General features: G+C 35.8%; 4 protein-coding genes across 7 annotated transcripts; 2 read left to right on the forward strand and 2 right to left on the reverse strand.

Moving 5' to 3' along the window:
* Positions 1 to 21,585: 21,585 nt before the first annotated feature.
* Positions 21,586 to 36,144, reverse strand: LOC144967880 (uncharacterized). The gene is made up of 8 exons (XM_078905619.1): positions 35,912 to 36,144; positions 34,019 to 34,412; positions 33,270 to 33,467; positions 31,988 to 32,161; positions 30,270 to 30,426; positions 28,180 to 28,296; positions 25,444 to 25,577; positions 21,586 to 24,680 (listed from the first exon to the last, which is right to left on the reverse strand). The coding sequence occupies exons 2-8, from the start codon at positions 34,379 to 34,381 to the stop codon at positions 24,249 to 24,251; spliced, it is 1,575 nt and encodes a 524-aa protein (XP_078761745.1). The 5' UTR covers positions 34,382 to 34,412; positions 35,912 to 36,144; the 3' UTR covers positions 21,586 to 24,248.
* Positions 36,145 to 46,037: 9,893 nt separating this feature from the next.
* LOC144967882 (uncharacterized) lies at positions 46,038 to 62,999 on the forward strand. 3 transcript variants are annotated; one of them, XM_078905622.1, is made up of 8 exons: positions 46,038 to 46,089; positions 47,463 to 47,615; positions 53,497 to 53,642; positions 56,283 to 57,716; positions 60,119 to 60,283; positions 60,704 to 60,922; positions 61,614 to 61,729; positions 62,143 to 62,999. In XM_078905622.1, the coding sequence occupies exons 1-8, from the start codon at positions 46,073 to 46,075 to the stop codon at positions 62,578 to 62,580; spliced, it is 2,688 nt and encodes an 895-aa protein (XP_078761748.1). In that variant the 5' UTR covers positions 46,038 to 46,072; the 3' UTR covers positions 62,581 to 62,999. The 3 variants fall into 3 exon arrangements, with proteins under 3 accessions (XP_078761748.1, XP_078761749.1, XP_078761750.1); XM_078905623.1 differs by lacking the exons at positions 46,038 to 46,089; positions 47,463 to 47,615 and adding an exon at positions 51,102 to 51,308; XM_078905624.1 differs by lacking the exons at positions 46,038 to 46,089; positions 47,463 to 47,615 and adding an exon at positions 51,176 to 51,360.
* A 653-nt stretch (positions 63,000 to 63,652) lies between these two features.
* Positions 63,653 to 100,923, reverse strand: LOC144967881 (HEAT repeat-containing protein 6-like). 2 transcript variants are annotated; one of them, XR_013644476.1, is made up of 25 exons: positions 100,725 to 100,923; positions 99,103 to 99,210; positions 97,723 to 97,860; positions 97,090 to 97,211; positions 96,437 to 96,551; positions 95,743 to 95,835; positions 94,634 to 94,801; positions 93,744 to 93,834; positions 88,057 to 88,256; positions 87,373 to 87,489; positions 86,899 to 87,105; positions 84,632 to 84,731; positions 82,595 to 83,248; positions 79,893 to 80,010; positions 79,298 to 79,463; positions 78,861 to 79,013; positions 77,957 to 78,079; positions 76,070 to 76,194; positions 71,437 to 71,674; positions 70,339 to 70,467; positions 69,537 to 69,704; positions 67,588 to 67,726; positions 66,882 to 67,007; positions 64,960 to 65,736; positions 63,653 to 64,513 (listed from the first exon to the last, which is right to left on the reverse strand). XR_013644476.1 is itself a non-coding variant. In XM_078905621.1 (24 exons), the coding sequence occupies exons 1-24, from the start codon at positions 100,899 to 100,901 to the stop codon at positions 65,693 to 65,695; spliced, it is 3,819 nt and encodes a 1,272-aa protein (XP_078761747.1). In that variant the 5' UTR covers positions 100,902 to 100,918; the 3' UTR covers positions 65,287 to 65,692. The 2 variants fall into 2 exon arrangements, 1 of the variants encoding a protein (XP_078761747.1); XM_078905621.1 differs by lacking the exon at positions 63,653 to 64,513 and having other exon boundaries at positions 65,287 to 65,736; positions 100,725 to 100,918.
* A 1,887-nt stretch (positions 100,924 to 102,810) lies between these two features.
* On the forward strand, positions 102,811 to 113,818 carry LOC144967883 (small nuclear ribonucleoprotein Sm D3-like). Its single transcript, XM_078905625.1, has 2 exons — positions 102,811 to 103,269; positions 113,472 to 113,818. Exons 1-2 carry the CDS (start codon positions 102,957 to 102,959, stop codon positions 113,531 to 113,533), a joined length of 375 nt encoding a protein of 124 aa, XP_078761751.1. The 5' UTR covers positions 102,811 to 102,956; the 3' UTR covers positions 113,534 to 113,818.
* Positions 113,819 to 131,200: the final 17,382 nt, after the last annotated feature.

Below are 131,200 nucleotides of genomic sequence, written 5' to 3' on the forward strand. Positions count from 1 at the left end.
TTGCCATCTACCTCTTCCTGGCGCAACATTTATAAAAATATTATTTTAAAAAATAATAACACAGCATTTATTTGGCGCAATATCCACGTGCTCAAATCGCTTTACAAGGGGTCCCAAGGCAACAGCAATATTAAACTTGAAAGACAAGACATGACGCCTGTCAGGCGATGGGACATTTTTTTTCCCAACAAAGACAACGAACGGTCATGTACTCATTTCACACCTGAGTACGGTGAGAGAATGTGAGTTAAGAGCATTTTCCAAGGACTCAACTCTGCACCACTCAGAGCGGGTCTCGAAACCTGAACCTTCCGATCCGAAAGCGAGAGTCATACCACTTGATCCATCACAAAACAGGGAGGGGCCCTGTTCTGTCGGCCAAATAGCCTCAATATTAATTAAAATTTATTTCTAATTTCATCAATTTTTGGAGTAAAAACATAGTTCTTGGTATCAAACCTATTGTAAATTCGACGCTGATCATGAATCTGACGTCAAAACAGCGAAAATCCGAAAAAAAATTGTCCAATTTTTTATACTGCCACGCCCCGATCGCCGATCGCCTCGAAAAATATTAAGCAAAGCGGGCTTTGCGAGCGATGGACCGTACCTAGGTTTATCGGCCAGGTATTTGGCCACACACATTGCGTTTTCACCCCGGTTTGCCTGATCGTGGTTCGGACGCCTATCAAAACCGTGCGTGTATGGAGCCTTTTAGATTGTCGAAGGCGACGTTTAACAATTAAAAGCAAAGTTGCAAAAATAACCAACAATTAAATGATTTGAATTTTACATATTTTGTCAAATCAAGTAAGTTTTCGGATTTGTATTTAAAATATAACTTGCTGGTTAATGAGTGTGTCATCCACGGAGCACATAGACTTCTTGTATCTTTAACAATAAAGCATTTTATTTATCCTATTTCTCTTTGTCAATATCCAGGGTTGTTATAAAATTTATTGAAAGGGAACATAACCACGCCCTTTGGACTGTCCCTTCAAACTATTGCTATCAAAGGTATGTGTTTTAATAGAACACTGCTCAACCCATAACATACATCACACCAACACACAAAGCTGTAAAAACTCATCAATCAACTTGCGGTCTAAAAACAATGAGAGAGAGAGAGAGAGAGAGAGAGAGAGAGAGAGAGAGAGAGAGAGAGACGCCAACATCCTATTCATGTTATTGTTTGTAAACAACCAGCTATATTTATCCGAGCGTGTTTGAAGGCGTGTCTCAAATCCTGTGATTTGATTTGTCAAAAATCTACTTGTTCATTACATAAGTTAATAAACCAAGTTAATAGCCCAAAAGTGTTGATTTGTGATATTTCAAATCCATTTTTTACCAACGAGATTTCGATTATACTAAGCATAACTCTATTGGGTTTTGGTTCCCAAATAGGAATAGGAATGTAATTCGATTTCAATTGTTATTTAGTGACAATGAATACCACTACAGACCTGCCGACTATTACAAAAATTCGTAGAATTACGAAATGTCGCCTCCAATTCCAGAAATTGATGAGTATCTCAAAGTCATTAAATTGAGCTTTTGAGATTTTTTATATAGAGCAATATCCACTAAACGTGCTTAAAGCGCTTTACAATGGCTCTCTGACTAACAGCAACACGTATCATGTAGAACGGGAGATGACGCCTTGTTAGGCGATATTACAATTTTTTCCGACAGAGACAACGCTGTTCACGGCCAGGTTTACACCTGAGTACGATGAGAGAATGTGAGTAAACAGCCTTTTCCAAGGACTCAACTATGCGCCGAGCGAGGCTCGAACCCAGGGCCTTCCGATCCGAAAACGAGTGTCATACCACAAGACCACAGAGTGAAAATGAAAGTTTGGTATCAGGCTATATTTTTAATTCAGAAAAGTGAGTGGAGCAGGCACTTATGTTGGTGACAACAAGATATGAAGTGAGTAGAAAAGTGCCAGAAGACAATAGAGAATAAATTTTTTTCGCGGCGGTGGTGGGGTTTGAAAAAAAATTTATTCTCTATTGTCTTCTGGCACTTTTCTACTCACTTCATATCTTGTTGTCACCAACATAAGTGCCTGCTCCACTCACTTTTCTGAATTAAAAATTCACCCCATACACCGGAGCATACTCAATGTCTCAATCGTTTCTATGTTATATGTTTGTGTTGAGAATATTGGCTATTAAGCTTAACTGCTGGTCAAAATACTTCGCGATGGTGGTGGGCGAACGAATCGGCGGTCCCAGAAGTGGGTGAGAGAGGGATCTAGAAATGACTTGGGTTTGAAACGAATATTTTTTGTGTTCGTGGATAGCTCACACGGTAGAGCCACGCTCTCACCTGCCAGGCGGAGTTGTCGTACCAATAAGGTCGCAGGTTCAAACCCCACCACCGCCGCGAAAAAAATTTATTCTCTATTGTCTTCTGGCACTTTTCTACTCACTTCATATCTTGGTATCAGGCTATACAATTCTCAGGATCTTGTGGTGTTATTTAATTCTCGTGAGGGTAAATTGTTGATCTACGAAGTTAACTATAGCGACCGCTTTTTGTATCACTTAAAAACTAAGAATTTTAACATTTTCAAGTAGGCATGTCTGCCATTATGTCATGATGTTGGTTTAACCCTTTTCTTTATAATTTCAGATCCACCTAACTCAGTTAACCAGCAATTCAATTTAAAGGGATTGAAAAGAGTAACCGTCATTGACCGGCACTCCAGTTAAAACATTAACTTTCACTTTACTTTCAACCTCTGGATTTTCTCCTCAGAATTCCATCAATTTCTGAAAAAAAAAAATGACTATTAATGATACAAACGTCTATGGAACACCCTTTAACTCGTATAGCAATAGGCGTAACATGATAATAGGAGTTTCTGGTTTGGTAATGAATACAATAGCGTTCATTGCAGTTGTGGGATCCAGCAAGGTGATGAAAGGACGAAAACTATTGTTGGTTAATTTAATTATATCAGATGTATTACTTATGTCTTTCATCATTGTTCATGGGCAAACTTTTTTAAAACAGTCATCAAATACAATCAAATGTACCGTCTTGGTTTACCTAATTAGGATGTCTATACTTTCCTCTTATTTCACAACTCTACAATTATCGGTAGTAAATTTCCTTGCTGCATACAAGATGTATCAATTTAAAACACTTGTCACGTGGAGAAATACCTCTATAAGTATGACAATCAACTGGTTGATTAGTTGTGTCTTTAGTATTGCAGTGATTATGTTTGGCATCACACCGGATGATGTTTGTATAATATTATTTGTTGTACGCCGCGAGGTTTGGATGGCGACCATTATAGTGATCACTTTGGTATTCACTGGAATAGTCGTATTCAATATCTATGTTTGGATTAAAATGAGAAAAAGCCGGCGGACACTCTTTGAACTTGCTAATCGCACCGAAGGTGTAGGAGTTCAAAATGAGCAGTCCACCACAAGGACACACCGACGCAGCATCATGACAGCGATCAGAAAATTGCGTAAGAAAAAAGTCGGGTCTGAGCATCACGAAGCTCGAACTGAAAACATCCCTATGTCTGGAATTCAACTCTCAAATTTGGACCATAATAATACAATGCCGGTACCGACTATTATTCCAAACGAAAGTAGAGCATGCCAATGCGAAATTGTACAACAAGCAAACATGCCAATTCCTAGTACGTAGCAAGACAGAAATGTCGCATGGAACACCACTCATGTCCAGAGACTACAAACCGTGAACGAAACTGAAGATCAACTGTCCCCGAAAAGTCCTCAGAATCATTCAAATCAGCCCGGCACTTCCCTGGCACCAGATAGACTTCAAAAGACTCTTTTGATTTTGATAATTTATTCATGTCTTCTGATGTTACCTGGAATAGTTTTTCACCTATGTTTTGTGACAGGAGTTTTTCAAAACCCGGAGGGTGATTCATTTAAAGTCGCAAGCTTAATCACAACTTCTATGCTCTTGGCCAAAGCTTGTTTAAACCCTTTCTTTTACGTGTTCTTGTAAACTGGGGGAAATTTATTACGAAAGTCAAACAGGGGTTGCCCATGTGTTGTTAACTTCAAAGGTATTTTATACATTTCATGAGATCTTTTTAAACGGGGAGGGGGCTAAAAAGGTTTTTTTTTTTTTCTTTTCTTTTATAAATGTTCTTAAATTCATGCATACCTTTACAATCAAAATGGCTTTATGAAAAAAAAAATCACTTCAATTTTTGTGTGGTGATATCTAGAAAATTTAATTTTAAAAAGGCAATAATATAACATGGAATTGTCAATTTAAGTTTTTAAAAGTGAAGTTTGCAATTTCAAAATTTCAACTTGATTGTTATAATTATAATTAAATTCACCATACCAAGAAAATGTATACGTGATACCCCATGTCTTATGAATGAAATGTCTTTGCGGCTATGTGGCCTAGTGACACTAGACCATTGGATCGGAATGTCTAGGGCCCCGCTCTCAGCGGCACATAGTTTTGTCCTTGGAAAAGGTTCTTTACTCATTTTCTCACGTGCTCATGTGTAAAATCAGTACCTGGCTGTTAACAGCATTGAAGTATCACGTAACAGACGTCATGTCTCGTCGTATATGTTAAGTGTTACCGTTGGCTATGAAGCCCTTGTAAAGCACTTTGAGCACGTTTAGTGATATTGCTCTACACAAAGGCCCAAAATAAATTTTCTCAAGACTTGCATTTTTATATTAGTATTACAATTAAACAATAAATGAAAGTACTGAGGTGATTGATTTTTTATTATTAAATTTTTTATTATTAAATGATAGTAAAACTGAGATTTTAATGTGTGGAAGGCCGAGTATTCTTAAACAGGAAAATAAATCACCTATTACTCTCGGAAATAGCACAATAAAATTTTCAAATAAAGCAAAAAACCTTGGCGTCATCATTGATAAAGATCTGTCCATGACAAGCCACGTGAATAACACCATACAATCTATGTACATAGAAATGAAAAAAAAATAAGCAAAATTCGTAATTTAATACCGAAGCATATAGCAGAACTTTTAATTAATTCCCTTGTTTTATCTAAATTGGACTATTGTAACTCCCTTTGGGCGAATTTAGCTAAAGACAAAATTAGCAAACTTCAGGTTGCTCAAAATAACGCAGCCAGGCACATTGTACGCAATAACAAAAAATACCCGTCAGCAACTCTTCTTCTCCGTGAGTTACATTGGCTTCCTGTGGAAAAAAGAGTTGCCTATGAGATTTGTACTGTTGTCTACAAATCCCTGAGCACGAACAGTCCCTCCTATATTAAAGACCTTCTAAACATATATGTCCCCAATAGAAACTTGAGGTCAAGCAATGACCAATCAATCCTTGTCAAACCTAAGCCATTGCGTAAAATAGGTGAACAATCTTTTCAATTTTCGCCCCCCCCCCCCCCCCCCCCAATTGAACTCCCCCACCACGAGTGCTCGATTCGTTCAAATTTGTAATTACTTTTCACGTAATGTTGCATATGATTTTTCACTTTTATTGTTGTTATTGTTTTGTTAAATTGAATTCGTATCACGTTTCCTTCACACTTGTCTCACTGTAATATGTTTTGTTTTATATCACTGTAAAGCGCTTAGAGCCTGTGACAACGGGGTAAAGCTCTATATAAATGCCATTTATTATTATTATTATTATTATTATTATCATTATTATTATTATTATTATTATTATTATTATTATTATTATTATTATTATTATTATTATTATTATTATTATTATTGGGGTCATTTTATGTGTGTGCGCGCCCAATGTAATAGCCCAACTAGCAATCTTAAGGGGTGGTTTGGGTCGTATTATTAGGAAACTCCTTCAAAAAATTGATTTTGAGATTTTGTTGGAAAACGATATTTTATTACACTTTTTAAAAAAATATTATTGAAGTCCAAATTCTTAAAGTAGAGTATAAATGCACGTGTTCTGGTTAGACCAGAATTGTTTTTATTTATTGTTTAGTATTCATTGTAGCTAAGTTGTCACTCTTTGTCAGTTTTCGTTACTCGCTATTTTATTTTTATCATTTGCTGTTATTTATAATTATGTCCACTATTGTCATTGTTATTTAATGATGTGAACTAATATAACATTTTCGCGCCTTTATGAGAATTGGCAGACGATGATTCAACATTCTTGGTCAGTTTCTTTCCAAACGTTGAAAGTGAAGGTTGTAACCCTCTCCTCAATTTACATATATAGTTTTAACTGCATATTTTAAAATACCGTTTCTATATATTATTGGAAGTTTCGGGTTATAGCCCAAGTTATTTCCTAAACTGGATTGTCCTCACACTTTCGAATTGTGATGGTGATGGGCGGAGATAAAACACCGTTTAGGCGGAAGATTCTCACAGACACAAGCACAGGTCCCCACTAATATGAATATACTCAAATGTTTACAAATCATATGTTTAAAAAATTACGGTACATCACAGAGATGATTAACAAAGGAAAAGAATATCATCTCCCAAGACAAAATACAGAAAACAATTAGAAAACATATGTTGGGGGATAGAAGAGACAGGAAGTACCTCCCGGTCCACTATGGGAAGTCAAAAAACCCACCCAGAAATGCTTACATTATACATTCAAAACAACAAATATAACAATACATAACAGAGATTTACAAGGAAAAAAAATATAACTATACCTTTGACTGTTTGTTTCCCTCTATCTAAGCCAAGGACTCCGACAAAAGGAATGGACAAAACCAAGTAATCCAATTCCATGACCTAGACAGAAAGCAACTCGATAAAGGGATATGGGGGGATAGAAGACAGCAAGTGACATGCCCACCATGGGATGTCAAAAGGGCTCCAGCCATTTTGCCCTCGTTCGTTTTGTTTTTAAGGGTTTTACGGCGCAACCAGTGACATCTATAGAGTATATGAAGTCCTAGGTGAAAACGGACGAGGCATTTCCATTCTTCTTCTTCTAGGTTCCATGCCTGGTCCAGGCTTCGGATACTGCATGAATTATCTCTCTCCATTCCTCCCTGTCTCTTGCTTTTTCAAACAGCTCTTGGATTGTTAGGTTGGTGAAGCCCTTCAGTTGGTCTATGAGTGTTTTTCTTTGTCTCCCCCGGGCGCGTTTACCAGGTATTTTTCCACAACTTGCCAGGTATTCATTCTTATCTTTCCTTACTATGTGTCCGAAAAAGGATAGTTGTCGATCCACTATTAAGGGCATTAGTTTCCTTTGTTGGTATGTTTGTTTTAGCACTTCTTCGTTCGTTTTGTGTGCAGTATACGATATTCTCTGCATCCTTCTCAAGCACCACATTTCAAAAGCTTCAATGTTCTTTTGTGTTTCTGCATTTGTAGTCCAGCTTTCGCATCCGTATAACAAGATTGGCCACACGTAGCACTTCAAGACTCGGAATCTAATCCCGAACGACATCTGTTTGTTTTTCAAAATGTTTCCCAGGTCCATGAAGGCCTGTTTGGCTTGAGTTATTCTTGCTCGTATGTCTCGGTTACATCTTCCATCTGTTGTCACTATTGAACCTAGGTATTTAAAACTTTCTACGTTGGTAAGTTGCTCGCCGTGAATCGTTATATTGCAGGTGTTGTTGTTTTCGGGGTTTTTCTGTATTACCATGCATTCCGTTTTGGTGATATTCACTTCCATTCCCTTGGCTTCACTATCTACTACCACTTTGTCAACAATCTTTTGAAGTTGGATTTCTGATGTTGCAATGAGTACCGTATCGTCTGCGTATCTTATATTATTTATGTTGTGACCTCCTACTTTTATTCCCTCCTATTATTTATGCCCCTCATGATTGTTTCTTGGTATAGATTAAACAGATCTGGTGAGGCAACACACCCTTGACGGACTCCTTTCTTAATAGGAATGGAATTTCCTGTAGAGTTTCCGATTTTGATAGATGCCTGCTGGGTGTAGTATAATGTTTGCATGAGTCTGAGGTCTTTCTCATCAGCGCCAATGGAGTGCAGTTGTTTAGTATTTCTTCGTGGCGTACTCTATCAAAAGCTTTTTTGTAGTCGACAAAACAGAGGTATAGTGGGGTCTGAACCTGTATAGCTCTTTCACTTAAAACACGGAGGAGGTATATTGCGTTCCTTGTCCCTCTGTCAGGTTGGAATCCATATTGTTCTTCTGCGATTTCGGGGTTAATCTTATTCCTTAGCCTGTTGATAATTATACGCAACAGTATTTTGTTGATGTGGCTTATTAAACTTATAGTTCTAAAATTTTCGCATCTGACTGCACCTGCTTTCTTTGGTATTGCTATGAAAATAGAGTTACAGAGATCTTCTGGAATTTTCCCAGTATTGTATATATTGTTGAATAATATGTGAAGTTCATCAATTGCTAGATCTCCTAGGCTTTTTAATACCTCTACAGATATTTCATCAGGGCCTGTTGCTTTACCATCCCTCATTCGTTCCATGGCATGTTCAATTTCACTTTTGGTGATGTTTGGTCCGCTTAATGGTTCTTTGAATTTCAGTGGTGGTTCATTTCTATTTGGATCATTGTACAGTTCGCCTATGTATTCTACCCATCGGCTTTCTATATATTGTTCTTCAAATAGCAGTTCCCCTTGTTTGTTTTGGATACAACTTCCTGCTGCTTTGCTTTTCCTTTTCCCTGATAGTTCTTTTATTCTTTGGTGAGCTTGTTGGGGGTTGGGTTTGTATTCTCTTTCGATTTCGCAGCATTTCCAGTCTAGATAGTTCTCGTGTGCCTCGATGCATTTGGATTTAATGTGGTTGTTCAATGTTTGGTATTCTGCAGACCCTCTGTTGCATTTTCGTCTTTCTTCAAATAGGTTTAGAATTTCATTTGTCATCCATTCCTTTTTGCTGTTTATTTGAGCTATTGGTAAATGCTTTTCTGCAGTTGCTTTGACACACTTTTGGAATATATCAAATTGTTTTTCACATTTTTCGTTATCAGGTTCACTTTGGCTTTGTATCATGAGTGCATTTTCAAATTCTTCTCTCATTTTTGTTTGTATGCCATTGTCTTTGCATAACCTGTAATCCCTCTTTATTCTACCAGCTGTTCTCTGAATAGCTTTAAACTTTATCCTTACTGTACAAACAACTGGGACATGGTCACTGTCTACATCGGCGCCTGGGTAGGTTTTGCAATTTAATATGCCATTTCTGAATCCTGATGATACTGCCATAAAGTCTATCTGGTTCCTTGCTCTGTCCCCTGGTGATTGCCATGTCCAGGTTCTTCTTGGGTGTTGTTGAAACCAGGTGTTTGAAATCATTAATTTATTTGTTCTACACCAATCTGCCCAGATGTTTCCTCGTTCATTTCTGTCTCCGAGTCCAGGTGGTCCGATTATGTCACCATCTCTGCCTCTGCCAATCTTAGCATTTAGGTCCCCCATTACCATAAGGACTTCTTGTGATTTACACATTCGTTTTGCTTTGTCTAGTGAATGGTAAAACTCTGTCATATCTGCATCTGTCGCCTCTTCTGTTGGTGCATAAACTTGAATAATATTGGTGTCAACTACAGGTCCTCTTAGCTTAACCAGCAAAACTGTCTGAGATTGCTACGTGCCCTTTGTAAAATTTGGTTGATTTTTGGTCTAAGATCATCCCTACTCCTTTTTGGAAAGAGGTTCCACCACTCCATATGATCTTATATGTCGTGTTGTTTTCTTGTTTTGACATTGTTCCCTGCTCTTTCCATCTCATCTCTGCCAGGCCAAGAATATTTATTTGGAGCCGTTTCATTTCTTTTAGAATGTTGTTTAGTTTTCCTTTTTGGGCACAGGTCCTGACATTCCATGTCCCAATTTTGGTTTTGTCACATTTGTTAAATTTATTTCGCCTAGTAACTGGCTGACGATTCGGTGTGACCTGACGAACATCACGCTCCCAACCGAGCGAGGCAGCAGTCTTCCGTGAAAACATGCTCCCCTTTACGCTGTCACCGTTTAACTTTTTGGACTTATTCATTTGGACTTTCCATTGCGGTTAAGTTAACCATGGATGAACAGTATGTGAGACGGACGTATAAGATACTGTCCTTTTGTTGGTTACAGGTAGAGTTATTTGCATGGTATTAACGAAGAAAGAACAGTATCTCAAAATATTACGCAACATATTACGTCAATTAAATCGCCGACTAACAGAAACACGCAATATATCATTAGCTATAATTTAATGTTAGATGCCTTCCACTATGTAATTGAATTAAAGAGTTATGAATGAAAAAACTCAATGTGTCGATTGCGGCAAAACTGGATGGATCTGGGTAAGCCCAGATACTGTCGTTTTGTTGGTTAGGGCAGAGCACAAGATTCCACTAAGAGGTTTGTTTTGTTTTTGAGGTCTTTACGGCGCTTTCAACACATTAAGGTCATACCAGCGCCATTAAAAAAGGAGAAAATGGGATAGTAAAAAGTTCAAGAATAACAATTAAAGCACCCAAGAAAAAGTAAGACAAAGGGGAATTGATTCAAATAAGAAACGGGTGTAGATTCCAAGAGCACACTATCAAAGTACTTAGTGTGAGATCACTAAAAGTTTCATCCAGACACAAGCACAGGAAGAAAATGGGATAGTAAAAAGTTCTGGAATTACAATTAAAGCACCCAAGAAAAAGTAAGACAAAGGGGAATTGATTCAAATAAGAAACGGGTGTAGATTCCAAGAGCACACTATCAAAGTACTTAGTGTGAGATCACTAAAAGTTTCATCCAGACACAAGCACAGGAAGAAAATGGGATAGTAAAAAGTTCTGGAATTACAATTAAAGCACCCAAGAAAAAGTAAGACAAAGGGGAACTAGGAACAAATAGGGATCAGATGTAGATTCCAAGAGCATACCACCAATGTACTTAGTTTGAGGTCACCTATAAGTCTGTTTTTGTTTTTGTTTGTTTTTAAGGGTTTTACGGCGCTTGCAACACATTTGGGTTATATCAGCGCCAGTAAAAAGGAAGAAAATGGGATAGTAAAAAGTTCTAGAATTACAATTAAAGCACCCAAGAAAAAGTAAGACAAAGGGGAATTGAGAACAAATAGGGATCAGATGTAGATTCCAAGAGCATACCACCAATGTACTTAGTTTGAAATCACCTACAAGTCTCATCCAGACACAAAGCACAAAATCCAACAAAGAGGAACACACTCAAATGCTTACATTATACATTCAAAATAAAAATAATAATACATAACAGAGAGATGATTTACACGGAAAAAAATATCATCTCCCAAAACAATAACTATGCATTTGACTGTTTCCCTCCCAGCTAGGATTCCGGCCAGTGCCAGGACAAAACCAAGTAATCTCATTCCGAGACAAAGACAGAAAGCATGTTGGATAACAGATATATAAGGGGATAGAAGACACACTATGTACCTCCCTGCCCGCTATGGGAGGTCAGGCCTATAAGTCTCATCCGGACACAAGCACAAAATCCAATAAAGAGGAATACACTCAAATGCTTACATTATACATTAAAAATAACAAATATAGTAATACATAACGGAGAGATGATTTACAAGGAAAAAAATATCACCTCACAAAACTCTAACTAAACATTTGACTGTTTCCCTCCGAGCTAGGGCCTGGACAAAACCAAGTAATCTCATTCCACGACAAAGACAGAAAGCAAGTTGGAAAACAGATATAGGTGGATAGAAGACACAGTATGTACCTCCCTGCCCACTATGGGAGGTCAGGAACCCCACCCAGTCCACTAAGAGGAACACTCAAATGTTTACAAAATCATGTTAAAATAAAAAAAATAACTACATAACAGAGAGATGATTTACAAGGGAAAAAATACCATCTCCCAAATCTTTAACTATACATTTGACTGTTTCCCTCCGAGCTAGGATATCCGGCCAGTGCCAGGACAAAATCAAGTAATTTCATCCCAAGACAAAGACAGAAAGCACGTGGAAAGAAAATAAACGGGGATAAAAGACACAGTAAGTGACCTGCCCACCATGGGATGTCAAAAGGCCCCACCCAGCCATTTTGCCCTCAATCTTCTGAAGAAAAAAAAAGTGAAATAATCTCACCCGTCAATGGGAGCGTCAATAGCAACATGATTTATTTGTGTCATCTATACTGTCTTTACATTTTGGTTCAAACAGTAATCGCAACAGTTATTTGCAATGGAGCAGAGCAATATTATCAAGCCCATTGAGGTTTTGTATATAATGAATTATCATATGACAAGAAACGACACATAAACATAATAAATAATTACACAAACTTTTAAATAGAAATAAATATGCATATCACCGACTGATCTTAAACGAAATCTGTTTTGTTTGTTTTTGTTTTTTAAGGGTTTTACGGCGCTTGCAACACATTTAGGTCATATCAACGCCAATAAAAAGGAAGAAAATGGGATAGTAAAACGTTCTAGCATTACAATTAAACTACCAAAGAAAAAGGAAGACAAAGGGGAATTAGTTTTGTTTTTTTGTTTTTAAGGGTTTTACGGCGCTTGCAACACATTTAGGTTATATCAGCGCCAGTAAAAAGGAAGAAAATGGTATAGTTAAAAGTTCTAGAATTACAATTAAAGCACCCAAGAAAAAGTAAGACAAAGGGGAACTGAGAACAAATAGGGATCAGATGTAGATTCCAAGAGCATACCACCAATGTACTTAGTTTGAAATCACCTACAAGTCTCATCCAGACACAAGCACAAAATCCAACAACGAGGAACACACTCAAATGCTTACATTATACATTCAAAATAAAAATAATAATATATAACAGAGAGATGATTTACAAGGAAAAAAATATCATCTCCCAAAACAATAACTATGCATTTGACTGTTTCCCTCCCAGCTAGGATCCCGCCAGTGCCAGGACAAAACCAAGTAATCTCATTCCAAGACATAAAGCATGTTGGAAAACAGATATAACGGGATAGAAGACAGTGTGTACCTCCCTGCCCACTATGGGAGGTCAGGATCCCAACCCAGGGGGGAATTAGTTCAAATTGGGAACAGATGTAGATTCCAAGAGCACACTATCAAAGTACTTAGTTTGAGATCACTTAAAAGTCTCATCCATACACAAGCACAGGTCCCTACAAAGAGGAATACACTCAAATGTTTACAAATCATATATAATACGTAAACAAAACTAACTATACTGTACAGTGCATAACAGAGAGATGATTTACAAGGAAAAAAATATCATCTCCCAAAACAATAACTATGCATTTGACTGTTTCCCTCCCAGCCAAGACTCCAGCAGGGCCAGGATAAAACCAAGTAACCTCATTCCAAGACAAAGACAGAAAGCATGTTGGAAAACAGATATAAGGGGATAGAGGACACAGTATGGACCTCCCTGCCCGCTATGGCAGGTCAGGATCCCCACCCAGGGGGGTAAAGACAACAATTGCTGAAATAATATATTGTAAAAACGTAAAGATTTGATTTTCATGAAAAAAAAAATGTAATTGAGAGAAAAATCATACAAATAAGCTTTTTTGGCGTAAAGTTGGCAGCATAAATTCAGAGGGTGATTTAAAAAAAAAGAAAACATCTACATCTTAAAAATAAAAGGAGAGATTCACATGAAAGCAATCACTGCATAGGATCCTAACAAGGGCCTGAGCAAGCAAAATAAACCAGTCAACATGTCTTAAGCAATGACAACAAAAAGTAAGCCGCATAGAAGTAAAGAACAGACATGCTTTAGCACTGTTACATGAAAAGTCAGCACATTTATGGATTTGGTAACATCTAAATATATTGCAAAAACGTCAACAAAATTATATTTGAAATGCTTAGATGAAAATTAATGAGACTAGACTTAAGATAGTTGTACCTCCACATCTGTATGGGAAATTAAAAATAAAAAGGGCAAAGGAAAGGAGAAAACCTTTAGGTAAAACACAACATAAAATAACATATGGACAATATGTAACTCCAGTCAATTCATAAAATATAAAAGGTAGACTTTCAGAGCAATTAGGCCCATGGAGCCGGAGTTTCCTCCGGTTTCTATAACTTAAAATGGACATTAGCAATTGCTTGTTTGTTTTGTTTGTTTTTAAGGGTTTTACGGTGCTTGCAACACATTTAGGTTATATCAGCGCCAGTAAAAAGGAAGAAAATGAGATAGTAAAAAGTTCTAGAATTACAATTAAAGCAGCCAAGAGAAAGTAAGACAAAGGGGAACTGGGAACAAATAGGGATCAGATGCAGATTCCAAGAGCATACCACCAATGTACTTAGTTTGAGATCACCTATAAGTCTCATCTGGACACAAGCACAAAATCCAACAAAGAGGAATACACTCAAATGCTTACATTATACATTTAAAATAACAAATATAATAAAAGAGAGATGATTTAGAAGGGAAAAAAAATATCATCTCCAAAAACAATAACTATGCATTTGACTGTTTCCCTCCCAGCCAGGACTCCGACCAGGGCCAGGAAAAAACCAAGTAATCTCATTCCAAGACAAAGACAGAAAGCATGTTGGAAAACAGATATAAGGGGATAGAAGACACAGTATGTACCTCCCTGCCCGCTATGGGAGGTCAGGATCCCCATCCAGGCACCCGGGATTGATCTCAGTCCCTTTGATTGTGAAACGAGTGCGGTCGGGGACCCCCGGATAAAATACAAATGGACCAGATAAATGTTGAGAAAGCCACTGCTTCCTTTGTTTTTATTTGATCAAGATATAAATTGACAAAATCTTTGACAATACAGCTGCCCCCACTTTTCCAGAACACACAACTCCCTACATAATCTAGCGCTCGAAAATAAAAGTATCCCCTTTAAAATCAGAACCTTCAAGATTTGATGCTAACACGTATCCAGTGAGACTACATAGTTCTTTACCTATCTATAGCAAGCCTAGCAATTTGCTCTTATTATTATCCCAATTTATGAGAAAAAAAATGATTTATGACTACCGTCAGCTGGGGTGACTTTGTCTCTGTAGATTTGGACAAATTAGTTTATACTTAGTTTTGTGACAGATTTTTCTTTTGATAAAAAATGAAGTCTAATAAAAAGGGAGATAACTGCAACAAACCTGAGAATACTCAAAATGCTCCAAATCGTTTGAGGCAAAGTCACCCTGAGAGAAAAAATCATCCGTTTGATTTGTTTGTTTTTAAGGGTTTTACAGTACTTGCAATACATTTAGGCCTTATCAACATCAGTTAAAAGGAAGAAAATGCGATGATTACAGAGCAACCCCTGGATAACATTGCCTGGGACTGGAAAATTATGTCATTATCCATGGGTTCGTTATTCCGGGGTTTTCCAGGTGGCAGAAAAAGGGGGCGTGGTGAGACTATCAGTGTACTTAGATTGAGATCACCTAAATGAAATGTCTTATTCTAACACAAGCACAGGTCCCCACTAAGAGTTTCTTTCTCAGGCAAGGTATCAGGTAAGGGCCAGGACAAAACCAAGTAATCTCATTCCAAGACAAAAATAGAAAGCATGTTGGAAAACAGACATAGGGGGGTAGAAGACACAGTAAATGCCTCCCTACCCACTATGGGAGGTCAGAAAACCCCATCCAGTCACCCCAGTAGACAGTTTAAAAAAGTACAAAAAGTAGGAGTAGGAAAAATTCTCAAGCATAATAATCACATCAGTATTGAATTACACTTGTGCGTATGATGCCTGTCAGTCATTGATCTTCACATAGTGATGCATGAAAAAGAAATAATGTGTACAAGCAAGGAAAGGATGATAAAATGAGTTTGATGAAATATAAAACAAACTAAATAACAAGATTTTTTTTAAGTGCACAGAGCAACAATTAACAGACCTCAGACCGCGCTAATCCAAGGACTGAGAAAAATCACTATTTTGACTTTAAAAAGAACTTTTCTTCCCTTTGAATAACTAAATTCACAGTAAAAAAAAAAAAAAGAAAAAAATACTATATAAAAAAAACGTCCAAAAATTTAAAGAATAGATCATAAATAAAATAAAAGATTAAAACGACAGTGTTGACAAATCCTTTAAAAAAATTTGTTTTGGGTGGTTTTCTGTTTCCAATGGAACATTGAAAAAAAAAAAAAACAACAATAAAAAGAAAAAACAAACTATCATCTAAATCAAATAAAATGATCTAAAAATTAACCGAGTAAGTAGAAATTATAATATTGGCAAAAAGAAAATAAAACAATTAATACTATGCACTGCTACATTCGTATTTTACTTCCAAAGTTTGCCCTAAAACTGCTAACACAGCACCCAGTTTATAGAAATCAAATAACAATTTGATACACCAGATATAATCTCTCAGAATGAGTCAAATTCGAAAAAAATATATATTTTAAGAATCCTGAAACTCTAAAAAAAAATTAAAAATTATTAAAATAAAAACAAACAGAGAAATCTTTGGGAAAAATAAAACAAAAAAAGCATTGAGAAATCCTGGCGTAAAAACAGGCTCTGGTAGCCCTGGATTAATACGGATAATGTGGTGTGTAGATCTAAATATTTTTTTTTTTTCCAGAACACATTGGTGGTGATCTAAATAGGGGATACATAAACCTATGGGATATTCTCAAGAAGCATTCTGCCTTGAGTACTTTTCCCAATTTTCATACTGTCAACCAATCAAAATATAAATAATTTCAAAATCAGACATCTGATTAGTTTCACAGACACAAAATTAAGACGACGCACCTAAGATGGTCTACCACATTACAAAATATCTCTTGAAGCAACATCTGGCTATAGGTCTATATAAAATGAAATGACAGAACAAATATACCATGGAAGATGAGTAAAATATCCAACTTCTAATAATGTCTATCTATAAAATGCAGGGCAATGGCAAACTTTGCAACAAGATATGTACCATGACCACCAAAAATATAACATATAACAATATAACAGAAAAATGAAACAATATCAAAATAGAAAATACATGAATAAAAACGAGGAAGTTCAATGGTATTTACAAGTGATAAGATTGAACGATAAAGAACTATAAAGAATTATCTGACCGCTTGCTGTCTATTAACCTCTCCTCATTGTTTTATCACAACCACAGACCAGTTACCAAGTTAAATGCTTCACATTCATATTGCTTTATAAGTCTGGAAATACTGGATGGGACAGATCGAGACTCCCGTGACAAAACAATAAATCACCAACCTATTGACCAAACAGGAAGTGATTTACTACAAATCAATGGCTTAATAATTAATAATTGACAGGGAGATTCCAACTGATCATCACTGAATTTCTAAAGACTTATCGAGCTCGTGAGGTTAAAAATTTTTTTAATCCTTTAGAGAAGCAAAACAAATAGAAGCCACTTTTTAAAAAAAACAAAGAAAAAAAAAAACAAATAGAGGCCTCTTTTTAAAACAAAAAACAAACAAAAAACGAACAAATAGAGGCCTCTTTCTCTTTTCATCTATCAATTTATTTAAGTCCTCTCACTTTTCACGTTAGTACATCTGGGTCAATATTCCCATGCTTGCAGCATTTGACACAAAAACATATTAAAATAATTGAATTTGTAATAGTCAAAAAATTTATATTTTTAAGGTTTAAAAAAAAAAGCCCCTCTCTATATCATTATCATAATTGTGAAAGATTGTCTGTGGCCCAAAATCCTCTTAGGGAAGTGGCATTCAAGAATTAACGTCATGAGGGGATAACCTATTCATATAACACAAAATACATGTAATTAGGGTCAATCATTGCAATCTTGAATGGTCCAAATTTTCAACAATTAGTAAAGACAAAATGTGAAGCCAATAAAAATAACCTTAATTTTATCAGTATCTGTACCATTAATAGTCGTATCCATTAAAAATTGTTTTTCCAAATTTAACAATTTAAAGAGACACGATTAACAAGGCAAAAAGCAAATTCATGCCATAACCAAATATTAACCATAACACCATATAATTGCATGTGTAAAATAAACCCATGACTTTGTGACAATTTTTGTCGAAGTGATGTTATAATACTATCGATACAAATAGGTGCTTTACCTGAATGAAGAACCAATTAAATAGATTGCATTTCATTTCAGCAACAGTGAGAGGAAGAAAACAGAACTGTTAAAGGTTGTTTTTGTTTGTTTTTCAAGGGTTTTACAGCACTTGCAACACATTTAGGTCATATCAGCGCCAGTAAAAGGGAGGAAATGTGATAGCCAAAGAATTCTGGAATTACTGTTAAAGCACCCAAGGAAAAGTAAGACAAAGGGGAATTGTTTTTGTCTGTTTGTTTTTAAGGGTTTTACGGCGCTTGCAACACATTTATGTCATATCAGCGCCAGTAAAAAGGATGAAAATTGGATAGTAAAAACACACTAGATGTGCAATTGAAGGACTTGAGGGAAAAGTAAGACAAAGAGGAATGGTACAAATAGGGAACAGATGTAGATTCCAAGAGCACACTATTTGTACTTAGTTTGAGATAACCAAAAATTTTGACCCAGACACCAGCACAAGATGTCACGAAGAAGAATACACTCAAATGTTTATAAATCATATGTTAAAAATTAAAACTAATAGAACATAACAGAGAGATGATTTACAGGGAAAAAAAATATATCATCTCCCAAAACTAACTAAACATTTGACTGTTTCCCTCCCAGCCAGGGCCAGGAAAAATATTTCTCTTCTCATTCCAAGACAAAGACAGAAAGCAAGTTTGGAAAACAGATATAGGGGGATAGAAGACAGTAAGTACCTCCCTGCCCACTATGGGAGGTCAGGAACCCCACCCAGAAGGGGAATTGGTTTAAATAGGGAACATATGTAAATTCCAAGAGCACGCTATTAGTGTACTTAGTTTGAGATCACCTAAAAGTCTCATCCAAACACAATCACAGGTCCACACTAAGAGGAATACGCTCAAATGTTAACAAACCGATACACATATTTACAACAACAAAAAATGTAATAGTATATACTAGAGAGATGATTCACAATGAAAAAAAATATCATCTCCCAAAACTATAGCTATATATTAAGACTATTTTCCTCCCAGTCAAGGATTCCAGCCTGGGCAAAGACAAAACCAAGTAATCTCATTCCAAGACAAAGACAGACAGTTGGAAAAGAGATAGAGGAGGATAGAAGACAAAGCCAGTGCCTCCCTGCTCACTATGGGAAGTCAGGAACCACACCCAAGGGATCTCCATCAAAAAGGATTACACTCAAAAGACTGAAGAACCTGACAATGACGTTTGTTTTTATTGTTTTTAAGGGTTTTACGGCGCTTGCAACACATTAAGGTCATATCAGCGCCAGTAAAAAGGAAGAAAATGGGATATTAAAAAGTTCTAGATTTACAATTAAAGCACCCAAGAGAAAGTAAGACACAGAGGAACTGGGAACAAACAGGAATGTAGATTCCAAGAGCATACCACCAATGTACTTAGTTTGAGATCACCTATAAGTCTCATCCGGACACCAAGTACGCACAAGGTCCAACAAAGAGGAATACACTCAAATGCTTTCATTATACATTCAAAACAACTAAATATAATAATACATAACAGAGAGATGATTTACAAGAAAAAAAATATCATCTCCCAAAACAAGAACTATGTATTTGACTGTTTCCCTCCCAGCCAGGGGTAGGACAAAACCAACGTAATCTCATTCCAAGACAAAGACAGAAAGCATGTAGGAAAACAGATATAAGGGAATAGAAGACGCAGTAAGTGCCTCCCTGCCCGCTATGGGAGGTCAGGAACCCCACCCAGAACCTGACAATGATACAATGTATAACAGAGATATGATTTACAAGGAAAAAAATATCTTCTCCGTTTCCCTCTCAGCAAATTACTTAAACAAGAACCCGGGCAAAATCAAATGGGTCTTTTTCCAGAACAAGGACACTAATGGGAAAATTTAAACATTTGAAAAAAAAAATAATATAAACTCACAATAAATACAAAAACATTGCTGTGGGCCTTTGTAATGAATACAAAGCATCAGAATACTTTTTAATTAATCATAAAACAACATTAACAACAGGAATGATTAATTGCACAAAAAATGTAAGTGGTTTTGATCATCATCATATCAACAAAATAACATACTGATTCCTTATCATTGAAATATGAATTTTCTTAGCAAAATTTTTAGTTTTAAAAATCCAAATTTCACGAACAATAATCGGAACAAACCAATATCATAAATATCCATCCAATTGACATATTTCAATTTACAGTGGAGTCCAGATAAGATAAACTCTCGTATAAAATAAGCTTTTTTGTCTTGTCCTGTTATTTTTGTTTTTTTTTCTCCATTGTAAGCCAACTAATCAAAGTCTGGTATCAATAAACATGAATCAGTTTTGTTTTTGTTTTGTTTTTAAGGGTTTTACGGCGCTTGCAACACATTTAGGTTATATCAGCGCCAGTAAAAAGGAAGAAAATGGAATAGTCGAAAGTTCTAGAATTACAATTAAAGCACCCAAGAGAGAGAGTAAGACAAAGGGGAAATGGGAACAAATAGGGATCAGATGTAGATTCCAAGAGCATACCATCAATGTACTTAGCTTGAGATCACCTATAAGTCTCATCCGGACACAAGCACAAAATCCAACAAGGAGGAATACACTCAGATGCTTACATCATACATTAAAAATAAATATAATAATACATAACAGAGAGATGATTTACAAGGAAAAAAATATCATCCCCTCAAAACAATAACTATGCATTTGACTGTTTCCCTCCCAGCCAGGACTCGGGCCAGGGCCAGGACAAAACCAAGTAATCTCATTCCAAGACAAAGACAGAAAGCATGTTAGAAAACAGATATAAGGGGATAGAAGACACAGTATGTACCCCCCTGCCCGCTATGGGAGGTCAGGATCCCCACCCAGACATGAATCAGTCTTAGCCTGGTTAAAATAAACTGTTTCATGAAAAGGCTACTGGACCTATCACTCATTTTGAATTGAAAAGTTGTTTCCCTTGAAAATGTATAAGATAAACTTTGAATAAACCTTTTTTTTATTATTATGATCCCAAGGACTTTACTGTACTTTAATTCTAATCAGGGGATGAACATCTAAACTTGGCCAGATTTGAAGGTAAAAAAAAATAAATGATACATTAATTTTCATCATTTAAGTGGCAGGCAAACGAAAGAATTGTGTGTCATATTCAAATACAACAGGAATAAAACTCAATGCTAAAACCGATTCATATCTCTCGTTTGCATGTATATTGTCAAATATCACTATGTAAATATTTTCTATTTTAACCACTTTTTAAATCATGATTCCATCCCTAATAATATGAAAAAATAAAAAATTAATCACACCTACTACATTCTGTTTTTTTGAGGGCTTTTCTCTCTTTCTAAAACTAGCAATATAAGGACAGTCAGAAGAATTCTGCATTGAAAACCTAAGTTTATTAATTACGCAATTAGCTCTCTTACTTCCAAACATGAACCAATCCAGTTCATTTCATGTTGAGCCAAGTTTTCTTCCCTGCTTATCTGCTCACTTTGCATTAAACGAGAAGCTCAGTGTCTTAGAACTGGTGACAGTAGAGATGGCATGGACAGCAACTTTACCACATTGAATTGATTACTCTTGCAAACTTGCTCTTTTGTTTTTTGTTTGTTTTTTAAGGGTTTTACGGCGCTTGCAACACATTTAGGTCATATCAGCGCCAGTAAAAAGGGAGAATATGGGATAGTAAATTGTTCTAGAATTACAATTAAAGCACAAAAGAAAAGGTAAGACAAAGGGGATTTGGTTCAAATAGGGAACAGATGTAGATTCCAAGAGCACACCGCCAAAGTACTTAGTTTGAGATCACCTAAAAGTCTCATCCAGACACAAGCACAGGTCCCCACCAAGAGGAACACACTCAAATGTTTACAAATGATATATAATATACAAAACATAATACAGTGCATAACAGAGAGATGATTTACAAGGGAAAAAAATATCATCTCCCAAAACTAACCATACATTTGAATGTTTCCCTCTCAGCCAGGGTATCCGGCCAGGGTCACGACAAAACCAAGTAATCTCATTCTAAGACAAGACAGAAAGCAAGTTGGAAATCAGATATAAGGGGATAGAAGACACAGTAAGTACCTCCCTGCCCACTATGGGAGGTCAGGAACCCCACCCAGAACTTGCTCTTTTCATAGGACGATCCTTGATGTGGAGCTCACTTTAACTTACGTACTGCCTTTTACACATAATGGCGTGTAGGGCAACAATGAAAAAAAAACTCCACTTGTCTCTGGCATAGAACAGTCGCCGCAGAGACCCCCTCCACAATCTTATTTCCTACTTCACTGTTCTTTGCCATGAATACTTTAACCTGCCTATTTCATTTGCCTTTAGAAAAGTGTAAACTTTACAAATGCATCATCCCTCACTCCCACAACATGCCTTATCTACCTCCATCTCCAACGAATGATCAGAATTTCAAGGTCTTCAGAGTTGCACTGCTGAAGGAGGTGTGTGTTGAAAATATTCCAATCTTTTTCAGATTAATCTTATTCATACCATACTAGTAAGTCTATTGATCCCTAGAGGAATCGAATCGTTAGATATATTAAAAAATACTTGAAAAATACTCAAATGACAAATCACATTTTAAAAATGTGAAATTATCAGTAATTCTTTGTATAAGACCCTTATATAGGACACCATTATACTGTTTGTTAAAATAAAAACTTGAGGAATAACATTAAACTGATATAGTCAACCACAGTAGAGATACTGAGCCAGAGTGTTCCTGGCATGACTACAGTGCCCTCTCCATTCGTGGATCCTCACCATAAAAAAAACATTAGTAAATGGCTATTTTGAATAGAATCATGATCAAATTAAAAATGATATTGCCCTTAAAAAAAAGAATGTATGATGATGTCAAGTAATGATATAATGAAATTTAAATTTGGACATATGTTAACTGTTAAGTATTACACAAACTAGCTCTAGTCTGAAAAACTAATATTATATTATATGGCACGTACAATTTTCCAAGACAAAATCACACATTTATTTCAAGTTAGTCCACCATTAGAATGTAAACAATGAGCAGCTTTCCATCTGAGCATCCACATCAACATAACCCAACCAACTTAAATGACATTAAATAAATAAATAAATAAATAATTCAAATCAATTTTTCTCAAGCAAAAATTATGTAAAAACCGCAATCACAAATTCTCATGTATTTTCCCCACATATAAAAAAATATATTTAAAAAGATGAATTTTGATCAATATAAATGATGTTAAATGACATGTTGAACGATATTTACAATTTGAAATTGATGAGAGTTGATTGAGTGTGTTAAAGATCAAGGTAATTAAAATCAACACCATTAGTATTTACAATTAAACACTGAGAACCCTTCTCCATAGGGACATTAATATTTCCATGAATAAAAGCATTATTATGTACACTAAATCCATCCACCCTCCACCAATTCCAACCATTTCTAAAAACATTATGATTAACAATAATCTTATCAATGATTAAAACAGGTCAATTACAGAATTTGCCTGGAGGTGATCAATGTACATCCGTGTTCTACAAGGGAATTAGAAAATGTCATGATCTGAATGATTTATATTCATTACAAGAGTTTCATTTCTAAAATTATCTATAAAGAGTTCATGATGCAGAATTTCAACTCACATTTCATTGTACGCGGTATATCAAAATGCTGAGTTTTTTTCTCCTCAATGCATCAAAGCCTAACTTTGTTTATCGATTCAAAAATAAAAAGTTTCAAAGATGTTACAATTTGGGATTTAGACTATCGACAAAATAATTTTTTAAAAGTTGCAATCAATCCAAAATAGTGTTGATTGATATATACAGACTGGGGCTATAGTTGATAATCAATGTACATGACAGCCAATGGTGACGACTGATGCTCTAAATCAGAGAACAGAGTTGTCACAAAAGCACATTTCAATGTTGCAATCAACATAAATGATTATAACATATCAACAACATTGATTAAATTAGTAGTTTCCTTTCTTTTGTACTGAAATCTATTTGAGGGGTGAATGATATTTAAAAAATATATTACTATCTCTCTCTCGCATCACCACCCAAACACACAAACATTCACCGATCGACCAATCCCCACCAACAAAACCATGTGCAAGAATCATTTTCATAATGAATCCCCTCTCAAAATGAGTATTGAATGATTAAAAAAAACAACCAAAAACAAAAACAAAAACCTGAAACGATCAACCCAATATGATTTTTTTAAAGATTAGCAATATCATCTCCCATTCAGAAAACCATTGGTCAAGGAAAACAAATGTTGTTGCTGGTGGTTGTTGTGATTGTAGTTGTTGTTTTGTTCCTCATCAGAATCGACTAATGGCGGCTCAACCATCATCAAAAATAGAGACTTGACTTTGTCAATGTCTAGCTCCTTCACCACCAGGGCATTACATGGCTGCTGCAAGCGTCCATCCCAGTCAACCACCATTTGACCACGGGTCATCTGCCCACTCAATTCCACAGCCGTGAATACAGGTTCGGCACTTTTCACCACTGATCTGTCGATGACCATGGACATGGCATAGCCATCACATGACCAATATCCAGCACGGCCAGCTAGTCTTGCGGGCTTGGCTGATTCCAAGACAGAGCGTTTTACGAAGTCAGACACTTGTGTATCCGCATTTGTCCACTTGTCAAAGAAATCCTTTGAACAAAGGTGAGAATTGAAAATAAAGTATTGGGGAAGCTAAACATGTTCTTGTCTATAATATAAAATAAATCATGAAATTTTGATAAGCGCATTAATAGGACTGACACTTTTTTTTTAAATTCTTTAAATATAATAACAATTCTGATTATTTTGTTCTTGCCAGACCATAATATCATTTTGAGTTAGAAAATTAAAATCAATGACTCAGAAATGATAAATAAAGAAGACCATAATAAAAATTCACCAACAAAATTGCAATGAGGTACTCTATGCTTCAACATTTATAGAGTGAATTATCCACTAAAAGTGCTAAAACAGCAACACTTAAACATACATGATGAGACATGGTGCCTGTAAAGCAATATCACAATTTCTTTTTCAAAATCGACAATGAATTTAACGGCATGATTGCTTTACATCTGAAAATGGTGAGAGAATGTGACTAAAGAGCCTTTTCCAAGGACTCAACTTTGAGCTGCTCAAAGTGAGACTCAAATCCGTGACTTACTGGTGGTAAGCCGAGTGTCACAAAGCTGCACACAGATCACAAAGCAAATTTAGGAAAATTAGGTGTTATAAAGGTTATAGAAAGAAAACCCAGAAAACCCACTCTTATCAATGAACAAGTCATTAATTTTAACTAAAAATTTTAAGTTCAGCTTAAAATTAAGTTGTATGCATCAAGTTCACCCTGACATAATATTGTTCAGAGACAATAAGTCACAAATAGAAATAGACAATAGAAAAGTCTACTCACCCATGGCAACAAAAATTTACGACACACCTCAGATGGGAGGATTGTAATGTTAATATATTCGTTGAGTACAACTTGGGCTGCCTCTGGGTCATTGTAAAAATTGAATTCTGCACATGTGCTGATGCTGCCTCTTGCTGAAAAACGTACGGTTTGGAAAGTTATGAAAAACCATCTTTGATATTAATACATCATATCTTTCACTACATTTAATTTTAATTCAAATTTTCATCTCCTAAAGCATGATGCAAAAGTTAATACACCAAGAAATGAAATTTCTGGGATTAATCAACAGAACAAATGTAACAATCATGATGGCTGAGAGCAAATGGATAGCATTGAAAGAGAGGAGCAACCATTAACTGAAGATCTTTTAAGGTATTCTATGACAAACAGCCATTTCAGTCAAAGAACATTAAAAAAAAAAAAATAAATAAAAAAAGAAAAACAAGAAAAGAGTGCTGATATTGCTACCGCACCCCCGAGTGAATGCACACATTCCGTCCTTTTTTACAAGTACAATAAGGGTATGGAATTCCCGCCCCGACAACTTCAGAAATTATGACAGTTACGAAAATTTACTTGTCAATTAGAAAACATTTCTGTCACAGGAGGGCATAATTATTGTGATATAGAGCCACAACCTATCACCATCCCACATGAAGCTGCAATAGTACGGATTGGATTGGATTTGTCAAGATGACAGAAAGTCAGTCTCAACATTCTTTGACGACTAAATCTATTTTACTACTTCAAATGCATCATTCTTAATCTATCGAATATGTTAAAATTCATGAGAAACAAACCAATTCCCATTCCAATAGCTGTCAACATTATTATCCAATTTTTGCACATCTTTGTCATTTCCCCTTTTCTTTTTGCCCATTTGGGACAAAAATTGTTCATCAAAATATGCATATTCATAATGTATAATTTTGCCACCAAAAAGAAAAAAAAGATCGTTATAAAAGTTCAAGATTTTTTTTTTAATTTGACAATCTCATAAAATTGTCAAGTGAGCAGTAACCACTTGAGCAGACGTGCAAATAATAGTGTCACAATGTTCGTAAATTTCAGTAAAATGGTTAGAATATTTGTTTGTTTCAAGGAATTTTATTGAGCCAGCAACACTTTTTAGGTCATTTCAGCACCAGTAAAAAAGGGAATATAATGAGATTGTCAGTAGATTATGTATGGGATCTGCACCTAGAGGCACATAAGAAAAAGTAAACCAAAAATGTCTATAGGTCTTAAAAGGAACAGAAATGAATATGAGAGCAATCTATCCACGTGTCTAGTTTGAGGCCATCTTAAAAGTCCCATCCACACTTTAGGGAAATATTCAAATGTTAACAAAAAAAACTCATATATCAAAATTAAAATCATAAATCTGAGAGATAATAAACAATGGAAAAACAAAATATTCCTTATGAAAAAATACATCCATCTAACTATCTAATAATAATAATAATAATAATAATAATAATAATAATGAAATTTATTTATATTGCGCCCACTCCTCTATACAATAAAGCTCTAGGCGCATAACAATAACTTCAATCCATTTAAATTTCTCTCTCTCTCTCTCACTAACTCTATCCATCTATCTATCTCACTCCCAGTCTCTCTAGCTCTAACTCACTCTCTCTCTCTCTCTCTCTCTCTCTCTCTCTCTCTCTCTCTCTCTCTCTCTCTCTCTCTCTCTCTCTCTCTCTCTCTCTCTCTCTCTAATATATATATATATATATATATATATATATATATATATATATATATATATATATATATATATATATATATATATATATATATATATATATAAAATAACTAATAAATAACTAATAAATTAAGAATTTCCGAAATAAATAAGTTTTTAAGTGTTTCCCAAAAGCAAGTTCAGTAGGGACGTCACGAAGGGATAAGGGGAGATTGTTCCAGACAGTCGGTGCAAAGTGACTAAAGGATCTGTCAGAGAGGTTTTTACCCTTTTCGGCAGTTTAAGTAGACGATGATCACCTGATCTCAATGCATGGGGCGGAATATATGGTTCGACAAGATCGAGATAAGCAAGGGCGCTTCCGTGAAAACATTTAAAACACATGACTCCAACCTTAAAGAGCACCCTGGCCCTAATGGGAAGCCAGTGTAAAGTCCCCCTAATTTAAAGATGGAAAGAAGGGGCTGGGCAAAACCAATTGATCTCATTCTAAATCAAGGACACAAGTCTACGAGGAAGAATACAAAAGGCAATGGGCGATAAAGACAAAAGCATACAACCTCTCCAGCCTACAAGGGAGTTGGGATTTTTAGTAGTGCTCATAAATTTGCAATATCCTATTATAAGGAAGATTTTTAAAATGAGAGACAGCAACATTTGATTTTATAAATCTATTATCTTGATCAATTTAACTTTCATGACGTATTGGTAACTAAGTTAAATATTTTGTAGGAAACATCTTACAATGAAATTGTGACTCACAGCCACACTGGGGTGAATCAGCGGCTGACAGTTGTGTTTAAATTCGAATCTATGGGAAATAATTTATATTAATAACAAGCTTTTAATGAAGAGAATATATGAAGTTTTTTTTAAACTGACTAAAAACTCATGATTCTAATCATTTTCACTTTAGAAATAGGTCCACTTGTCAAAAAAAAAAAAAAAAAAAAAAAATTAAATTTTAAATGCCTTCAATTTTCCACTTGAAGGTGGAAAAAAACAAAACTGACAACACTTACCTTCCAGATTACCACCCATGATGTACAGGTCTTTAATCTTGCGTCCTACAGTAGAATCCAATCTCATGGCAAGGGCAAGATTGGTTAAGGGAGCCAAGGCAACCAGGGTCACTTCCCCTGAAAAATAAAATACCAAAAGCAAGGTTGGCAATCATCTCTCGGAGATAGAAAAATAATATTATTCAGTTGGTTTTTATAACAATTTATCCCTTTAATAGCAAGACTAAATTTCTCTCAAATTAAATTTTCTTTCTTATTTATTGTGCTATTGTTATAAAAGGGGCACAGTGGCAGAGTAATTAAGATATCACACGGTAATCAAGAAGGTCCTTGGTTCAAACCCCGCTTCAGGCATTTTCGTTTTTTTTCCTTGGGCTATCTCCAATTTTCTCTTTTTGGACATGTGTGATTCACACTGTAGACATTAGATGATAGTTTGGTGGATCATCTATGATCCTTCATGGAATACATGGGTGATGGCATCTCATGCGGAAGGCCAGATTTTTTTCTTTTAAATGTTTATTGTTATAACTGTCACCCCTCAAGTTTTTTCTTAGCTCCTGGTATAAAGGTTAAGACATGGTCGGATAAGAGTAAAACTAAACAACTGCATGTGAAATGTTTAAGAGAGCTTGTGACATGGTTAGACCATAGAATCCCATAGGAAAAGTAAAATAATGAGATGACGAAGTGTGGTGGGCAGGAGTGGATGACGCTGAAATTGTAGCAATGCCGATCTTATGGAAATCCTTGGGCCTTGATTTGGGTCCCGAAATGGCTCGAACTCAAGGCAAAATATGGGACACAGTGATATCGTGTATGCTATTTTTAACACTCTTTGTCCCCTTTGAAATAGACTTGTCCAATTTCTCTTTTTCTCACAGTAGATTAACTCTCTCACTCTCTCTCTCTCTCTCTAATAAATACCAGAAATAACATATCATGGTTTTACAGGACTTTTTTGATTGATAATAATTTAGTAGCAGACATTTTTCATACCATTTGTATGGGGTGTAGACACAAAATGACACTAGGAAATGTTCCAAATGATCAATATGTATATTTAAAAACAAAATTATGGTTGTACCTAACCATACAGCTCTAAAACTATACAAGTTAGATCTCTTCGGATGTCTTCATCATATTTTCTGATAAATTTGCCATAAAATTGCCAAGTTTCAATCTCTAATTCCACGTATTAAGGCGAGATACAGCCACAAACCCAGAAAAAAACGAGAGAAAAAAAGAGTCCCATAATTTCTGGGTTTTTTCTCTCTTTGGGGTCATCCAATTAAATGACACCTTTGAACTGCATAACTTTTTTTTATCTATGAATGGATTTTCAAAATTCAAGAAGATTTTTACTAAGTGGAGATAGGGCTTTGATTTAAGCGTAGTATTTCCCACAACAATAGAAAACAAAAATTTTCATAGTCATTGCTAGAAAGTGTAAACTTGAGATAAAGTCTGATAAAAAAAAAGAAATGAAATTAATATGGCTTGTCTAAGAGGTTGCTAATATTCAACAAAGTACAACCATCGCCTTTTCATCAACCAGAAAACAAATAGAGAAAACTTGAAAACTAAAAAAAAAAAAAATACACAGTCACCGCCCATTAACCAGCAAATTATCCCCCCTCCCCCAAAAAAAAGAAAATATAAATTTAAAAAAAAACATTTTAAAAATCGGGAAATCTTAGAGAAACAACTACAACAAAAAAGAAAAAAACTAAGGTGAAGCTCTGCAGACTTTTCATAAATGTTTTCTTATTTCTGAAGTGAAGAAAATCTCTTTTCTCTATTATTATAAGACATCACAAAAACAACTAGGTAAGATTTTTAAGTTAGAGATATCAGTTTGTCTTAAGTGATCAGTATGACCGGAAGCATTCCTGTTCTTTTAAGTTTCAGTACTTAGAACTTTATTGCTTTGCATTGTTTGTTTGAGCTTTAATACATGAACATCTTAATGAGGGATAAGCTCACTTTGAAGTGCAAATTGCTCATCATAAATTCTGCTCTTCATTACCAACAAAGCTGAATACAAATAAAAGTCTGCTGTCCAACCCCATGGAAGTAATGCGCCATACCTGGATTTTCGTTGATAATTCTGATCATAGCATTGGACGCATGCTCTCGTTTTATAAGACCTGTATCTACGGGTGTGTTCCAAGCCTCCCCACTGAAGTTTTCAAACTGTGAGGTATTGCCAAGGAGAGAGCATTCTGCACCTCGGTATACAGGAATCTGAAATTTAAAAACCAAAATAATAAAAGAAAAAAAAATAGATATTTGTCATCAAACAGACAATGCTTATCGGAATTAAAAATCAAGATTTCAAAAAAAAAAGATTTTTTTAAAAGAGAGATAGAAGAGAGAGAGAGAGAGAGAGAGAGAGAGAGAGAGAGAGAGAGAGAGAGAGAGAGAGAGAGAGGGGAGAGAGAGAGAGGGGGGGGGGGAGAGAGAGAGAGAGGAGAGAGAGAGAGAGAGAGAGAGAGAGAGAGAGAGAGAGAGAGAGAGAGAGAGAGAGAGAAATGAGAGTAAAGGTGTGGATTTGAGATCTGTTCCTGGTTAGGAATTTAGAAAAACTTGATGGAAGAGAAAGCATTCTGACTTTACATCGTTGCTCTCCCACCTTATATTGTCATTGTCAAATCATCTGATCCACAACCCAATCTTTTTTTAAATGTTCCTAAACTCCACTTTAATAAATATGAACTTTAAAGAATGCATTATTATTACTCTGTTGTCATTGATATACATTCCTGCAAATATTTATCACTCCATCATCAACAATCAAAGATTATCAGAGTGGACATCTCCCGTATATTTTTTAAAAATTGTGCTAGAAATAAATGAAATCCCTGCCATAGTGTCCTCAAAATATTTTTTGTTTAATCAAACAGTCCAACAAGCAATTATTTAATGGCAGGGAAAAGAAATCATCTTTAATAGTAAAGGGTGAAGTAGCATCAGGAAGATTTGCGTGATAATGATTTTAAATCATGTAAACAATGCTTTCTGGGTAGGAATACAAAATTGACTCCTAGTGAGCAAGTCAAGTTCTTAGTATATCTGACTATTCCTTTCAAATAAAATGTTGAATTTATGGATTCCATTTCTCAGTCAACTTATAAAATGTGGAAAATATTTGCCAAAGCATACACTAATGATAGAAACAACAGAGATAGGTCAAGAGATTTGTGATATAAGGAATGTGTTTGTGTTAATGTGTTAGAGTTAGATCAGTTCATAGAAATGTCCAAGATACAAAACAAAACAAATTGACTTGTAAATTGATCTTTTTTTTTTACCTATTTCAATGTCGCCCGTTTAATCTATTTCTCAAATACAAAATTGAAATTCTCCCATTATTTATCTGGTCACCTGTTTTCTCCAAGCAGTATCAACAGCAATGAAGCCAGAATCTCATCCCTTTTACTACCCTCTGATTGCAAAGGTTTTATGTGACTTTTAGTTTTATAAGAATAGACAAATGGAAAGGAAGCTTCAATTTAATTGATAAGACAGATATTGACAACAAAACATGATGAATGAAACACTAAAAATGAATGAGAGACGAGAGAATGGCAATGTCAAGTGAAGAAACAAAACAATGATGGGACTGGAAATAGATTGCTACTCCTACTTAGGAAGGAAGCACAAATTAAAATAAAAACAATAATTATTTATTAAAGGAGAGCAATTAATGTAAAAAAAAAAAAAAAAAGGGGGGTGGGGGAATGTGACTTTTACAGTGAGAGTACAAAGGTGTCCAGGATTAATATAGAGAGTTTATAAAACTTACATCTTGCCTCCCACAAGCTTGTAATACCCTGAGAGTGTTTTCACACACTAGGTTGACATTGACGTTGCCATTGGCACAGGTGATGGCCAGCACTTCCACGTTTGGATGGGCCAAGGCGAGCATGATGGCGTGAGAATCATCAATTCCAGTATCAACATCTAGAATCACACGCAACTGAAAGATAATGTCATTATTAGCAAGCGTGTGATTGACATCTAATTTTTTTCTCTACATGACATGAGAGCAAGAAAATATCCCCTACTACTATTTCTGAAGTTCTGTACTGAAGCTAATATATCAGTCTTAACTTGAAATAGATACTAACACTAGTTTCACAGTGTGGTAATATAAACTAACTCTACTTTAATAATCTAATTAAAAAACGTCAAAAAAAAAAGAGACAAATTCTCCCTCATATCCTGCCCAAAAAGAGAAAAGAAAAAAAAATCTAAATATATAAGATTCCTGAGTTAGGAAGAATTACAGAACTTTTTTATTTTGAAAAAAAAATAGTAAATCATGAATTGTGAAAAAAATAATAAAAAATCATTATAAAATAGAAAGGAAAACCTTATAGCTAATTTTGACATGTAAAATGAGTGATAAGATCAAAAGAAGATATGTTATTTGATATCTATTAATTGATAAAAATGGAGATGGTTTTAATAGTATATTGGTATCTATGGTTAAAAAGAATCCTACTATGGTATTTGGTAAGTTTCATATAAGAATGTAAGCATGTTGATACTCACGGCATAAACAAAGCGTATGATTGTCTACATTTTTACTGTCTAAAGCAACCATTGTTTTGTAGTAAAAAATATTTTTTAATGTCACATCCCACTGCTTATCTTCCATATAAATAAATGAGCTTTTGCTAGAACCAGGTTTGTCATCATAGCTATGGATCATGTTTTATCTTAATCAAAATTTATTCATGTTAACTCCTGATGAGCATTGCTATAACTTGGAACAAGAATATTTTAAAACAATTAATTGCTGTTGTTATCTATGAAAATAAAACAATTTGATTTTGTTGTTCAGTTTCTAACATAGACTCAATATGTAAGCTCCATTATAGGTGGAAGCTTATTCTTAATTAGCCATAATGTTACCTGTATTATTGCTCTATCTTCACACAGTAAAAAAAAGCATTTACCAAATCAACCCCTTTGCAAGGAACAGATAAACTATTCATAAATGTTTAAAGAGAGTGTTATTCAGCATTAGAGGCATGTGCCACAATAAGATCAACAGACTAGAAAGAGACGTTAGTAATTACCTTTTGCTGTTTAAATGGTGTGGTTTGGAAGGTTGTGCGACACTCAAAATTGTAGTTCTGTGAATAGACATTGTCCTCCTGGTTGTGGTCATTGTCAGTGAAGGATTCGTCTAAGTTGTCCTCTTCTTCTTCCTCCTCCACATCTCCCCCTGAGGCGATGCCATCAGAATCTTCTTTTAACGATGATGGAGAAGCAGGCTGGGAAAACAAATTAAATAAAATGTTATTTGAAGGCCTATCATTAATGCAATCTGATTGGCTGGCACATGCAATTCATGCAACAGCTACCAAACTCAAGTATAAGGAGAAAATTCATGATTAAAAAACAAACAAAAAATAATAACATCTGTATCAATCTCTGTCTAAGATGCAAGATTTCAAGCCATTTTGACATATAAATCATGAGCTTAACAAAATTAAGAAAAGATGAAGCCTAGGTCAATTTAAAAACACTCCTAAGTTGTCTTGAAAACAAAATCTTAAAATCATATTCCAAATTTGATTACAGTTTAGCATCATAATTATAAATCTAGAAAAATGTTTTTATCTGTTTTACCCCACAAAAATATGTATGAATGAGGACAAGTCCAGCCATCAGCTATTAACTGTTTATTGACCACAACTATAGAAATTTGTTCCAATTAGTTCTTTCTTTACCACTATACCAAATTTAAAAAAAGATAAAGTTCAAGTAGAAGGAATAGAAATACATTATTAGTAGGTATTGTATCTAAAACTGCTTTGATTACCTCTTCTTTCATCTCCACATCTGGAAAATCTGATGCATTATGATTGTGTTGGGGTATAACTGACACCACTCTCAGACGTTGGCCATCCTGGGTGCATCTGAATTTAATTTGGTAAGGGCATCGTTGACGCATTGAACGAAGTTCATCTTTCTTCTCCCTGCCCCCATAAACACAGCAATAAAGAAGCTCATTGTACTTTACATCTGGATTAAAAACCCTTTTGGGCATACGTTTTATTGCTGCTGCAATGGTTCGAGTGTCTCTTTTCCACAATTTAAATTTTTCTTTCTCCTGTAGTTCCTGAATTTTTTGTTCCACTTCTTCATATGATGCAAATTCATCCCCAACTTGAACAACTGACATTCCGTTGTAACAAAAGGCACAAAATCTCAATCTGGAGTAAAGATTACAAGAGTAAAAAGTTGTGAGGAGCAAAACTCATCTTTCTCAACACAAAATTTATGATTAATCATGAACTCAGAAAACATGAACATTTTAAGGCCCAAAATTCAGACGTGAAAAAATAAAATGAAGCTGATATATGATTACATAACAAATCATTTCACTTTCAATCAAAGTCACCTGAAATTTTGGTTTACTCAACAATTAACAAAAGAACAAAAAAACAAAACAAGGATACTCTTTGGGACTAATGGAAGACAAAGTACAAATACAATGAAAGTCGGCATATAGATCAGAAGTCCAAGTCTCTGATGAATAGTAAATTAGAACTTGATATAATGATATTGAACCAATAAGTGATAAATTAAGTCAATACTGCCATCGGTATCAAGTAGCAGTAGAATAAACAAATATAGGCTTAGGACAGGACAATAAAAGTTAGAGTGCTACTGTTAGGGTATGTTCTTTGATAAAATTTTCAAACTCAAAACACAATTGAATGTAATGTGAACCAATCAGATGGATGGGACTAGAAATAACATTTGATTTGACACCTTCACCTTATTTGTATCTCCGCGACAAATGGTTCCAGAGTTATTGACATTTTTCTGTGGAAAATTTTAGTCATATTGAGACAGTCTGTGGTATCTCTGCTGCCTCCCAACCATCATTTCAATTGGACCATTATTTTGACTTTTATTTAATGAATTTGTGTCAATAAAAAAAATACATGGCAGTATTGGGTTGCATTTTAATTTTAAAGGTCTGAAAATAAGATTTATTTTCCTGTAAATCATTTTCATGCATGAAAGTATTGAAATAAATTAGGGCTAGGGCTAGGTGAAAACTGATGAAAATGAGAATCTTGAAATTGTCCTGAAAATAAGTAGGGTTGATGGCCCGTAAAATAAAATAAAATAAGAGTGCGAGTTTATTAATTTCAATGAAATTTGGCAGAGATATCCTTCAATTAAATATTTATCGATATTCTAAGAATAATTAAAATGCATCCATAATGTTTTAATGACTTAATATTGATGCATTTTTGCTTCGCGTGCCTCTCATCACACTCATAGGAGTAGGAGGTTAGGCTAGGGGGCTTTGCTTTGGTTTTGTTTTTGAATTTTTCATTAGTGAACAGTGAAAAAAATCTAAAATAAGTTTGAGAGGATGTGGTAGTAATGAAAGAGAAAGCTTAAGTGCGGATGGCGTGTGAGGAGTGCGCTGAGATTCTTGCTGACTTATAATTATAACCCACACATGCATCATGAAGTTGAAGAAGAGTGAGGGGTGCAGGTGAGTGCTAAAATTTCTGAATATTTTAATGCTCTTTCGACACTAAACAATGCAACACTGACTAATGCAGTCGATCGGTGTGGCAAACCAAAAGCACTCTCAGATTTCAGATAATTGAGTTCAACAATAATAAGCATTAAGTAAGACGAGAATATCGAAAATTCTCATACTCATAATCAAAAGTTTACGACTCACACTCAAACTTGACTGCTAGACAAGCGCCGGATATCAAACGCCGGTGCAAGGAGTTTCCGGTGCCAGTCTCAGTGGAAAAGGTCACTCAACTAAGAATATAACCAATATCTATTCATCAAAATAAAAAGTAAATGCACTTAAAGCATAAATGCAGAAGATATTGAATAGTGAGTTAAACAATAGGACTGAGAAGTTTCAAATAAAAGCTTTCGCACGTGCAGTACTTTCTTTATAAAAAAGATTTATTCCAGGGTTGCCAGATTATTTTTCAACAAAATGCCAGGGAAGACTCAAAAAATGCCAAAACACTCAAAAAAATGCCAAAGTCTGTTGACTCCCACCCCCACTAAGAAAACTACTCACTTTTGATAGACAATTTACTATCATATCCTGGTGGCTTGCGTGTTTTCTTTTCTTTTTTTTTTTTGAATTATACTGAATTTCCTGTTGGGGTAATGAAATAATTAAGAAAAGGTGTCATTTGAAGTATAATATACAAGAAAAGAAAATGCCAAATGAAAATGCCAAATGCCAAATGATTTTTCTAATGCCAAACGGTTTTCAAAAATGCCAGATTTTTGGAATCTGGCATTTAAAATGCCAAACTGGCAACCCTGATTTATTCCAATCCATTTTATGACGCGATCTAAGACGAGTTCCCGTACATTAATCTAGTAGGCTAGGTATAGTAGGTAGTCGAAGATGTCGATCCTCGCTACTTTTTCCCTTAGCCTTTTATCTTTGATGAATTTAGCTGAATTACTGGTGTTTTTTTTTTTTTCCTGTGATTTCCCATCAATTGGCATAAACTAAGTTCAGACAAAAACAAAGATCGGCACATGGAATGTGCGTAGATGAATCAGGGAAAGCAGCTCAAGTGACGTCAGACCCAGCGGCGTGGCATGCTTACAGTATAAAGTGGTGCCAGACGAAAATGACTTACACATGCTACATGTGTAAATAGAAAAGAAAGAAAAAAAAAAACTTACATACTTGTAAAGTAAATTTGCATGGTGATGTTTCTATTCCTGCAAATCTTTTCAATAGTTTGTTTATATAAATCACGAACGAATATATTGATTGGAGTTTGGACACTGAGGGAAATGGCTAAAGGGACACATGCAGACATTGAATGTCAATCGAACAAAGGGTAATTTCAAAACTTACAAAGCGTAAGAATGTAAACAGCCCATGGCCTATTAAAAGAGTACTGTAGTTACGTCATGAAACAGCCCCATTCCACTTCGGAAATCAAACATGACACCATACAAGATCTCTCTCTCTCTCTCTCTCTCTCTCTCTCTCTCTCTCTCTCTCTCTCTCTCTCTCTCTCTCTCTCTCTCTCTCTATATATATATATATATATATATATATATATATATATATATATATATATATATATAAATATATATATATATATATATATATATATATATATATATACCTATCTGTCTGTGTGTGTGTGTGTGTGTGTGTATGTGAGATGAACGCGCACGCACACACACACACACAAAGTCAAACACGCATATTCACGCGAAGATCATGCATTTAGCATATAGCATCACTATTAAGAAATGTTTGACTTAACCCGTTCACATTCCTTCATATCAATTTTTGCAGCAATAATAATAATAATAATGATGATGATGATGATGATGATGATGATGATGATGATGATGATGATGATGATGATGATGATGATGATGATGATGATGATGATGATGATGAGATGATAATAATAATAATAATAATAATAATAATAATAATAATAATAATAATAATGATAATAATAAGTTAATATATACAATAATCACGACACAGAGAGAGAAACAAATTAACTTGTTAATAATCGTGATTTCGATAATAATAAAGATGGTCGAAGTTACCATACTATGACTAGGACGTAAATGACCATCATTAGCTATTTTTCCCCAGTCCAACAGAGTTGGAGCAAAAATTCCTCGGCACCTGAGGCGGGTTTTTTCTCGTATGTGAAGATGGTAAAAATTCGAGCCAGGTATTCAATGTGGCAACATTATAGTACATTATAGTAATAGCCTTAAGGAGCCAGCAAAGATCCGCTCCTTGGAATCGTTTGAGTGGGGAAATCCAGTCACTCGCTCAGCCATAGTACACAGTCGCTGACGACAGTCATCAACGGACTGTGTGAATCGGGAGAAAAGCGTGGGTAGAAGGCGTTGTGACAGAAAGGGAGTCTGTTTCGCACTGTTGATAAAAGGCGATATATACCATTTCTCAGTTTTATATATTTTAAAAAATGCTGTTATCCATTTTTAAAACATGGATGTGGTGCCAGGCACCATTTGAACCAATAGAGCCACGCCCCTGGTCAGACCCCATCTGAGGCTTGCAACTGGAGAAATTATTCTCTGATTCTAATCAGTCACGATGCGAGACGCGACACACTGGAGGCGATGCATTTGTGATGAGTTTAGTATCACAATCACGGTGATCATTGTTTAACCGAGAACCAGGCAACTCCAGAATTATCTCTACTAAATACAAGATCAACATTAGCAAGATAGATCTAAACATTGTACAGTCTTATATAGATAGTATGCGCTTGGCTAAGAAGCTCACAACATTGCCATCCGGGAATATAGCGGACCAACACATAAAACTATGTGTAACCTTAAACTTTTATAGTCTGGTAAAACATTTTAGTGAGAATTGCTCATAAACGCGGATGACGAAAAACAATAACAAAGACCCGAGTGACATCACTTTCATTCTATCTATACCAATGAATGATGCAAAAGAAGACAAGAGATGATTCCTATTACTAAGTCCTAGCCATAATTGACATCATGAAATATAAAATATCTTAATGATTGGCCAGACTATGAACGCGAAAATAATAACTATGGATCTGAAAAATGCACAAACATGGACTTGGAAAAAAGAACGAAAATGGAGAGTTGCAGTCGGACTTTTGTAAATTTATTAATAGCTTCGTACATAAAGCCCAAATACTCTTCAACAGTCGTAACGTCACTTCTTTCTTAATGACGCATGGTAACCTTGTAGCACTGGCTCTAAACTATCGGAACAATGGCGGACGCCCGAATGAAATATTTCCCCGGCGAGCATAAAAGCGTATCCAGAGGGGAAAAAACATAAATTTGATCATGTTTTGACTTTTACACATTCTGATCACAAGGCATATGAAAAGTTCTAGCCAGCATGAAGAATAAAAAGTAATGATTTTCTTTGTTTAGAACCAAGATGGCCGTGTTGTCGGGCGGCGTGACATCAGACTACTGAATCCAATTTGAATATCACAAACCAGAGGACTGAAAACCGATAGTCATATATTATGTATTAGTCAGATATTCCGTCGATCGTTACAAGATGCAAGATTGAAAAGAGGATCTGATGTAACATAGGGGGGGGGGGGGGGGGGTGGAAACAGATTATCATTCAGTTATGGCATCTCTCCGTCTCCGCCAGAAGCAAAATTCAAATCAAATAGATACCAAATACTTAAACATATTGTGGCGGCGAAGAGAAAATGTGGGGGCAAGCCAAACGGATGGGGACAGTGCGTGTGAGGAAGAATTGGGGAAAAAGAAAATTGAACATAAATCTTGGGTGACTGGAAAAGATACATTGAGGGCCAAATTTAAGACAATTGAAAGAGATCTTAATACTTAATAACTTTTTAGATTAAGGGCGAAATCGCGCCAATTTTGAACACAGCATCGAACGGTTATCGTGCGGATTACGCAAAATGTATAAACAAACCACGTGTTTTTATAATTAATGGTGTTGCGGGACTATTCCCAGAATACTTTTATTGTTTAAATCGTTATTAAAACATAATCTTTTTAAAAGGCTAAAGCCTAATTTTGTCAAGGATATGATATGAAAATAAAGGAGGATCACAGCTACCAGCAAATAAAACTATCATTGACTGGCACAGAAGTTTCTTGCAACATGAAGCATGATGACCTTCCACAAATGAAAAGGGCGCTCTACAATCGCAGAAGTCGAACTGAAGAAAATGATGTTTCAAGCGTCTGTTTGAGCATATAAAAAAGTGTCCACTTGTTGTCACAGCCACGAACTCTAAATAGGTCAGGTTCTTAACGGTATATGCCCATCACATGTGATTTCTACCCAAACAAATCCGATAGGCTTTCCAAAAGTCGCTAGTCTTGCAAATGATCAAAGAGAATCCAGGATTTCTAGATAGCATAGTATGGTTCAGTGATGAAGTCCACTTGCATGTAAGCAGTTACATAAACTCTAGAAATTATGTTTACTGTAGATAAACTTTTCGACTATGAAAAGGTATTTCACAGCACTGGTCGAAATGTCTTATGGACATTTCTAAACCACTATGGTATACCTCTTAAGATTGTTTCTCTAATTAAAAACACTTACGCATGTAGAGTCTTACTTGGTAGATTGAATTCAGAAAGTTTCGAAGTTAGAAGTGGAGTTTGTTGGGGATGTTAACTTTCTCCATCATCGTTATTGATTGGATAATTGCCAAAGAAGGAGCCCAGAAGGAACAACCGAAGTCGTCAATCACTTACCATCAGCAAAAGAAAATAATAAAGCTAAAAATAGACAAAGAAAGGAATGACACACACCTAGAACACAACAAGCAGGATCCAATCCATGCCATTCAGCGAAGTAGCCAAGTCACTCTATTCCGCCTCCGAACAGGACACAATAGACTAAGAGGACATATGTTTACAAAGCTAGGTATTGGAACAACCCCTTATTGCCCATGTGGAACCGACCATGAAACCACTTTACATGTGCTTATGGATTGCCCATTATACAACGTGCAACGTTCGAACCACTGGGTCACCCCTACAACACTCAACACAAAGCTCTATGGTGAGGCTGAGGACCTAAAGCGGACCACAGACTTCATAGCAGATATCGGACTGCAGCCATAGATGTCCATCAGAGGAACGAAGAAGAAGAAGAAGAAGATTGGATAATGAAGACCTCAACTATTGGAAAACCCAATGGCATACCATGGACACCACTTTGAGACTTTGATTTTGCATACGACACCTCACTGATCACACCCACACAAACACACACACACACACACACACATACAAATCAGCAAATACACCACTGGCGGTCGGTCTATTGAGCGAAGTTGCTTTGTGCCACCCTTTATTTTCCAAATTTAGCATATATACTGCTTTTCGTTATAAATGTTAGCATATGCTGCTTTTCGTCAACACTCACGTATCTCTCCTACCTTACTAGCCGTGATAGGCGATAGGTGCCTCCTGTACAAAGTTGTGCGTCAACGTAGACGGCTGTCTTTTTCTTGTTGCGCACGCGATGCGAGATGACCTGCGACAATGAGGTGAGGGTTCGGTATGGGGCCTCCCAAGAGCCAAAAATCAACAGGCAGCCCTATCATTTAATATAAAATACTGTTTTCTTCTGTTTTAAAACTACGGTTATCCATAGTGCGATGCGGTCCTTGGCAAGCTTAAGGACCACGGTCCTACGGTCCCTGGGAAATGAAAACCGCAAGGACCGGTCCGGTCCTTTTCGACATTGAACATTCCTGAGAGACTGTTGGAAGTTCGAACTGTTTTGACCTTTGAGACCGTGGGACCGCCCCGCACTAATGAAAACCGTGGTCTACAGGAGTAAAACACACGGAGTAGTCACACTCATTTCAAATTGTAACCTAATTAGAGAAGAAGGGTGATGCCTTCTTTATTTGCTCACCGTACTTCATTGTTACTTCGATAATTTAGCGTGAATAAAATTTGAAATATATCCCCATTAACGGAGATAATGGAATCGCCCAAAGCGTTGATCGAGTTGTTCGTGGCGTTGATACCCACACGCAACTCCAACCCCCCCCCCTTCCCCCCCCCCCCCACACACACATTAGAGGGCAGCGAGCATTGAAGAGTAAGAGAGAGACGTGTGAAGTTATAATAAGAGGGGGTGGATGCGGTAATAAGTAATAAGTGGGGTCGATGGTGACTTTTCGCCAGATCTAACAAACCCAGCTACCCATTCACTGCTGAGTAGACAGGGATTCAGAAAAAACTCGACTGCACCCGGGATCGATCTCTGGCCCTTTGCGTATAAAGAGAGTGCTTTATCAACTGAGCTATCGGGGTCCCCAAATATTCTATTGGACTTTTTAAAAATACAGACGTTATAACTGGGTTTTTTTGGAAGGAAGAAACTAATGAAACTCGTATTATTTGATTAGTTAAAACACCAAACGAAATTTTAATATTATTGTATTATCTTAAATGACAACAATGCGATAGAAAGGAGTGGTGACTTGCTACTTGCTAGGTTCGAGACACACACACACACACACACACACAAACACAAACACAAACACACATCTTTAGCAGTCACATGCATTTCAAACAATAACCCATTAGAGAAGAGGGGTCATGCCTTCATCATAGATCATTGTCATTGCGATCATTATGGTGTAGTAAATTTTGAAATTTACCCCGTATAATGGAATCGTCCAAGGCGTGCGCCTCCTGTTCCCCCCATCTCACACACGAAAGGGCGGTTTGCGGAGTGGAGGGACGTGGTCGTCTGCCTCTATGGTCGTCTGTGTCGTTTAGTGTATGGCAAAGGGGGGTGGGTGCGATTAATTAAGTGGGATGGGTGGTGATTGGTGGAAGATAGGCAAAGAACCGAGGCAACGAATCGCTGGTTAAGTAGTATGGCGCGAGACCGTTGAAAGGTGATAAGAAGTGAGGACCGCCGCCGGTCTTCCACTATGGGACCGATTCCCGGTTCACAGCTAAAAGACCGTGGGATCGGTCCCAAGGACCGGTCCTCAGCGCGGCACTAGTTATCCAACCTCACAAACAACTGACACTCTTTACTGTTACTCAGTTTTATCATTGGAAGAACAGGTTTGTTGTAATCGAAACATACATATGAAGAAAATTACAATAAATATATATATTATTGATATTCGTTTTGCTTAAATGGATATTTATCATCGATAAGAATATTACACTAATCATTCACCGAGTCGAGCCCCATGATGAGAATCCCAGTCCATTAACCCGAAACAAATCAGTTCAACTTGTAGTCATGTATTGTCTTTTGAGTAGATCGGTAGTGCATTGAGGTTGGATTTTCTATTCGTTCTATAAAAATTTTAACTGTTATCAACGTTGATATTCAATGGAAGAAATTTTATCTAATTGCTGTTGTAATGTTGTTCTTTTTAAAAAAAAATTTTTATATTTTTAAAAAAATGAAAACCACAAATCTCAATGCACCGACGGGTATCACAATCCATACCGATACTATGAAAGGATCCATAGACAACTTCAGTGATCGGGTGATATATTATTATGAGTATGAGTATGAGTTCATCGTAGAGGGCCGGTGTCCCGTTGATGGTCTTTGGATCGGTCTCCACCAACTTGTGGAGGTCGAAAGGCTGGCTTCAATGGGAAATCGGTACTGTATTTTAGATCCTGCAGGAATATGTCAATTTGGCTTTTAAAGCTGTTTATGCTTGGCGCTATAACTATTTTTTTCAGGCAGGCTATTCCACGCTGGCTAAAGAATTATTTTCGGATGTTTAAACGGCAGTTTTGTTTGGCAAGTTTATAACAGTGGCCTCTTATTCTTTTGTCCTTGATAAATGTGAGGTAATCTACGTTTACTTTGTAGAGACCGTTGGTCAATGTATAAGTTTCAATTAGATCTCCTCTTAGTCTTCTGTACATGAGGCTAGGAAGGTCTAATGCTCTGAGTCTATCTCCGTCGCTGAGGTTTGAAATTTCGGGAACAAGTTTTGTGGCTCGACGTTGGATATTTCAAGTAGTAAAGCATCTGATTTATTGATGGGGGACCATACACAGTTTCCATATTCCAAGTGAGATCGTATTAGACAATTATTTTTTTCTGTAGAGGAAGGTCGACTAATGGACCTTTTTACATATGGCCGTCGTAAATGCCAATTACGTAAGTACACATCTTTAATATTCAAACCACACATGGCAACCCCCCCCCCTTTACACACAATAATATACACGCATTCTAAAAAAAAAAAAAAACCCACTAGAACATTGATATTGCGCAATATCCACTGAGTGAGCTCAAGACACTTAAAAAGGGCTTCTAAGCCAATGGCAACATGAAAGACGAGACATGATGTCTGTTGGGCGAGATAACATTTTCCTCCAACACAGATAACATCGTTTCCGGTCAGGTATTCATTTTACACATGAGTACGGTGAGAGAATGTGTTTTCGATCCATACCGCCTTAAATAAACAGCCAGCAACCGCCCCTGGAATACACGTAAGACTGTTATACTTGTTGCAACATCATCAAGGGCTGGTCTGAAGATAAATAAGGCAAAACCAAAATAATAATGATACATTTAATAATAATAATACTAATAATAATAATAATAATAATAATAATAATAATAATAATAATAATAATAATAATAATGATGATGATGATGATGATGATGATAATAGTGATAATAATAATAATAATAATAATAATAATGATAATAAATAATAATAATAATAATATAATAATAATAATAATAATAATAATATAATAATAATAATAATAATAATAATAATAATAGCTTGCCCACTGTGCCACAGGGGGATATACCGATGACGTCAGAAGAATGTTGTCCGTTCATCAGCCATCATCAAACATCATGGAATCAGGTGGCCAGCTCTTTGATGCATGCTGGGATTGGGGATTATCAACATACCATTGAATGCAAATACGGTGCTTTTTGAGAGAACACTCTAAAAATAGCGAGAGGAGGTATGCTACATAATATCATCTGTTTTTTTTTTTTGTTTTTGTTTTTTATATTCTTTCATTATAACATAGTCATGACTAAAGTATGGTTGCAGAAAGAATAAGACCTTATAATCTTCTCTGTTTTTTGACAAGTGTTATAAATTTTTTTTAATGGAGAGGAAAAAATGACAGTTTCTTTTATTCATTTATCTTTTTATTATTGGATTTCATCATACGTGGTATATAAGACCAATGGTCAAGACTGGAAAAATCATTGTGTGAGTATAAACAGTTTTATGTGTCTTGTGCTAAGTGTCATTTGTGTGTGTGTGTGTGTGTGTGTGTGTGTGTGTATTGGAGATTAGAGACTGGCTGACCAGCGGGTTTCACTTTTATTGGTCTAACGCTCCTTTGAAAATGAAATAAATAATAATGTGAAATTGAATGTAAGCTTCAATTTAACTACAAAAAAAAAAAAAAAAAAAAAAAAAAAAAAAAAAAAAAAAAAAAACAGATTTGTAATTAAATTGAAGCTTACATTCAATTTCACATTATTATTTATTTCTTCCAGCTTCGAGCAGCAACATTTACATTACTCAGTATTCTTTGAAAATGATAATAATTAATATATATATATATATATATATATATATATATATATATATATATATATATATATATATATATATATATATATATGTATGTATTTTAGATGATTGTTTATATCACATGTCGATAGAGAAAAAAAAAAGATTTAAATAATCTATTCATTAGTTAGAGGTATGACGTGTATAAAAAAAAAGTCCAACCATTTCTATTTAGTTGGCCCAGCAGTAAACCGCTACTGGTCTCTGGCAAATGTAAGAGCTACTTAGGAAGGAAGTTTTAACCCTACATTACGTCGATGAACTATGCATAACAGTTCGTTAAAAAATTCAAGCGCGGGCATTAATTTGGTCTGACCGTCGGACAGCTTGCTTGATAATGTGCATGCAGTCTTTAAAAATAAAAAAGATGTAAAAAAGAAAATAAAAACATTAAAACAATATAAATAAAAAACATAATTTAAAAAACATTGTCAATATAGATCTAGAATATGAAATCAATCTGATCGAGATACATCGGTTATAGATAATATAATAACATTTTCTATTTTCCTTTGGTCAAAAACTTGCCTACTCTGCCCGCCAAACTCTACCAACATTCAAAACTATATTCTAAAAGACATTTTAACGGTTATAGTCTGAATAATCCAATTGGCCCTCTAAAAATTCTATCAAAGAGCCGAGTGACGACAGTTTCATTCATTCTGTTTGATAAAATTGGCTGCTGCAATTTATTCCTAGGCTGCAATGATCACAGGGGCTTGCTCATCATGACTGTTCTATTCAGGTAAGTAAGGGGCACGGTGGTGATGGTATGCGTTTAAGTTAAATGTTCACTCGTTCTGGTCACCGGAACAAGATATTTCAACACACAAAACTATGTGCAAACTTAAGCGCTTTTTATATAGTCTACAAGCTGAACCAAGTCTTCGACCGAATCTTGATCTCGAACTCCTGAGCTGAGAAAATGAAACGCTAGAAATTCATAGAAAAGCATTCCATAGTATATAGATGGAACGAGACTGACGTCACTCAGATCTTTGTTTTCGTTTTTAGACGACCATTTTAATTATTAGTTCTCACAAAATTTTATTAGACTATAACGGTTTAAGGTTACACATCGTTTTGTGTGTTGGTACGTTATATCCGGCTCACGCATGTTGTGAGTATTTAGCTAAACATCAATATATATATATATATATATATATATATATATATATATATATATAAAGTCACTCACATAATATATATTTGGCCGATACATATGTTTCGATGATCTCCATATCCTACCTACAAGTACCCACCAACACTCATATATATATATATTATATATATATATATATATATATATATATATATATATATATATAATATATATGATATATATATACATTATATATATATATATATATATATATATATATATATATATATATATATATATAATATATAGATAGATAGATAGATAGATAGATAGATAGATAGATAGATAGATAGATAGATAGAATGAATAAAGTTGCCGTCACTCGGGGCTTTGTAATTGTTTTTTGTTTGTTTGTTGTTGTTTTGTTTTTGTTTGTTTTTTTTTGCCACGTTTATGAGTAATTCTCACTTTACTGTTTTATCCAGACTATAGATAGAATGCGCTTGGCCAAGGAGTTCACAACTTTGCCATCCGGAAGTATAACGGACCAACACACAAATTCTGTGTAACCATGAACGTTTATAGTCAGGTTAATACAGTTTAGTGAGAACAACTCACAAACGCGGATGGCAAAAACAATAACAAAAGCCTGAGTGACGTCATCTTCGAACCATCTATAAAAGCTCATGGTTTCACAGAGTTTTGTGTGTTGGTCCGTTACACTTCCGGATGTCAATATTGTGAGCTTCTTAGCCAAGCGCATACTATAATATATATATATATATATATATATATATATATATATATATATATATATATGTGTGTGTGTGTGTGTGTGTGTGTATTTATATACACACACATGTTGAAGTTTGCTGTGGCAATATTGACATTTTATTGCATTTTATTTTTCTTCATGAATACAGCGATAATATATTCTATATATTTCTGACACACTATGTTATAATATTATTTGACACCATTACGATTTGATATCAATCAATTCAATTCAATCACAGATACTATCATAATCCACTGATACGAGCGTGTCGTTTACTATGGTCTTCCGACACGGCTGGTGGGTTCAGACGGGTAAACAATACAACACGACATAACACAGTTGCTGAATCTTCTTGTGGGCATTACTATATATTCTTGAGTGCACTACCACAGTAAGTATAAATATAATTATATATTTAACTAATTTGGAATCCCATCCTTTATAAAGAAATGGCAAGTAATAACATTTTTTTTATTAATTTTTTTTTTTGTTTTTTGTTGCTAATATCGCCGAATAGTACATGCCGCTTAAAATGTATCAAGTCTGTAGACCATTTTTTTTTCATTTTCAACCCACAATACTTGTAGGTAAGTAATTACACACTGTTATCTTTATCGTGAATTGGGCGATTTCATCAGTATCACCAAAAACAATTATGTTTAAAGTACAATAATATGCCTAAGGAAAATAAACAATTAATTCGTAAATTACAAGACAAAGATAAGACTTATTTCGATCAATTAACTTTCAAGTAAACCCCATAATCTCAATTAATTTAGTCGAATCAATCAAAGCCAAGTTTAGTTTAGTTGTTGGGACATATTTTTAGCGTTCCAAAGACTATTGACTATAGGTAACGCTTATTTGCTCGAATATACTTCGTTTCCAGTTTAACACAAAGGCTACTTATACCAACACATTAGGGAAGAAGTCTGTTTAATATGTACACGAGTTCGTTTCATGGTCATAAAATGAAATTAAAGGAGAAAAAATAAAAGGAAGGAAGAAAATAAAAGGGACAAACAAACAAACAAAAATAAATAGATAAATCAACAATAATACACGCCCAACAAACAAAAACATCAACAGCAACAAAACAAAAAACAAAAACAAAAACTAAACATAACAAAAATAAAAACAGCGTCACACCAACCTTTATGTCATGACACGAACCCAAAATATAGTATATGTATATTATGGGCATTTAGCTAAAAGTAGAAGAAGAAGAAGAAAAAAAAGCTTGACTTTCACATAGAGGAAGATCCACTAAACGTGCTCAAAACGCTTTACAAAGGATCTCTAGCAACATGCAGGAAGAAACATATTGCCTGTTAGGCGATATTATCGGGGGGGGGGGGGGGGGGGGGGGGAGTGAGTCGACAGAGACAACGCTGTTAACGGTCAGGTATTCATTTTACACCCGAGAGAAAGTGAGTAAAGAGTCTTTTCCAAGGACTTAACTAAGCGCCGCTCAGAGCGGGACGCGAACCCAGAACCTTCCGATCCGAAGGTGAGTGTCATACACCACAAGACCACATAACCGCTAAACAACGCATTTCCAAGCGCTCATCGTGTTCTTTGATCCACAATGTCTTTCATAATTTTTCATTGATTTTACCAAGCCTAATTAATTTCCATGTCCTGCAAGAAAAGTGCTTGCGTTAGACTTAGACTATCTTTTTGTATGTTCAATGTTCACAATATCAAACAACCGTCAATAACCAGGTAATTATTCACATCGGATCATATTGCCCCCGAATCACATGTTAAGACTAATTAATTCAGCGCGTTGCCCCCCCCTCCCCCCCTCCCCCCTCTCTTATGTATTTCATTGCACAGTGCACTGTGAGATAAGCGGCAGTGTAATCGAAATGATAAAAAAAAAGATAAAAAGATTTTTTAAAAACCCATTACGATGTATTATCTGTTTACATCGCACAACAGTATGACTTTCAAGGACTAAACCATTGGCTTAATTTAGGCCAGAAAACTACATAAGTCTAAACGGTACGGTCTTTGCTTCGTACCCGAAAGGTACCGAGTTCGATCACCCGCCGCAACGCTGTGTGGCCTTGAGCAAGTCACCTCGCCGTAGCTCAATTTGCGGCGCTGCACTGCGGCTGACGCCTGGGTTATTCCAGTCTTCCCTTGGAATAGACCACAGGGACAAATTTCCCCTATGGGATGAATAAAGGGAATGTTATTAAATGAATCATAATTATAAGCCACAGTACGTCAGAAGCCGCACTTTACGAGATGAAAACATGCACAAAGCCTTTCTCACACATGACCAGAAATCATAATATTATTATAATTATATAACAAATTATCAGTAAATATTATGATGAGGATTGGATCGAAAACACTTCTATTTTTTAGTGATATCTAACAAACAAACAAAGAAAACAATACAAACAAAAAAAAGAACCAAAAAAAAAAAAGGAAATAGCGTGGCAGTTTCTGGTTGTGCAATAGTTGATTGTAAAAAAGAGTAGAACAAATATTTCTTATACATACTATGGTCTTATATAAAACAAAAAGAAAGAATTTTGAGCCCGAGAAAATCTCGGTTTCTATGACTTGACTTGGATTTGGATGGCAACGCGTGCTTCTCGATAATGCATCTACCTGGGAAGACAAAGTGATCAAAAGAAGAAAAAAAGTTATTGAGACTAATGTAATATTATTATGATTCAAATTCAACTATTTTACCAACTGCTATTACCTCCACCCCCTCCGCCCCAACACACACGAAACATACACACACACACACACACACATTCATTCACTCACAGACAGACAAATGATGATTGATATTAAAGAATAACTCGAGGTATTGATGGCAAAACGTGGCTCAGTGGTAGGATCTTTATTTCGTACCCGAAAGGTACCGAGTTCGAATAGCCGCTTCACTGTGTAGTTTTGAGCAAGTCACCTCGCCTTAGCTCAATTTACGGCGCTGCTCTGCGGCTGGCGAATGGGTTTTCCATTTTCACCTTGGAATAGACCATAAAAACAAACTTCCCCTTTGGGATAAATAAAGGAAATTTTGTTTTATTTGTTTTATCAAAATCGTCTCTTTCTCTCGACATCGTCAAAATGAAGTGACCGAACGCGTTAGGTGGATGATAATTGGATTCAGTAGTCTGATGTCACGCCGCCCGGCAACGGCGGCCATCTTATTTCTAAATAAAGAAAATCATTATTTTCATATGCCTTGTGATCAGAATGTGTATAAGTCAAAACATGACCAAATTTATGGGGGTTTTTTTCCTCTGGATACGCTTTTATGCTCGCCGGAGAAATATTTCATACGGACGTCCGCCATTGTTCCGATAGTTTAGAGCCAGTGTTACTAAGTTACCATGCGTCATTAGGAAGGAAGTGACGTTACGACTGTTGAAGAGTATTGGGACAAAACAATAATATGCACTTATGTGCAGGTCTGGTATTGTTGTAATGGACAATTTTTTACATTGGTTTGAGAGCATTTCGATCACAGCAATGAGCCCATAACAATTTGGCTTGTCAGACCTGTAAATATGCTCACGTCGGCGCAAAATAATTTTTTTTTCTCCCTACCTTGGAATTGTCTCATAAGAGTAGAATGTTTTGGTCTGCAATTTTAAGACCTGTAATCAGATAAATTGTGGGAAAAAATAATTTGAAAGAAATTCAGTCTTGTTGTTAATAAACGCGCTCTCTCTCTCTCTCTCTCTCTCTCTCTCTCTCTCTCTCTCTCTCTCTCTCTCTCTCTCTCTCTCTCTGGTCTGTGGGCCAATCCACCTGATCAACACACCACAAAGATTGGATTGAAGCCTACGTGTGTAGGTATTGGTCGAACAAAATGTATTGCATCACATTAACACCACGCCTTACATGTTTAGTGTTTAGGTATGAGCTGTTTCGTACGTTTTGGAGTGAACTGGTCTGTAAACAAAGAGCAAGCCTGAAGCAAAGTAACGCGTCTGTCGACCAGTCTTGCTCTCTGTGTCTTTTACAGTTGTGTTATGTGTTCATTGATGGACGAGGACCAGTTCAGCATAGTTAAAACATCACTTATTGCCTTTAAATAGTGTTCGTGGTAGGTGGATTAGTCACATTGTTAGCTAACATTAATCACCAGAAAAAAAAGTGTAAGTTGGCATTAAAAGCACTCATTAATTTTATAATTTCACGGAGATAAAGACGACAGATAAATTGTGGTTGAATGGACATCTGATCTGTATTCTTTGTTTATTTCTCTTTTTAAAAAAAATTGCCAGCCAGATGTAATAATAATATTGATAATAATAATAATAATAATAATAATAATAATAATAATAAGAATATGATGATGATGATGATTAATAATAATAATTTGTATATATTTTATTAATTAACATTATTATATTATGCTATACTTAGATTATATTATTTTATTATTAATATTATATTTATTATTTTTTTATTATTTATATATTATATTTTATTAAAAAATATATAAAATAATGATTGATTACAATTATGTTAATCATTATATCGCGTTTCATATCTATTATAGTAGTGCACAACAGTGGTCACCTTCTAATAATCCGTCAATTTAACCTGCTTCACAAAAATTGAAAATAATATGACCGTGCCTTTTAAATATGACTTTTGCTACTAAATTCAACCGAAGCAGATTGGAATAATATTTTTGACCATGTTTGAGCTGTTATCCCATCTCCAACATTATAACAAACAAACAAAACTACTAGATACGGAAATTCACATTAATCTATTTTATTAAACGTGATGTGCATCTCCCCCATTATCCATCCACGATGTCATTAGTGACACATTTCCGCTTGATCACACCGACATAAATTAAAGGATTTTGTAGCTACCAATGCTCTCTAGATTGCTATGGTAGCTACACATCATTAAGCTTATGTTTAAACGAGGTATACACAACGATATTTCCGATTTCTATGCGTGTACATATTATAAACTATAAGCAGTTCAGACTTCCGAACGCAATTATGGGCCTAGTTTAACATTGTTGTAATGAACAATATTTTGCGTCATTTTTTTTAGATTTTCATAACACAATGAGCCCCACAATGATTTGGGTTATCAGACCTGCAAAAAGTGCCCGTCGTGTTTAACCCTTTCTTTGTAGGAAAAAACAGAACGTGTTCAGCCTAAGAATCGTAGGCTCGTGTATCACGGTTTCTGTTGAATCAAATGGACAAGGTCAATTGCTAGCTACCATTGGATAGGACGCTGTCATAACACATGGTACTTTCAGTCAAATTTAATACTCTCAGCTACCAATAATCTCTGAGTGAATAATGAATGGGGTAAGAAAACATGAAGCTTGGCTCCTCCACTCGCCATCGAAACCGCCCCCCCCCCCTCTCTCTCTATCTTTCTCTCTCTCTCTCTCTCTCTCTCTCTCTCTCTCTCTCTCTCTCTCTCTCTCCCTCCCTCTCTTTTACACACATACACACACACACACACACACACACAAACCGCTGGCCGCTGAGCATAAAAATGTTCCGCACTATTTGACCTACCCAGCTACCCAATCACTTCTGGGTGGACAGGAGGGTCAGAAAAAAAATCTCGACTTCACCCGCCGGGATCGAACTCGGTCCCTGTACGTGTGAAGCGAGCGATCTATCAACTGAGCTATCGAAAATATGTACACCTCTAACACCTCTAATTATGTATTTAAGTGGGCGGGGTGTTATCATGCCGATTTTGAACATTTCAACGAAACTGAGTAAAGACATTTTGCCATTATTGTAAATGGAAGTGTCTATTGCATGGCCTATTAAAAGAGTACTATAGTTACATCATGGTCAATTGCCAAGGAGTGAGTCCTTGGTAGTCAATATCATTATAATTTAGTCGTTTGATATGACGATGGATGATGATGATAATAATAATAGTAATAATAATGCTAAAAATAGTAATATTATTATTATTATTATTATTATTATATTATTATTTATTATTATTATTATTATATTAATAATAATAATAATAATAATAATAATAATAATAATAATAAATGTAATAATACAACAATTACTACCACTACTACTACTACTTCTACTACTGCTACTACTACTACTACTACTACTACTACTACTACTACTACTACTACTACTGCTACTACTATTACTACTACTACTACTACTACTACTACTACTACTACAACTACTACTACTACTGTTACTCTATACCTTTCATCGTTATTGTTATCATCACCATGTCAATGTCATTATCATTATCTTTTTCAGGATAGCAACAGCAGGAAGTTTATTGTCCAATCAAATACCAATCATAAAAGAGGAAGCATCCTGCCCTGTATTGGGTGACATTATTACAGGCAACTTTTATGAAGCTGACACACTAAAATCTGTAAATGAAGACTCCAACGTTATAGGTAAGTGGATTATTTTTTTTTTTTATTATCACAACTCACTAAGATGTGTATGAGTATGAGTAATGGCATTTCATAATTATTTTGTAAATAGGATTCAATAGTCTGATGTCACGTCCGCCCAGCAAGAGCAGCTTGGTTCTATACAAAGAAAATCGGTACTTTTTACTCTTCATGCTGGCTTGAACTTTTTCACATGTCTTGTGATCAGAATGTATAAAAGTCAAAACATGATCAGATTTATAATGTTTTTCTCCCTGGATCAAGGAATTTACCCAATGGAAACCGTACGGTGCTCTTATTGGCTAACCAACCAGCGGCCTCGATGAGAAAAATATCCGCCATTTTGATGTTGGCTGGGAATCGCGTTACTATAGTAAACAAGCGCTGATCGGCCGTTCATGAAAACAAGTTGCTGCTCGCTCGTTTAACTCAAAATTATTCAAAACGATCTCTCTAAAATGATATAAATGTGACTTCTTAAGGTTTTCTTCACGGTCAAAACCACACAACATTCTATTAATGATTACGTCCGAGGCAAAAAGGAATATTGACAGGTCGACCGAGAGTTGAACTCGTGAGACGACAAACATCAATGCGAAGTGTAGCGAGAGTCAAGCTATTGTTTGTCTTGTCCTATTATATATAGAGAAAAGGATAAATAGTATAGCCTCGTGTGTGAGTGGTTGCGTGTCATAGTCTTGTTTTTAAATTGTTTCTGTTGTTTATGTGTGTAGTGATGACTCTCTCACACTCAATTTCAATGCCGAAAGAGGAATTCCCGCACACAAGAAAGGGGAATTGGGGTGGTATTTGGCATACATATTGTATAGTATCTAGTTCTAAATAGATAACTGATTAGAATTATATTATTATATATAAACACAATGCGAAATACAATTCCGAAGTTTCCTTATTTCAAATGAAGTAAAGCTCCAAAACCTAATGGTAGTGATTGTAGTACTGAGTGTTAGTGAGGTGATGTGGTGTTGGTGGTGGTTGTAGTTGTAGTAGTAATAGTGATGATGATGTGGTGGTGGTGATGATTGTAGTTGTAGTAGTAGTGGTAGTGATGATGATGTGGTGGTGGTTGTAGTAGTAGTGGTAATGGTAATGATATGGTGGTGGTGGTGGTTGTAGTAGTAGTGGTCGTGATGATGATGTGGTGGTGGTGTTTGTAGTAGTAGTGGTAATGATGCGGCTATTAGGTCTAGTAGTATGACACTCGCTTCCGGATCGGAAGGTCCTGGGTTCGAGCCTCGCGCTCGGCGCATAGTTGAGTCCTTGGAAAAGGCTCTTTACTCACATTCTCTCACCGTACTCAGGTGTAAAATGAGTACCTGGCCGTTAACAGAGTTGTCTTTGTCCGAAAAATTGTAATATCGCCTAACAGGCGTCATGTCCGTCCTACATGTTAAATGTTGACCAGGGACCCCTTGTAAAGCACTTTGAGCACATTTAGTAGATATTGCACTATATAAAGCTCAATTAAAAAAATATATATATTTCAATGATGATGATATGGTGGTGGTGGTTGCAGTAGTAGTAGTGGTAGTGATGATAATGTGGTGGTGGTTGTAGTTGTAGTAGTAGTGATAGTGATGATGATGTGGTGGTGGTTGTAGTAGTAGTGGTAGTGATGATGATGTGGTTGTGGTGGTTGTAGTAGTAGTTGTAATGGTGATGATATGGTGGTAGTGGTGGTTGCAGTAGTAGTGGTAGTGATGACGATGTGGTTGTGGTGGTTGTAGTAGTAGTGGTAATGGTAATGATATGGTGGTAGTGGTGGTTGTAGTAGTAGTGGTAATGGTAATGATATGGTGGTGGTTGTAGTAGTAGTGGTCGTGATGACGATGTGGTTGTGGTGGTTGTAGTAGTAGTGGTAGTGATGCTATTGTGTGGTGGTTGTAGTAGTTGAGGTAGTGATGTGGTGGTGGTTGTAGTAGTAGTGGTGGTGGTGGTTGTGGTAGTAGTGGTAAGGATGATGATATGGTGGTGGTGGTTGCAGTAGTAGTGGTAGTGATGACGATGTGGTTGTGGTGATTGTAGTAGTGGTAGTGATGATGATGTGCTGGTGGTGGTGTAGTAGTAGTGGTAGTGATAATGATGTGGGGCTGGTGGTTGTAGTAGTAGTGTTAGTGATGATATTGTGGTGGTGGTTGTAGTAGTAGATGATGTGGTGGTTGGAAAACACATTACAGGTTATTATAATACATGATTACACACATTCTCTAACTTCATTTTTTGACAGCTTCGTTGTGCCATAAATATACGCAACAGTTCTGAAACATTTTATTGTGGATTTTGATATTGTTTGTTGTTTTTCTTGTGTCGTTATGTTGACATAGATACCGAATGAATGGTAATTACTACATTCTCAGCCAACAACAAAATGGCGCTGAATGCTTTCATTGGTGGACACTTTTTAGGCTTCGTACGTATTCTCATTCGTTTAATTCTATGCCCTGGATACACTTTTATGATCGTCGGAGGGCGTCCGCCATTGTTCCGATATTTTAGAACCAGTTACTAAGTTACTATGCGTCATTACGAGGGAAGTGACGTCACGACTGTTGAAGCCTGTTACAGATAACCAATAGCTATTTACATATTTATTTTTTCTTATTTTCTTGTCTTTTTCAGATCGGGTAACAAATCATCATGGAGAAGCGAAATACAGTATTTTCAAGGAGGGAGATACTGATTTTTTAAGGGCATCACTTGATGGAAGCGCTCAAGAACTTAGATTCCAAAATCGAGAAAATTCCGACATTTCCAGAAGTATGTTTCGTGACCATAACAAATCCAAGAAATCGAGTGGACAAGATTTCAAGGATATCGAATCGTTAATTGATAACTGGACGAAACCAGTGGTGGTCAAGAAGAATCGCTCTAAAATTGAAGACAAGCACTTTTCAAAGAGGGAAAAAGAAGATTATCTAAAAAGTTTAAATCCTTTCGAAAACGAAACAGAGGACGAAAAGGAGAATAGTGACCCTCTTGACTATACAAATCCATTCGAAATAGAAGAGATGGAAGAAAGAAATGAGAAAGATGTAGGGAGAGGAGGTAACCCTTTCGAAGAGGAATCAGATACTAGTGTTGACAATAACTCGTGTGGTGATTTAATGTGTTCTGAGAGGTCTTGTGAGGAGACGATCATAGATAAAACCAATGATTGCGCGACAAATATGGCAGAAGAGAATGATGCATTAAAAGTAGAATGGCAAAATGAATCTAGTCATGAGAACAATTTTGATGAAAAAGTTCAAATCCTTAAAAATCCTTTCGAAAATCCAAATGAACTCCAGTTGGCGAATTTCGTAAGTTCATCATCATCAGTTTTAAACGATTGTGATGAGGATACCAGAAATACACATTCACAAAATGTGAATTTCCGGTGTAAACAAAATGAAGACTCAAATAATTTCTTACTGACTCATGGGCAACATAAATTTGAAGACGGCGACATTAGAGCTGATATTATTGAAGAAGGAAACAACCAATTCAATCCACTTCTTCATTCGAATGAAGAAACTGGTCACAAAAAGCATCTAGAGTTGTTTCCCGGTGAGGATTCTCAACAAAGTATCAGAAGCAAGGGTATTGAAGAGAGGATGTCACAGAATCCTGGCGAAATGATACAAAAAGAAAGCACATCAGAACGTTTGAACATTGACAGAATTCCGGCCATAGAAAAATCAAATGACGTTGGCTCAAAGTTGTTTTCTTCTGAGGACACCGTTAAAAGTACGCAATGTCAAGACATTGAAAATAGTGGATCACAAAATTCGAAGCAGAGATTTCGTAAAGAAAACGCTGAAAAAGCTTCAATGCCCGTTCGTGTGGTTGTGTCTGGCTCTGGAGAATATAATAATTCTAATACAGACGCTGCTTCTTCCTCAAATGTGACTTCTTCAAAACAGGACCCGGAAAAGGTAGACGGCGGAGACGTTGTATTGGTCACGGGAGCTAACGGATTCCTTGGCCAGCATGTCGTTAAAATGTTACAGCTGAAGGCATCACACGTCAAGGAAATCCGATTGCTGGATAAAACTCCATTCGTTCAAAAACTGGGTAAGGAATACATGATATAGGCATGTCTTTATTCTTTGTTTGGCATCCAAACCTTTTAATTTTTGGGGGTTTAATTTAACTTTTTCGAGAGTGTCATGATCAATTCTTCGAAGTGATGTTTAATACTGTGAACAGCTACATAGCGCATTTTAATGCGTCGCTACACCGTTTTACAGTCATAGTTAATTGAAATTATCAAGACATTAATCCAATCATTTCTATTAATGCTTTGCGTTTAGGTAAAAACTCACAACATCCACCAGCCGAATTAAGCATAACAACACACAAAACGGTGTGTAAACCTTAAACGTTTATAGTCTGATTGATATCATTTAGGAAGAACTTATCACTAACAGGCTGTCTAAAAACAATAACAAAGAGCTGAGTGACGTCAAATTCGTTCCTTCTTTTGCATGAGATACAACTTTATTCCGTATATTATTTTTTTGCAATTTGATCTATTGAAATTACCTACCGCGATGTATTAGACGCAGTTTGGTTAAAGTGAAGTAGTCATTTAGATTTAGATAAAAATGCTGATGGGTGTTCTCGAAAAGAGCGGAAGAACATTGTATAATAATAATAATAATAATAATAATAATAATAATAATAATAATAATAATAATAATAATAATAATAATAATAATAATAATAATAATATAATAATATTAAAATAACAATGATAATAATCATGATAATAATGATAATTATATTAATACTACTAATAATAATATTAAAATAACATAATAATAATATAATAATATAATAATAATAATAATAATAATAATAATAATAATAATAATAATAATAAATAATAATAATAATAATAATAATAATAATAATAATAATAATAATAATAATAATAATAATAATAATAATAATAATATCAGCGGCGTTACTAATAAAAACTTGACATGGAGCTGGTTTAAAACAAGCTTTTATACAGAGCAATATCCACTATATTCATGTCACTGCGGATTTAATTTTTGGGTGACAATGACTGAAATGTGGAAAACGGTAAGGGCTGCCTGAAGCCGGTGATCGTGAAAATACTAACGAAAGAGTGAAAATGGAGAGGCTTCGTATGGGAACAAAACAGACAATGGACGTTTCGGGTACAAACCCTTCGTCAGCACAACAATACACAAATTAACTGCATGCAACCACCATTGAATACAGACGATACAAGTTATTTTGCATTAAATTTCATTTGTTTTCCACGTTAATTTGTGTATTGTTGTGCTGACGAAGGGTTTTTACCCGAAACGTCCATTATCTGTTTTGTTCCCATATGAAGCCTCTCCATTTTCACTGAAATGGAGTTTCAGCAATGGTCATGGAGATCCATAATAAAGAAAGCAGTCTACGTCATTAGCACTTTTTAAAAATTCTTATTATTCTTATCCAATTGATACTATGTATTTAGGTGAAATACCTCGTCCATCCCCCAGATCAATCAACATACAACGTACCAACGTACAAAACTATGTGTAACATTAAATATCTATAGTCGATTAGCGGGAGTCGAGTAGGAACTAATTGAGCTTTTTTATATAGCGCAATATCCACTAAACGTGCTCAAAGCGCTTTACAAGGGATCCCTGGCCAACAGCAACACGTAACATGTAGAACGGGACATGACGCCTGTTTGGTGAGATTGCATTTTTTTCTAACAGACGCTGTTAACGGCCAGGTACTCATTTTACACCTGAGTACGGTGAGATAATGTGAGTAAAGAGCCTTTTCCAAGGACTCAACTATGCGCCGAGCGAGGCTCGAACCTGGGACCTTCCGATCCGAAAGCGAGTGTCATACCACAAGACCACATAGCCGCACAACTAATCACCTAACTTGCGGTCCAAAAGCAATAACAAGGAGCCGAGTGACACTCAAAAGTTTACATCGCATCAGTTTATGTATACTCCAGTTTGAAAAATGTACGTTGCTTGGTTTTCAGTTTTAATCAAACTAAGGATCACGCCACGCTTCTTTTTAAAAACTGTTTCTCTTCGAAAATATTGTAAATGTTTAAAATGTTTTGTCAACAATTCATAGTAGGCAATGCCCACACACCTCTCAAAGGATTATAACGATTATTTATTATCACCGCTACCCCCACTACACTGCGACAACAACAACAACAACAACAACTACTACTACTATTCCTACTACTACTACTACTACTACTACTACTACTACTACTACTACTACTACTACGACTACTACTACTACTACTACTACTACTACTACTACTACTACTACTACTACTACTACTACTACTACTACTACTACGACTACTACTACTACTACTACAGCTATTGATATTATCATCATAATCATCATCATCATCATCTTCACCCACCACCACCAGCTTATAAATTATCTCTTCAATATTCATCAAGAGTACGAGGCCACAAAACCGGTCAAGATCTTGACTGGAACCATCACAGACACCGATTTTGTAAGATCATCAGTCAAGGGAGTGAACTCGGTTCTTCACATAGCAGGGTTGGTCAGCTTTGGAACGTTCCCGGACATTGAAGGGATGAGAGCAGTCAACGTCAACGGTACGTGCCCTTTAAAAGAAAAGAAAAGAAAAACAAAACAAAAAACAAACAAAACAGAACAGCAAAAACTTCCAGGCAGAGGTCCATTTTAATATAATGGAAAGCTGATGTTATAATTTATCTTTTTCTCAAAATGTGACCCGCCGCCTCAATTTGGTGGCATGTATTTTTGTCATTGTGACTCTGATGCTGTAAATTACAGTGGAATACGCATAAAGTCAAAACTCTTAAAAGCAAATTCTGCTTTAGGTCAACACTTCTTGTTCGTACCAAATGTTCTGTTCTTTATCTTAGTGTGTTCCATTAATAATGGATAAAGTCAACCTTGCTTAAAGTCAATCAATCTTAAACGTTTTTGGATGCCTGTAAAATCCCATGTAGATAGATACTCTATTTACATTTTCTCTTTCCTCTCTGTAGGAACACTCAATATCGTGAATGCTTGTCTTGCGGAGACTAGCGTGTCGCGGATCGTGTACTGCAGCACTGTCGATGTTGTGGTGGGCCACGAGCCCATACAAGGCGGAGACGAAGACAACACCCCTGTACCTAGCGACTTCCTGTTTCCGGGCTACCCTGAGACGAAGTACCAAGGAGAACGGCTGGTTCTTGGGGCTTCTTGCACCCCAAGAAAACACGGTTAGTGATGGCATGAATTCAATTTTCTGAGACACCTCATTGCTTTGGACTACCCTATCTTAAATGTCTTCTAAAAAGAACCGCTCATTTTCCATTGGACAAGATGAAAGCGGAATCCTTTTCCTTAAAAGATAAACTTTAACTGTAACCTACTCATTAGCACTCTCTCAAAAAACTCTTGTAAATGACCATTTTCCAACTCGACGCCTAGAATAACACAGTTTCATTCACACACAAAAAAAATCCTTCTCTCTTTTTAACTTTAAGAACGAATCTTTGAAAAAAAGCTGGCTTGTTAATTTAGATACTCCCTTCATATTTTTCATTGTGTAACATCACTCGAGCGCAATCAAACCTGCCATATCGACGGTCGGCGGATCAAACCTCTGAAGTCCCGCTTTTCAAGATCGGCTGATCAAAACTATGAAGTCTAGATAAGAGTTTTGCGCACTGTTTTAATTATTTTTGATGATATCGGAGGTCTGATCCGCCCATAAATAAATAAAACATAGTGCGCAAAGCTCATATGTAGACTTCACTTTTGATTCGCCGATCATGAAATCGAGACTTCAGAGGTTTGATCCGCCGACCATCGATATGCAATCTGGTTTGAATTTACTTATCATCATAACTGTTGCTGACTTTGGCGAAATGTTTAAAGAGTATTATTCACCTTATCTGTCTCGTATAGGCCAAAAACTTCAAACTTTATCACTAAGGGCTAACGTGATGTATGGAGAACTCGACCCTTATTACGTCACTTCCGGCTTGAAAATGGCGAAGCAAAGGAATGGAGTTCTTACTCAGGTAAGAGTTCAGATTTGAACTTTGGATGGTTTTGATGATGATGATGCTGATGATGTGACTGGAGCTCAGACTAGGCACATTTATAGTTATAGAATATTGCTGGGATCTCAGATTTTTTCTTTCTTGAATATTCTCCTTAGTCTTACGTTTTTACAGCACCTTTGCTGTTGACGCATACGTCGAAAATTCGTCTTTTTTATCATTTTACAATCTTCCTCTTTCTTGGAATCTCTACGACCTTTAACTATCATTAACGCCCTTTGATTAAAAAAAAATCAAACAAATAAAAAAAAAGAACAAACTAATTCTTGAAAGCAATTTTAAAAACAAAAAAAAAAAAAAAAAAAAAAAGAAAAAAAAAACCCCACAAACTAAGAACAAACTGATCTATGTATTTTCTTATTGATTTTCAGATCGGTGATGGCAGGGCCATGTTTCAGCAAGCATATGTAGGAAACACAGCTTGGGCATTTGTGTGTGCAGATCGGTCTTTGAGGGACGACACAAATTTAACCTCTAGATTTTTCTACATCCCTGATCAAACGCCCATACAAAATTCTTTTAATTTCATGCGTCCTTATCTAGAAGCTCGCGGATTCCACCTTTCTGCAAGTCCTATCTCATACAGTCTAGTCTATGGTGCTCTTTGGACTGCGGAAAAAGTAGCCAAGCTGGTGTCTCCTGTGAAAAAGCTGAATCTCCCGGCCCAAACATGTAGCATAGCGTACATCAACATGGACTTGTTCTTCAAGGGGGATAAGGCCAAAGAAGTTTTAAAATATGAACCTTTGTTTAGTCCCGTGGAAGCAAGACTCATGTCTATGGAGTATTACAAGAAAGTGGATTTGTAATGTCGATTGACAGCATTGGGTTGATTTACATGAACATTTGGAAATGAAATGAAATAAGACCAAGAAATTGCTGAATAGATATGTCTTTGATTCAAGGTTTTCACTCTGGATAAAAATTTGGGTCTATCATTACATGTGTACTGTGTAATATAATTGATAATTGGAGCTAACAATCAATGGCTCTGTATAGTATTTGTATGTATGTGTGTGTGTTTGTGTGCGCGCGTGTGTGAGACAAAAACACATGAGAGAGAGAGAGAGAGAGAGAGAGAGAGAGAGAGAGAGAGAGAGAGAGAGAGAGAGAGAGAGAGAGAGAGAGAGAGAGAGAGTTAATCATAAAATGTCTTTCATCAATTAATTATGCTAGTCCAGGTTTTGTTGTATCTTTCTCTCTACATTAAATTTCAAATTTAATTTAATACAACGGCAGTTTCTTTATGAATTGTGAGTGTACAGAAACATTTCATGTCTTGTTAGACTTCATTATATCTACTGACACCATGTCGTGCATATACATAATCAAAACAATGTTGATCGTTGGAAAAGTGCTAGAAAAAAAAGCATATTGCTTAGTAAAGTATACGTTTTGTACCATAATCCCGGGTTCACTCCCCATTGTTATCCACCTTCCAGAGTCCCAAACTCACTCCCCACTGAAGTCTATATACGGTGATTCCACAATCACTCCCCAGTAGTCCTCCTCTCATAGCCCTGGGTCCACTGGTGTCCATATCCTATGGTTCTGCTATCAATCCCAAGTGATGTCCACCTCCCACAATCCAGGCTTCATTCCCCACTAGTGTCCACCTCCCATATTTCCAGGTTCACTCCCCGTTTGTGTCTACATCTCATAGTCCCGGGCTCACTTCCCACTGGTGTCCATCTCCCATAGTCCTAAATTCACTCTCCATATCCCAAAGCTTCAAGTTTACTCTCCTCTGTCCATATCTCAGAGTCCTGGCTTTACTTTCCACTGGTTTTAACCTCCCATAGCATTTTTTCCCCCAATAGAACCTGAAATTCCAGAAACTAGACTAGTTCTTGATAACAATAACAACAAAAAAGAACAAAATTACAATTCTTAAAAGTTTATTTATCAAAAACTTCACAGTGAAATCCAATCATAATAAATACATATATGCAGCAGAAATCACATATCTCAATATCACTTGGATCAGTTTCCTTCTCCTTCTCGTAATGTAGTAAAATCAAAAAAAAAAAAAAATATTTAAAAGTTTCAGATATTTAACAGGACTTACGACAATTTTAGATCATTTCAGAACCCAGACTAAGAAAAGGAAGAAGGCACACAACATACAAGATATATTTAAAGATTTAGACCTAAATGCTTTTAACACACTTGAATCACTAGGACCTGAGAAAAATAGGCCAAGTAGATGTGATCCTAGATGTTATCTGCCCTTGCCTTGCCTGAGATCACTCAAAACCATCAATCCAGAATTACCACCAAAGGCGAAACACTCAGATTAATTTTTCATAACAAGATGATTGATAACAAAAAAGATAATATATAACCACTCTCAAATCAAACACATATACTCGTAGTCAACTGCCTTCCTCACAGCAACAGAATTCAGCTCCAGGGCCTATGCAAAATCAAGACAGCTTATTCCAGGATAAAGGCACAGGCTGATAGAAGAAAGCATAAAAAATGGCCCTGCCAAGTGCCCACCATAAATCATTTAAATTAAATTAGCTTTTATAAAGCGCATTATTCACTAAATGTGCTCAAAGCGCTTAACAAGGGGTCCCTGACCAACAGCCACACGTAACATGTAGAACGAAACATGATGCCTGTAGGTGATATTACAAATTTTTTCTGACAGAGACAACGATGTCAACGGCCAGGTACTCATTTTACACCTGAGTATGGTGAGAGAATGCGAGTAAAGAGCCTTTTCCAAGGACTCAACTATGCGCCAAGCGAGGCTCAAACCCAGGACCTTCCGATCCGAAAGCGAGTGTCATACCACAAGACCACAAAGCTGCACCATAAATCATAGGTTAACTTCATCCTCTCTATGAGACTATGAGTATGAGGTAAATTTTTTTTCTTATTCTTTGTGATGAGAATCACTCTGGGTTGCCAAAAGAGCAGAAACCCCTAATTTCAAGGCTATACAGTGCAGAGGATAGGGTGCGAATCCAGCACCTTCAGATTATAAGATTAATACTGCTGTACCATATTTCTATCCTGCCAAAATGATACTAATCAAAACTATTTAATTGTAACTTCAAACAAATTACTTTTGCGGCTATGTGGCCTTGTGGTGTGACACTCGCTTTTGGATTAGAAGGTTCTGAGTTCAAGCCTCGCTCAGTGCATGGTTGAGTCCTTGGAAAAGATTCTTTACTCACATTCTCTCACCATACTCAGGTGTAAAATGAATACCTGACCATCAATAGCGTTGTCTCTGTAGAAAAAGAATAATATCGCCTAACAGGCGTCATGTCTTGTTCTACATTATACGTGTTGCTGTTGGTCAGGGACCTTTTTAAAGGCATTTGAGCAGATTTAGTGGATATTGCGCTATATGAAAAAACAGCTCAAAAGCTCAATTAAACAAATTATCTCCATTTGTTGCTTTAAGTTAGTGAAATGAAAAAGAGATATGAGAGCAAGAAAATCTGAGGTAACTTTTGAAGAATAGAGTACTCTTTAACTTTCAATAGTCGTGGTTGTAATTTTTGAGGTGGTGATAATAATATTGATTAGGATGATAATAATGATGATGTTGATGATTATGATGACAGTATTGATTGTGGCAATGCTTCGTAATGATAACAATAATCATTATGATGCTGCTGAAGTAATTCTGCCAGGTACATACAGAAAAAAATAACCATTGACATGTCTGAAAATTGGATAGTCACAATACTGTTCTAGACAAAGGCTGGAGGAACTACCTTCCAATTAAAAAAAAAATCAAAGCTTGGACAAACCAGTATAAAGATCATACAAGTTGGCTTGAAAAACAAAAGAAAGAAAAGACCAAAGCTACAAAAAGCTTTAAATAAAGCTATATTACGATCCACACGTGTGGTATAGGAATACATTGTATAATCTCTGACGAGATGAAGGATTTATTTTTTAATCGTAGACTTGCTTGAACTTCATTGGCTCTTCAACAACATCTGGAAATAAATAGATTAATATATTAAATAAATAAATAAATAAATAAATATATCCATAAATACATAAATAAAATAAATAAATTATCATCAACAAAAAAAAAAAAAGCAAATGTAACAGGATACTATTAAAAAATATCATGATCAAAATACTACAGAAATAAAAATTGGGATGGAAATAATTTTTAGCGAGACCTTTTACAAGAGATGTAAATTGATAACCAACGGTTCAGGCATGGATAGTAGAGTGTGTATAAATCACTTCTAACAATAACAACTTAAAATGGATTGAATGAAATTATTCTAAATAAGAACAACCCCAAACCTCGTTAAAAAAATAAACAAAAAAAGTTGCAAACTTGTAAGTTATTGTCTAAATTTAAGCTCTGGGTTGAAAAAAAAAAGAAGAAAGTTTTGTGAAATTTCCCATAATTTTTGGCGCATAGACGAGTCCTTGGAAAAGGCTCTTTACTCACATTCTCTCACTATACTTCGGTGTAAATGAGTACATGTCCGAAAAAATTATGTCGCCTAAAGGCGTCATGTCACGTCCTACACGTTAAGTTTTTCTGTTGGCCAGGCACCCCTTGTAAAGCGGTTTGAGCATGTTTAGTGGAAATTTCGCTATATGAAAGCTCAATTAAATCCTCTTCTTTTCATATATTCAGCAGATGAATGAACTGTTAAAAATAAAAACCCTGTTATATGTCGAGTGGAACTAGGAAATTAAATTCACTTTTTAACACCAGTTAAGGGGGGTATTAACTCACTCATCCCTAACACAGACTATGTACTCACTCAACCCTAACACAGATTATGTCCGTAGTTTACCTGGTTTACTATTTATTACATTTTTCTGAAACAAATTACATGCGTAGTATCAAAGCTAATGTTCTTAATTTTACATGTTTATGGTAGTTGAATAAAACTATCTATGTACATGCTCATTTTTAATATATTTTTTCCAATTTTGAAAAGTAGAAAAAATCTCTAGGATTGAGTGAGTTAACCACATTTTGGATTGGAATGTAATGGATGGATTCAGCAACAATAAGCACTGAAGTGAATGAATAAATAATAGCAACTCTGATCCTGATAGTTTGTTTTTTTGTTTCAAGCTTTTTTTGTGCCCAATCCGATGTACTCACCAGTATCAGGTTCCATTGTCTGGATCAGAGAATGTAAGCATCGCTTGTCCATGTCTGATCCAACTGTATCCAGCATCTCCTTCAATCGACCCTTGACCTCCTCCACTGATGGAATGTTGCTTTGAGCTGAAAGGCAGAAATGATGATAAAGTGAACTATAGATACAAATTGGGAAAGGGGTGTATGATGATGATGATGATGATGACCATAAGTAAACTCAATAAGTATAACATCAACAGTGACAATAATGATCGTAATAATAATAATAATAATAATGGTGATGATGATGATGATAAGGATAATAATAATAATAATGATAATAATAATATAATAATAATAATAATAATAATAATAATATAATAATAATAATAATAATAATGGTGATGATGATGATGATGATAAAGATAATAATAATAATAATAACAATAATATAATAATAATAACAATAATAATAATAATAATAATAATAATAATAATAACCATCATCATCATCATCATAATAATAATAACAACAATGTATAAGTACTTATTATATGCTGGGGAAATAAATGAATCTTTGTAATATCAATTATTTACTTGTTTCTTTATTTAATTATACTTATACTGGAGCTAATCAGACAAAAACAAAAAAGAATAAATCTAAAAATTTTAAAAAATGACTTGAACTAAATGTCAAAAAAGTGTCTAAAATATAAAAACCACATACTTTTCTCAGAAAGAGACATGTTTATGTATTTCTCCATGTAGGTTCTCAATGTGTGTCCTTGGATGTTGACAGGCTGAGAGAGAGCACCTAAGTCCTGGACATCAAGGAGATTGGTCACGTGTAGAATGGCACCACAGATCTTCATAGGATACAGATTAATAATTAAGTTTTAAAAAACACTCAAACCCCCCCCCCCCCCCCAGCAAACACAAAATGGCAGCAGTATACGATGACCACGTTAAAACTGTCATGTCTCTCAAACAACTCTACAAAGCTAAGTTTGCATTCTTGGACTATATCAAAGCTGACGCCCAACCATGTCAGCCTTCAGAGTAACACAAGATGCTCTACGCTTACAGCAACAGCATCTGATGGCTTATCCCACTACAATAAAATCACTCCAAAAAATCTGGTTCCCACTAATCTCGAACCAGAAGCCTTCAGTCATCACGCGACACCACTCTATTATCTGTACCAAATAGTGAGTTAAAATCTTTTGGTGATCGCTCTTTTCAATATTATGGCCCTAAACTCTGGAATACCCTACCACAACCCATTAGAGAAATCGAGAATATCTCAAAATTTTAATCTGCTTTAAAAACCCACTTATTTCACAATTCATATTATGCAATACTGACTGTAATTTTTGTATAGTATTACTTTAGCAATGTGTATTTTGTTTCCATGTTTAATTTTGACTACCTATGTTCATAATGTAATTCCTTATCTGTAAAGCGCTTTGAGATGTTTGGTTCATGGAATGTGCTCAACAAATGTCAATTATCATTATTATTAATCTCCCGCCATTTGAGGTGGTGATGGCTTAACAGAACTTCCTCGTCTTGTAACAAAAGCAGGTTGGGCGGGTGGTTGGATGGGAGCATCACCCTTGAATCGTATACCTATGATGTTCGCATGGGTGTACGATCCGATAGCGATGTCGTTTCTTCTTCTCTTTACTAGCCTATCCTGCTTCTTTGGTTTGTGATTGTATTTTTGACAGAGGATATTTTTTTTTCTGTAAATCTTCTGCCTGTTTGTTCTTGGTTATTTATAATTTAGCTTATGATATCTTTAGGTTATGATTTTGATTTACATTTGTACTATTTTTGTTAGATTGCTTGTTTTTTTGTTTCAGCTGTCTCTCATATAACCTCAATTGTGTTGGAAGAGACCTAAAGCAACAAACAAACACAAAAAAAAAGCAGGTTGGAATGGTGATATGGTGAGTGACCATTTTTATGACAAAACTCTGGCCCTCGTGTTGTATATTTGGGTAAGACGCTTCAAACACATTACTCCACTTGGCTGAGGTGTGTACGAGTATCTTGTCAAGTTCTAGTACAATATGTTGTATGGAATGAAAATGTGGTTCTTTATGGATTACTGCGGGAGAAAATGAAACATTGTAAGGCACATTAAGTAAGAATGGAGAATCCCTGATATGTCCATATTTATCAAACTACCCTCCAAACACCTGCCTGCACTGTTGTACTGTAGATACTATAGGAGACTTCCAGACCAATTCTAAGAGCTAAAAGCCTCCTCTTACTGGTATAGAACTCGGTAATCTTCCTTCCCTCTTCTGAGGGACTTAAATGTTCCAAGCATACCTATATCTTGATGTAGCATCTCCTGCATTAGCTGGCACTTCTCTAAAGGCTAATATAACAAAAAAAACAACAAAAAAACTCATTGATCTCCAAATCACACAGCAGGAACTGGCACAAATTCCGACTTCCTGTGTCTCATGATTCTGAATGACAACTTTACACCAGAAAATCAAACTTTCACAATAAATAAAGTTGGTTGTGTAGTTGCATTAGAAAATATTCCATATAAAGATCTGAAAAGTGTGTACGATACAGTGCCATACAAAGCAAGACAGAAAAATACAAGAAAAAAAAAAATTCCACAAAATCTGTCTTCCTCGACTTTATTCCACCTACATGCTGAATCAGACTGTCCCGGTAACGAAACTCTGCAAAGTCGCTTATGTTTTCAGATGTCTCCAGAGAAGTGACCAATGAGGACCAGATAGTTGCATACACATCAGAGGCACAGTATCCTTCCCTTCGGGCTGGGGACGATAAGGCCAGAGCTGCATTGATACGAACCTGGAAAATGTAAAATATAAATTTCATTAAAACTTGACAAAAATTAATCAACAGAGCTGAATAGAGTTGCTGGCATCTTTTTAGTGGTTAAAAAACAAAAAATAAATAAAATAGAAATGCCTATAATTTTCCATTGATGTCATTACCAAAACTCCACCTCATCTTAACCACCACTACCATCACCGCCACCACAACAAATTGTCATCATCATCGTCATCACCATTTATAATCAAATCGAATTTCATTTTTATTTCATCGTTCCTTCGGTTTTCCATGTCTACGCTTCCAGTGAATATCACATTGTCTTAAATGTATGATAACTAACAGTCATAGATAAGGAGTGGAGACCAGAAAGGTGGACTTATATACAAAGTCCCCATCCTCCCAGAATTGGAGCTTAATTACATTATGCATAATGTAGAAAAAAAAACCCCAAACCCCCCCCCCCCCCAAAAAAAAAACAACACACCTACACACACACACAGATATAAATAAATAATATATATTATTATTTTTAAATATAATATATATATAATTATAATATATATATATATATATTAAATATATATTATATATTATCAGGGAAAAAAGTCTAAAACAAATAAAATACTTAATGAAGAGAGTGAAACAAGACCTTGAAATTTGTACAGCGGTGGACAACATCACAAAGTGTGAGGAGAATGTCTTTTCTCCATGGTTGATCCAGTGGGAAATGCTGGTTTTTGAACACATTACTTGCAGCATAGCAACTATTCCATCGCACCTGATAAATAACAATGATAAAAATCTTTAAATAATAGAAAACCAAAACGTCAAAATATTCATAACCTGGAGAAAGCGAAAAAAAAAAAAAAAAATCAGTTAATATGTAAAATTCTTTGTGAGAAACAGATGTTGAAGATTTCAAGAAATGGGTCAGTCATAATAAGATGATGAGTCTTAAAATCATAGACTGTCATTGATCGTTCATCTTTAAAATTAAAAGACAAAAAATGGAATAAAAAACAAACTAACACAAAATGAAAAATCAAACCCAAAGACAATTAGGCACTCTGAACACGTGAAATTCCATAAAATGGTCAAGAGGCACATTCTAGAGACAAAATGAGAATGCAGCAGAGGAGGAAAAAACGATCAACTAGTACAGACCTGTTACAGGTACTAAACAAAAAGTCTGCATTTTTATTTATTTATTAATTTTTTTGGTTTCAATCCGAATTTGAAGGAAAAATATATATCAGCCAAAAAGGCATGGCTTCCATCCTTTTATTTATATGAATTCTCATTTGGAAACTGCTTCAGATTTTATTCAATCTTATGTTTAGCTTTCGCCAATATTTTACATTTGATGGCAACAAAATATGTGGAGAAAAAAAAGGTAAATGAAACCATATTAATAATAATAAATAAATAAAAATTAACATGTCATAAAAGGTGATGGTGATAAGTTTGGTCATTTTATATTAATTTTCGATCAAATCAACAACATTTGACAAAATTTATCCCCGCCACCCCCTTTTCAAAAAAAAGAAAAAAAGAAAAAGAATCCCTATTAAAACTAAATAAATAAATAGGTAAAAGACTATAAGTGGCTTGTCTGCTAGAGATGGAAACATGATATAGAGGACTGGTTTATAAAAAAAAAAACACAAAAAGGCAAACCCTTGAAATTCAATATTTCAACAAAGGATGACCTAAAAAAGAGAATAAGTTTAGCTAAATATAAAGTCACCTTCATGGTCTTGCAATTCATATTCTTAGTCAATCCTTTAACAGCAACATCTGAAGCTGCCAGAATTTCAGTGTTGTCAAAACAATGGGGAGATAAATATCGCAGCAGATTTCCAACAGCTCTGGCTGCATTACAGCTGCTCTTGTCCGTCTCTTTGGTGGCAAGGCCAGCTCTTTGTAGGAGTTCGAGAATGACTGAGTCAGGAAATTCCATACAAAAAGTGTCCGGATTTTGAATCCTGAAAATATAAGATTTTATCAGAATGGTGAATCCAGAACATAATTTTTTTGATTATGTAAGTTTAAATGTTAAATTGGAAGTTTTATCATGTCGTAAGTAAAGTACGCCTTGCTCTGTAATTTGAAGTCTCCAAGAGCTACAAACAACGTTTGGATTACGGAATGTTTTTTTTTTTTGTTTTTGTTTTTGATTTTAAGGGTTTTTATGGTGCTTTCGACACTCTTAGGTCATTTCAGTGCAAGTAAAAAGGAAGAAAATGGGGTAGTCAAAGAATTTTAGATTTACAATTGAAAGCACACGAGAAAGAGTAAGACAAAGGGGACTGGCTCAAATAGGGAATATGTGTAGATTCCAAGAGCAAACTATCAGTGTACTTAGTTTGAAATCACCTAAAAGTCTCATCCAGACACATGCGCAAGATCCCACTTAGAGATATACACTTAAATGTTTACAAATCATAAAATACAAATATAACAGTACATAACAGAGAATGATTTTCAAGGAAAAAAAAAATCATCTCCCAAAACAAACACCATACATTCGACTGTTTTCCCTCTCAGCCAGGACACGACCAAGAAATCCCATTCTAAGACAATGACAGAGCTACTCAGAAAAAAAAAATATAAGGGGATAGAAGACACAGACAGTGACCTCCTACCCACCATTGGAGGTCAAAAGACCCCACCCAGGATTACAGAATGTGGTACATGAAAAAAGTAGGATAGTTAAAACATGGATCAAGGGTTAATGAGAACTTCAAGAGGCATAGAAAAAGAAACAAGGGCAAAAGTAAAATCAGGAACATACTTTTTTCTATTTCTGTTTCTTGAGCTTGTATATAGCGCAATATCCTCTAAATGTGCTCAAATCGCTTTAAAAGCGGTCCTTGACCAACAGCAACATGTAAAATGAGACATGACACCTGTTAGGCGATATTGAAATTTTTCGGACAGAGACAACGCTGTTAACAGCCAGGTACTCATTTTACACCTGACTACAGTGAGAGAGTTCGACAAATGGATGATGCCAAGTCTGCAAAGATAGATCATCATCAAGCCCTACTGCAACCTCCTCGTGGTGTCGAACGGTAACAGGTCAAGCTGGCCAACTGCAGAGGGCGACAAGAATAGGCAATGGCAAACCATTCTTGTAACTTTGCCGAGTTAACTGCATGAATAAGTCCAAAAAGTTAAACAGTGACAGCGTAAAGGGGAGCATGTTTTCAAGGAAGACTGCTGCCTCGCTCGGTTGGGAGCGTGATGTTCGTCAGGTCACACTGAACCGTCAGCCAGTTACTAGGCGAAATAAATTTAACAAATGTGACAAAACCAAAATTGGGACATGGAATGTCAGGACCTGTGCCCAAAAAGGAAAACTAAACAACATTCTAAAAGAAATGAAACGGCTCCAAATAAATATTCTTGGCCTGGCAGAGATGAGATGGAAAGAGCAGGGAACCATGTCAAAACAAGAAAACAACACGACATATAAGATCATATGGAGTGGTGGAACCTCTTTCCAAAAAGGAGTAGGGATGATCTTAGACCAACAATCAACCAAATTTTACAAAGGGCACGTAGCAATCTCAGACAGAGTTTTGCTGGTTAAGCTAAGAGGACCTGTAGTTGACACCAATATTATTCAAGTTTATGCACCAACAGAAGAGGCGACAGATGCAGATATGACAGAGTTTTACCATTCACTAGACAAAGCAAAACGAATGTGTAAATCACAAGAAGTCCTTATGGTAATGGTGGACCTAAATGCTAAGATTGGCAGAGGCAGAGATGGTGACATAATCGGACCACATGGACTCGGAGACAGAAATGAACGAGGAAACATCTGGGTGTAGAACAAATAAATTAATGATTTCAAACACCTGGTTTCAATAACACCCAAGAAGAACCTGGACATGGCAATCACCAGGGGACAGAGCAAGGAACCAGATAGACTTTATAGCAGTATCATCAAGATTCAGAAATGGCATATTAAATTGCAAAACCTACCCAGGCGCCGATGTAGACAGTGACCATGTCCCAGTTTTTGTACAGTAAGGATAAAGTTTAAAGCTATTCAGAGAACAGCTGGTAGAATAAAGAGGGATTACAGGTTATGCAAAGACAATGGCATACAAACAAAAATGAGAGAAGAATTTGAAAATGCACTCATGATACAAAGCCAAAGTGAACCTGATAACGAAAAATGTGAAAAACAATTTGATATATTCCAAAAGTGTGTCAAAGCAACTGCAATTTACCAATAGCTCAAATAAACAGCAAAAAGGAATGGATGACAAATGAAATTCTAAACCTATTTGAAGAAAGACGAAAATGCAACAGAGGGTCTGCAGAATACCAAACATTGAACAACCACATTAAATCCAAATGCATCGAGGCACACGAGAACTATCTAGAATGGAAATGCTGCGAAATCGAAAGAGAATACAAACCCAACCCCCAACAAGCTCACCAAAGAATAAAAGAACTATCAGGGAAAAGGAAAAGCAAACCTGCTGGAAGTTGTATCCAAAACAAACAAGGGGAACTGCTATTTGAAGAACAACATATAGAAAGCCGATGGGTAGAATACATAGGCGAACTGTACAATGATCCAAATAGAAATGAACCACCACTGAAATTCAAAGAACCATTAAGCGGATCAAACATCACCAAAAGTGAAATTGAACATGCCATGGAACGAATGAGGGATGGTAAAGCAACAGGCCCTGACGAAATATCTGTAGAGGTATTAAAAAGCCTAGGAGATCTAGCAATTGATGAACTTCACATATTATTCAACAATATATACAACACTGGGAAAATTCCAGAAGATCTCTGTAACTCTATTTTCATAGCAATACCAAAGAAAGCAGGTGCAGTCAGATGCGAAAATTTTAGAACTATAAGTTTAATAAGCCACATCAACAAAATACTGTTGCGTATAATTATCAACAGGCTAAGGAATAAGATTAACCCCGAAATCGCAGAAGAACAATATGGATTCCAACCTGACAGAGGGACAAGGAACGCAATATACCTGCTCCGTGTTTTAAGTGAAAGAGCTATACAGGTTCAGACCCCACTATACCTCTGTTTTGTCGACTACAAAAAAGCCACGAAGAAATACTAAAACAACTGCACTCCATTGGCGCTGATGAGAAAGACCTCAGACTCATGCAAACATTATACTACACCCAGCAGGCATCTATCAAAATCGGAAACTCTACAGGAAATTCCATTCCTATTAAGAAAAGAGTCCGTCAAGGGTGTGTTGCCTCACCAGATCTGTTTAATCTATACCAAGAAACAATCATGAGGGGCATAACTAATATGGAGGGAATAAAAGTAGGAGGTCACAACATAAATAATATAAGATACGCAGACGATACGGTACTCATTGCAACATCAGAAATCCAACTTCAAAAGATTGTTGACAAAGTGGTAGTAGATAGTGAAGCCAAGGGAATGGAAGTGAATATCACCAAAACGGAATGCATGGTAATACAGAAAAACCCCGAAAACAACAACATCTGCAATATAACGATTCACGGCGAGCAACTTACCAACGTAGAAAGTTTTAAATACCTAGGTTCAATAGTGACAACAGATGGAAGATGTAACCGAGACATACGAGCAAGAATAACTCAAGCCAAACAGGCCTTCATGGACCTGGAAACATTTTGAAAAACAAACAGATGTCGTTCGGGATTAGATTCCAAGTCTTGAAGTGCTACGTGTGGCCAATCTTGTTATACGGATGCGAAAGCTGGACTACAAATGCAGAAACACAAAAGAACATTGAAGCTTTTGAAATGTGGTGCTTGAGAAGGATGCAGAGAATATCGTATACTGCACACAAAACGAACGAAGAAGTGCTAAAACAAACATACCAACAAAGGAAACTAATGCCCTTAATAGCGGATCGACAACTATCCTTTTTCGGACACATAGTAAGGAAAGATAAGAATGAATACCTGGCAAGTTGTGGAAAAATACCTGGTAAACGCGCCTGGGGGAGACAAAGAAAAACACTCATAGACCAACTGAAGGGCTTCACCAACCTAACAATCCAAGAGCTGTTTGAAAAAGCAAGAGACAGGGAGGAATGGAGAGAGATAATTCATGCAGTATCCGAAGCCTGGACCAGGCATGGAAACTAGAAGAAGACAGTGAGAGAATGTAAGTAAAGAGCCTTTTCCAAGGACTCAACTATGCACTGAGCGAGAACCCAGGACTTTCCTATCCAAAAGAGAGTGTCATACCACAAGACCCCATAGCCGCACATACTTAACCTGAGACCGCCTGAAAGTCCCACCCAGACACATATAGAGCTGGAGAAGGAGGAAGGGGATGGGGAGGGAGGAGGCAGAGAAGACAATGAAAGGAAATCTTACTTGTTGTCAACAAGAGTATCACAGAGATTGGCCATAGCCCAGGAAGCCTTTAGTCTGACACTGTTACTGGCTGGGACCATCGCTGCTAGGATAGCCTTAGCTGCATCAATTATAAATCCCACATCCTGTAGAAATGATGAAGATGATGGTGATGATGATGAAGAAGATGATGGTGATAATGATAATAATAATAATAATAATAATAATAATAATAATAATAATAATAATAATAATAATAATAATAATAATAATAATAATAATAATAATATTGTGTTTACCCAATGAAGAAAAACATTTGCAAACATTTATATCAATTTATGTAAACATTGGGAAATCATATTTTATTTAATTACATTCTGAGCAAACCCTGAGCTTTTATATAGCGCAATATCCACTTAATGTGCTCAAAGCACTTGACATTATTTTGATCAAATGATTTATAGACCCTTCAAAAAACAAAGTCAATCCTATAAAAAAACAAAATGAAAAAAAATTGAGCTTTTATATAGAGCAATATCCACTAATCATGCTCAAAGTGCTTTACATGGGGTCCCTAGCCAACAACAACACTTAATATGTAAGACAAGAAATGACGCCTGTTAGACAATTTTACAAGACTGTTAATGACCAGGTACTCATTTTACACATGAGTACGGTGAGATAATGTGAGTAAAGAGCCTTTTCCCAGAGTAGAACTCAAACCCTGGATCTTCTGATCCAAAACCGAGTGTCATACCAAAAGACCACTTAGTCGTACAATGATAAAAATAATTGAAAAAATATTTTATTCAATTTATTCAGTTTATATTGTATCAATATATTCTAAAAAGATAGATTATGAAACAAATTGGATTGAAATGATGTGTTATGCAAGGACAATTTGCCCTGGGTTAGGGAAAAGTGCGGAAGCTAAGCTAATATCAATGGGCTAATTTCGGAAATCAATTTATCAACAATCTAAATAAATAGATTAATGAATTTTGGTATCTCATGAAAAGTTTTTCTTTTTGGGGGTAACATGCTAATAAAAACTATTTTTAGTTAATTGACTGCGTTGTGAGCACATATTTAGGCATGTTGGAGATCTCAATAGCTCAGCTGGTAGAGTACTCATTTCAAACACAAAGGGACTGAGATCGATCCAGGGTGAAGTCGAAATTTTCTCTGACCCCCTGTTCACCCGGCAGTAATTGGTTAGCTAGGTCTGTTAGATCTAGCAGAGAGTACTTTGCAATGGACTAGGGTCCTACCCTAAGGGTAGCAAGCAACTGATATTGTCCATTTCAAAGCATTGAAACCGGGATAAACTCCAGTTCCAGGGCCTCATGGCTCTCTGTATTACGAAATTTTGGCTTTGTGGCAGTGAATCCTAAAATTAAAAAAAATTAACGGTAACTTTTGTCTTAATGGCCACTGGGCCAACTTGCATGTAATTTCAGTTTATGACAGATTTCATGACTTTTAATTGATTATAAAAAATTTAAAAACCCTCTACAAATTAAGAAATATGTAAACCTAACATCAATCTGGAATTATATTGTAATGAATCAAATCCTGGAAAAGAGTTAAAAGTTTCAATTGAGTTTTTTTTTTTACAAAACAGCAATCACTCACCTTCATTTAAGTAAATAATTTGATGTGAAATTAATAATTTAGAATCAAAATTCAATTTTTGGCATTTGGTTCATTCTGCTTAAATACCATATTGAGTTGATGGATTGTTGAGGCGATGGGTCGCCCATGCTTCCTTTAAAAAGAAAATCACAGTTCACATTATGAAGCAGACACAAGCTTAGAAATTATGGTCATAAAGAAAAAACAAACATCAATCAGGTATGAATTGCAAAGTCACTCTTTACACATAATATCAACACTACAGACACTTACATCTTTGAGAGCTGTGTAACCAACATAGACTCCAAGAGACCGCACAGCGGATCCTTTGACGAGTCGGTCGGTTTCCTGGGCCAGACCCAAAATCAATGTCACACACTGCATCTGTCTAGGTCTCTGGTTGTTAGAAAACAAAAATAATTATCAGATGCAGAGAAACATTTTTATGCTCAACATTAAAAAAAAAAGTTTGTGGAAAACTGCAAAACCTTGCTACGAGACTTTAGCTTTAACAGCAGCTAAACAGAAAAGAAAAGGGAAGATCACTCAAAATTAGTTATGAACTTTCTCTATGAAAGGAATCAAAAGCTTCTCTTGAAGACTTCAAATGATGTACTGTGTGCAGTTGCATTTCTTTCCTTTTCTTGTTTGAGTATGCTACATAATATTTTTTCTTTTCCTTATTCTTCTATCAGGTCTAAATTCTGATTGTCGCTTTCTTCATTTTCTCTTCACTCCTGTTTGAATTCTGTACGTTACATATTGACCCTCTACATACTACTGCATGGCATTAGACTGAATAGCACAACAATCTCCCCCCCCCCCCTCCCTCCTCATCAAGGTTGGACAATGCATTCAAATTTCATGGATATAACAACAGGAATAATAGACCTGTCACAGACAACAACCAATTAATCTGTAATTTTTTTATTTAAAATAAAATTTTTTTAAAGTTTTCTACTAACCTAAAATACTTGATTTCTACAGTTTTTAATTTTAATTTTACATGCTTGCCATTTGACGATTTTAGTTCTATTTGGTCATATATTAATTTCTGAGTGAATTAATAAAATTTTTTAAAAAATATATATTTAGAAGAAGAAATCCAAATTTAGATATCTGAATGTTTACCAACTAGAACTGAATTAAGTAGCAATTGCCAATAGGCACTATTCACCGGCAATTGTGTGAAGATCTCATCGCCAATATTGGCCATGCATTCACAGGCCCCTGAGCAGACAAAGTCGGTTCCTTCCATTTTGTCACCATGGTACAATGACAACAGTTTGGGAAGGGGCCCTTCCAACAGCATCAGCCAAAAATCAAGAATCTGAATCAAATATAAAATATGAGGGAATGAGACATAAAAAATAAAAAAATCTCCAGCTGCATGGTCTAATAGCTCTTAAAGACTTCTACTTTTATTTTGCTTTTAAAAAAAATGAAAAAACTGAATTTCTCTCAAATCATAAATCATTTAGCTTGTTGCAACCTTAAAAGAAGGCAAGAGCTGCATTGCTTTTACTTCTTCTTGTTGAAAAAGATATGGTATGAATATGGTGTAAGGTTAGATTAAAATGGATCCCATTAGTGACAGACTAAATCAGAATTAACCTGTTGCTTTGGAATGACATGGTTGGGAGCAACAAGAGCATCTTGCAGATCCTTCTGTAAAACTTGAGTGAGTTCGTCTAGGACTTTGGTTCCATGAAACACTATGATAGAGTTGGGGTCATCGAAGCAGGTCTGAATCAAGTCTTGTAAAAGATGGAAACTTTGTCTGGAAGGGAAATGGTTTAAAGTTGTATCATTTATTATTATCATTTTCATTATTACTATTACTATCATTATCATCACCACCATCATCATCTCCATTGCCGTTGTCATCATCATCATTATAATTATTCTAAATTTTTTGTTCTGTCACTGTGTCGACCAATAGTAAATTGCAGTAATAAACACACAAGATCAATCGTTACTGCTGTCCAATCTGTGGTTAGAAGTGAGCATTTCACTGGATGGCAAGAAACAAAATCAAAAATCCAGAAAGAAAGGCGAGGTGAAAACAAATCATATTTATATAATACTTCATCATCTAATCATCTAATCTTACATCAGAACATATTTTGCGAATACATATTCGTCTTAATGATAAAGGCCAGCATAGAAATTTTAAAAAGTTCAGTTTACAAGATTTCAATTTAATCACCTGATAACTGGAAAGTAGTTCTTGACAAGATTACTCATAACCTGCAATGCCTCCAAGCGCACTGGAAGTGGCTCCAGTTTTGTAACAGGTGACGGGCCTTTCTGGGGGTCTGTTTGACCTGCATTAATTGTGTTAACATTAGAGAAATATGGTATGAATGTAAAGCCTCGCTTCAATCTGGGAATAAGTCATGGTGAACCAGATTCTGAAATATTGATGCTTTGTCGTTAGTAAGAAAATTCATAACATCCACCAGCCAAATATAACATGTGTAACCTTAAATGTTTATAGTCTGATTAATACAATTAAGTGAGAAAATACTCATAAAATGGCTGGCTAAAACCAATAGGCTTTAACAGTCGTGACGTCATTTTCCTCGTAATGACACATAGAAACTTAGTAACTGGTTCTAAACTATCGGAAAAATGGCGGATGCCCTTATGAAATACTTCTCAGACGAGCATAAAAGTGTATTCAGAGGAGAAAAACATTATAAATCTGATCATATTTTGACTTTTATACATTCGGATCACATGACATGTGAAAAAGTTCTAGCCAGCATGAAGTACTGATTTTCTTTGTTTAGAATCGAGCTGCTCGTTGCTGGGCACAGTGTCCAAATTGCGATACTTTAATACCGGGGCCTCCCCACAGCCCTACCGCGGTTAAGCAATGCCAGATGTGCCAGGTGATGACTCACCCAGTTTCGGCGAGAAAACGCACGGCGCGCTTGCTGGACATGCATGTTATAGTAATTGTATGCAATCAACAGTTGGGCATTCCCGTTAAATCAAAACATGCCATTGAAAGCATGTAGGGTGGAAACTGTTAGTAATGATGTATGGTTGTGACATGACAAGTTTCAGTAGTCTATGAATGATGGAATGATAGAAACGAAACAAATGTAGGTCATTTTTTAAACTGATTATCATTAACACTTTTCAATTAAAGTGTCGATTACAAGACAATGAATCCGTGGATATCTGATTTTTTTGTTTTATATTACTCTTAAAACTATTACAATTATAACTCACCCTCAATTTCTCTTGCGAAGTTCATAGTTAATCCAAAAAATGCTCTTGAAGTAGTTATCTATATCCCATTACTGAATTTTTTGAAAGTCTGCATAGAGGTTTACTGAAGCTAGCTTCACAATAATCTTGGAATTGTCAATTTTATAAAATCTTACTTTATACAAATGATTTTCAATAATCCAAATATGAAATTTTAAACATAACTACTACTAAAACTACTACTACTACTACTACTACTACTACTACTACTACTACTACTACTACTACTACTACTACTACTACTACTACTACTACTACTACTACTACTACTACTACTACTACTACTACTACTACTACTACTACTACTACTACTACTACTACCACCACCACCACCACTACTACTACTATCACTACTATCATTACTATTACTAATACTACTACTACTGCTACGACTACTACTACTACTACTAATACTGCTACTACTACTATTACTACTACTACTACTACTACTACTACTACTACTACTACTACTACTACTACTACTACTACTACTACTACTACTGTTCCAAGCCTGTCACAGGCCCCCCTACCCACCTCCCCCGAGAACACATTGAGATAATACATTTGAGCACAAATGTGAATATTTAACATTTATCCCTAAATCGCTCATATCGCGAACTTATTCTAAAACTTATATTAAAGACAAAGACTTCAAAATAGGGAATCACGAAAAAAAATAAAACTTCATGGATCCAAACCAGAGTTATTAATTAAATTAATCACATCACTCACATCAAATTTGATATCATTCCAAGAGCGATAAGCAGTCGTATTTTAACTAATATTATTTTCCAAGTTGAAAACCAAGAAACAATAAAAATTACACAGAAACAAATCTGAACTTGGTGATAACATGAATAATGAAAATAAAATGAATCGTTCTGAAAGTTTGGTGGGGGGAAGGGGGCAAAAGAGGGGTTTTCAAAGCAAATAATTGCATCACAGTGATGCACCACACGCGCATGCCACGCCAACGTCCGGCTTGCATACCTATCGTGTCACGGTCAATTACGTTTTTCCCCGAGAGCAAGGGTATCGGGTATCAGGTGGTCAGCCTGATGTGAGGCGATTGAAGTAGCGCTCAGAGTCGAAAATATGACGCTGTGTGGGCGGATGTGACATCAGACTATTGAACCTTATTACAAAGAGCTGAGTGATGTCAATTTCATTCCATCTATAAATTTGTGGTAGAAGGGAACAGAAGCACGCTCCTTAAACCAACTTGGATACTCTGAGCAATCAAAATTTAGAAGATAATGGCAGTGATTGCAAAACCAAGCAAATTATACAGGTATTATAATTGATTGTATGCCTTTAAGTGTTATATTTTGTTTTTTTGATTTTTCAATAAATTCTGATTAATGTGTGAAAATCAATGTTAATGCATCTGTAATCATTCTTAATGCTAGAGAGACTTGACGACAAGTTAAAGGCCATGATTTATTCATTAACAAATTCATTGATTTATCTGCTTTAGAGAGAGAGAGAAAAATAAATACATCTACTAATTCGGTTGCACTGTAAAAGGGGCCACTTTAGGGAAGTTTTGCGATTGAAATAAAAAAGTGAAATGCTCTGTGGATGAAAAGAAAGGTGAAAAGAAGATATAGAAGAAATATTTAAACTCACCATGAATATTCTTCAGACAAAGTTTGATAACCCATGAGGTCTCTTTGGCATGGGCTTGCAAAAGACGATCTGAAAAGACAGGAGTGTCTGAACCAGATTGACCTCCTAGAACTGGGGTCCCCGAATCAGCTGAACAGTTTGAAGATCCTCTCTCAGCTATAGCAGCACTACCAGCAATAGGTTCATTATTGGACTTGAGTCCGTTGGAATTATCTTTAGGTTGAAGCCTTTTCTGAACACATTCAGCAGTGGCATCACCGCTTACAACTTGCTTCTCTATGGAGCTTGTGTCATTTTCTTTCTTTTGATTAGAACCATTTCTAGAATCACCGTGCAAATCTAATTTCGCGAGGGAAAGATCAGCTGGAGTTGATAATGGTTGATTTCCATCTTCAATTTTATTAATCACCAATTCTGCTTCATTCATCAGCTCTTCTTCCTTCACATCAGGCACTTTGGGTGCTGTGTAAACCGGGTAAAGTAAATAGTATGCATCTTCTGGCCTCAGCAAAGGGGAGTCGCCGGGGTTGGGTGTGCGATTGACACCAACTGGGGGTCTTGGGGGCTTGATGAGGTCAGAGACTTCTAGTAGAGGAGGTTTGATACCAACCATAGACCCGATGCAAGTCAGACAAGCAGTACGGACGTTTGGATCTGAAATAAAATATAGACTTTTTCATCCTAAATTCTAAACTATTTCTCATAAAGTGTTCCATTCCTCTGAAGGAAATTTTTCTTTGAGTCACTCAGGTTTGCTATATGATCTGGGGTGAGGTGACATGTCAGAACCACAGCATGGCAAATATGACATAAGCCTTCAAACTTACACCTTCCAGTTAGAAAACAAGTACTTTACCACTATCCAAGCTGTCCCTGACCAAGGTAATAACTGGCATAGGTTGGTTTATCAGATAAAAAAAAAAGAAAAAAAGTACAAAATACAATCAAGAAAAGACAACCCAAAAAAAAAAAAACTAAACAAAAAAGAAACAAGCAAAACAAAAAACAACATTAAAAAAAAATAAAAATAAAAACAAAATGCAACCAATCAACGCATCGCTTGCATATTTCTTCTATTGGATTGCACATAATGTATATTTAAAGTACAACTTTAAACTGCCACATGTTATATTGTATTTTAGCTTATCAACGACTAAATGATAATCACAAACTAATTAATTAATGATAGAACTATTTATCATACCATCAAATATACTCCTGTCCAAGGAATGGTGATTTGATGGGTTTTCTTTACTTTTAGAAGTCTAAGGTGCATGACACATTGAGGTCATAGCATAACAGTAAATAGGAATAAGCAGATGATGGTGTGCAACACACACAAACAATTAGATTTAGACATCAACAGTGGCTGCAGCACGCTTGTTTCTCAGGTGCCTTAGAATACGTGAAACAAAAGGGAGTTGTTCAACTAAAGAACAGAAAAAGAATCTTGCAGCAATTTGACTGCATCTCAAATAAGGGGACACACCCAGATGGATTACAACACGCCCACTCACAATCACACTTAACCCTTCTACCGCATTGGGGTCAACCGGAAATAACGACCGGTTCCCAGTACTTGCCTAGCAAGTTTGAATGACGTAGCTAAGATATAGCGTCACTCGGGTTTGATTGCGTCATTTCATACGTCAATAACTAGCGTCATACTCAACCCAAACAGCTTAAATAAACTGTTTGCTGATTGGATGAAACTAATAATATCAACCAATCAAACTTCGGCTTTTATTTCATAAAAGAACACAATGAAATTTTTACTGAATCAAGGTCGGGTCTGTGTTACGTTTTTACAACTGACGCACGTGTGACTCGGAAAATGTGTGTTACATTAAAACCACCGCCGCGGTATTGGGGTCGGAATGGTGTGTTACGTTTATACAACGGTCGAGGATTGGGGGTTAAGGATCATTAACAAGAATTAAAAAAAAAAAAAGAACCAAAATATAACTAACACAAAATCAAAACAAACCATATTCGCACTAACATTGACTGGTATTCATATCACACACATTCCCTCACCTTTGTGATTGAAAAAATGACGAACGTGTTTCAAGACTCTAGTCAAAAGACCTGGATTGAGACGATGGTATGGGGCGTTGTTCACAAGGCTACCCAAGCACTGCCATTAAAAAAAAAAAAAAGAAAAAGAAATAATTACAAACATTAATTTATCTAGCTCACTTCACCTGTACAAATTGAGCTTCACAATAAATCATTGAAATCTCCATTTCTGATTAATCACAATACGAGAATGAGAGTGTCATTTCATCAGGACAAATTGCTATAAAATGTTAGTATTAGCATTCTGACTATCTATAGCTAAGTACTTATTAACATTTGAATGAGAGGAAGGTGTGAAAGTTATAGTTAACTGCTTATCAGTAAATTTCTTCTGTTAATTTAAGTGTTTAAGTGTTCAAAAATAATTTAACCAAACTCGACTGACACTCAAGGCCAATTCATAATGTTCTCTTTATCATAGTATAAAAGTCCCTTGTTTTCATATTTCAAAAAAAGAACCAAACAAATAAAATGGAAGATGGCCACAGCAATTTCAAAAGCAGTGACAGAAAAGTACCACAATGTCGCAAAGACCTTGTAGTGATCTATAAGCCAAGTAGACACCTCACCTAAAATATTCACATGAAACAGCTAAAATGTGTATGTGTGGGTGGGGGGGGGGGGGGGGAGTTATTTTCCCTTTCTCATTTTTTATTTGCCCCATAATGTGGAATGGTTTCTTTTAGGTTTTCATCATCCATAATAGCCTTTAAGAAGAGAGTTAAATGTGCCGCCAAGCGATGATCATCTGTTTTCAATTATTCCTCATGAAAATTTGAATAGTTTTTTTTCACCCTGTCGAAGTGCACACAGCTCCTTTTTTCTCAGAGGGCGAGGAGGGATGCCATGTACGTGCCCATTATCATGATAATAAATACCACACCACCCTATTGACTCCAATAATTCGACTACCAGGTTTAATGCGAGGTAATGTGTAAGACTATTAAAAACAATAAGATGTTTAGAAAAGTGTTCATTTTGAAAATACAATCCCTCTGTATGTGGGTAATTTTTGGAAATTATAAACGATTTGTGAGAATGACTAAAAAGCTCGCAAATTAAATACATAAGACATGGAAAAATGCCACCAAAAGCTAAAAATAAAATATTCCAAAACTTATTCAATCAAATAACAACTTTTAAAATATGAGAGTGGTGGTATTAAGTTTAAAGTTAGATGTAAAAACAATAAATTAAACTATTCTTATATTAAAGGAGTATAATGAAAACAACCAATATCATTTCTACTTTGAAAAATCATTCAACCATCAAAATTCAAGGGGAAAATCATACAATCATACAGAGGTGAGAATAGAACCAATATGCTTTTCTGTGTCATACAGTTGACAACCCTGCAAAATCCTGAAAATTTGCTTAACTACTTCTCTCCGGTAGCTTTTCAAGAAAAATGCAAATAAGCATCACAATCATGTTGGACATTTACTGGCAAGTGGAATGCAGAGTAGGGAGATAATGGTTAAAAGTTTGGCATCGTGAAGGTAGAAGGTATGACTGTGTAGTGTTTATATAGACTAGATAGATTTTTCACACGAGGCCAGCTTGACTCGAGGTCAATCAAGTCCAGATAAAATTTCAATTTAAGAAAAGTCACAAAACTTTTCTTCAATTCTGAGTGGATTTGTTTATGGAAAAAAGGCTTCTTTCAAACTATTACAGTCAACATAATACAATGCAAATGCGAGGTGATATTCAATTTGTTCAGACGGTTGGAGCCTTTGGAAAACTATATAATACTATTACATTTTTCAAAAACTCATTACTTGATAAAACATATGTATTGCCAGCTAGTACTTTTCTTGGTGCACTATTTGATAATAGAAAACACTAGGAAATGGAATGGAAACTTCAATTTAATCAATGAAGACAAATAATGTAGATGTTTCGGGTTTCCCCTTCATCAACAAAAATATGATGAATGAAACACTAAAGACCTTAACAACGCCATTCTCACACCTCTCATAAATCTTTAATGTTTAATTCATCCTGATTTGTTGATAAAGGGGAAACCTGAAACGTCCACATTATCTGTCTTCGTTGCTTAAATTGCGGCTTCCATTTAATTTCCTACTGTCATTTACTACTTCGAGCTTCAGACAGCAACCTTTTCATTGTTTGGTTAATCAGAATTATAAGACATATATAGCAAAGTCATACAGGTACATCATTCCATCACTGGAAACACAAACATACGTGTCAATCCTTACCTTGATGATTTGTGTCAGAACAGCCTTGTAATTCTCAGCCACCAAGGCTTGCAGCAGGCAGCGATGCATTTCCCTTACCATGGAGCCCAGGATGTGTGAGAAGGAGGAGAAAGCAGTTTTTGCTGTGCTGATTTCTTCAGCTGCAGCCAGAAGAGGTCTGGTCGATTCCAACATATTTGTTAGACAAGCAACGGCAGCCATTCGACACTAAAGAGTCAATTTTTAAAAAATCAATAAAATTATATAAACAATATAAAAAAGAAAAAGAAAAAAGAAAATTTAAAAGGGGTAAGTACCTTAAATGAATTTCTTGTATAAATATGAAATGTGACTTACTGCTGCAATTTTTTTATGAAGTCAAGATGAAAAAATTAACTAAACTTGATTTAATGTCTGCATTATGAAATTTGAGTTACATAATTTTGATTTGATGATGATGATGATGATGATAAAAATCAAACCAAGCACTGTTACCTTTGGAGACGGGTCTTTTAGAATGGTGGTAAAAAGGGACTGCATGTGAGGACTGGATGCACCGGCATCAGGAAGGAAGGAAGACCAAAATCCAAACATGACTTTCTTGTCTACACTCTAGAAAAGCATTGAATACAAACATTGATGTCAAAGGTTTATAATATTGTTTTAGTTTCATTTTGGAAACTTGACGGCTCTTGAGACACTTTTGAATCATATCAGCCTCTAGAAAAATAAAATTGTGCGAAACTCAGTCACATAGGTTTTGAGTTCAGCATTTGCTAAACTCATAATTTCCAGGCTTGCAATGAAAAAGAAAGAAAAAGTACAGATATCTGCTCTAATGCCAAGATTAAGGCAATGAAAATGACGGATCCTAATATACACATAATTAGAGTTATTTTATCGAGTTAAGAATGTTGTAAATACTAAATAAATAAATTCAAAGAAATTATCTTTGCTTATCTTATACTGATGATTGGTCTTCATTGTCTATTCTCTGGTTAAATTAATTGAGGTCATCTCATCTAATAGTTCATTCTTCAGCTGCAATAATTCATAAAATAGAAATTCCTTTCCAGACCAACAATACTTATCATGAATATTAAACAGCTATGATATAAATTGGTATTTCAAAATAATTGGAATGAAACTCAAAACATTGGTTTTGCAATAATAACTCACCCGGATCACATGTAAAAAGCAATTCAAAGCACTTTGCCTGACTCGGATGGAATCAGCAGACTGCTGCTGACTAGCTGCGGATCCTTCATTTTCTGAAAATTCTGAGTCAGAGCTGCTGATTCTGAGCCATGTCTGTTCCCAGCTTTCTGTCTCCTCCTTAGGTGTCACATTGCTCCAAGCCGATGTCGCGGGTGAATCATCTAGGATTTTCATCAAATGAGATAAGTCTGATTAGACGCATATATAAAGTTGATCTTTTCACTGCAAAACTAAATTTAATTCCTGCCAAACAACACCAGAGAATTTTCGTGAGATCTACAAAAATCACCAATTACTAGTTATAAAGTGTTGGAAAACAGTAAGATAAAGCTGAAGGAAAAGAAATCAACATAAAGTTGAGGGAAAAGATTTAAACCTAATTAGAGCTACAAGCGAATAAGTGGGACATTGCATCTTATTGCAGTTATATTACATTGCAACATAATTAACCGGTTTTCCTGTCAAAATTATCATAGTTCAAAATTCTGTCTCGTCCTGCTTGATTGCTTAGACCCCAGTCTAATTAGATTTATCCAAAACATCATAAGGCACAATATGAAGAAAATACAAATTTCTTGAATGTCCTGAAATTCTCTGGATATTTGGCAGGTATTGATAGTTTTTTTTTTTGAATTGTCAAATAAGAAATTCCCATTGTATTCCTAACCTTGACCACCATGACAGCATAAACAAGTGATGCCATATTCATGACTCAAAACTGTTAAGGATGTTTCAGTAAAAAGTAAAAGATATTAAGTCAGGTTGGCGTAAATTCAAATGCTATCGAGTCTAGTCAGTGGCCAAATTGGTAGCAATGATAGCAAACTGACCAAAGGGATTATTACATTGGAGAGCAATATGTCAAAGAACCACCATGTGGACATAATTGTCACGAAGCTAGCTGCAAGCTAAACTTTCTTCAGTATAAGCTTTCATCATGCCCAGAGGCAGTTAAGAAAAAGGCTAAACCACACTAGTATAACAAAGTTTGGACTACAGCTGCAGTGTATGGGACCCCCTGACAAAAGGAACCATAAAACTGCTCAACAAAGTCCAACGTAACCTATAACCTATACATTTATCGATAACAATTAAAAATGTAACAAACACGATGGCTGAGAGCTAATGGATAACGTTGAAAGGGAGGGAGCAAACAAGAACTGAAGATATTCTTTAAAGGTGTGCTTGGGCACAACACCAACCCACTTAAAGACCATTTTTTAAAAACAAGAGAGGGGCGATGTTATCATTTACCCCAGTTCCGAGTGAATGCACACATTCTGTTCTTTTTTCCCTGAAAATAACAAGGTTATGGAATTCCCTCTCCAACAACTTGAGAAATTCTGACATTATTGAAAAATTTACTTTTCAACTTCAAAAAACATTTCTGAAACAGGGGTTCAGAGGACATAATTACTGTAATATAGAGCAATAACCTGACACCATTCGATAACACACAAATGTTGAGTTGATTGTCAATGTTGAATCGTGACAGTATAGATTTGATTGGATTAGATTGTGTCTTTGGGTAAGAAAGGAAACAAACACACTCGGGTGTGAATATAAGTTCCTGACAGTAGGCAGTGAATGATATACAGATCAGAACCAAGTATTAAACAAAAAGTCTGTAAATTCTTGAGAAAAATTCGAATTTCAAGAATTAAAAAAAATATCTGTATGTCCCTGAAAAGAATGATTTCCAGCCTTACTTTTACGAATTGTCACTTTAAATAAAGAATTGATGATATCAATTAAATATCCATTTCTTACAAAAATGATGGCAGCTCATCAGTTTTTCTCTAAAATTCTAATCTTGAGAGACAAAAATCCAAATTTGGCCATATTTGGCTCTTTGAAAATCTGTGTATACCAATTAAATCTGTATGGATATGACTGATGACAGTTGGTAAAAATAGGGAAGACAAACAAAACAAAAAGATTGTGGAGTACATTGAGCAAAAAGAGGTTATGTACTTTAATTCAGAAAAGTGAGTGGAGCAGGCACTTATGTTGGTAACAACAAGATATGAAGTGAGTAGAAAAGTGCCAGAAGACAATAGAGAATAAAAATTTTTTTTTTTTTCGCGGCGGTGGTGGGGTTTGAACCTGCGACCTTATTGGTACGACAACTCCGCCTGGCAGGTGAGAGCGTGGCTCTACCGTGTGAGCTATCCACGAACACAAAAATATTCGTTTCAAACCCAAAGTCATTTCTAGATCCCTCTCTCACCCACTTCTTGAGATCGCCGATTCGTTCACCACCATCGCGAAGTAATTTTGACCAGCAGTTAAGCTTAATAGCCAATATTCTCATCACAAACATATAACATAGAAACGATTGAGACATTGAGTATGCTCCGGTGTATGGGGTGAATTTTTAATTCAGAAAAGTGAGTGGAGCAGGCACTTATGTTGGTAACAACAAGATATGAAGTGAGTAGAAAAGTGCCAGAAGACAATAGAGAATAAAAATTTTTTTCGCGGCGGTGGTGGGGTTTGAACCTGCGACCTTATTGGTACGACAACTCCGCCTGGCAGGTGAGAGCGTGGCTCTACCGTGTGAGCTATCCACGAACACAAAAATATTCGTTTCAAACCCAAAGTCATTTCTAGATCCCTCTCTCACCCACTTCTTGAGATCGCCGATTCGTTCACCACCATCGCGAAGTAATTTTGACCAGCAGTTAAGCTTAATAGCCAATATTCTCATCACAAACATATAACATAGAAACGATTGAGACATTGAGTATGCTCCGGTGTATGGGGTGAATTTTTAATTCAGAAAAGTGAGTGGAGCAGGCACTTATGTTGGTAACAACAAGATATGAAGTGAGTAGAAAAGTGCCAGAAGACAATAGAGAATAAAAATTTTTTTCGCGGCGGTGGTGGGGTTTGAACCTGCGACCTTATTGGTACGACAACTCCGCCTGGCAGGTGAGAGCGTGGCTCTACCGTGTGAGCTATCCACGAACACAAAAATATTCGTTTCAAACCCAAAGTCATTTCTAGATCCCTCTCTCACCCACTTCTTGAGATCGCCGATTCGTTCACCACCATCGCGAAGTAATTTTGACCAGCAGTTAAGCTTAATAGCCAATATTCTCATCACAAACATATAACATAGAAACGATTGAGACATTGAGTATGCTCCGGTGTATGGGGTGAATTTTTAATTCAGAAAAGTGAGTGGAGCAGGCACTTATGTTGGTAACAACAAGATATGAAGTGAGTAGAAAAGTGCCAGAAGACAATAGAGAATAAAAATTTTTTTTTTTTTCGCGGCGGTGGTGGGGTTTGAACCTGCGACCTTATTGGTACGACAACTCCGCCTGGCAGGTGAGAGCGTGGCTCTACCGTGTGAGCTATCCACGAACACAAAAATATTCGTTTCAAACCCAAAGTCATTTCTAGATCCCTCTCTCACCCACTTCTTGAGATCGCCGATTCGTTCACCACCATCGCGAATAATTTTGACCAGCAGTTAAGCTTAATAGCCAATATTCTCAACACAAACATATAACATAGAAACGATTGAGACATTGAGTATGCTCCGGTGTATGGGGTGAATTTTTAATTCCGAAAAGTGAGTGGAGCAGGCACTTATGTTGATAACAACAAGATATGAAGTGAGTAGAAAAGTGCCAGAAGACAATAGAGAATAAAAATTTTTTTCGCGGCGGTGGTGGGGTTTGAACCTGCGACCTTATTGGTACGACAACTCCGCCTGGCAGGTGAGAGCGTGGCTCTACCGTGTGAGCTATCCACGAACACAAAAATATTCGTTTCAAACCCAAAGTCATTTCTAGATCCCTCTCTCACCCACTTCTTGAGATCGCCGATTCGTTCACCACCATCGCGAAGTAATTTTGACCAGCAGTTAAGCTTAATAGCCAATATTCTCATCACAAACATATAACATAGAAACGATTGAGACATTGAGTATGCTCCGGTGTATGGGGTGAATTTTTAATTCAGAAAAGTGAGTGGAGCAGGCACTTATGTTGGTAACAACAAGATATGAAGTGAGTAGAAAAGTGCCAGAAGACAATAGAGAATAAAAAATTTTTTTTTTGGTGGTGAACGAATCGGCGATCTCAAGAAGTGGGTGAGAGAGGGATCTAGAAATGACTTTGGGTTTGAAACGAATATTTTTGTGTTCGTGGATAGCTCACACGGTAGAGCCACGCTCTCACCTGCCAGGCGGAGTTGTCGTACCAATAAGGTCGCAGGTTCAAACCCCACCACCGCCGCGAAAAAAATTTTTATTCTCTATTGTCTTCTGGCACTTTTCTACTCACTTCATATCTTGTTGTTACCAACATAAGTGCCTGCTCCACTCACTTTTCTGAATTAAAAATTCACCCCATACACCGGAGCATACTCAATGTCTCAATCGTTTCTATGTTATATGATTGTGATGAGAATATTGGCTATTAAGCTTAACTGCTGGTCAAAATTACTTCGCGATGGTGGTGAACCAATCGGCGATCTCAAGAAGTGGGTGAGAGAGGGATCTAGAAATGACTTTGGGTTTGAAACGAATATTTTTGTGTTCGTGGATAGCTCACACGGTAGAGCCACGCTCTCACCTGCCAGGCGGAGTTGTCGTACCAATAAGGTCGCAGGTTCAAACCCCACCACCGCCGCGAAAAATTTTTTTATTCTCTATTGTCTTCTGGCACTTTTCTACTCACTTCATATCTTGTTGTTACCAACATAAGTGCCTGCTCCACTCACTTTTCTGAATTAAAAATTCACCCCATACACCGGAGCATACTCAATGTCTCAATCGTTTCTATGTTATATGTTTGTGATGAGAATATTGGCTATTAAGCTTAACTGCTGGTCAAAATTACTTCGCGATGGTGGTGAACGAATCGGCGATCTCAAGAAGTGGGTGAGAGAGGGATCTAGAAATGACTTTGGGTTTGAAACGAATATTTTTGTGTTCGTGGATAGCTCACACGGTAGAGCCACGCTCTCACCTGCCAGGCGGAGTTGTCGTACCAATAAGGTCGCAGGTTCAAACCCCACCACCGCCGCGAAAAAATTTTTTATTCTCTATTGTCTTCTGGCACTTTTCTACTCACTTCATATCTTGTTGTTACCAACATAAGTGCCTGCTCCACTCACTTTTCTGAATTAAAAATTCACCCCATACACCGGAGCATACTCAATGTCTCAATCGTTTCTATGTTATATGTTTGTGATGAGAATATTGGCTATTAAGCTTAACTGCTGGTCAAAATTACTTCGCGATGGTGGTGAACGAATCGGCGATCTCAAGAAGTGGGTGAGAGAGGGATCTAGAAATGACTTTGGGTTTGAAACGAATATTTTTGTGTTCGTGGATAGCTCACACGGTAGAGCCACGCTCTCACCTGCCAGGCGGAGTTGTCGTACCAATAAGGTCGCAGGTTCAAACCCCACCACCGCCGCGAAAAATTTTTTTATTCTCTATTGTCTTCTGGCACTTTTCTACTCACTTCGTATGTACTTTAACCAATGTGTTCATCTATTTAATCATTGAATCAGCAGAATTAGAAATAACTCATGAGATTAGAAAAGTTGTGAGAAACGTATCAAGATGATGAGCAAAAATTACAAGTATTTCCAAGTTCTGGAGAAAATAACTATTAAAATCTTACCGATTTGGGCGGAGGCATCATCATCTTTTCTTTTATTTTTGCGATTTCTTTTTGATTTTGGTATCCCAATTCCACCTCTTCTGGTCTTTTTCTAAAAGATAAATCATTAGACATTACTTCATTCTATCTACTTTGGAGATGGGAGGGGGAAGGTGTGGGGAGTCCCAGTAACTCAACTGGTAGAGTACTTGTCTTATACATAAATGGACCTTGTTCGAATCAGTATGGATTGTTTCGTTACGAACTCTCAATTTACCTAATAGTGATTGGAAAGTTGGGTCTAATTATATCTAGTGGAAAGTACTTTGTAAAAGACAACATCCCATCTAAAAGGTAGCAAGCAGTTTCCACTTTTCCTTACAACTCTAAAGAAACAGGACAAAACCCAAAACACAATAATATATAATATGAAAAATGACATAATTACTCAGCTTTTCCATGGAAAAGAATGATTCAGCAATATTGATACAACTCAAATAATTGTGTTGTCATGTCAGGTCATATATTTTACTGATGAGTATCAAAAGATGAAGAGACAAAAGCATTCAGCAAAAGAAGAGAGATAATATGTGAATTACTAACAAAAGATACTGTTGTTCAATGGAAATACATCTGGTTTGCTTCTTAAAATGAGGATTCTGAATTTTAACCCTCATCACACGATAGCAGTAAGTCTTTAGAAAAGATTTTTTAAAAAAAGCTATTCCTTCATTTATTAAATCATTTCAAAGATCACGGGTGAAATCTATTTTGAAAATAAAAATGAAAACCATCTAAATTATATTAAACAAGTATTTTTTCCCCAATTGAAAAAATCCCATGATTTTAATTAATAATGGAAATCAGGAAGAACAAGAACAGATTTCATTGCTGGAAGATAAAAATCTTACTTCAGAATTGCTGCCACTATTTTGTTGATCCCCCTTGGCAGCTGGTGTTTGTGGTTGTGCCTGTATAACTTTGGAGGGACCCACAGAAACCAGTGGTGTAACCATTGTCGGGTAAAGTTGTGATGGAATGTTAACTGTGTGACTTGTTAGACCAAAAAACATGTAAGCCTAATGAAAAAAAGAAAAGAAAAAAATGTATTTTATTTTTTAGGAATCTATGAACAGAAAGTAAGATACAGGACATCAAAACTCAGTGCATGGCCTCTTTGTGTCAAAGCCAAGAGCTTTTTGCAATCTGATATAAATCATGATTTATTAGACTTACTATTTGGGAATAGATTCTGGGATTGGTAGAAATCAGCTGCAAGAAAGTGCAGCCTTTGACACAGGTTTTCAAGAAAATCAAAACATGCACATCACACTAAAATAGCGTAACAGTGCTATATTTGTTCCCAAAGCTGAATATATTTGGATCCAAGTTTCCATTTCATGCAGTTCAAACTGTCACTTTGTACTAGCATAATAGCAATATTGATTACTTCCCAGACACTAGATACTCATTTAAACCCCATTCAAGTTGGGTGATATGTGTGAACTGTTTTACTGAGGGTCAACGTGCCAAGAGCCAGAATTTTGCAATCAATGTACTTTTCCAGTCACTGACCATGCTCAAAATCGCAAAGCTTTTTCACAATTAGAAATAATGTATAACTCCGCTATTATTAGAACAAATACAGGGATAATATAATATTCAGAAAACTAATATTAAAAGGAAGGATATTTAATGAAATGAGACTTCTGAAAGCTAAATCAGAAGAGCTCCTGACTCACACACAAATAATTCAAATAGGACATTTTCAAATCCATATATATAGAGTCATCTTTTCTACCAACCACACAATCCATCCAATAATAAGCTAGTCTTTAAGATCTGGCAGAAAGTATCATTTGATAGACTAGTATCCTATCCAAGGCATAGCCAGCAAAAAGTGTTACTGTTCAATTAATGTTACTCTAGCTGTATAAAATCTGGTGCCATGGATCTTCCAACTCTGTAGCACTACATTTATATTACTAAGATACAGAAATACATAATAAATCATTCTCACCCTGACAGCGGCAAACAGAACACCAAGTTCCACATTGGGCAAACGCTTGAGGATGATAATATTCTGGATTCCACTGAAGCAATTAATCAAAAGCTGTGTGAGGAAAATGTTCAAGAATTAGAACTTGTATGTCTCTTAGTTTTACAATAAAAATTACTTAAAGTTCATTTATATGGTATCCATGTCTCTTGAAAACAGCTCTTTTAAAGCTGTTTGTTGTCAGCTTATAAGCGGTGCTAAACATCATGCTTCCCAATTAACAACATCACCCGATGGCTGTGTGAATGGGGTTTCTAAAAGAACTAAAAACTTTGGACTATGCCACATTTTAAAGATAATTCTGGAGATTGCATGCTGTTTATTATTATCAATAAGTTAGGTCCACCTTTTAATGTAAAACATTTATTGACATTTCCAGACATATCAAACGATTTGGCTCTGTGTTCAAACAGAATCAAGAAAAATCAGATTTTAAAAGTTTTACAATTTTGTTTTATCTATACTTGCAACATTTCAATGTCTTAACACTCAAGAAGAGGATGAAGGAACACAAGATAGAAGATAAATAAATTTAAGAGTTATCCAAATTCTGCAACTCTCTTGGGTCACAGTGTAACAACTAAAGCAAATGTTACAATCAGGGTTGCCAATTCAAGAGGAAATTTTGTTACTTAACTTTTACGCTTACACTCACCTTGTGTTGTAGCGGTGTGGCCATGGTGAGGTGAGGTGCACGATGGAGTAAGTGGATTAATGTGTCGAAGCAAGCAGAAAGGTGACAGACATCAAACAAGTGTGCATCTGTCACTCTGAAATAAAAATAAAATAGGGACGTTCTCAATCATTTCAAAACATTTAATATGCAAAATAAAATATCTCTCCAAATAAGATTGAGGACTTTTTCAGATTACAAGCCTTAACTCTTTGTATAAAATTCAAGAACTTCAAGGATCGATTGGCCATTCCAATTATGAGCAAGAGGACCCAGTGGCTCAAATGGTAGAGCCGTATACTGGTACCTAAATTTGAATGATCCAGGTTCAATTCTGCAAAATTGCCCAGTAAGAGGATTCTGGTTGCTGCAAAATTTGTTCTCTATGTTGTTGACTTAAAATGGATTTCATTATAGAAAAAAACAACAACAAAAAAACAACAAACAAACAACAAAAAACGCAGGAAGTGTTAGTATGAGTATTTCAATGCAGCAGGATTTTATGTCTTCAATGAACAAATGCCTGTGCTGGTCAAAACAACCTAATAAGCATAAAGTTCTGCATATTTCTACCTAGAACATAGTCCACATTAAGAGAAAAGAAATAATGAAACAAAAAGAACAAAAAGACTGACTTGATGTCGGTGATAGCAACAATACATTTCACTGCCTCCACCACAACTTCTTCTTCGCAAGTTGTGTAATCTGTCAACTGTAGCAAAATTCCATGGGCTCCTAAAAGGGTGTCGTGGTATTTCTGAAATATCCATATGATGAATTAAGTTTGTTTCTCTGCGGTAATTATAGCTACCACTCTTCGGGAAAGTTTAGTAATTAATGTATCAGTCTAACCCATTCATTTGTTATAATAGAGGGATGCCTAGTCGACAAATGTGTATTTTAAAGGGTACCTGACTAATCTGGCCTCTTATGATTATGATTAAGATTAAAATTAGAAAACTACACCAACTCACAACCTCTAAGTCATTGTTTTGTTTTTATGTTTTTAAGGGTTCTACGGCAATTGCAACACATTAAGGCTATTTCAGCTTCAAAAAGTCATTAACACTAGAGGCAAACAGACATTTCTTGATAAACAATAAATAGTATTCATATCCATATAGCACACTTCCAGAAATTCACCATGTTCAATGGATATAACAATGCTTCATTTATTTATCCTGTAGGTCAAATTGGACTAAATTTTCATGTCATTCAGTTCAAGTCATTAAAAAAAAGACAACATTGTAACCCTTTGTTTAATATACCTGAATTTTAGAGGAGTGGTCTTCACAAACTGCTGAGAGAGCATTCAAAAGATGAATGTGTACAAAACTTTGACACCTCTTGATGCCCTCAGTGAGGAAATAGGTCACAGAATCTAAATCTGAAACTGTCAGAGGTATCTGTGAAATTGACAAGTTTTGATGTGATATTTTACAGTGAGCAGCATAAATAAGATAATGATAAACATGTGTAAAGTATAATCGTGTCTAACAGTATTAATAGAGCCGATTTGTTTTGTCTTGTAAACCTGTAAATAGTTTTAACTAATAATGGTGCTGGTGTTATAGTTTCAATTAGTTACAAATAGGTGAAAGAATTGCTTTCAAAATTTGCAATAAGGATAAATGCTTTTTAAAAGCAAGCTCGTATACCAAAGAATTCCTGTCACATTTGTACTCTTTCATAGCCATTCAAGCCAACCAAAGGATCTCTTTTTTTTTTGTATAGTCAAATGAACTATAGAGAATCTTTAGCTAATAATTCTTTTGTTACAGGAGGCCCCATTCTGTAGATGAAGCTTTGTCCACAAGTTAAGAAATTTCTGACAGTTGGTCTATTAGTATAAAAGCAACATCTGAAAAAGACTGGTTTTTGCGAGGATGCATGAATGACTTTGATAAGATACAAACACTGGATTCAGTTTCATCTATATCATCTGTAAATTGAAATTCCATTACTCAAAATTGAAATTTCCAATACAATATATACTAAAGGACCTAAGTTGGATATTCGTTTTAGAAATGTTTGTGTGCAACTAATCAGAGAAAGTAAAAGTTGTCATATGCAATGTGGCGAAAAATCGAAAGGTGAAAATACTGTTTAATAGTAATAGTAATAAGTTATCTATAAAGCGCTCAACTTCCACATAAATGCTCAGTAAAAATGATATACAAATATTAGTGGATCTGGCAAAGAAAGTGAATGGAACAGAACAGTTGGGATGAGTCATGATGGTTGACATTGAAACAGTTGAACTGGCAAGAAGACCTCGTATTAGTGAGGGGCTTCATGCATATTCAAAATTGTAAAGAGATAGTAAAGAGTCTAAAACAAAAACACATTCTTTCCCAAGCAAGATTTAGATCCAAAGAGCTTTTGACTGATAAGAGTGTACGAAGCTCTTGGCATCAAGATTCTTAGCACTTTGGTGCAGTATGAAAATGTATTAATAATAATCACTATTATCAACATCATAATAATTAATAAGAAAAATATTATTCTCTTTTATCGTCAATATCTGTTCAACTTCAAATGCAGGGTTAAAGAAAAAAATTATCTTTGCTCAGAAAATACTTTTAAAAAGCATGCTGTTCATGCATTCAAATAATATCAATTATATCATCATAATTAATCTGACTCACTGATTTCTTTTCACAAAAAAAGCTTATGAGAATGCAAGTCTTGGCAACAAGTCTGTCATGATGAAAAGGTACTTGTCGAGAGAGCTTGGCTAATAAAGCACTCTCTTTCTGAAAAAAAAAATATATATATATATATAATTATAATAATGACAATGAAATGATTATAATAATGATGGTGAAAATGAACTTGAATTTTGGAGTGAAAAAAAACAAAACAACAAAAAGCAGGTATAAAAAATGTTATTACTGAAAACAAGTTTCCTTTTTCCTAAAACGACAACTATATTGCTTTGTACAAAAATAAAAGTTAAAAATGAAATCAAAAGAACAGGGAGACCATGATTATTTGACTCCTTGGCCAAATTAGCAGCTTTGACATGGGAGACCACAATTTTGGTCTTCAGAACTATCATGGCCTGTTTTGATGGGGAGACCTAGATTTTTAATCATGGAGACTACGATCACTTCCATTTTCTATGTTGATGCATTTTTTGTTTGTTTTTTATTTTGTCTATTTTTAAGGCATTGGGGACAGCGTGACTCAGCGGTACTGTCTTTGCTTTGTACCAAAAAGGTACCAGGTTTGATCACCCGGATCTCTGCTGTGTGGCCTTGAGCAAGTCACCTCACCCTAGCTCAATTTGAAGCGCTACACTGCAGCTGATGCCACGGTTATTCCAATTCCTTGGAATAGACACTAAATACAAATTTCCCCTATGGGATGAATAGAGGGAATTTTATTTTTAAAACTATTATCATAACATCATAAAAGGTAATATATTGTAAATTACCGGCCATACATTACAAAAATAAGCTGGGTTTTTTTGTTTTTTTTAATTTCTAAACTTTGCTTACAATTAATATGGCTTCCTACTTGTTTTGATAGATTGAGTACAGTTTGTTGTATAATTTAGTTTACGTCCACATTATGTTATGTCATATTTGTTGTATCTAACTGTTCTTTATTTCTGTGTTGTTTCAGATGTTGTACTCAATGTTATACTAGTGGTGTTTCTTGTTGATTAAAGCTTACTGTAAAGCTATCATCTGAACTCATTTCACAGTACATCCTCTATCCTTGTTAACAAAACTTCTTGGGGATTTTCCCGGTTGTTTTTTTTTTTTTTTTGACGTCTTTTGACTTTGACCAAAACATACATCATACAACATGCATTCTCTCTTTCTCACACTCACACCAACTCTCATTTTTAAAAAAATTCATTTTGGCTCTGATTATTTCCTTGGTTTTTGATCAACTTTGCGGGATCTATTAATTTGAGGTAAGGTGAGTGCCTGTGTGGGTTTTCCTATCTCTTGCATAAGACAACTTAGTTTAAGTTTAATAGTTTAATACATTTAATACTAATATACACACACACATTCCACAATCAACCTAACGATTGACTGTTGCTGACTCATTTGAGCATATATTTACAAGAAGATGAAAAATGAAAATGGAAAGTAAGGCTGGAAAAAACCCTTCGTTAGCAGAACAAAAATAAAAAGGGACCTTGAAAAATAAAAAGTGAAAATTGTAGTGAGTGTACTCCGGGAGGCCTTCCGATTCCGAACCGAAAGCTCCTCGGTCTAACTAAGTCGAGAGCATCTCTTTCAATAAGTACCATATTTCCTTGTAAAATACAGCTCGCATGATCGACTGAAACAATCTCATCAAGGAGTAAATTCAGTGTTGTCTTTGATTGCTCGTCATCCTGAAAATGAAAAAAGAGAAGTCTTCTGAAACTATCCTGATATTTCCGTATCTGAGAGTCATCGAAGTTATCCCAGGGCGCAGCCATGTTGTTTTCTATGGCAGTGACGAGAAATGGATAAACGCTTAGGAATGGTATGCAGCTAATATTAAAAGTAATACACACGTCTCTAAGGATCTGATCAAGGATTACTATATTCAGTATAGTTGTCCTTGGATCTGATTTGAAAAAGGTTTAAATGGGGACATGGCATTGACGTAAAAGGACAAAACAATAAGGAATACGTTTTTGATAATAAAAGTACACGGTTAGAATCGCATTTATCCTGTGCTAAGTGATCTAAGATACAAAGCATACGTTGATCATGTGTAAAAAATAATAATAATAATAATAATAATAATAATAATAATAATAATAATAATAATAATAATAATAATAATAATAATAATAATAATAATAATAATAATAATAATAATAATAATAATAATAATAATAATATTATTATTATTATTATTATTATTATTATTATTATTATTTTTATTATTATTATTATTATTATTATTTTTCACACGGACATCGTATTTCATCGAGATAAAATGACATTGTTACTCGTACTGAAATCGATAAATAATCAAGTCTTTATCTGGTAGTCCAACCTATTAATATCTTTACATCCTTAACCCCCCCCCCCCTCCCCCCCCCCTCTCCCCCCTCCCCCCCCCCCTCTCCCCCCCCCCCCCCCCACACACACACAATATTAGGAGAATCATTGCAATCAATTTTGGCTGCATTTGATTAGCCACTGGTTTGATGATGGCATTGAGGTTGATGCTGCCATTGTTGTTGAAATAAATAACAATACGAAATTGAATGTAATCTTCAATTTAATATACGAATACAGATAAAATTGACGTTTCGGGTTTCCCCTTTATCAACAAAACAGGATGAATGAAACACTTCAGACGAATGAGATAATGTGGTAGTAGCGTTGCACTACCACATTATCTCATTCGTCTGTAATGTTTCATTCATTTTATCTGTTTTCGTATATTAAATTGATGCTTACATTTCTTCGAGCTTCGAGCAGCAACATTTACATTTCCCATATATTTGTTGTTGTTGTTGATGATGAGGATGATGATGATGGTGGTGGTGGTAATGGTGAATGGTACATAAAGGGAGAGAGAGAGAGAGAGAGAGAGAGAGAGAGAGAGAGAGAGAGAGAGAGAGAGAGAGAGAGAGAGAGAGAGACTGAAGCTTCTCGATCGCAAAGCCCTCACCGGTAAAGCCACGGATAACTATATGATTGAAAGAAAGATATTGAGAAGCTTTGAATATGGAGGTAATGTGTCATACACATGGCGTACTAAAAGAGTGGTGTTATAGTTACGTCATGGTCATACACATTATTCAAATTCAAAGTATGATGAGAGCGGTGCATAATAAAGGGAGAGAGAAAAGAGAAAAAGGAAACGGATAGTAGTAGTAGTAGCGTATGGCTACACCTCCAAATTTATTTCGTCAACCCAGCTTCCTCGGCCCTAAGGACCGTTTCAGAGCCACCTTCAAGTTTAGTGACTGGACAGTGGAGGACAATGTGATCGCTGGTCTCTGGGGCTGCCTGACATTTCTGTCAGGTATCACTGGTTCCAAGTTTCCATCTGCACATAATATTTGATGCAGTTCTGCCATGTCCAGTTAAGAGGCGATTTGAGGAAATCCAGTATTTCCTGGCGCTATCAGTTGGATCTTTAATTAATCATTAAATCAATAATGTTTCCTCGTCTTGGTGTTTCCCTGTTCCACATTTCTCTCCGGTTTTCCTCCGCACTGAAGTCTGCCATTTTTGTTAGGTGGAAAGGTCTTCTCGATTTGAGTCTTGTTGTTGAATGTGCCCCCTTTATGATTGATTTTATGGGAAAGGGATAAGGAAGGTTATCTAACAAGCCAAACATTGAGTTGAACGATTGACGGTTTTCAATCCGGAAGTATCGTTTATGCGACGATTTTGATACCGCCATTCTTTGTTTTTGTTTACAACCGGCTTCAACAAAATAAAGCCGATCTCAATCGGAGGAATCCATCGTTAAATAAAAGTAAATCACAAACATTTAAACTATTTGCATCTGATAGAACGCCACTATGTCTATTGGCGTCCCTATTAAAGTTCTGCATGAAGCAGAGGGACACATAGTTACTTGTGAAACATCAACCGGCGAAGTATACAGAGGAAAGCTTATCGAAGCTGAAGACAACATGAACTGCCAAATGTCAAACATTACCGTAACTTACAGAGATGGGAAAGTTGCGCAGCTCGAGAATGTATACATTAGAGGGAGTAAAATCAGATTTCTCATACTACCAGATATGTTGAAAAATGCACCTATGTTCAAGAAAGTCCAAGGCAAAGGTGGTGGCGCTGGTCGTGGAAAATCAGCGATCTTGAGAGCACAAGGTAAATTAAATTACGAATATCTAGGGAACTTAGAGTTAGAGACTCTCTCTATCTTGGGGAGGCCTTCCGAAAGCTCCTACATCCCCTGTATTCTTTTTTAAAATATGTTCTAGTAGAGGGTTTGGGAAGGGAAACTTTTAAAAAGAAAGTCTCCCCTCGCCCTCCCAAACCCCCTACTAGAACATTCATTATTTATATTTTAAAAAAGAATATTGGGGATGTAGAAGCTTTCGGAAGGCATCCCCTATCTTGTCTTATTTCAATTATTTTCCGGACCTTAATTTGACTCAATCGGATGGGTTGGTCTAGCATTTGATTTTGATGATGGCTGCGGTCATTCAGTTCAGACTCGGAGTGTAGGTACCTTTGGTAAACGGTAAACGCCCATTTTTGGGCCAATTTGACATTTGGGACTCCACCATCCAGCTCAGCTGACCCGTTTTCTTTTTTTTTTTGGCAGGCTCAATTTCTCCGAACGCTCAAGAAAATAAACTTGAACCCTATTTCTCCGAATGGTCAGCTGGTGGATTGCGGAGGCGAGGTCGATAGCCTAGGGCCTAGTTGATGCAAAAGTAAAAGTAAATGCTCAGAGTGGACAGGGAATTCTTACCGCTAGCATTTTTTAAGTAGGCACTTAAATGAAGGGCTAAATCTGTGTCACAGGACAGTTCTCCCATTCACCTGTGTGACCACTAGTTATCGTTTGTGAGCTGCAGGCTAAAATCATGGTTTGGTTAAATTGAGATATCTCTGGTATTTATTTACAGAATTGGATAAATTAAATACCAAAATAAAGGGTATTGATGAACGCCCTATCATTTGGTACAATTACCGTTTCCCTCCTTAAATTCATTTAGAAGATATTGTAATGGAAAGATACCTTAATTTTAGTGGGCAAGAAAATCAGGCCGTTTATCATCATTCATGAAAAAATTCCCTTAAAACATAAATTTTCATAAAATTCAATCATTTTCCTCTCCAATGATACCATTTTCAACTTTCAAAACTGCTTCCAGGATACCCTTTGAGCATTCCATAAAATCACTCATTTCAAAATCTACCAAAGTCAAAGTAACGCCATTTCAGCTTGGACTGCCGTGGTCAGCGTCAGTCATTGGCTCCTAGCCTTGTGACGTCACAGTGTTTCAGGGGTATCCCCTTTCGTTTTTTCAGTCAGCTGGTGCCCAATTTCAGGCTGATTCCTATAGTAATTTTTTGGGTGTTTTTAAGGCATACAAAAGTGAATAACTCTGTTTCTATATAACCTAGAGATAAAATTCAAACCGTTTTATCATCAGAATGGTATACTGCATCATAGTAAACCAGATTTTATACTGTCATTTGAAAACTGAATTTTCATTTAAGTGCCTATTGTTGACAAAGACGGATTTTATCAAAAAGTTGTGCTATCGCGAATATCCATGATGGCGCGTTCAATTTTGCACGTCGTGCGCTGCACTATCACTATCAAAAAGAGAACTGAAGTAAACTATACCTAACTAGACGGGAAACAGTCCGAAAGCTCCTAGTGCCTAGCGCTAACATTTCTTTTAATTTGTATTTTCACCGTGGATCTTTTGTCATGTGTTTATTTGAAGGGTTCCATCGCAAAACGCGTTATGCGCCAAAATCCTCAAAAAATGTTTTATTGTTTATATTGCCAATATGAGGATCACTTTATACTATAGGAAAATGTTTTTTAGCGAAAAATAAGTTTTAACCGTATTTATTTCTGTGCGAAGTTGACATTTTTTCGCAAACCGCGTTATGCGCCAGGTGAGTTTTTTTACAGAGTGCATTATAACCATTCAGCCAATCAGAAACGCCAAAACTCGAAACTTCCGGCCACACCTTCAATATTGTTTACATCCTAAATCTACCCTAGTTTCCGTTTCTCTTTACCGTGAAAAACCTAACCACATAACTGATAGTGATGGCTATGACAGTGATTGTTATTAGTTGTTAGATATGTGTAATCTTTATTATCTTCTTTTTGATATTTTCATTTCACCATGATTTTCAAGGTAGTGCTGCTGTTTAATACTACCAAATTCTCAAACTTTTCTCCTGTTTTGCAAAAAACCAGTCGAGAATCTAAGGAAAAGGCACCGGTGTAAGATAAATATCTGAACAAGTGTGTATGAAAGGTGTCAGACGAATCAAGAAAGAAAAATGCAAGAAGACAAACCATCCCAAAAATTCAGTCCTTCTTGACTGTCTATTAAGACTGATTTTTGGGATGCTTTTTTCTTGCTTTTTTCTGGCACCTTTCATACTTTCATACACACTTGTTCAGATCTTCAAAAATCAGTTGCAATTAAAAATATGTCAATGGTTGTCTTACAGTAGGATTTCGACAATTTGGTTGAAGCTGAAGTGAACTGTGACCCTTCCTTGAAATGGTTATGACAAAATTTGAAGTTCTTTTTTATTATTTTTTTTTTAATAAAAGGTTCTCTGAGAATATTACTATTTTTCTAGTATTGGTGCGATCTCTTTCTTTCTTTTTTTTTTCCCATACTTTTGATAAATTAATTTTGTTCTGTCAGTCATATCTTATGACATGTATCATTTAAGTTGACCTTAAACCTTATTTTATAGGCTCTAGTATGAAGTCTGCATTAATTAATCATTCCATGTCTTAACATGACATCAATTCGCTTGTTGCTTATTTCTAGAACTCTAGTTTAAATGGTGAAGGTTTATTGGTTAGTTGTATTTTTTTTTTTAATGTATGTGCGTTTGTGAATACTATCCGAGGTCAGATATTATATTCAAGGCTGTTGAGTCATTACTTTTTTCTTTATCTACCGTCAAATTTGAATTACATTTTGCTTTTTATTTCCTAAAATTAAACAATTACCTTATGAGCTTCTTCACTCAACTGAGACCCTGTCCTTTTTATACTCTTTCATTTTGTATGTTAGTGAATATAAAATGTTCAATATTTTTTTCTTCAACATTAAAATCATATTTAATTTTCATTAATTTTGTTTAAAGAATATAAAAGTTTTAGTTTTTAAATTTATTTTGACTTTTCAAAGAATAAATGTATTTTTAAAATCTCAATGCCTGTGGTATTTTTCGTCATTGTCATTCATGTGACACGAAACTTTGCTTTGGGTGGGGGTCTTTGCTGTCTCTTCTTTCCCTTGACTCGAATCAATTCATTTATTTCTCTTTGTTGTGGCTTTGTTCTGATGAGAACGAAATGAGCACTTGCCACGGCCATGTCTGGGAATTTTTGATTGAGGGAAAACAGTCAGATCTAAACATCTTTGATATTGTCCTTTAACTTCGTAAAGTTTAAGGGGTTATTCTCTGCATGATGTATGCATGGCACATTGAAGGTATACTCTCCTCAGACACACTGATATATCACTATTGGGATAATTTTTATTCGAACAAGTTTCTTTGTCTCACTTTTTCTTGTTATACATCAAAAATGGATCTGAAGTCTTTTGACTATTCTATTATATTCCTTTTTCTGATTTTGAATTTGGTATTGAGATGGCACAAGCGCTGCAAAACATCCGATAAGTAGTGACCTGATGTTTTTCGTACAGTACTGTAGTTTACGGCAAAATCACGGCTATGATTTGCGCCTTATGTGATTGAGTTTTAATATTTACCACATCATGAATACATGCTATGGACTTAAGACAATTTCTTTTATTTTCTAAAACCTCTTACAGCTTTCTTATACATTAATATGTCAAAATTATTGCTCAGCAGCCGTTAAATTCAAAGTGATGGATATAACGCATTTTGTGAAAAATGAATTTGGTGGATATAAAGCATTTTGCCGAAAAACACAAAACATATTGCCTGTTTGTATTCTTCATGGATGCAATAGGTTTATGTCATATGGTTTATTCAATGTCCTAAGTGTGATGTTTCAAAAGGATATATAATGCACAGATTAAATTCAGTCCTTGCTAGTGGGATAAAAACATGCATTTTCTCAACTTGCCTCATTTTGGATATAAAGCGTTTTGCGATGGAACCCTTCATTTATTCAATTAGTCATCGTATAGAAGCAGTTTAAAATTTCCTAATTTAACCATTGTTTTGATTCTCTGCACCATTTTGATTTGTGAAATATTGAGTAGTGCAAAGCAGTCCTAGTTGTTTTTTTCCGTAGTGTTTTTATGCACCTCCGTTGACGGTGTATCTTAACGGATCCTTTTTTATGCACCTCCATTATGCATGCACATCCACCCAATTTCATCAGCGATGCTGTGTGTATTTGGACTTGGCAACAGTTATATTGTGACATCTGGAAGAACATCTTTGTTAATAAATAAATTTTAAAAAGAAAAAAAAAAGTCGAAATTTAAATCCAGAAAATAGAAGTTGTGTTGAAGGTAAAACAAGGTTTTAGAAAGACCTTATTAAATGTTATGACCAATCAGGTGGCTCCGTAGCGCAGTGGATAAGCTGTCAGACTCTAACCTTGAAAGTGCTGGGTTCGATCCCATTGTAGACAGTTTATTTTTTTAAAAAGTTTACTTTATTGAGAAAGACATCATTTTTGTTGCTATAGTTCCTGGACATATATTTAAAGCTTTAAATTAATCTATTATTATTATTATTATTAATTATATTTTTTAGAACAACATCGGTACCATTCAATGTGTTATCGACATGCATTTTTATGTAAACGTCAATTGTTATAATTTTATAATATTTTATAATTATCATTAGTGTATTCGTTTACTGCGTCTTTGTCTTTTTATTGGCATTTTTTTGTTTGTTTTTTTTGTTTCAAAAACTTTTTATCATGTTTAAAAAAAAACTTCCTGTCCCATCATTATGTTTATTTACCTTATCTAGGTCATTCACACAACACATCTCTCATTCATCCTTAGTGTTTTATTCGTCTTGTTTTGTTGCTCCAGAGGCTTAGGCATGCTTAATGCCGAAGCATGCTTGTATTCGAAGTTGACATAATCCAAAGATTTCTATGAACTAAATTTCAAGTAATTTCACTCATGTTGGTTAGTCATAATCGCACAACATGACGCGATGTTACTCGATCATTAGCTGCCATTGTGATGTTCATTTGGTTTGGTTTTGTTAAGTTTAGTTTAGTTTTCTCAAGTCTATTTTGATTATATAATAATAACATCTGATAAAAATGGAATAAAAACATTCAGTTTGAAATAACAAACAAAATTTTTTATCACAGCTGAGCTGAGAATGTTGGTGTTGAGGAGGGCGTCTGTCATATTTTGGTGAAGATAATTAAATAATTGAGCTTTGATTGCAGCCAGTGTTTAGGCTTCATTGTATGTAATACTTTAGTTTCTTGTGTGTATATGTGTGTGCATATGTATATGCTTTTCTCTCGATCCCTCACTTGTATTCTTTCTCTCTTTTTCACACTCACATCTGATCTATGATGACTCGTTTGTTCATTAAGTATGGATAACAATAATTAAGAAATAGTATCAGATGTCTTGTAACAAAGCGTGCCTAAAGCCGGAGTTGCCATTCTATAGGCATATAATTTATATAGCAAAAATTTGGTAAGAGACCATTAGAGGCATATAGTTTATATAGCAAAAGTTCGGTAAGAGACGATTAGCGTGCTTGAATCCGAAACTTGCCTAATAACCCTCACTTTTGCATTTGTTGATTAAATTCTTTTGCCTCTGTTTCCATTGAACGAAACGAAAGATGTCATTGTTCTCCATTGGTGTTAACTATGCTGGTTAATGTGTTTTCACATATATGTGTGTGATTGGAAGAAGGCTGTGTGTGATGCATGTCCGACTGAACTGTATGTTTGACCAGTGACTTATGCATGCGACACTTTGCTCTTTTGTGTATCAGTATCAGTGAGGCGGTGGCTTATGTATTAAAATCAAAGATGTGATTAGGGGTGGGGAAGCTTGGATGAGAAGAGATGTGCCAGATATATGGACGCTTTTAAGGACAAGTAGGCTATCCCAGATTTGACTGTTTTGAGAAAATCGACATTGAAGATTTCGATCCCATGAAATGTCCAATTACTCGAATACTATTCAATATTTTTTTTCAAAACTTTCTGTGTGGAATAGTAAGTGTACTTGACGGTGATAGTCATAAAAGAAAGCAACAAATAAATTACAGAATTCTCTTATTTTATTAAAAACAAGTGGGTTGGCCGAGTTGTCCATATTTAAACAGCATCACTGAGCAACGAATTTACATTATATAATAAGGGCTATCCCACCAATTTGCACACCAGGTCATCCCTAGTTTAATGGGCTATCCCATCTTACACATGGACATGTATGTTGCGAAATAATGGGCTGTCCCTCTCACACATGCAGTCAATTTAATCAATTTTCCTACATTAAACACATGTTTATTGCCTTAAATTATATGTTTTATGCGTCTAACACATTACACTGACAATTGAAATGCAAAACATTATCTGATATGATGGCATTGTTGTTTGGTGGGGAGTTTTCTTCATTCAGTCATGAATTCGACATGTCTCATTTTGAAGCCATGTTTGAAGGGTTAGCCCACTTACACACATTGTGTTTTCGGTTAAAACACAAGGCAGTTTATACCGATAACGAAGCAAATAAACGAAATTGATGCTCGAAACCTTTCAGGGGGTAGGGCAACGTCCACTTTTGACCCATATGGGAGCGTTCACATATTACGCCATCAAAAATTTGCCCTTTTTAGACCCCCCTCCCCCAAGTCATCACTTGTCATCATTGACCTGACCCCCCCCCCCCCCCCTCCCCCAACAGATGATGACGTCATCTAATTTAATAAAAACTAAAAGATAACTTTAATTTCACAATATTTATTATTCATTTTTCAAACCATAAACATTGATTATCAACGTTTGATAAAACACATTCAGACATTTTATTAATTTCAGAAACTGTTGATAATTTATGTTTTACGATACAATGGGGACATAAAATTTAAATTTGCAAAGATAAAATCTAACAAACATTATTTAAATTAGGCTACTTGGTGCAGGTGCTATTAAAAAAATTTCAGAAAGTGTAATTTAAAATAGTATAGGAGGCAAATTATTTTATAGCATATTAGTCTTTTAGTGGAATGAATTTCTGTTTCAATTTCCAAACATAAAATTAATTGATTCAAAAATGTTTCTGCCTTGGACCTCTGGCAATGTACTATAAATAGTATCATCAATTTCATCTTCATCGTCATCACTTTCTCCCATTTGCTGTTCTTCTTGTATGCCGCATTTTTGTGAATGGTCTTTCATTGCTGTGATCGAGGAGTGATACAATGAACATTTAGGGCAAGTTCGCCTTTTGAGAAGTGATACCCCTTTCCCATCTTGTTTCTTGAGAGATGGGCAATACTCATCATAGCAATTTATCTTTAGCTGTTTTGAAAGGAACAAACTTTGAAATAGGCTTCCAAATCTTCCATTATTGCCTATCTCCAAACCATCATCACATGAAGCAAGTGGTACAGGTGGTGGCAGAAAATGCTCTGGAAAAAAAAGATGAATAGTTAGTACGCCAAGGTTTGCAGCATGAGTTGTCACTGCATTTCACTATTTGCAGCAGATATTGGGATTGACGAATGTGTTTTATCTTCCAATCATCTGTTTCTTGAAATTGAAGTTTGGGTCTTGGATTTTCAGGTGGAGGGATGAATTTTCCAACTACTGGGTATCCATCTATTATCGACTCTGACCAAATATTGGCTAATATTTTTCCAGCAGCTTCAAAGTTCCTTTTTTCCAGATCAACATCAACAGTCTTGTTGCTTCCATCAAGATGACGTCCATGAATATCAAATGGTAAGATGACAGATGCTGTATCCTTTGAAAGCGGTGCCATTCTTCTTTCCACCTCATTATAAGCACTGAAACCTGGAGCGTGTGTAAAGACAAATACAGCATCAATATCCAGCGCCTTGAAATGTCTCTCCCAAGCAGCGAGTGTCTGTCCGTTTTTTGGAGCCTCACCTGGACCACCATCCACTGAAACAAATACTAGGGGTTTGATTTGTCCATTAACTTTGCTGATGACGTCGAATTCTTCTAAATTCAAGACTGCATCGAAATCTTCAGCATGGGAGAGAGCACTACTGCTGTCGTGCTTGCCACTGCGGATTGCTACATACGTCGGACCACTGTAACCAATGGTTCCATCCTCTTTCAGGGAACATCCAGCATAAACTGATGGTATTAGTTTATGTCTTTCACCAATTGGAAAATCATGGTCAGGAAGTCTTACTTTATACTCCATATGCATGAGGATTGAGCAGTTCAATCGGTTTTGATGATTCCATCATTTAATTAATTTTTCACCTTTTAGCTAATTTATTTGGAATGCCATTTTTGAAGCTCTTGCATTTAATAAAATAGGCCTAATTTGCCTATGTTTTGATGACATCATCTTGGGTCTGACCCCCTCCCCCATGTCAACATATGTCAACATTTGGTAGACCCCCCCTCCCCCCCCTAGCTGATGACGTAATATCAGGGATGTAAATCTTTCAGAATTATTAGGATTTCCTATTTTTCAGACATTTTCTAGCTTCCCCAAACTATTTAAATATTTCTTAATACCTCACTACCAACAACTCTTGTGATAAGAGATACTGCTGTACATATAGAGAATGTGTAGTGAATATCCATTTTCAATGTACTGAAACACTTAATTTACACTACTGTTGTGTCAGTTATGATTATACGTGTATTTAACCATTCAACTTATTTCCACGACAGCTTCCGAATTTTAATTCGGAAGTACTAAGGATTGATAGCGTTCGAATTTCCGAATTTTCCTAATTTTAATTCGGAACTAGATTCACATCTGTTGTGTAAACAAGGAGGGTTATTTTTAGTTTACCGGAAGCAAAACATGGGCTGCAGAATCGAAAGTAGAAGATGGTGGATACATATCGAGTATTCATGACTGAGTTCTGAGTTGTTGTTACACTTTCTTCCTAAGGCTCAATTGGAATGTATTTCTGTTTCTGTAAGTAATTCCTGTGTGTTGCAATTCATTCCAGTCATAATGAGTCTGAAGATACATTTCCCTTAGCCTTGGTCTTTATGAGAAATTTCTATGGGGTCTCATTTCTGGTTGAGACTGCCACGAACTTTTGACTGTGGTGGGGGGGGAAATCAAATTTGTTTGTTCTCATTGAAAGCTACACCAATAAAGTAAAGTAAAGGGCTTTTAACACGATTCTAAACCTAATGTAGTATTTTAATTGTAATGTACTTCTTATTGCCTTTGTTATTAGCAGAAGGGTTTGGGGCCTGAGAGAATGATAAATATCGGGAGGTGACCATCTTTCCAATCTCAAAATTGGCCTTAGTAATGATATGGCTGTTGAAATTTGAGTACGAGTTTTTATTATTGTCAGATTCATTTAGTCATTGGGGGTAATATTTTGACCTGAATATAGTTTTGATATAAAAGTTTAGGTGTTGGATTACGTGCAGTGAAAATAAGTTAAGAATTCCAAAATTCTGATTTTTTTCATTATCCTAAACTAATTTAACCCTGTTTAATCCAGAAAGATAAGAATAATACTAAATGGGCACTGATTTAAGCATGAACAACACCAAATAATGGTATTTCCTCCTGACAAAAAGGAGACATAAATCATTAAAATCCATCCATAAACAAAATAATTTAGATTTTATTCTGAGACTTATCACTCAAAAGTCCTAAAAATGTTGTCACAATCACAAGGCCATTTATCACCTCATTCCTGGAGTGTCACTTGGAGTTTAGATTATTGAAATGAGCTCGCAGAATTTCAGAATTTTTTTCAACTTTGCATTTACATCCCTGTAATATGTGAACGCTCCCCTATGTAATTATTTTAAAAACTGAAAAATCTGGGATAGCCCACTTGTCCTTAAAAGCGTCCATATGTGGGCAGTAGAAGTGATTAGTTGCTGGATTTGTAAAGACCTGTGTGTAATCAACAATGTGATGTGCTGGTTGTGTGTTCTTATTATAGTACACATTCCATGTGTTATTGAATAAACAATACGTATTATAATGAGACCTTACCAAACCCACCCACATTCTTCATATTCTTTGTACAATACTCGACACGGAAATCTCAAACATTTAGGCCCGGTCCCAACTTGTTCGAGATTTCCGTACTGCACTGTATGATCAAGGATATATATTATATATATATCTTAACTTTTTCTTTTTTAAATCTTGTCATTTCAGCTGCTCGTGGCAGAGGACAGAGAGGCAGAGGAGGTGGCAATATTTTCCAGAAACGTCGTTGAATTCATCACATTTTGTCATTTTCATTTGTTTGTGTACGCATTTGGATAGAGAGAAAGTTCAGTTCCTTTTCATCCATGGTCTCCATATTTTTGCTGTTTTTTTTTTTTTTTTAAGACAAAAAGCCCGCAGTTTAATTAATTTTTTTTTTATCATTTTCATCGTCAATGTTCTGAAGTGGAGAGTTAAAGACTTGTAAATATTTAATGTCTGTTGTTTTTTAAAAATCATTTATCATTCATTCATTCAACACTACTGTCATCGTTTCAATAAATATTTAGAAACTACCCTCTGTTTTAATGTTGATTAACTTTTTCTATGTATTGCCAGATATATGAAGTTTGCTTTCATCTCCCTGTTTGTATTTGTGGAATTAGATACGTACTGCACTGGCTTCTCCTGGGTTTGTTTAATGAGTATGAGCCAGGTGTGGGCCATACATGTTCTCTCTCTCTCTCTCTCTCTCTCTCTCTCTCTCTCTCTCTCTCTCTCTCTCTCTCTCTCTCTCTCTCTCTCTCTCTCTCATATATCAATCACTTCTTTTTTTCGCATAGGTGTGCATGGCACTCCAGGGCTCATTTCTGACATAGTGGTTAGCTTTCCGGTCTTAAGGCAGACCTGCTTATACTTCTTATACAGTTCTGATCGATATCGATCTCCAATGATAAAAATATGGTTATTTTGAATTGAAATTTCAAATTCAACGTCACCACGTCAATTAATGTTGATACAATTTCTTTCTCTCCAAATTTGGATATCCATGCTGATTTTTTGGGCAGCTCTTCTTGAAGGTTGGGACCGGGAGGACTGGAATAAGTTGCAAAGCCATCTTTTTCTCTTTCCTTGAGGTTTTGTATCACCTGATTGACACTGGGTCCTTTCTGAAGTATTTTGTTGAGGGGTGTCTAATGGAGTTGAATGGGGTCTTTTGACCTCCCATGGTTGGTCATTGCTGCTTTCTTTCTCTCTATATGTCCTTTTCCAGGGTACTATACTTCCTGTCTTTGTCTCTGCCTCGGCTATTTGACCTCCTACTCCAACTCCTATGGTGGGTCACTGTTGCTGTTTTCTGTCCCCCCTAGACTTCCTTTTCAGGGGTGCTCTACTTTTTGACTGGGTGGGGATCCTGACCTCCCATAGCGGGCAGCGGGGTCCATACTATGTCTTCTATCCCCTTATGTCTGTTTTCCGACATGCTTTCTGTCTTTGTCTTGGAATGAGATTACTTGGTTTTGTCCTGGCCCTGGCTGGTTATTATTTTGAGATATATTTTTTTCCTTGTAAATCATCTCTCTGTTATGTATTATTATATTTATTTTTAATGTATAAAATAAGCATCTGAGTGTATTCCTCTTTGTTGGATTTTGTGCTTGTGTCCTGATGAGACTTATAGGTGATCTCAAGCTAAGTGCATTGATGGTATGCTCTTGGAATCTACATCTGATCCCTATTTGTTCCCAGTTCCCCTTTGTCTTACTTTCTCTTGGGTGCTTTAATTGTAATTCTAGAACTTTTTACTATCCCATTTTCTTCCTTTTTACTGGCGCTGATCCAGGCCTCGAAGTGGGCCGGGAAAAGCCGGGAACTTTATTTTGAAATTTCCCGACCGGGAAAAGCCGGGAAAATCGGTGAAAATTGTCTGGGGCCGGGAAAAAGCCGTGAGAAAAAATTAGGTGAACAACAACCCAACATGTATTCTTCCGCGTAATCATTACCCAACCTGCGAACGATCGGCTTAGAGCATGGCAGCAGCCTCTTATGGTTTCCTCACACTACTAGGCCCTATGTTATGACGATCGACCCAATCAGCAAAGTCCGGTCCGCATTCGTAGAGTACACAGACTATTACCATGTTTCCTGTGCATGACGTAATTATAGTGGTTTAGAGTCATCGCTGAAACACTGGAACTGGAAGACGGCAATGGGATAGTTGCGTCAGTTGTTGAATAAATTATCCAGGCACGGTTGATAAGTAAAAAAACCAAATTATGTTGTAGTTACATTTGAAACAAACAAAGTATATCACTGATCTCGTCTCATTGAGATATAAAGAATGATATAAAAATCAAGAAAATCGGCCGATAAATAAAAAAGTTGCTAAAAAAATCGAAAATAAAAAGCAATTTTTAAAATCGAATTTATTTGTAAAACAGTTGGTTTTCAACCGATTTTTCTGAAACAAGGACCAATGTTCTTCTTTTTTCAAGCCGATTTCAACAATGTGACTTTCAAATTCCTCAGAATTATATTTTTTACTTTTAGATTTTAGCTTTTAGGCCTACTCAAAAAGGTGTTATATTCCTTGCCACTTGCACAACAATAGCGTAATACATCGACGGCGAGAAGCGTCTTTGTTTCGACCAGCCGGTTCGGTTAGATAGCCTGTGATTGGTCAAAGTCAAAGACTTAAAGACGCTTGATTCACTCAGTCGACTCATCATTGTCGACAAGACAAGAGTGCTAGAAACACACATCCCTCCCCTCATCTTAGTAGTGAGTGTGTGTTTTTTTGTTGATTTTTTTTTTGTGTTTTTGACTTGGTCATGAATGCGATTGTTAGCTAAGCTAAGAAAGACGGTCGACGTCCTTGGGCTACTTTAATTAATTTTCGTGACTTGTTATTCAATTATTTGGAGATGGCAGATTAAGGTCGTTTACTCATTGTAATTTGTACTAAGTTTGTTTTGTCTGTCTCTAGATTAACTAGCTTTATTTCATTCATGTGCAATTCAATAAGTAGGCCACAAGTCTTTGGACGCTACTTTCTCTCTCATAGTAATATTCAAATGTCTTTTTCTCTCTATTGATTTCTCTTCTCTCTCTCTCTCTCTCTCTCTCTCTCTCTCTCTCTCTCTCTCTCTCTCTCTCTCTCTCTCTCTCTCTCTCTCTCTCTCTTTTTTTTTTTTTTTTTTTCTCCTTTTTTTTCCCCACGGATGGTGTAGGCTTAGATACTGGATGGCTTGTTATAGTAAAGTAATAGTACTACGAGTCAATAATTTCCCCCTCTTTCTGATTCTCTCTCTCTCTCATCTCTCTCTCTCTCTCTCTCTCTCCTCTCTCTCTCTCTCTCTCTCTCTCCATATATATATATATATATATATATATATATATATATATATATATATATATATATATAATATATATATATATATATATATATATAGGTAGTGGTAACTGGTCTAGAATTGATGAATATGCTTGAAAATTACTACCTTAAAATTTTCCCTAGAGCCTGGAAAAATCCGGGAAAAAGCAGGGAAAAATATTTTCCTGAATCACTTCTAGGCCTGTATAACCTAAATGTGTTGCAAGCGCCGTAAAACCCTTAAAAACAAAAAACAAAAACTACTTTTGACCTTCGGTGGGGCCTTTTGACCTCCCTCCCATGGTGGGTCACTGTTGCTTTTCTTGTCCCCTATATTTCCTTTTCCCGGGTGCTATGCTTTATGTTTTTGTCTTTGGGTGGGGTCTTTTGACCTCCCGAGGTGGATGGGGAAGTCACTATCACTCTTGCTGTGTCTACTATACCTTGTCCGGGTTGTTGTCTTTGACTTGGAATTTGGAATGGGATTACCTACTCAGTTTTGTCCTGGTTCTGGACTGGAATCCCGGTAAAGCCAACACTGTCTGACTCATCGTTTTGTTCCGTACGTTGTTCCTCTGTCTAAAATCATCAGAAGTTTCGGTCTGACCTACAATCAATACGCTAATGATACCAGCTGTACTGCGTCTCCAATATGATAAATTTGCAATTTAAAGAGCATAATCGTATATAACGGGCGCAAAAACCCACTTAACTGCTAATAAAATGCATTAGGCTGGGTCTGTCATCTGCATTTTTTGCGGCCGCAAATATCAGGGCGATCCGCAAATTTTGGCAAATTTCCCAAAATTGGCAAATCGTGGCAAATTTTGGGGAAAAAAAAAGAAACGAAAACAAAATTACGAAAAAAAAGTGCGAAACTTGAGAAATGTTGCAGCTTTGCCTGGGCCCAAACCAAGGGAAGCTACTCTCTATGGATAATGATGCTTTAAAATCTTTGTAACAACGCTATTCACAGTCATTTCATTAAATTAATAAATGCAGCCTCCTTAAACGTAATAAATTGTCTTTTATATATATATTTTTCTGCATCGCATGTTAATTTTTACTGAAACGCTTAGTTCTCCTCGGCAAATTTTTTGGCAAATTTTGGGGTTTCTTTTGGCAAATTTTAGGTCCCAATTTTGCAAAAAATGCAGATTACAGGGCTGGGTAAGCCTACAAAAGCAAATGGAGAGCTTGGCTAGGCCTAGTTCTTGAATACTCTGCGTGTTTGTGCGTATAAGCTACTTATCACATTGTCAGTATAATTATAATTTGGGTCTTGTTGCAGGCAGACAATGTGTAGCACAAAACACACACAACGGTCAGCTTGAAAGTGTGATAGTGATAGACACTACAACTACAAATGATTTTTAAAAAAGAAGAGAAGATGAGTTGGCAATTTGGGTTGTTTCACTTGAAATTCGGCTTATACTTTTTATAACTATAACGTATTTTTTTAGGATGTGCTCACCGACTGAGGTTCCACTGTAGAACCCTTTAAAAAAAACATAACAGTGCTTGCTGAATTCTCGCACGCTCAGCAATGTGACACGCTTGAGCTGGGTGACTGAAACTGAAAGTCGTTACAACTACACGCTAGCTGTCATCTGCATTTTTTGCCAAGTTGGGGCTTAAAAATTCCCAAAATTTGCCAAAAAGACCAAAGTTTGCCGAGCAGATCTAAGCCTTTAAGCCTTCCGGTAAAAATTAACACTCTAATGAAAAAATAAATATGAAATTAAATAATTACACTTAAAGGAGGCTGCAATTATTCTTTTCCGCACTGCAACGCGATTTATGCGCCGAAACTTTCAAACAATCATGACACTCACACACGAAATACACACAGACACATACTGTGGAATAGAACACTTACACTGGCGAACATTCAACTCAGTCGCACATAGGGCCTACTCCTTCTCATTCACAGTATCAATTTTATTAATCTTTCACACCTACAGACTATCTCAAACGTACACTTTCTCTCAGACTCATCAAAGGCCTAGTTTTCACTGAACATTGTAGTAAAGGAAAGCTAGTCCTTTGATGTTGTCTTCTGTGAGTCTACGCCTTCTAGAAGACAAAACAAGATTATATGTATAAAGAAAAACTTCGCTCAGCATCAGCTGACGAGCATGTTGAGAAGGCATACTTGGACGCCAAGGCAGCGAGAGCTGGAAAATGATCTGACACAGACTTCCAGAAAAGAGTCAGATCAATGATTCCAGTATCTGACTCTCATAGCACTGGGCCCCGGTTTCTCAATATATCTAGTCAACTCTTGCTGAGGAAGATGACAAAATCAGGAATTGCAGTGTACGCAGATACACTGTGAGGCATAAGAGGAATGTTCTTTGGACTGAAAATCCTAATATCCTTCAAAAATTCCAAGCCGGGTTGCCCCTCAACGGAAATGTATTTTTGAAGCTTGGCATTTGCCTGATAAGGATTATCAAATACCAGAAAACCGTTGTCTGGCTTCTTCCTTCCCTCTGCTGGTGAAGCAATGAGGGAAGAACTCGGCTTCAGCCATATTCACCCCTGAGCCGGTGTACAGAAACTCCAGTTCCTCAAGTGCATTTTGTTTTCACGTTTGTTTGTTTTTCTTCAAAAATTTGCCAATTTTGGGAAAGTTGCGGATCGCCCTGATATTTGCGACCGCAAATTACCATTTGCTGCCGTAAATAATGCACATGACAGAGCTTCACACTTGTTTTCTAATGTCGACCAATGCCGAAGCTGGATGGATGGGAGTGAGGAACCGTTTAATCCTTTGTATATTGAATCCAAAATTAACGGTCCTCACTATCTGGTGTTCCTGACCTAGAGAGTAGTCCAGCACAAAACCAAGATGTATCCAGTCTTTTCCAGGGCCCGTTTTCATGAACGCGGACAAGATTTAGTTACTGTATTTACTAGTCTAGTAAATGACTTACTAGTCTAAAGCCTAAGCGGAGCAAGTGACTAAAAAAAAAATAGGACTTCATGAACGCTTTCTAGGGCCGTTTTCTTGAACGCCGACGAGCGCTTAGTCTCTGACTTTAGTCAGTGGCTTGAAAATAATCGGATTTCATGTGAGCTGACAAGCAAGTCTGGGACTAAAATCACGGCTCCTCTTCGGACTAAGTTTGGCCAAGTTTTAGTCACCATATTTGCTGATACAAGACTTCATGCTTTAGCCTGAGTCTAGTTACTAGGACTAGGAGACGTCATAACTTCAACACTAGGAGACGTCATAGCGTCAACAAGATAGCAGCTATTTTTAGATTGAATCAGTGCTGATGGTTTTCCTCGGATCCGCGATTTTTGTGTCAGAGGAGGAATTTCCTCCTTTAAAAAAATAACATTTTCCTCAATCAAATTTTCTAGTTTTGATGAGAGATTTCATGTGTGTGGAACAAACTGGTGCAGCTTCCCCACTATCCTGAAGATAGCTAGAGTAGTTTATCATCTCAATGGCTCTAAAAGTGGGGGTTAGTAAGGTAAACATGTGACGTAAAGAAAACCATTCATAATTTTCCTCCTTTTTTCCCTTTTTGTCACCATCAGCACTGTTGAATGCGCTTCGTTCCGAATGAAAATTAAATTCGTTGGTTACGAATTACAGAGGCTAAAGTGTCCTGTTGCTATTGACACTGCCTTAAAAAAAAAAAAAACTATAAGATAAGTGCAGAAAAAGAAAAAAAAAATGAATCTATGATCGGCTCGTGAGTTGAGACTCCGTAATCAAAGGGTTTGCGTCAAAGAACAATAGAAAATTAAGAAACAAAAAACAACCAAACAATGATTAGAAAGTAAAGTGGAGACAAAAGTTATTCTGTTGACATTGCAATTGACTGAAATAATGTGATTAATCATAACACACTTTCTCTTTTGTGTAATTATTTGGGTTTTTTTTTTTTTTTTTTTTTTTTTTGGGGGGGGGGGGGGGGTTGGTTCAATTTCTATGAGTTTCAATCTCGGTTTTTCGTCGTCTCAACGAAACTGCCAATGGCCTAGATATAGAATTGACAGTCGACGATGGACATCATTGCAGTCGATAACAGTCGACACTCAACATCACGTGTGTTGCTAATTTCTTCTTTGCAAATCTTTTGCGTTGTAAGTATGAAAGCGGGTGTATCTTACCTGCCTTCGTGTAGTAGAGAGGTGGTGTTACCCGCACAAAATAACCGAATTAGTCACCTTTCTTACAAAGCCCACTTCTAGGCAAGAATCGGAAATCATTTCCAGCATCAACACGTTTTTGTATCATTCATGATTCTTCTGTTAGTATAAACGATGAAGTAAAACAATTAACTATAACTTATAACCTCATGGAATAAAATGCAACAGACTATTTCATTTCAGAATGTGTCCAGTTGCTCGACCAGCACTTTCATTAATATAATTTGTGATAATATTCCTTCACACCCAATCTATGACACCCACGGCTTCCATCGAAAATGCTATCAACGTTTTATCAACATAAAAGTTTCTCGCAAAAGGAAAGTTGAAGATAAAGATGGCGACTGTGTTACTGTCAGAAAAAGACGTCCGACTGGAGAAATGTTATTATTCCCAAATGAATGTATGTTTTGTGAAAAAACTGAAAAATGGATTGTGCGTATAGGAAAAGGTGTTAATCAACGTGCAAAACTTGTTAAATGTCAGACAGTGGCTGCAGAAAAAAGTATAAAAGAAGCAGCAGCCAGAAATAATGATGAATATATGATTGGAAAAATTACTGGAATTGACTTAATTGCTAAAGAAGCCCAATATCATGATGAATGTCGAAAAGCCTACATACGACCGAAACATGTACGAAATTCAAATAACCAAGATGATATTGATATGAAAAATGCTCACGATAAGGCCTTTGAATACTTAATAAACTACATTGAAAACCAGATAATTAATAATTTATGTGTGGAGAGAATGTCTATGCTCAAAGGAAGATACTTGAAATATATGGAAGATAACTTTCCAGAAAAACATAATCCTGACTATAAAACTCAAAAATTGAAATTCAAAATCCAAAATTGGTTCGGAGATCGCATTAAGTTTGTCAGGACATCTGGCAATCGAACTGTAATACAGTGCACTCTCCCGATAACGACCTCTCCGAATAACGACATTCTCCCGATAACGACATTGGCCCCCAGTCCCGATTTTTTTACTATATGTTATTAGTAATAAAACTCTCTAAATAATGACATACTTTTTAGACCACTCTCCGGATAACGACATTGAGTTAGCAATAATCGGCTCTGACTTTGCTAGATACAAAAATAAAAATAGCTAAAATGTTGTTTCCGGTAAGTTTCATTTCATTCTCTGAGCCAGAGGCACCTCATAGCCAATGAGATCACTTTGTTATCGGCCAATGAAATGTCCTACCAGAGGCACCTCATAGCCAATGAAAACACACCTGTGTCTATTGTCATCGGTACAAAAGGGTGACGCGCATTGAATGAGTCAATCATCACATCGCTGACCGCTGAATCGATTGTATTCACCCGAGAACAATAACGCACCCCAAGATGTCGACAGCTGCTATTAGAAAAAGAAAGATACTGACAATAGATGTCAAGCTGCAAATTCTGGCTGATGTGGACACAAAGACATTAACCAAGAAACAGATCGATGAGAAGTACGAGATTCCCCACAACAGCTTATCAACAATAATCAAGAACAGGACAAAGATAGAGACAAGCAGCCATGAACCTCAGCGCAAGAAACCACGCCTTGCACGAATGCGACAGTAGACGAAGCTGTGTTGACATGGTTTAAACAAACAAGAGCAATAAATGCCCCTACTTCTGGCCCCATTATCCGCGAGCAGGCCCGACTTATTGCGGAGAGGCTAGGCGTAACAGATTTTCAAGCAAGCAGCGGTTGGCTGATGAAATTCAAGCAGCGACACGGCATCGTGTTCAAGGTGGCCTGCGGCGAATCTGCTTCCGTGGACACATCAATCGTCGATGAATGGAAGACAACAACTCTGTCCAGTTTGATGAAAGAGTATTCACCTCGTGACGTTTTCAACGCGGATGAAACAGGCCTGTTTTTCCGCTGCCTCCCGAACAAGACTCACACTTTTAAAGGAGAAGCCTGCCACAACAAAACTACATACACACACACACACACACACACACTTCGTGTATTTTACATGTTTGGAAAGTCCGATCACTGATCACCCACTTTGGTTGGTACATTAATGTACATTCTAAGGGTCTAGCCACACCTCTTTTTCCGCCATCTTGAAATTTTCTGAATAACGACATGTTCCCGATAACGACATGCACCTCTGGTCCCGAGCCATGTCGTTATCGGGAGAGTGCACTGTAATATACAGTGATAGCTTATCAACTCATGAGACTGTATCATATGCTTACGGATGCTCCTCATCAATGGACAACAAAAATCAAAGATGTTGCATTGTTTTTGCGTCGAATAGTGATTGATGCACACAAACAAGCTCCTCCGATGCAATGGCCTCCATCAAACGATTAGATAAACAGTTCTGATGATATCATTCCAAAACAGTTGTCATACTTCTTACGGACATTGCTTACTAAACGCCTTACCCCTTCAAGTGAACGAAAAATCAACTCCATTGGCCAGGATGTGTGTTTCTGTATTACCAATGGAGCTTGGCAACTCCCAAAAGCCCTTACACTCGCTATGTCCATACACCACTTGACAGGCAGTGCAAAGCTAGTGACAATACTGAATAGATTAGGACACTGTGTTTCATACATACGCATTCTTGAAATATAGACAGCAATAGCTATCAGTATAAACCTATCAAATGATGCTACACCACCAGATATTCTTAAATACGAAAATGTTGTAACACATTTCTGTTGGGACAATTTTGACCTGTCCGAAGAGACGATAACTGGTGCTGGAACAACACATTCAACGCATGGTATTGCTATTCAGCTCTTCAACATACATCATAGATGGAAATGTTTTGCTCCATTTACTCATTTCTATTCCGGAAACATTTGGACAATTGGCTAAGACAGTATTTTCGTGTCTTCCAAAAGTACGAGTTGTTCATTTTGTGACTGATTCTTACAAAGAAAATTCCATCAAATGCACAGAACGTATTCGACGTGGCACATCTGATACAATTACTTTGAAAGGCAGGTCAACAAAAGTACCCCGTGATTGGAAAAGTTTTTTGTGCAATAATGAAAACAAGAAGCAACTCATCAAGTTCATTTTCAACGAGTGGTCCACCGATGAGTATGCGGAGCTGTTAGTTGGGAGAAAGGTGTATGTGGTCTGTGAAGAGGAGGTCACTCTACTCACTACCGAGGATGGTAAAATAACTGACCAACTTCATATTTACCACTTACAATCAACCCAGGAAGAAGCAGACACTCGAATTGTTTTACATGTAAACTTTTCTAAAGTAAATGACTTTGCATCAAAAGTTATTGTAAGGTCCACTGATATAGATATCTTTCTCCTCTTACTTCATTTTGCTGATGCATCATCTCCATTGGAAATAGTATTTGATACTGGTGTTGGTGACAAGATGCGTTTTGTCGTAATATGATGTTATCCAGAGTGTCAATGGAGATATAATTCCATCTTTACTTGGATTTCATGCCCTAACAGGTTGTGATTCAACTTGTGCGTTTCTGAACAAAGGCAAAATTAGGCTGTTAAAAACGTTATGTATTGGTCCAGAATCAAAAGACTGCCACGAAGGATATTGGTGAACACGGAAATCTCACAGATGAAGTTAAATGCCAGCTTGAAAAGTTTGTGTGTAAGATCTACAAGCATGAAAGCATCAATGAATTACGATATCAAAGAGTTTGTTCAAAGTTCCATACAAAGAACAATGTTATATCTCCCAAAAGCAGTACCGACTTAAGCACGATGCCTCCGTGTCAGCAATCACTGGACTTGCATTTAAAACGAGTAAATTATCAAATTCGAATTTGGAAAAGAGCTTTGCAACAATTTCCCGAATCACCACCAGTTGAATTTCATGGTTGGAAGCGTTGAAACAATATACAGTCCATCGATTGGGGTGAGAAAATGTTTCCCAGAGAGCTGACAGACATTCTTATTTCTGAATCACATATTTCAAATTCAAGTGAAAGTAGTGATCTCAGTGGAGATGAAAGTGCATATTCTGAATGCTATTCGAGTTCTGACAACCCAAGTGACGAAGACTAGTAAACGTAAAAGAACGTAATTTTATCTTAAATGATGCAACTCAAATATTTAAATGATATAATATGTTCAGTACGATATGTTGCAATGTACTTATTAAACTAAATAACTGTATTCAAACACGGTAACTGCAAAATAGCTCTGGGATTGTTGAACATCAAGGGATATGATATAATACTTAGTACTTTTATTGCATGAAATTATATTGTTGATCACACAATACAATATAAACGTTCTAAATTAAGAATGTGTGTCATTTATATACAAAATAACAACGGATACTTAAGTACATAATGTACTCTTGTAATTTTGTATAAAATTTCACATCTTTTAACCGTTTCACTGTTTTTAAAGGTCATTAACTTCCATAAGAATTATTGTTTTGCCACGAAATACATTATGAAACATTAAAATGTCAGTCTCAATCAATGGTATCTAAATTTACACGTTTCATGTATAATGTATTATTTTTTTTGACAATCAGTGGAAATAACTCATTTTTCCAAAAAAAAAATTCCTTCAAAGGGGCATAACTGTCTTATGTGGTCGCTTTTTGATGAGGAGACAACCAGGATCTGATAGAGAATTTTATAAGCTTTCCAATGGTATATGACTCAAAATGCCCCCCCCCCCCCCCCCCCCCCCCCCAGCTTCTGAGGAAAGTCAAAAACTCTTGTTGGTAAAAACTTGTCTGTTCTTTATCGAGTGCTCGCTGGTAATGGATAAAGTCAACCAATCTCTCTGGTCCGTCAGTGTTGGCTTTATCAGGATTCCACCCTATTTATTAAAGATATGTATGGTCCAAAGAAAGACTGAGAAAGCCCAACAAAAGTTAACTATAATTGTGTAATGGTGACTTGATCTACTCCACAGATCGGGGGGGGGGGGGGGGGGGGCATTCGATGTTGTTACCTTCTGTGTATGAAACAAAGACATTGCACTGCATACCGCTGTGTCACTTTCCTCTGAGGGTGGTTCAGATTTAAGTTCTTGGAAAAGTATTTAACTACATGTAATTTAATTTAGTCACATTTCCTCACCATACTCAGTTGTAAAACGAGTAAAAGCGTATTACAGGCGTCATGGTCCATCCTATAAATTGTATTTCTACCTCTTGCAAAGTGCTTAGAGTTTAAGCATTCTTAGTAGATATTTCGCTTATTAAAATATCACCAACATATATTTTATTTGTTGAAAAGATAAGATAACCAAAGCAATCTAATCTTAAATGAAGGTAAAATCGATCTCCACCTATAGCGATTTAAAAAGAGCACTCGTATAATTTATTCTGATTCAAATACAGACAATTAGCATTGGCATCAGCCTCATTCTATCAGTATGTACATTGTTGGATAGAAATCTCTTATCAACTACCCGAGATCTATTTGCACATTAGAATTCTTTTTAAAATGTCGATTAGCAAGCAGATGTGAAAATCACTTCAGTTCTTTTCGTCTGAATTTGACAAAATTCCATCTTTTATGTAGAAATGATAAGATAAACAACCCTCATGATGATAATATCGTGCAGTGACAAAATGTATTATTGGAAAACTTTTACTTTGTTTATTAATCGATTAAAACGACCAGCAACTTGTCAAAATGATTAAACCCGGGACTCAACACTCAAGCTTTTTCAAAGGATGGGAAACGTTTGATTTCCTCCTTGGCCAGTGGATTCTTTACCTGTTCACAGCTTTGTCATCTTCTCTAGCCCCTCTATCATCAGTGCTAATGATTTTCCTCGGATCTGCGGAAATCCACAATTATTTCGAAATCAGAGTAGGAATTTCCTCCTTATATATATTTACATTTCCCTCATTCAAATCCACTGGTAATGAGAGATTTGATGTTTGGTGGAACAAAAAGGTTATCTTTCCCACTTTCCTGAAGTTAACTAAAGTAGTCATGATAGATGCCATCTCAATTGCTCTAAAAGCAAGAGCAGTGCAGTAAAAATGGGGCTTAAGGCAATTGTTCATAATTTTCCTCCTTTTCCACTTTTGTTACAATCAGAACTGTATCGTGTTTCTTTTCCATGTTGCTTTTTTTTTTTTTTTTTTTTTTGAATGGGTCTAACTGTATCACCTGGACCCTGTCCAGAGCCTTTTGCTGAGAGGGAAACTGTCAGAGGGATTTACCTTATAATTTTAAGAGATGGTTTTTAAAATAATAAAAATCATCTCCGGAGATTCTGTAACAGGTCAATGTAAGACTTGGAAATTGATTTCAGACTCAACACAAGGATAAACTGTTGCTTTTGGATCTGCATCTTATCTTGGTGAACCGACGTTAATTATTTACAAGTCTGGTAACCGAAAATGTAATGGTTTCATTGTTGTAATGCAAATACTCTCAAACCAACGCAAAATACGATGTTTATTATTATTATTATTATTATTATTATTATTATTATTATTATTATTATTATTATTATTATTATTATTATTATTATATTATTATCATTATTATCATTATTATTATTATTATTATTATTATTATTATTATTATTATTGTTATTATTATTGTTATTATTATTATATTTATTATTATTATTATTATTATTATTATTATTATTATTATTATTATTATTATTATTATTATTATTATTATTATTATTATTATTATTATTATTATTATTATTATTATTATTATTATTATTATTATATTATTATTATTATTATTATTATTATTATTATTATTATTTATTATTATTATTATTATTATTATTATTATTATTATTATTATTATTATTATTATTATTATTATTATTTATTATTATTATTTATTATTATTATTATTATTATTATTATTATTATTTTTATTATTATTATTATTATTATTATTATTATTATTATTATTATTTTATTAATATTTTATGATTATTATTATTATTATTATTATTATTATTATTATTATTATTATTATTATTATTATTATTATTATTATTATTATTTATATTATTATTATTATTATTATTATTATGACTATTATTATTATTATTATTATTATTATTATTATTATTATTATTATTATTATTATTATTATTATTATTATTATTATTATTATTATTATCATATTATTATTATTATTATTATTATTATTATTATTATTATTATTATTTATTATTATATTATTATTATTATTATTATTATTATTATTATTTATTATTATTATTATTATTATCATCATCATATTATTATTATTATTATTATTATTATTATTATTATCATTATTATTATTATTATTATTATTATTATTATTATTATTATTATTATATTATTATTATTATTATTGTTAGTATTTCAAAAAAAAGTGTTTTGTCAATGAATGTTGGAATTAGAGAGCAAATAGTCCGAAAATTATCATGTTAATATAAAGAGTGTAATATGAAAACGTTTCAGATTCATAGTATTGGATGTGAACGGAAATTTCATGGGACAAAGTTGGCTGTTCAATAAGATGAGATTGTTTGTTAAAAGTGGGATGTTGCTTTGCCATTAAGTTGATGTGTTGAGTATTACTTATTATAACATTGATCTAATCATTAAGTTATAGCAGCAGCAGTAGCAGCAGCAGCAGTAGTAGTAGTAGTAGTAGTAGTAGTAGTAGTAGTAGTAGTAGTAGTAGTAGTAGTGTTAGTGGTTGTAGTAATAATGAAGATGTGATAGTGGTTGTTGTTGTAGTAGTAGTGGTAGTTGTGATATGGTGGTGGTGGTGGTTGAAGTAGTAGTGGTAGTGATGATGATGTGGTGGTGGTGGTTGTAGTAGTAGTGGTAATGATGATGATATGGTGGTGGTGGTGGTTGAAGTAGTAGTGATGATGATGTGGTGGTGGTATAGTGGTTGTAGTAGTTGTGGTCGTGATGATAATGATGTGGTAGTGGTTGTAGTAGTGGTGGTAGTGATGTTGATGTGGTGGTGATGGTTGTTGTAGTACAAATGGTAATGATGATGATGTGGTAGTGGTGGTTGTAGTAGTAGTGGTAGTGATGATGATGATGTGGTGGTGGTTGTTGTAGTAGTAGTCGTGGTAGTAATGATAATGTGGTGGTGGTGGTTGTTGTTGTAGTAGTAGTAGTGGTAGTGATGATGATGTGGTGCTGGTGGTTGTAGTAGTAGTGGTAGTGATGATACTGATGCTGTAGTGGTGGTTGTTGTAGTAGCAGTAGTAGTAGTAGTAGTAGTAGTAGTAGTAGTAGTAGTAGTAGTAGTAGTAGTAGTAGTAGTAGTAGTAGTAGTAGTTTTGTGGATGAGTCAGCGTGGCTCGCCGGTACGGTCTTAGCGTCGTACTCGAAATGTTCAAAGTTCGAATACACGCTGCACTGTGTGGACAATGTAAAATGGTGTAAAATGATTTACAATAAAAGACAACACCAGGGTCAGAGGTTTACAATTATTGTCACCCATTCTGTCACCGACCGTGTTCAATATCGTTTGACATTGTTATAATATAACCAGACACCGTGTCGATCACCGAGGCAACCCCTCTCTCTCTCTCTCTCTCTCTCTCTCTCTCTCTCTCTCTCTCTCTCCCTCTCACTCCCTCTCTTTCTATTTTTCTCATTTTTCTTTTTTACAGTTCTATAATCAGCACTCAACAGATTGTGTGAGAATACTTTGAAAGCTGAGACAAGATGCCGGCAAAGCGTATTATTCAATACGCCATTATTGCTTACCTGGTTGTCTCTACACATTCAGTCAAATTTACAACGGGAGATTTGAACACCATTCTGACCCGAAATGTCGACACCCTCCTTGACCATCTAAACCAGTGTGATAATGAGAGGATGATAGTGATTAGAGATAATCACAACCCATCTTGCTGCTTATTTCTCAGTGACAAAATTCTACAAAAATTGAAGTCTTACCATGTTCCCATGTTGTTCATAGACGTTTCCGGTAATACATCGATTAGACATGATATCACAAATATCATTCTTGGAAAAGAGCTTAACCATCAAGAGCGACACAAGCCAACCTCTTATCTATTATTTACTACAAAGGCTGCAGATGTTTTAAAAGATATTGAGAGCGGCTTTTTAGAATCTTCAAAGCACAAAGCTTCAATGTTTCCTCATCGATCGAAATGGCTTATTTTTGTAGGATCACTGTCCCAGAAAATTGAACTAACTCAACAACAAGAATACTCTTTTTTCGATAACGTGGCTTTGATATCTTGTAATCACACAATCCTTGATAGAGGGACTGGCCAAATATGGCGTCCTCGTATAGCAACTTTCAGGTGGCGACAAAATCGGACAAGGAAGCTGGAGGCAGTAGAAATGGAATCTGTCGTCAATTCAAAAAATTGTTTCCTTTTTCCAAACGTTTACCTTGGCCTCAACCAGCGACAACTTAGCGCAGTTGTAAAAGACGGCAAAAAGCCACGAATGATGCACAAGTTTATAGTTCATATTCTAGATAAACTGGCACACAACATGAATTTTACATTTGTTCTTCATAACAAGACCAAAAATAACAACTGGAAACAAACCGCGTCCTTAGTGGAACGAGGAGCATACGAGTTTGGGTCAAATCTGTGGTTATATGCAACAGAAAAAACAGCTAATATTTCATTTTCCTACCCCTTAACTTTTAATGGGTATACCGGGGTGTACAGGAGACAATCCATTAAATTTGACAAATCTTTTCTAATAATTGTCCCTTTTAAAGGGACCAAAGCTGCCATCGTTTTCGGCAGCATGCTGTATTGCATCTGTGTCTATATTGTCATTCGTTTGATTATTTCCTCACGTGATATAGATGAAGAGATAATTATTTCAAATACCAATCGGAATAGGTCGGCGATTGAGTGCGATGGAAATTCTAGGGAACAATCAAGCCGTAGACTGTGTCAGGTTTTAAGTGTCTTCGCTTGTTTAATGCAATCATTAATTTGGAGCCATTATTTCCCTCGACCGCGATACATGTCCACGAGAATTATTCTTTTCTTATTGTCATTCTCATTGGTGATATACTATTCTTTGTATAATGGTATCCTGACTGCAACGATACTCACTATACCAAACAAGATGCAACACAGAACATGGGATGATTTGCTAGTCCACAATAATTACCAATGTAAGGTTCTAACAGACATAAATAATAAGAACCTTTTAAAAAAGGAGAAAAGGTTTGGAGAATTCAAGATGTTAAATGAACATTGTGGAGAGGAATTTTCCTCAAAACCTCTCTTATACACTATGAGAACAATTCTTCACACCCTTGAGGAAAATAAAATTTTGATTTATTATAAATCAGAGCTTGAACACGCTCTTCCTAAATCTGACGACAATCAGGAGTATGTTTTCGTTTCCGAGCAACTGATCAATTTGAACCGGGGTTTCATATTTCCCCTTCATTCAGAGATAGAACCATTGTTTTCGAAAGTGATAATG

This window comes from Berghia stephanieae, chromosome 3 (genome assembly GCF_034508935.2).
Source record: "Berghia stephanieae isolate SIO BIC M18660-M18661 chromosome 3, UCSD_Bste_1.3, whole genome shotgun sequence".
Taxonomy (NCBI): Eukaryota; Metazoa; Mollusca; class Gastropoda; order Nudibranchia; family Aeolidiidae; genus Berghia; species Berghia stephanieae.

Excerpts from the sequence above, each read along its gene's own strand:
- LOC144967880 (XM_078905619.1), bottom strand. The coding sequence starts at position 34,381 with ATGTCAGTTGTTCAAGTTGGGGATGAATTTGCATCATATGAAGAAGTG. Across the intron at positions 30,427-31,987 it reads AAGCTTGTGGGAGGCAAGAT|ATTCCTGTATACCGAGGTGC; the intron begins GTAAGTTTTATA and ends TTTAAATTTCAG. Across the intron at positions 24,681-25,443 it reads GTAAATTTTTGTTGCCATGG|GATTTCTTTGACAAGTGGAC; the intron begins GTGAGTAGACTT and ends CTTTGTTCAAAG.
- LOC144967882 (XM_078905622.1), top strand. Across the intron at positions 60,284-60,703 it reads GAGAGCAGTCAACGTCAACG|GAACACTCAATATCGTGAAT; the intron begins GTACGTGCCCTT and ends TCCTCTCTGTAG. Across the intron at positions 61,730-62,142 it reads GGAATGGAGTTCTTACTCAG|ATCGGTGATGGCAGGGCCAT; the intron begins GTAAGAGTTCAG and ends ATTGATTTTCAG.
- LOC144967881 (XM_078905621.1), bottom strand. The coding sequence starts at position 100,901 with ATGGCTGCGCCCTGGGATAACTTCGATGACTCTCAGATACGGAAATAT. Across the intron at positions 96,552-97,089 it reads GTTGCTATCACCGACATCAA|AGTGACAGATGCACACTTGT; the intron begins GTCAGTCTTTTT and ends TTTTTATTTCAG. Across the intron at positions 88,257-93,743 it reads TGATGCCTCCGCCCAAATCG|ATGATTCACCCGCGACATCG; the intron begins GTAAGATTTTAA and ends TGAAAATCCTAG.
- LOC144967883 (XM_078905625.1), top strand. The coding sequence starts at position 102,957 with ATGTCTATTGGCGTCCCTATTAAAGTTCTGCATGAAGCAGAGGGACAC. Across the intron at positions 103,270-113,471 it reads AGCGATCTTGAGAGCACAAG|CTGCTCGTGGCAGAGGACAG; the intron begins GTAAATTAAATT and ends TTGTCATTTCAG.